This window comes from Aedes albopictus, chromosome 2 (genome assembly GCF_035046485.1).
Source record: "Aedes albopictus strain Foshan chromosome 2, AalbF5, whole genome shotgun sequence".
In the NCBI taxonomy this organism is placed as follows: domain Eukaryota; kingdom Metazoa; phylum Arthropoda; class Insecta; order Diptera; family Culicidae; genus Aedes; species Aedes albopictus.
Window position 1 is genome coordinate 330,900,553 of NC_085137.1, and position 127,421 is coordinate 331,027,973.

General features: G+C 37.9%; 1 protein-coding gene across 1 annotated transcript; it reads left to right on the top strand.

Annotated features, from left to right (window-relative positions):
- The first annotated feature begins 16,809 nt into the window (after window positions 1-16,809).
- Window positions 16,810-85,489, top strand: LOC109426373 (uncharacterized). Its single transcript, XM_062848870.1, has 4 exons — window positions 16,810-17,773; window positions 47,501-47,770; window positions 72,603-74,100; window positions 84,700-85,489. Coding segments are annotated over exons 1-4 (1,803 nt in total). The 5' UTR covers window positions 16,810-17,739; the 3' UTR covers window positions 84,701-85,489.
- Window positions 85,490-127,421: the final 41,932 nt, after the last annotated feature.

Below are 127,421 nucleotides of genomic sequence, written 5' to 3' on the forward strand. Positions count from 1 at the left end.
CCAATACTCATACACTGAAGATTGCTTGCTAGTCCCTGGTAGATATATCATTGGTTCCTTGTGTGAGTGTAGCTCGTTTGGCGATACTAGAGTAGCATTCACGAGCTCAAGTTCAAACTGAAGTTCGTGACATCTTCCGGTGAGTTTCAACGGGAATTGTTCTAGGAATTACATAAGAAATTCTTCCAGTAGTTCCAAGTGTAGTTCCTTCAAGAATTCCTCCAGGAGTTTCTGTAAAAAAAAAAATCCACGGATAAATTTGGATTATTTAATTTTAAGTTTCTTCAAAAAAATTTCCACTATTAAATTTGGCTTTTTTTTAGGAGTTCAATCGTAAATTTCTAATTAAGTTTCTTCGAGAATTTCTCCAGTATGTAGTTCTTTTGCAAATGTGCCTAAGAAATTCTTTAGGAATTTCCCCAGGAATTCCTTTCGGGCATCCCTCCATAAGTTCCTTCGGGAAAACCTCCAGGAGCTCCTTTTGACATTCGTCCAAGAGTACATTTGAACATTCCTCCAAGAGTTTTATCAGGCATTCTTCCAGGAATTCTATCGTGCATTTATTCAGGAGTGCCATCGGGGATTCCTCCGAGAGTTCGTTCAAAAATTCCTCCAAAATTTCCTTCCGGATTTTTTAAATAAGGATTTCTTTCTCAATTTCTTCGGGAATCTTACTCTCAGAACTTCGATTGAGAACCCATCCCAAGAAACAGAACTAGATGAATAACGGTTTCTTAACCCTCTAATACCTAACCCCGCCTTTAGACGGGATATAGTTTGAGAGTTTTTGTAATTTTTGTTTCGTGGAAAATAAAAAAAAAATATTTTTAGCTGATATTTAGGACTGTTTTGTATATCTCAAAATGGGTTTTGGTGTATTTTAAAGAGTATTTACATTTTTTAAAAATCATTGAAAAATTGATGTTTCAGTCACCTTCTAGAAGTCATTGTTTATTTTGTATTGAATCGCTACAATTAACACATTTTAAATTTTTCCCAAATCATTCTATTGTTGTTTTATAGTTTAAGGGAATCGAACACACTTTAAAATTATTTTCCTTAATATTACACGGAATATAAAATTTTACATGAAAAAAAAATAAAATAAAAATATTTCAACAATAATCATAAAATCTCAAAATGTTTTTGTCTCAAAAAATCCGTACCCCAAATAGGCTTCCAGGAAAAATATAAAACTGTAGAATTAAAAAGAATCACCTTCCAAAACATGTTTACATCGATTTTAGATGACAAAAAATGATATTTAGATCAAAAAATTTGGGTATTAGAGGGTTAAGCTAAAGTTCGCTTAAGAGTGATTTGTTCCACTGTTATACAGCAAAAATATTGGGTGGTTCTCATAAAATATTTCGACAGGTTATTGCCAGTTGCCTTTTGAGTTTATTCAAAAGTTTTCCAGAGCATTTTCCCACATGTTCCTAAACAAGTTCCCCAGGTCGGGATTTTTTACAATAGGTTTCCCAAAGGAATTTCTGGGCCATTTTCTGAAGAAAATCTTGTAGGAACTTTTAAAGAAATTTCCGAAGGAAGTCCGGAAAGAATCTCCAAGGAATTAAAAAACACTGCTGAACGATTTCTAGAAGGAGTTGCAGAAGGTGTTCCTAAGAAAATCTTAATTTAACTCCTGCGGGAATTCCAAAAAGAACTCGTAAATCAATTTCCGATTGATTTCCTGGACTTATTCCCGATGTCATTCTGAATATCTGATTGAACTCCTTGACAAACTCACAATAGAACTTATGGATGATCTTTCGAAGAAAGTGCGAAAGCACTGCTGGATGATCCCTTGAAATAATTGTTGGAAATACCCATGGGAATTCCGGATTGAACTCCAGGAGAAATTTCCAATATTACTCCTGGATGAATTTCCAACGGAACGATGGCACTACTAAAACGATTACAGATTGGAGCGATTGTTGGAGGAGCTCCTCACAGGCAATATCTGATGGACCAAATTTCCAAATAAAATTTCCTGAAGAATTGTCAATGTAACTTCTGGAGGATTCTGCAATTAAATTCTTGGAAGATTTTAGAAAGGAAGTTTTTTAAGGATCTCATGGTGTAACTGTTTAAGTAATTTTAGGAGATATTTCCAACGGGACACCTAAAGGAATTCATAAATAAACATCCCGTGAGAATTCCTAGAGAAACTTCAGGAGGAATTTTCACTGGAACTCCTGATAGAATTTTCAAAGATATCAAGAAAGAAACGTCTGTAGCAGGGGTTTTCAGACTTTTCGGCTCGCAGTGCACTTTTTGAAAATAAATGGCTCTGCGGTGCACAGGTTCACTATTATTAAAAAAACCCAGGTTAATCCACCTAGTGGTGATAGTGCCTTTCTCGTCGAATATGTACTCAACATTTTTTCCGGCCATAAGCCGATGTGTTCCTGAATCCTGAGAATACTCTAGAACGGAATAAATCTCATTTTCTTCTTTTGTCTCAGTGCTCGTTGACTCGTCAATGAGGGGTGGAGTTGATAAATAATAAATGTATTTGATGAAAAAAAATTCTTAAAAAAATTAAGCAAAACCGCTTAAGGCGAAACTGGAAGCATTTCCTAATTTTTTTGGTTTTTGATTTTTTATAAAATAACGAAGCAATATTTTCAAAATCGGTTTTCGTGCACATGTTGAGTATGGATCCGGGTATATTCTGATTTTGTTACGCGGCATAAAATGTTTTTCGTTTTTGCAGAAACCATTTTTTGTGAAATTTTGTTCAAACATGGTTTCTGCAAAAACGAAAAACATTTTATACCGCGTAAAAAAATCAGAAGATACCCTGATCCACACTCTACATGTGCACGAAACCCGATTTTGAAAATATTGCTTCGTTTTTTAATAGTACATCAAAAACCAAAATATGCGGAAAGGCTTCCAGTTTCGCCTTAACTCATCGGTTTTGATAAAAAAAAAACTTCTGGAAGACTCTAATTTCACTTTAAAATTGATAAATTGGTTTATTTATTTGTGCACTTCTTCAAGATGTTGAATTACGACCAAAATTTCCAAGCGGGGACCCCTCTGGACTTAAGAGAAAATCAAAATTTGTGTCAACCTTATTCAGAAAAGCAAGAATTTCATCAAAGCCATAATTGAATTTGGAAACTTATTGATGGCTCATATTCCGACGCTATGTTAAACGTATAGGCCGAGCTGAAAAATATCAAATCTCCCAGTTGACTGCTTGACCACCTTCACTAGCACTGGATGCCGATCATTATCAAGACATTTCGGCAATTTTTTTTCTGCGCACTTTAGCCTATATTTTATTATCATTAGTTATAAGATTCATGTAAAATTTGACAAAAAAAAGTGCAAGCAATCGAAATTTTTCCTATAAAGCCCATTCAAATTTCTACCGTGTTACAGATCGCGAGGACTCAACCAGTTGCATCAAAATTGTTCGCAGTAATTTTAGACGCAGAAGGGGATTGGTGCTATAAAATTTAAATTTTTCCATACAACGTTGATCCATCCTACTGTAAAATGACGCCTCAGGAATCTAAAATGATGTAATTTGAAAAGATCGCTTAAATTTTTATCAAGATTCTGTTCTTTTACACATATTAATCGCTTGCATCGATTTTGTTCACCTGCGTAATTTCAGTAATGGATCCAACCCTGATTCTGCAACACTGCCGGTAATCTTAAGTGTGGTTAGAGACTATTTTCTTGCTGCCCGTGTAACTGGTTAACGAACATTTTGATGATTTGATGTTTCGCATGCATGGGTTTGGTTTTTTTTTTAATTGGTCACTTCCGACGGGACACCTGGAACCGGTTCCGGAACACAACCGGTTTAGATACGGTATGAAACTGTTTTCTTGCTTACCGTTCATCTGCTTATCGAAAAACCCCGCTCTTCCATGTGTCACATGCATGGGCTTGGTACACTTTTTTAATTGGCCACTTCCGGCAGGACATCCGGAACCGGTTCCGGAATACTACTGGTTCAAACATGGTCTGAAACTATTTTCCTGCTTACCGTTCATCTGATTATCGGAAAAGCCGCTGTTTGATGCGTCGCATGCCTGGGCTTGGTTCACTTTTTTAATTGGCCAATTCCGGCAGGACATCCGGAACCGGTTCCGGAACACTACCGGTTCAAACTAGGTTTGAAACTATTTTTCTGCTTACCGTTCATCTGGTTATCAAAAAAGCCGCTCTTTGATGTGTCGCATGCCTGGGTTTGGTTCACTTTTTTAATTGGCCACTTCCGACAGGACATCCGGAACCGGTTCCGGAACACAATCGGATCAAACATGGTCTGAAACTATTTTCCTGCTTACCGTTAATCTGGTTATCGAAAAAGCCGCTCTTTGATGTGTCGCATGCCTGGGTTTGGTACACATTTTTAATTGACCACTTCCGGCAGGACATCCGGAACCGGTTCCGGAATACTACCGGTTCAAACATGGTCTGAAACTACTTTCCTGCTTACCGTTCATTTGATTATCGAAAAAGCCGCTGTTTGATGTGTCACATGCCTGGGTTTGGTTCACTTTTTTAATTGCCCAATTCCGGCAGGACATCCGGAACCGGTTCCGGAACACTACCGGTTCAAACGAGGTTTTAAACTATTTTCCTGCTTGCCGTTCATCTGGTTATCGAAAAAGCCGCTCTTTGATGTGTCGCATGCCTGGGTTTGGTTCACTTTTTTAATTGGCCACTTCCGACAGGACATCCGGAACCGGTTCCGGAACACAATCGGATCAAACATGGTCTGAAACTATTTTCCTGCTTACCGTTCATCTGGTTATCGAAAAAGCCGCTCTTTGATGTGTCGCATGCCTGGGTTTGGTACACATTTTAACTGGCCACTTCCGGCAGGACATCCGGAATCGGTTCCGGAATACTATCGGTTCAAACATGGTCTGAAACTATTTTCCTGCTTACCATTCAACTGGTTATCAAAAAATCCGCTATTTGACGTGTCGCATGCATGGGTTATGTTCACTTTCTTATTTGGCCACTTCCGGCGGGACACCCGGAACCGGTTCCGGAACACTACCGGTTCAGATATAGTCAGAGACTTTTTTCTTCATCCCGTTCATCAGATAATCGAAAATGCCGTGGTTTGATGGGTCGCATGCATGGGTTTGTTGCATTTTCATATCTGGCCCCTTCCTGGGGTACCGGTCCGGAACACCTAAATGGCCATAACTCCGGAACGGCTGGACCGATCTGAACCATTTTCAATAGGAAACAATGGGACAATGTACCCCGTCGAATGAACCATCGGTCGTTGAAATCGATTCATATTTACTATCTAAAAATGAGGTGACCTTTTTGTACACATACACACATACACACGCACACACATACATACACACACACATACATACACACAGACATCATCTCAACTCGTCGAGCTGAGTCGATTGGTATATAACACTTGACCCCTCCGGGGGCTCTATCAAATTTTCGTTTTTGGAGTGAACATATAGCCTTTCGGTACACCTTGGTGTACGAGAAAGGCAAAAACAATTCCTAATTCGTCAAAAAGCTGTCGAATTTTTCATAGCAATTCCAAGGTGCTTACACTCGTCATTACTTTTTCCCCCACCAATTATGACATGATACGTCTTACGTTTTTCATCACTTATCGGAGCATAGTGGAGTGTCACAGTTATTCGACTTAGAATATTTCTTGCTCAGCATGTTTCTGGAAACTTTCAGACAAGATCTTTATAAATACTGAATGAACTTGAGCCAAATTAGTGGCGTTTTGTTTTTAAGAACCTCGGTGAAGTCCTTCCAAGACTACTGAATTATTTCTAGCAGTAGCGTCTCGTAACCTGTCTTTTTCCCTCTTCAACGACTCTAAAAGTGGAATTTGCGAAGAATTCAGGATCTGAATGAAATTGAAAATGGACGGAAATGACAATTCTTGTTATTTTTTACAAACTACGAACTAATTTGATGACAAAATTCAAGAATTTACGTTCGTTGGACAGGTGGGTTTGAGGTTAGGAAATCGCCACCAGAAATATTTTGATAGACGTTTTTCCTAGACTTTTACTGGATTTCTGAAAAATTTCTAGCAAGACACTTTATTTTCAGAACTTTGGCATATAATGACAATATTTATGATAAATTCCTTCCAGACACTCTTGTCAATTCGGAAGGAGTTGTGTGTTCACCTGATTTCGAGATCAGTGATAGATTCCTTACTGAGTTTTTTTAGCGCAATCATTGAAGATACATTGCAGATGCCTTGTAGGGTAAGTACTTGTGAACATCCATTACGAGTTCTTGGAAAAATATGATATTTATTAGAAAAGTTTTGGCTGACTTGTTCCATGATTCTTCGCGAATATCTGAGACGGTTTTTGCTGGATTCAAGGTTAACTCGCCGGCTGGAATAATGAAAATATTACTCTCAATCCCCTGGAGCACCTTACCAGTTGTTCTAATTAAGTCGAATTATTTATCGCGAAATAGGTAATAAATTTAAATTTAAACTTAAACATGCACTTTTCTGAAGTGTTGCGGTGCACTTGTCATGTCTTCACGATGTCGGTGCACGATCTGAAAACTGCTGGTCTGGAGGGATTCCCAAGGGATTCCAGATAGTATTACTGAGAAATCCTCGAATATACTTCTGGACAAGAGTGCTTTAAGGAGTTTTTGAAGGCATTCATAGAAAAATTACCGAAGGAACTTTTTGAAACACCTTGAACCTTAAAGGAACTTCGGAAGAAATCAGTGTTTGGCAGCTGAAGTGATAAGTTAACCACTAAGCTGTTTTTCATCCCTTTTGTTGGTTCTTGAAATGCATCTGAATACTCCTTGAAACACATCTGAAATGCTATGGGTTAAGGTCTCCTGACGGACCAATGCAAAAAAAAAGTCAAAGGCGATTTGACGCTCAAAAATATCGCCTTCTCTGGCGCCCACCTTAGCCAGAGGATCTGCTTTCTCACTGTCCTGAATCGAGCAATGTGAAGAGATCCAAGTTATGGCGTATGAGCGTGTGGACGAAGCCCTCAAGACTTGGTGTATTCCGTTCTGGAAGATTGCTGAGTTTTTCATCAGAACAGGTTCATATGCCCTGATTTGTTGTCTGATTTGTTGATCATGTTATTCATAAGTGGTTTACTTGATTGCCTTAAATTAAGGACTGTTCAATTTATAAAACGGACAACTTTCTTGTGCGATATCTTTTTTATTTTTCAATAAAATTATTATCAGTTTTTTGCATAACTTTCTATAGCTATTCTCAAATGTAGGAAAAATATAACATTGGACAAAATGTTCTTTATTGTGTAACTGATGCGGTTTTCGTAAAACATCAATAAAACCCCATTTCTCAAAATTCGACATTACTTTCCACATACTTAACATGCATATTTTCATGAAGTTTTTAATGCATTGGAATCTTGTACTATCCTATTAGAGGTAAAGCTCAATAGTTGGTCAGTAATAATGCACCAAGCAGTCTCCAGCTTGATATAGTGAGTTGCCTTGTTTTCATAGAAATTATTAAAAAAATGTTCATTCAAGTCTTATGTTTCAATAGCATCACGGATTCGGCTAAAAATTTGTCCAGAGTAGTAGAATATTGATCTCTGAATGATGCAGAAGAAAAAATACTTTTAATTGCATTTTCCATCAAAAATTTAATCCATAAAGATGGTCATATTAATAAATTTCATACTTTTTGCTCCATTGATGCAGATTTTCGACTCTAGCGAATCTTGTTATTATTTATTTTCAACAAAGTTGGTCCTATGTTATTGTACACCTTATTTAATAATAATCGAATGCAAAGTTTTTATTTCCAACATCATTGTTACGCAAAATTTGCATTAGGTTGCATTGTTAGTTGAAAGAACCTTCAAAGAACGAAACGGTTTTGATTACTGTGTCTGTCATGGCGCACAGTAACCAAACCAGCAATGCTATTAAGAAGCAGTTTTCTGCATTTAAAACCTTATCATTCCCAATTTCGACTGGATGCATAAAAAAATTGATTATTTAATATTTGCATGCCCTGTTTGCTTCACAATTGAATTTTATTCAAAAAATCGAATCTCACTTGAGACTTCAGTATCTCAACACCTAATTTCCCGATTGAGTTTAAATTTTGCCAGAATGTTTATTACTCATGCTGCTGCAGCATGGCACATACTTTTCTGGTATTAAAAACGATATACCATAAGTAAACAGTGATTTTATATATATATTTTCAATATTCAGCATTCGAAAAATTCACCTCATTTAACACCTGGCCGATTTTCTATGAAATAAAACTATTTTTATTCGATTCAAAAATGATTACTATAATGAAAGATGATGTACTGAACAACAAAACAAGGGTGGTTGAATTTGAACAAAGCGTCTTCTTTTTATAGCCTTGTAAAGTTGTCCGTTTTATAAATTGAACAGTCCTTATTGAATTATCTTCCCCCATTAGTCTGCACAGTGGGCCTGACCATTTTAATATTTGTGTCATATCTCTGATATGCTCCAGGATGCTTTTCAATACTGGCTGTGTAAGCACTAGAATAGAATAGAATAGAACAGGGCGTATGAAATCTGAAGGCGCTATGAAATTCGTTGTAGACACCGACATCAGTCGAATCAGTGGTTTTTAAGGCATATGTGAATAACTCTCTGTCCTCGCTAATATGCCCAAACTAACTTGCAAACATTTGGGAAATACACCCGGAACGAAAAGATTCTGGATTCCGGTGATCTCCTCCTTCATGGACAGAAACCTGCAGAGGGACTAACGTAGTCTGAGAAGTTGTCACGATTGGTTGTTAACCAAAGACGGGCTCTAGAGTCAGGTATCAGTAGAACACACTGATAAAACGAGTTTGAGGATTATGCTCGAGTAGCTTATTTTTATAATTGTTCTCCATATTCGGATGACTGTTGATAGAACTCACGTAAGGTTTATGTTCTGTCTGTCGTTTTTCATGATTTCCAGATACCCCATCCCTCCTTCCCCTGTCAGGTTTTTTTCTATTTATAATGCCACACTTTTCTAGACATCCCCTCTCCCAAATGTTGGAAGTAATTTGTAAACATTCTCATAAAAATAATCAAACCCGATATGTTAGAACTAGGTTCATTTTTTTACAGACACATGTTTTCTATTGTGTGCATGAATGTCAAAGCAATCAAAAGTTGTAATTTCCGCTTGGCTTGGTTAGCCTAAGCAAAAGTTCAAAAATTTACATTAATACAATTTGATCATATATTTTTTAGCTGGCGACCTTTATTATCATATCGACCTGGTAAGCATGATGTGGGATCTTAGAAGCATTGAAGACGCTCCTTTCAGGTTGTCGGCTCACGCGTTTGTAGTTTAACTGCTATATTGCAATGACAGTTACGCGCACGCATGGTCGTAATGCATCTTTTATTTGCTTTTGTCGGTGGTCTTAAATCGGTTCAGAAATGTTCAGCAAATTGGATGGGATACACTTCGCACTCGTAAAAGTAAAAGTTCACTCGTCTCCAACCGAATGTGACCACAATTTAAGCATCATTAATACTTTCTCATTGGATGGGTCTCACATTTCATGAAAGTAAAATTAGGTTACTTATATGATGATACTTGAATTGACGGCTGTTTTAGCGCCAATTTTTTGTTTTCACTTTCCGATGCGATTGACTTGGTTGGATTGCTATCATTAGGTACATCGAATGATTTTTCTTCTTTCATTTTCGGATGCCAATCAAAACTCCAAGGTATTAATTGATCTTTCTCTAGCGCAACTACCTAAGCCACAGCAGACACCCTCAACCGTTTCACCTTGCACCTAGCTGATGCTTGCCGGCAACGAATGGGGAAAAAAATCAATAGACCAGGCCGATTTCTTGGTCCACCCCGTTTGATTTCGGAACTCGAATGAATATGCATGCCATCATAATTTTCAGCAATTTGACCCCTGCTGAGAAACTTGAACCCTGTTATTAGCGGCATCCGCGCGCACGTGAATGGCGATAGTGCCAAATTGTGTCAACGAATTGGGATCAGTAGATGAATTAGAGTTAGAAATTTAAATTGAAAGTTGGAGCAAATACCATGCTTCTTATTCATTCATGAGGTAGAAAATTGATCGCATCTTATGAAAAAGTGGAACATTGGAACAGTTTCGCTGCAGCAATGTTTTAAATTTGATTAAAACGTCGTTGCCTGTGATACGAACGTCGATGTATGATCAATTTTCACCGGTTCGTAGTAGCATAAAATATGAAGCAACAGCTAACGAAAAGCACAATTGCATAATAACGGAACAATCGTTTATGTGCCACCTATTACACCACCAGCAGCTGAAACGTTCAAAGAGTAATTGAAAAATTAAACCAACTCAAAGCCTCATACTACATTAATGACCAATTCACACTACAATGCGGCACACATCATAAAATAGACAGTAGGGCATTTATGAGCCATGTTACGCGCAAAGTCGCTGATTTAGGTTTTCATTTAACTGGGCTAACGTGTTATGAGAGTATCCGGAAAATGGAAGAAAACAATTTAAATGTGTTTATGGCGGCTGAGGTTTAACACAAATTTGGCTCGCTCAAGAAACCTTCGTGATAATTAAATCTCATAACACGAATAACGTACCGCTTTGATTTAGCCCACATGTGTTTATTAACCCTTTATAAGGCAGTGGCAACTATATTGCCACCTTATACACATATTTTTTTTCTGTTCGTTTAGAAATTTTTTAAAACTTCTGTTTCAACTGATGGACACATTAGGCCTTTGTGAGCACTCATGATTTTTTTAGCTATAACAAATATGAATGGGCTTTTTTAGAACAAAATGTCTCTCCAAAAACCGCCATTTTTGGGTGCATAAAGGTGAATATTCTATAACTGACCTAACTAATGAGCAATAAAAAGATTTTAGACACTGTACATTTTTAAAACTTTTAGCCACGCGGAAGATGAAGCCTAACATTTTGGAAGCTTTAGAGGTAACGTATGCGACCTGATCCTAAAAAGTGAACTTGGAATCTAATAATACCTAAGTCTTTGACTACGATGTCTCGCTTGAGAATAGTAGATCCGATCCTGTAGTCGAAGAGAAACGCTGAGCGTTTACGGGAAAAGGATATCACGGAGCTTATAGTGGTGTTGAGATCCATACGATTCGTATCTCACCATTTTACGAACACATCAAGCTGGGATTGCAAGAATGAAGCATCATGGTTGCTATTGACAATCCAGTAGAGTTTGAAATCATCCGCGAAAGAGAGCTTGAGTGATTTGAGTTGCAGATTCACATCATTCAAGTACACTAAAAATATTAAGGGGCCTAAGTGACTACCATGAGGTACGCCAGATGGAACTGGAAAGAAGTGTGAAATAGTATCTCCTATTTTGATGGCCATTTCACGGTCACTCAAGTAGGATTGAAGCCAGTCCAAGAATTGTCCCGAAAAACCAAGGCGTTCGAATTTAGCAACAGCAATCCTATGATTGATTTTATCGAAGGCTGCCGAAAAATCAGTATAAATCGAGTCTACTTGCTGTCTATTCTGTAAAGTACGAGCTATAAATGATGTGTAGAGAATCAAGTTGCTATTCGTTGATCGCTTTGACATAAAACCATGCTGGCATTCAGAGATGACTTGATATCAGTTGTAAAATAGAAAATCGACTATTTTTTCGAACAGCTTTGAAACGGCGCATAGAGCAGATATACCACGGTAATTGCTGACTTCCTGTTTGTTTCCCTTCTTAAAGACAGGAAAGACATAGGATTTCTTCCAGTGACTTGGGAAAATCCCGGCTTGTAGAGATATGTTGAAGAGACGAGATAGAGGTATGGAAAGACTACTGGAGCATTTCTTCAGAACAATCGCTGGGACACCGTCAGGACCGGAACTGGTTGAAGACTTCATGGAAAAACATGCATTTGCGACTGTTGCTGCATCGACAGTAGGGTGGTCTCCAACTGGAGGACGAAGAGGAACATTATCTGCGGCATCGTTTACTTGTTGTTGATGTAGAGATTCTTGTGTAAACACACTTGAAAATTGATTCAGAAAGAGATCGCAAATATCTTCTGCAGATGAACTTTCAATGTTTCCCTTAAACATGACAGTGGGAAGACCAGACTCTTTCCTCTGTTTATTCACGTAATTCCAGAACTCTTTAGGCTTATGACGTAATTTTTGTTGGATTTTACGCTGATAGGAAAGGAATAGTTTACGATTAATGTGCTTGTATCGAAAATTAGCAGAAAGGTACATATGTTTGCAACGGTGCGTTTTGAATTTCGAGTATTTACGAAGAAGAGAGCGTTTTACCCTTTTCAATCTCTTCAGTTGATTGTTATTCCATGGTGGGTTTGCAGGCGGTTTGCGTGAACGTTTAGGGACGAATTGATCAATTGCATAGAGAACAATGTTGGAAAACGTGACAACCGATGAATTGAATTCCAAGTTGATAATGTCACACCAGTTAATATTCGAGAAGAACGAATTCATCTCGCAGTAATCACCGCTTTTGAAATCATAGTAAAGTGTTTCAACAGGATCCGTATACACACAGGGCGAAGCACCAGATATTTCAATTAACAAAGCTGGGTGGTGAGGCACTGCTTTCACAAGAGGGGGGGGAGCCTCCATTAGTGCATAATTCATCTCCTTCAATGCTGCCAAAACAAAGGTCTAGCATCCTGCCATTACCGTTGAGCTACTTCTCCGACATTATCGACGTCATGACCTATCGTGGCGCTAACATTGACTCCGACCACTATCTGGTGATGGTCAGACTGCGCGCAAATTTTTCCGTCATCGATAATGTGCTAATGTACGGTACCGGTGACCGCCTCGGTGCAACATACAACCGAAATGTGCAGGGATCAGGACGGGAGCATCTTGACGGACGGACGTGAGGTGATCGAAAGGTGGAAACAGCACTGCGACGTACACCTGAATTGTGTAGGGAGCGCAGACACGAAGAAACAAGGCAGCGGAAGTTATAACTCAATCAGTTTAGCAGAGAGCAACAACGAGCAAACTCCCACGTTGATGAAAGTTTAGGATGCTACCCCGCAGTTCAAGAAAAATAAATCAAATGAAAGGATAGTATCGGAGTGGAATTCGTCAAGATGGGTCCAGAAATGCTAGTAACCTTCATGCAACGGCTAATATCCCGGATATGACAGACCAAACAGCAACACCGGAGGTCACAATTCCTTCAAAATGCTATCCCAGACCATCTTGTAACATCTTTCATCTAAAGTGAATGAGTTTGTGGGAAGTTGTCAAGCCGGCTTCGTCGATGTCTGCTCGACAGATTTTCACCGAGCGGCAAATCCTCCTGAAATGCCACAAATACGATACCAGGTCTTCCTAACTCACCCACCTGTTCATCGACTTCGTACGAAAGTATCGACCGCACAGGGCTATGGAGAATCATGGACGAGAACAACTGCTCCGGAAAGCTCACTAGACTGATGCTAGCGTCGATGGACGGTGTAAAAAACTGCGTAAGTCTAGTGATCTGTCTAGTTCGTTCAAATCTCACCGGGGACTGCGACACGGTGATGGACTTCCATGTCTGCCGTTCAATATCGCTTTGTAAGGTGTGCTGCGACTCAAACTCGGGGTTCGAAATACGGCCAGTTTGTTTGTTTTGCGGATGACATAAACATTATTGCTAGCCATAAACATTCGACACTTTTCACTATTTTCATTTTGGTGCCGCAGTCGGGTGTCAGCTTGCTCAGCGCTACCGTTACCTCTTACACACAACACGAGCGGTAGGACGAAGATAATAAACATAAAAAGGGTCAAATCAATGTCGTCTGACACGATGACATTTGTCTAATTCTAGCTTTTTGCATGGATTTCAGCCAATTTCGATTACGCATGTTAATATTAGTTTACTCTTGCTTGGCCAACACAGTTCTCATTGTGGAAGAAGACAGGAATAACGAAAGCCGAACCGTTTCCCGAAGGCGCAATCGTGGTCAACTGCATTCGTTTGACATTCGTACGGTAGTTTGATTGCTTGTGTTACGAATGTCGGAGACAAAGGCAGCCGAATATCGACGAAAAGGTGTTCTTGACTGTGATCTCTAACAAGACTGATTGCTAGAACATTTCGAACGGTTGCATAACTGTACACCCGCGTGAAGCAAAAAAAATCTGACTGATGGTGAACGCGTCAAAATCGAAGTATTTACATGCTGGCAGGTGGAACCACGAATGTCAGGACAAGCTTATTTAGACAGCAGTGTTACGGTAGACGCTAGATGGGAACACTTTCGAGGTGGTGGAAGATTTTGTCAATCCCGGATCTCAATTATCAGTCACAGCTAGCCGCGTTCGGTAATTTTTACCGAAATCTCAACAGCTGAACGTTCGGTAATGGTTTTTTACCGAAATTCTGTAAAAAATACAAAATTTCGGTAAAATGTTATCGTTTATCTGTCAAATTTGAACGAAGTTCGGTAAACGTCACCGAATTTCTCCGGTAAAAAACTTAAAGGTTGAGATTTCGGTAAAATATTACCGAAGTCGGTGATTTTTGCTAAGTGTGTAGACAACAATGTAAGCCGTGAAATACGTATCTTCGGTGATAGTTGGTCCTACTGGGGAGTTCAATACTTCGGGATTTGAAATACGAACAAATAAAAAAAAAGTTTGCAAATTGGTCAACAACACCATTTTGAGATACGCGCGTTTGAAGTTTCGCGCTTCGTCATGTCCTTATGGAAGGTGTGTGCCATAATGGGCTGTTACTTTGGTTCTAGTGCTCTCATCTTTATGAAATTTGGAATGTGTATTGTCTAATTTACTTTCAGATAATGCAATAAAAAAGTGCGATTTTTTTTATCCCTGCAAGGTATGTTACTTTAATTAATCGTTCGTAGATTCTACGCCTGTAGTTTTCCAAAACATTCATGTAAACGTTTGATCAAGAGTTTGACACAGGGTTTTAAAAACTGTTTTTTCGACGACATCAAATCTTTAAGATTATATTGCCATAGCTTCATCAATATAATTTATTCTTCAAAACGTATGAATTGAAATTTGTGTAATAGTTAATTGTTTAATTTCAGGGCAAGGCATATAGACCTTTATAGCACTAAGCATGTTTCAAAGTTATACATGGGACTACGTAACCAGCAGGATTTTTTTTTTCATGTTTGTATAATTGAATAATTAGTAATAAAATAATTATAAATCAAATGATTGCCCATGTGATTACTGAAAAGCAAAAAGCTTCCAATAAGATGCCATGCCGCATTATATCAAAATAAATGAGCGTGTCATCAGTTTCCCCACAAAAGCCCACTCCATCGGAGCAATTAGAAATGATATGATTTAGTGTGCCTATAAATAAATAATGAATTCCTCGCATCTTCCCGCGATCGGAGGTCCATTCGCTTCTCATTAGTGGCTTTTCCTCTATGGAACATGTATCACCTCCAGCTCCACACCAAAGCACACGAGCCAGTAGGTAGCCAGCATCGCATAGCCAATCGAACGCTCTTTTCACTCTCCCTCTCGCTCGACTTCCGTCACCTTGATCCGTTGTTGTTACATATCATCGACCCCTACTTGAACTGGTTGCTGCCACAGCCACAGCTGGTCACACTGCCACCCATAGATCCCAATGCAAGCGCCAAGAGCTATCGCGTCCCGATCAAGGAGTTGTAGTAAAAATAGGGTATAGTTTTAAGTCTACCATGTACGTGTGAAGCAGATTTCAGATTTTGGAGGAATGCTTCACAATCTGATGTATAATCATCTTGATCTGTAAGAAATTTCTGATTTAATTAACAAGAATACTGCTAGAGATTTCATCTGTATTGCTGAATCATTTCCTGGTACAATTAGCAGTAGAATTATCTTTCAAAATTCCACTGAATTATTGAAATTAGTTTCTGAACCTTGGTGAATATCCCGACGTTTTTTAAAACGAATTCAAAATCAAAATTATCGGTCAGGTGTTCACTGATGACAACTACCAGAGCTATGGAAAATCAAATTAAAAACTTCGAGAAAAAGAATAGAATAGAATAGAAATCCAGCAATAACATTTTTATAAATAACGCAATACATTTCTCATGCAAATTCCCCAAAAATAACCTTGAAAACGGATACAGCTAGTCACCCAAAATAAACTGTTTAAAGAAGAAACTAACCAATTAGATTTCACAAAGATTCCTTTTCTTTTATTTCCATAAAAAACATCCAAAGCGTTTGTAAAATATTATTTTAAATCTCTTCTTCAACATATTGGCAAACAGTATTCAAAGTTTAACTTTAACTTCGCTAGCAAATAACAAATGTAATCTGTCCAGATATTTTGTCAGATACATACTAAGAGAATGCTTGCATTATTTATGTTATTTTTTTTTTGAAATTTTCGAAAAGTACATAGGCAAAAACATTTTACTCCTAGAATGTTTCCATTCTTTTTTTTTTCAATAATTGCCATAAATGTTACATATTTGTAAAGATCTTGAAAATATTCTGTATTACTTTAATATATGATATCTATTAGATTTATCGCAAGAAGATTGATAAAAAAGCAGAAGAAAAATGATTGAAAATTAAAGGTTGAGTATCACTGAAACACGTTACCGGTAATATTTTTTTTCATAAAAATCTCTCTAGAAGTTGAACAGATAAAGTTTAACAACTTTTGAGCTCTTGGCATATTTTTTACAAAATTGTTTGAAAATCGAAAAAATAACAAATATTTCAACACATTTTTGTTACATCTTCCTCCTCGGGAACACACCCCATCGTACACCGAGGAAGAAAGGAAAAAGGCGGGTAAATGAAACACAATCGAAAAAAGAAATGAAAAGAGCAAATCAAATTGCACCCATCGTCAATCGGTAGCCCGGGCCGGCGTTGCAAGTCGAAGAAGACATACGAGCCTCGAAAATTAAAGTTTAAACTTTCCAGCCACCGCCAAGTTGGTTATTCGTACGCCAGACCGCCGAAAGTGTACATCGCATCGTGCCTAGAGAGCCCTGCCTGGCCGTCGAAAACTTGTCTCGCAAGTGCGGAAAACTTCCCTCCAGGACAGAGCTAAAGTTTATTTCAAGTGCTGAAAACACCGCATTTAAAGAAGGATTTTCATACGCTTCCAAGAATTCACAAGAGAAAAAACGAGTATAATATCAAGTGAATTACCGCACGAAAAGGTGCAGATCAAATTAACAGGTTGTGGATCGGTTTTCCATCCGGAAAAGTCGTTTGGAGAAGAAATGTAGTGAAAATCAAAGAAAACCCGAGAAGAGACCAACCGGAATAACAACCAACAGGAAAGTGAAAAAGAAGTGATTCTCGGCGGAAACTCCACCAAAGCATAAGTTAGGGCAGAGCAAACTCTTAATCAGAAAGTAATTTTCACCCCCGAGCAACACCCCTTTAATCTGGCAGCACCCTCGCTAGCTTTATCTTCCTGTGAAACAGAACAAGCGGGAAGTGAAAATTAAATTTCCGAAGAAAAGTGCAAAGTCTGACATCTGAACAGAAGAAAAAAATCTTAAACAGTGAAAAGGCGCCCAGTTCGAAGTATTTTCGGTAAACCGAATAAGGAAAAAGGGAATCCGGCAAGAACACTCCACACTTCACAGTCAAAAGTTTTGCTCGACCGGGGCGTGCTATTCGAATTGTAAGCAGCAGCAACAGCAGCAGACATTCCGGAACCAGAACGGGAAACATCGCTGGAAGCACAACATCACACGAAAGCCGGCGAAAGATGCTGCCACTTTTGTTCTTCGTTTTGCTAGCAGGTATGTTGGGAATGGTTTCATTGACTTCCTGGGAATGGTCGGTTCATTTTGTGGAACTGTATGGCGGCGGGGGGAACACTGATTTTGTTGAATTTCCAATTTACGAAATGCAGGGGATTGACAAAATGATCGGGACAGGCGAAATTTTCACTTTTCAAAAAATGGTCACATAGCTGTAGCCAAATTTTTATCATAAGTTTATCTACTAGTTGTGAATCATTGGTCCAACTTTGGAATAAATCGGGCTATGCTACACGAAGTTCCGATAACAAACTAAGAGCTATTGTATATCCGGATTCGAAGAACTGAATGCAGTCATATTTTGTGCGTTTATGACTTTTAGGCTTTTTTTACTCAACTTAACGAGTGCTGTTCCAGCTTAGTGTCGCTTCGCTTTGCTCTTCCTGGACTGAAAACAGCTCCAACAAGCGAGAACAGCCTTTCAACACTTGCGCTTGTATACAATACCTATAGGTAACGCTGTATTATATTTAAAAAAGAGTTTTTGAAGTCTTCGGAACGGTTCAGGATTTTGCGCCCCATAACACGCTGCGATTTGTCGGACTGTTGGAAAATCTATCAAACTCCTCCTGACAAGATTCCACTGAGTTCGATGTTGGTTGAAAATTTTGTGTTAGAATTCCAAAAAAGTCCGTTTCTTCATCCAATCCGTTCTCATCCAGAAACTTCTCCATCGCATTTTCGATAGCAAGATCTTCAGATTCCTTCTCATTTAAATCAATTTTCACCAATTCCTTCTAAATTAATTGTCGAATTTCCTCTCGTTTTTCGGGTCGCGCTACGCCATTCCAGTCAAATTTGAATTGCGGCAAAAGGCAGGTTGGTACTCTTTGATCTGTTTCGGTCAGCATCATGCCAAATCGGCGATCTGGTTCAACAACAGGGTTAAGCAGTATTTCAAGGGTTTGTCGTCCATCATCTTTCTGTTCTCCAAATTTCTTTGAAGTCCGTATACGGACGGGAGAAGAAACCCTGCAAACATATATTTATCCCGTTGCAGCAGATCGAGCGTATAAGCAACGTAACCCAAACGTATTCCTTCAGAAAACAAAGGTCCTGGGTATCGAGCTTCGGCAGTCCTGCTTACTGTACTGCGGTTTCAAGTTTCTCCGGGACTGGTTTCATGAGATTGCAAATCTGCAAAAATATTCTAAACTAAACTAACTGTACTATAAAAAGGAAAAATGTCTTACTTGTGCAATCGAATCATACTCTGAATTCCACCTAGTTTTAGCGGAAATAGTTAGGGAAACGCCAACGCAACCCTTGATGGTATCTGCAACAACGGACGATTTGCTCTGCAGTCTCCACCAAACCTTTTTTTTTTTCAAGACAGCTTCACGCATCTGGTTGTATTTCTTACCCTCAGTCTTATGTGCGTCATTAGATGCAACAAGATTGAGAATGTGACTTACACATCTCTGATGAGGTGGTAAACGGTAATCTTTTTCCTCGTTTTCATCGTTCATCAACAATGTGTTTACATCTACGATACCGAATTCCACACCATCCGCTTCTGATTGCTCGTTATCACTTTCTTCGGAACCTGTAAAAAAATTTTTTGCAATTCAGTATTATAATTTCTATTTTATAAAATTAATTTCGGTATCATAATGTCCAATTTTTCCAAACTGGTTCATAAAGCAACTGAAATGAGTTGCATTATGAAAAATATTTGCATAATGTTTATAATGCAACCCATTTGAGTTGCATTATGAACATTGTGCAACTCAAATGAGTTGTATAATGAAAAAATCATTGCATAAAATTTTGTATGAAACTCGTTGCAAAACTCGATTTTTTTCAGCACTCTTCGTATTCATCCAACTCGGAAAGCTGGATAAATGTACGACTCGTGCTGAAAAAAAACAACTTTTTGCAACTAGTTACATAAATAACTACTACAGTAAGGACCCGATTTTGTCAGCCCCATTTTGCGACGAACTTTTTGCTCTCATTATCGTACGATCACATTTTAAGCAATTTATTAATATTTATCATCAAACTACAACTGAGTTGCAGAACATAGAGGAATAAAAAGGTTGAAAAACTGTTTTCGAAGAGAGCAAAACATGTGTTCCGAAAAGGGGCTGACAAAATCGGGGACCCTATCAAAAGGCGGAAACACGAAAGGCGGAATCATGAAAGGCAGAAACTCGAAAGGCAGACCATCTTAACCCACCATCAGTCGCTTGCGTGTACTGAGTACACGCATCTCAGAAAAATGCAAAAAAATAATCGAAATTCGCACCAAATTGAACCGGGTGTTGGTCCTATTCCAAGATCCACTCTTCTTCTTGTTAGTAAGGCAGAAAAAAATGAAAAAATGCACGGAAAGTACTCGGAAAATACGTAAATCTAACCTCACATTTTGAATGTGTATTATGTTTCTAGTTCAAAACCGAATTAGCGACATTTTTTCTTTGACTTCCGCTGCTTTTGTCTTGCGTTAAACACAATGTCGGAAGTGGGGCGCTGTATTATACACCTGGTGCTCTATACAGCGCCCCACTTCCGACATTGTGTTTAACGCAAGACAAAAGCAGCGGAAGTCAAAGAAAAAATGTCGCTAATTCGGTTTTGAACTAGAAACATAATACTCAGTACACCGGCGCGACCGCTGGTGTAACTTTTTTGTGAACCAGACCGTTACACGAGCGGTCGCGTCGTGTACTCAGTACACGGCATACGCTTTCAATTATGGTTTATATGCTTTACTAGATACAATGTTGGAGTCTTCAGCAAAAATATCCAACTGGATAATGCGCGTCTGATAGTGGACATGTGGAACCGGTCAACACGATCTGGTCCTGTCCCGGGTGTCGGAATGGCCCTCGCGGGAACCTGTTTCGTGGACATTTCAGTTATGGCACCAAAGCTAGGCATGCGACGGCTCTATCTTCATGATTTTCCATATCCATTATTTTGGTAACTATGAAAATTGCCAGTGACCTCCCTGGTCAACCCGTGGCCACCGGAATGTGCCCTGGAAGAACCTGTTTCGAGGACATTTTGACCATGAAACCAAAACTAGGCATGCGACGGCTCTATCGTCATGATTTTTCATAACCATCATCTTAGTAACCATGAATATGACCAGTGACCTCCCTGGCTAACCCGTGGCCACCGGAATGTGCCCTGGAGGAACCTGTTTCGAGGACATTTTGACCATGACACCAAAACTAGGCTTGCGACGGCTCTATCTTCATGATTTTCCATATCTATCATTTTAGTAACCATGAAAATGACCAGTGACCTGCCAAGCCAACCCGTGGCCACCGGAATGTGCCCTGGAGGAACCTGTTTCGAGGACATTTTGACCATGACCACAAAACTAGGCATGCGACGGCTCTATCTTCATAATTTTCCATATCCATTATTTTGATAACCATGAAAATGACCAGTGACCTCCCTGGCCAGCCCGTGGCCACCGGAGTGTGCCCTGGAGGAACCTGTTTCGAGGACATTTTGACCATGACACCAAAACTAGGCATGCGACGGCTCTATCTTCATGATGTTTCATATCCATCATGAAAATGACCAGTGACCTCCCTGGCCAACCCGTGGCCACCGGAATGTGCCCTGGAGGAACCTGTTTCGAGGACATTTTGACCATGGCACCAAAACTAGGCATGCGACGGCTCTATCGTCATGATTTTCCATATCCATTATTTTAGTAACCATGAAAATGACCAGTGACCTGCCAAGCCAACCCGTGGCCACCGGAATGTGCCCTGGAGGAACATGTGTCGAGGACATTTTGACCAAGACAAGAAAACTAGGCATGCGACAGCTCTATTTTCATGATTTTCTATATCCATTATTTTAGTAATCATGAAAATGACCAGTGACATCCCTGGCCAACCCTCGGCCACCGGAACGTGCTCTGGAGGAACCTGTGTCGAGGACATTTTGACCATGACACCAAAACTAGGCATGCGACGGCTCTATCTTAATGATTTTCCATATCTATTATTTTAGTAACCATGAAAATGACCAGTGACCTCCCTGGCCAACCCGTGGCCACCGGAGTGTGCCCTGGAGGAACCTGTTTCGAGGACATTTTGACCATGGCACCAAAACTAGGCATGCAACGGCTCTATTTTCATCATTTTCCATATCCATTATTTTGGTAACCATGAAAATGACCAGAGACATCTCTGGCCAACCCGTGGCCACCGGAATGTGCCCTGGAGGAACCTGTGTCGAGGACATTTTGACCATGACACCAAAACTAGGCATGCGACGGCTCTATCTTCATGATTTTCCATATCTATTATTTTAGTAACCATGAAAATGACCAGTGACCTCCCTGGCCAACCCGTGGCCACCGGAATGTGCCCTGGAGGAACCTGTTTCGAGGACATTTTGACCATGGCACCAAAACTAGGCATGCGACGGCTCTATCGTCATGATTTTCCATATCCATTATTTTGGTAACCATGAAAATGACCAGTGACCTCCCTGGCCAACCCGTGGCCACCGGAATGTGCCCTGGAGGAACCTGTTTCGAGGACATTTTGAACATGACACCAAAACTAGGCATGCGACGGTTCTATTTTCATGATTTTCCATATCCATCATCTTTGTAACCGAAAAAAACTGCGAGTGACCTCTCTGGTTAACCCGTGGCTACCAGCCATGCAAGGGCTCTATCTCCATGATCTTCATCTTCTTCTTTTTTGTGTAACGTCCATACTGGGGCAAAGCCTAATACTCAGCTTAATGTTCTATGAGCACTTCCACAGTTATTAACTAAGAACTTCCTCTGCATATCTCGCGCTCAGAATCATACGGGCGTATCTACAATGATCGATTTCTCTTCATCGATTTTCTCTTCGGTTAATAACTTGGCCAGCACATCATTTCCGATTGTTTTTGTTGTTTTGGATGCTAGTCCTAGTCGTCCTTTACTGAAACAAACCGAGAGATCATCCGAATATTGTTCGTATATCCCGAAATAATCCAAAGAGAAAATCGATCATTGTAGATACGCCTGTATGATACTAAACGCGAGATATGATCATTTTACATGTGTATAGCGTGTGGCAGGCACAAAGATACTCTATAGGAAGGAAGCTAAGAAAAAATCCTTTAAAAAAGTTCCAGTACCGACCGCGAATCGAACCTGTCACCATCAGCATGCATATACTGAATAATCACGCCTTCACAACTGTGGATATAGTGGTTTTCTATCGTCATGATGTTTCATGTACATCATCTTTGTAACTGTGAACAGTGCCAGTCATCTCTCTGGTTAACCTCTGGCCGCTGGAATTTGCCCTGAAGAAACCTGTTCCGAACACATTTTCCCCATGGCTCCTCATGTTTTTTCACCTTCGTTACCACAATAGGACCAGTGACCTATCTGTCACCCTCGTGGCCACTGGGGGGTAACGGATACCAAGACAAATAATATAAAAATTATGAAGATAGAGCCGTCCTCTAACATGTTCCTGTGGCCACGGGTTTATGCTAGGTATCGCTTAAGTAATTTCCGTTCAGTTCATTATTTTTTCTTTACCGGAATGGTCAAGAACTTCAACACAGAGAGCTTCATTTGATTTGACGTATCTTCTCAGTTCCGTACTGGAGTCAAGAAGAATCAAAAGCTCCTCATTTCTCGAGCGATTCCTTACCTGAATTTTCCACGCATCGAGATTAGCATTAGCATTAGCATTAGCATTAAGCAAGTCGCACAAATTCGTAGGTGGTACAGCCCGGGATCGCTGTTATGAGGGTTGCATCCTTCCTGTCCGTTACCAAAGTACAAAGATTTGGGACTAATCTCTTACTCTTAGACAAGATTGACGCAATTCTCCAACGGTCGAGTGCTATCCTGGCCACGTCCTTGCGACAGCTGAGGGATGGGAAAGGGAGTTTAGTTGGACACCTATGAAAGTACATAGAGACCTCTACATTCTTTCAGGCCTAGGTGTCACGGGAATTTGGGTGGTAGTGGAAGGGTTAAATTCAAAGAAAACGTTTGGTCAACGCTTAGGTGCACGGCTGGTTCCTTTCTCAATTTGATCCTTGTCGAGTATACGATTTCAAATCTGAAATAGAAAAGGAAAATTATACATTTACCTGAATCCTCGTATATGAAATGGTAGATTTACCTGAAACCTCCTGAAACAAAACGTTCATAAGTAGTAAACAATAAGACAGAACACAAAAATAGAGCAAATTTTTTTTTCTGGAAACAGCCAGATCAAAATAAAGTATGAATGCTATGTTATCCATAAATTACAATAAACATTCTGAAGGTTTTTAAATTAATGGATAAATAACTTATTCTTGATATGCATTGCTTAAATAATAAATGTGTTTGATGAAAAATACTTATTTCGCCTTGAACTTTTAAAATTCCATGAATAGTTTATTTGTGTCCCCCCAAAAAAGCTAAATGGTCGGTGTGACATAAGAGAAAATCGATATTTATGTCAGTAATAAAGTTTAAAAATCAAATCAATTCATACATGTTAGTTTGCATAATTTTTCCTTCATTTTTGTGATGATAACCCATTTAAGCTTTGTAATTATCAATTTTCCTCGAACTCGAGGCAAATGAAATTAGATGAATATGTTGCATTAACTTGAAAAACATGACTGTGTGACCTCATTAGGCAAACCAAGAGGCAAACCCAAATGATGACTATTGTTTAAAAAGTGGAAGAATTGATAATCAATCACATCTAAAACTTCGTTGATTTTGATTAAGAGGATCATGTTGACTAAATACAGTGCCGAATATGATCGATTGTGCTATCACCGATGCATACATATATAGAAAGAAACAACACAAACTGTTTTAGAGTGAAAAAGTGGAATATTAGAGTGTAATGGTTGGTAAAGTGAAAAATGGAATATTCTCACCGAGTTTCAATGATGAAATTTGACCGTCACTAAAAAAAAACCAAGGGCAGCTCAGCATAATCAACGTCTTGATTTGGAAGCCTCATTTCTTGATGATCTGAAAGATTTGACCTTGGTTTCCAATTGGTGCGTTTTCCGCGCTCTTGAAACGCTTGAAACGGTTCTCGATCAACCCACACTGACATCACTTTCGATCCCCCCTAGTCCGCGCCCGGCCGATTAGCCACGAAGTAATTCTCGCACAAAAGTCACTCCAAATCCTCTACTGTTACTGAAATCTATGACGTGCGGTGGGAAGATGACAAGAACTGGTTGGAATCGACCAACTGGAATTTGATGAATTTACGCGAAAGTCACTCCCGATCCCCTACTAGTACCGGAAACGTCGACGCGCGGTGAAAAAAACGACAACTCGGCATTTACCGAAGAGTGAAGGTTTTTCTTAAAAAATCCACAATCTTCTCACCTTCGTTCACGCATTAGCTAAATTAGCATTTCAAAGCACTATATTATTCGCACAATTTTCTTGCCGAATCATCAGCACCTTGAACAGCAAAAATCTTTTTATCGGCCGAATCCCCAGCGAGGTGAAAACATCACGCGCACGAAAAATGCAACCGCCCGCCGCCACGGCCTACTACGATCAGTCTCCTGAATTTTCCACGCATCGAGATAGGCCAAAAAACTTGCGAACTGCGTACTTCTTATAATGCAAGGACGCTGCACAGTGGTTCCATCATAGGTCTAAACCTTTGACCACAATCAAATGTGATATCGTTGTGGTAACGTAAAGTTTATTGATTTTTTTTTCTTATTTCAGTCGTTTGCATTCAACACTCTACCATCCAACATGTATTTAGTTGATTGTGTTCAATTCTTATATGGTTGAAAACGATGTAAATGTAAAATTTAGATGCAACTTTTTCATCTTATTTGAATAAGTGTGACTGGTTTATGATTTTTCAAAAAATGTTTCCCCTTACGATCTCTTCGGACGTTTTTTTTTTATAAATCTTTCCTATAATTTTAAACAATGATTTACTGACAAATTCAGTAGTAATTTTTATACATTACATTTCACTATTCTTAAGCAGCTGTGAGTACCGTGGATCGCCCAAACTAATATTAGTATACATTCATAACTCGATAAAACGTAACAACATGTTTATGTTCGTTACGATATATCAAAGTTACGTTATATCGAAGCCAAAAAAGATCCCCCCCAATATTATGTTAATCAATCAAAAATGATTTTTAGCCTCGTTTAAATGTTTTTTTTTTCATTGTTGTATTTTATATACCTATCTTCAAAAGTCAACTATATAGTATACCTTTTTACATCTAACTATTTGAACCAATATCGCATAAAACAAGATTCTTTTTCATTTTTACATTCCGAACTGCTCAAGCGTTACCTGTTCATGTGATTAAAAGTAACAAATCCCCTAGCAGGCAGCATTGGAGTGTACATCATTTCATTTTCAGCAGTGAAAAATTCAAAGTTTCCTATACGATAATACCTCCTAGAATTCCTCTTGAGATTCCTCCAAAATTCACTCGGGAATTCACCCAGGAATCTCTTAATGAAAAGGTCACTTGTCATATTCATGATTACTAAGATGATGGTTATGAAAAATCATGACGATAGAGCCGTCGCATGCCTAGTTTTAGTGTCATAGTCAAAATGTCCTCGAAACAGGTTCCTCCAGGGCACACTCCGGTGGCCACGGGTTGGCCAGGGAGGTCACTGGTCATTTTCATGATGGATATGAAACATCATGAAGATAGAGCCGTCGCATGCCTAGTTTTGGTGTCATGGTCAAAATGTCCTCGAAACAGGTTCCTCCAGGGCACATTCCGGTGGCCACGGGTTAGCCAGGGAGGTCACTAGTCATTTTCATGGTTACTAAGATAATGGTTATGAAAAATCATGACGATAGAGCCATCGCATGCCTAGTTTTGGTGTCATGTTCAAAATGTCCTCGAAACAGGTTCCTCCAGGGCACATTCCGGTGGCCACGGGTTAGCCAAGGAGGTCACTGGTCATTTTCATGGTTACCAAGATAATGGTTGTGAAAAATCATGACGATAGAGCCGTCGCATGCCTAGTTTTGGTGTCATAGTCAAAATGTCCTCGAAACAGGTTCCTCCAGGGCACACTCCGGTGGCCACGGGTTGGCCAGGGAGGTCACTGGTCATTTTCATGATGGATATGAAACATCATGAAGATAGAGTCGTCGCATGCCTAGTTTTGGTGTCATGGTCAAAATGTCCTCGAAACAGGTTCCTCCAGGGCACATTCCGGTGGCCACGGGTTAGCCAGGGAGGTCACTAGTCATTTTCATGGTTACTAAGATAATGGTTATGAAAAATCATGACGATAGAGCCATCGCATGCCTAGTTTTGGTGTCATGTTCAAAATGTCCTCGAAACAGGTTCCTCCAGGGCACATTCCGGTGGCCACGGGTTAGCCAAGGAGGTCACTGGTCATTTTCATGGTTACCAAGATAATGGTTATGAAAAATCATGACGATAGAGCCGTCGCATGCCTAGTTTTGGTGTCATGTTCGAAATGTCCTCGAAACAGGTTCCTCCAGGGCACATTCCGGTGGCCACGGGTTGGCCAGGGAGGTCACTGGTCATTTTCATAGTTACCAAAATAATGGATATGGAAAATCATGAAGATAGAGCCGTCGCATGCCTAGTTTTGGTGTCATGGTCAAAATGTCCTCGAAACAGGTTCCTCCAGGGCACATTCCGGTGGCCACGGGTTAGCCAGGGAGGTCACTGGTCATATTCATGGTTACTAAGATGATGGTTATGAAAAATCATGACGATAGAGCCGTCGCATGCCTAGTTTTGGTGTGATGGTCAAAATGTCCTCGAAACAGGTTCCTCCAGGGCACATTCCGGTGGCCACGGGTTGGCCAGGGAGGTCACTGGTCATTTTCATGGTTACCAAAATAATGGATATGGAAAATCATGAAGATAGAGCCGTCGCATGCCTAAATTTGGTGCCATAACTGAAATGTCCACGAAACAGGTTCCCGCGAGGGCCATTCCGACACCCGGGACAGGACCAGATCGTGTTGACCGGTTCCACATGTCCACTATCAGACGCGCATTATCCAGTTGGACATTTTTGCTGAAGACACCAACATTGTATCTAGTAAAGCATATAAACCATAATTGAAAGCGTATGCCGTGTACTGAGTACACGACGCGACCGCTCGTGTAACTTTTTTTGATGCGACTGATGGAGGGTTAAGAGTGTAACGGAAGGCGGAAAATAACATAAGGCGTAATTTTGAAATGGCGGAATCAGTAAAAACCATCGAAACCTTTTTTGAATAGGATTCTAGGGAAATTGACGACCTTTTTAAACCGAACACAAGAAAGTGTTGGTGTCTGGCCATTGCCAAATGCCGTTTTCCCGAATTATAATCAAACGAGTTTAGAGCTGCGGACAAACTTCAGGGAACCAACAGTGAGATTGAATGGGTTGTTCAAATTTTCAGCAAAGATTTGCTCTTCTTTCAACATAAGCTGTTCTTTTTAGTTATATTTATTAGGAGTTTTTGACATTCTGACTACCAATACGATCATCAGAAATATTTCCTTCTTTTTTCATAGGCTATTCATTCTAGTTTAACCATTTGGGAATTAGGTAGTTAAGGGCTGTTTGCAGTTCAGAAGGAATTTTTCGGCCTATCTTGATGCATGGGAAATTCCTTGCCTGAATCGCCCAAGAAACCGTTTTTCTTCGATCGTAGTACGCAGCTACGAAGAAATGACAATTCAAATGGCAGCCTCTGTAGAAAGTTTCTGCCAGGAATCAGTCAAGAAATTTCTTGAGCGGTTCCTTTTGAACTCGAAACTGCGCTTTAGCTTTGAAACTGCACATATTTTTATCAAAGATTTTTCCTTCTTTAAATCGGCCTTAGGACATTATCCTGAATACCATTACTCCGAATTCCATCACCCCGAATGCCATTACCCCGAATGAAGTATCCACAAGCCTATACTTATAGAGACCTGCTCTGGATAATCAACGGTGCACCAAGTAGTGGACCAAGTTTTCAACAAAGATTTTTTTTCCTTTGAGCATATATTATTCTTTCTGGCCTTACTACTAAGGACTTTTTTGGCAATCTAACTGCTAATGTAATCATTGTATCCTTCTTTCAGACTTAGGCTATTCTATCTAGTTGTTCTTTTAAGGAATTTGTTGGCGTTGCAACTGTAAATATTTATATCTGAGATTTTTCCATCTTTTAATCATAGGCTGTTCTTTCAAGTTATAACTGAATGAAATTTTATCAGTCAAGCTAGTTCATTCCGGGACGAACAGCATGAGTTTCCTTTGTTCAGGAAAATAGAACATTTATAATTGAGGAACAAATATCCGGGGTGATGGGTCATTTGGGGTAATGGAATTCGGAGGCTTTCAGCCTTTCAGACAAGTGTTGGTTCGTCTCGGTGAAAGTAGATTGACGGTAGAAGGTACGGTTGACACACACTAAACAATGCCTAAAAGGGCAACCTCTTTTTCTAATGTCTATTTCACAAACTGTGGCATAAATGTTAGAATCACATAAGGCTAATTAAAATTTGCCGGACGTTTTGAACCAGCAGAGCAAACGGCCGGCCGTTTGCTCTGCTGGTTCAAAACGTCCGGGAAATTTTAATTAGCCTTATGTGATTCTGCCTTTTGTGACTTTCCGCCTTTCGATAATTCCGCCTTTTGTATTTCCGCCTTTTGTGATTCCGCCTTTCGTGTTTCCGCCATTATGGGTAGTATGCAGATTGCAAGAAATTTCTTGGCCTATCTCGATGCGTGGAAAATTCAGGCAAGGAATCGCTCAAGAAATAATAAAGCGTCACTTTATTCTGGATCCCAGTACGGAGCTGAAACGAAACGTCAAATCAAATGGGGCTTGCTGTGTTAAATTTCTTGACCATTCCGGTCACGGAAAAAAAATGCACTGAACTAAAATTACTTGAGCGATTCCGTTTGAAGTGCATACCTCGCATAACGTAGGACACCCGAGTTGCAGAACATAGAGGAATAAAAAGGTTGAAAAACTGTTTTCGAAGAGAGCAAAACATGTGTTCCGAAAAGGGGCTGACAAAATCGGGTCAGTTATGTATTCGTTTATTGTAGTAATGTATTTTGTAGTGTCTACCTAATAATTGTGTACATAGGATATCTACCTACATGGAATACTATTCATTACAGTACCTAAATGTCTAGGTATGATTCATTATGTCTAATTAAGGTAGTATAAATACGTGTGGTCATTGGACCACACTGCAGAGACTGCACAAGCCTGGGACTTGTCAACATCCTTAATATTCTTCTTTTGAAGGATATAAAAGTGGCGACGAGGATCAAGAAACGTGTAATTTCATTTGAGTTATTCCGAAATTATTTCCTTTTGGTTTTCAGGTTGTTGTAATAACAAATTATTATTTTTGTGGAGAACGGAATTGTTCTTTTATGGTTTGCCATTATGTTGTGAACAGAATGTTCTTTTTGGCCGATGTTGCATTGACGAAATTGTCTTTTTATTTTGGTAATAACGAAATGTTTTTTTTTTTTTTTTGTGATGAACGAAATTGTTCTTTTGTGGCGGAATTGTCATATGTTATGTTTTGGTGAATGGATTTGTGTTATTTGTACTTTTTGGTAAAGTTGCCGATATTGGGATGACGAAATCGTCTTTTTGTTTTTGTAGTTTTGTTAGCGAACAGATATGTTCTTTGAAAGTGACGGACTCGTCAGTTTATTTGTGCTATTATTATTTTGGTGATGACTTTCTGAGTTTTCTAAAGGGGAAAGGACTGTAGTGTCTACCTAATAATTGTGTACATAGGATATCTACCTACATGGAATACTATTCATTACAGTACCTAAATGTCTAGGTATGATTCATTATGTCTACCTAAGGTAGTATAAATACGTGTGGTCATTGGACCACACTGCAGAGACTGCACAAGCCTGGGACTTGTCAACATCCTTAATATTCTTCTTTTGAAGGATATAAAATATTTAAAATTCACTCGAGAGAGGAAAAGCTAACATTATGGGAATATGTTAATTGGGTTTTTAAATTAGGAATAAGGACTGTTCAATTTTAAAAAGGGACTACTTTGCAAGGCTATAAAAATAAGACGAGCAGTTCAAATTTAATCAGCCTTGTTTCGTTGTTCAGTACATCATCTTTCATTATAGTAATCATAATTGAACCGAATAAAAATAGTTTAACTTTATAGAAAATCAGGTAAACATGACGTATTTTTTGAATACTGTGCGTCATTACAAGCACAGGAGTCAAAACCGTTTCATTCTTTGATGCAACAAAGCAACTTTTTGCTTACTTAGCATAACAAGGATGTCGGGAATAAAAACTTCGCATCCAGTTATTTTCAAATTAAGTGCACAATAGCATACAGGGTGCGGCAGGAAAAAATGCGAAAAGTTCAAGGGACTAGTACACGCTAAATATGGGATATATATGACTATTTTTTCATGGCGGTGTATCAGTCAATGTCTATATTCTAGCACTGAAAAATAAAAATGAACATATTTGATGATTAACATGTGATAATGTAAGCCTAATAAGCGGGTACAGTGGCGTTTCGGTTTTATCACTAGTCATTTTATTCACTACTCGCCAAATTCACGCTCGATTTTATCACGGTTTTCATTTCGTTTTTATCACGCTTTTTCTAAAACATTGCGAAATCAATATAAAATAGCACAGAACATAAAAATGTACTTGAAATACAAATTAAAATTTATAAAACACATCACTATTTATTCATTTTTGCAAAAAAAAAATAATAATAAAATCGAACTTATTAAGAAAAACCAGAAAGGACGAGCAAATTCCTTTTTATTCCGCTACTGTGCTTATCTTTGTCCAAAATATATTTTTCTCTATTTTCTAAAATTAAATCATACCGATCTGCACTGCCCCCACTCGCACATCAGTCCTATTTGTGAAAAGTAGGAAATGAGAAAATACCACTTGACGTTTGAAAACTCGTTCCCATGCAAAACTTTGAAAAATCGTCAAAATTTGAAAAAATATTTCTATCACCTTGAAACTTTTACAGGATGCTTTGCACCTCAACTCAACACACAACTGTGAAAAATATTACATTTGCTACAAAATTGTTCAGTTTTGCATGACAGGGTACACAAATCCATTATGGGATTGTTATGCGAATACTTTCAATATGGTATGGTTCAATATGGCTCATGATTTGGTATTTCTTCCACACATTGACATAAAAATCCGCAATCTCTATTATGAGGTTTAAAAGTAAGCTGAAAATGATAAAAAGTAAAATGAGACTGATATACGAGTGGGGGCAGTGCAGTCATTACACATTTCCCTTTTCACAAAAAATGAAAATGATAAATATGTATCCGACTATCCCAAACAAGTGGGAGGAAAAATTTTATGCAACAACGATAAGTTAAATTATTGATTTAGTTATACCTCGTCAATTAAAACAAATTCTACTTCTTTTGTTAAATTGTCTAATTATTGCTCACAGCTATATAGAAGTGACTACTACAAACAACTTCTTGAATAGTATTGATCTTGTGCGGTGTCTTAAATCAAAATGACATACAATTTTCTGGCAAGTATTGTCTTCAAAGCACGGTGAACCTTTCCATGAACTACGTAAAAGAGGAGGAGGAGGATCTGGCCATACAAAGATCTACAATCCATACACATTTTTAAAATTTTGTAAGGAAAAAAATCTACGAGCGGATAGGGAGTTTAAGATGGCCCAAAATGAGTTTACACAGTTAACGGACAGCGCTAGAACAATTACAAGCATTAGCAGATTACTAAAACAGTTGAAAATGTGAATAACACTTCAACAATTATGTAGATTATCAATTCTTAATTAATATAAAATTTACAATTATTTTTCATTTCGCCAAATTCACGGTTTCGCTAATTTCACGGTAAAATTTTTTTTGACCGTGATAAAATCGAAAAACCACTGTATCAATAAACTGCGCGCCCAATGGTCATCGAACAAAATTACTATAACAGTAACAAAATTAGCTTAAATTTGATGAACAACCAGACCACACTGATCCAGAGCCATGTAATTTCACATACTAGATGAAATTAGTACATATATTTGATGATATTGTAGAGAAAATTAAAAGTTTTGTTTTATCAGATACGGAATATAACGACCTGTGTACTTTTCTGCTGTCTTTAGCTTCAGGCGCCGCCCTGTAAAGGTTAGTGATCAAAATGAGAAAACTTTTAATTAACTTTTCAGAAAACTAGCCTATTATAGATCATGGAACGTTGAAACATAGATTGGTTAATGTCAAATGGACGAAAACGAGGTTTGAAGTTGAAAAACACTTTCGCATTTTTTCCTACCGCATACTGTATTATCAACATAAGCGACTTGATGCATACTTATACTCAAATGTTTACCGTTCGAAAGTATTTCCTTCGTAAACATATAACTTTGTAATGAAAATAGTTTCACTGTATTCCATCCTTCACATGTTCAACAACCTCCCCCCTCCCCGGATAATGATGATTATATCAATGATGACTTAAGCTCAATATTTCCAGGAGGTAACCCAGTCGCTGGCTGAGAATCTCCATAATAAAAAAAATAATTATTTTCTGAGACTTTCTTCTAATTATATTCTATTCTATTCTAGTGCTTGCACAGCCAGTATTGAAAAGCATCCTGGAAATACCAAAATTTCTTCCGATATTTTCTTGTCAGCATTAATATTTGCAGCATATCAGAGATGATGTGACACAAATATTAAAACGGCCAGGCCCACTGTGCAGACTAATGGGTTGGAAGAAAATTCAAAAACTTAAGGCAATCAGGTTATCCACTTATGAATAACATGATTGACAAACTTTTTTGAATTGAATAAAGGAAGAAACGGGGACAACCGTACCAACCGTTTCGTTTTAGGGGAGTGGTGTTTGAACATAATCGTTGGGAGTGGTGTTGCTAAGAAGGTTAATGCACACTCCGTTGGCGACTCTTCTCCTGGGATGGGACACAGGCATTTCTCCATGGGTCCTGGCTTCAAAGCCTAGGCTTAAGCGCCTTTACTCGCTCTCTGAAACGAGAAAAAAATAGAGTGATCCCATCCCCGAATAAAAACAGAAAATTTGTATTTAATTTAGTAAATACCCCAAAAAGAATCCATATCGTAATCGTGATTGTGATATGTACAGATACGAAATTTCAAATCAGAACGAACTCACCGAATTCCTCACTTCGAGTATGCCAATAACCGAAACGGATTCCATTCGCGTCTGATCAGCCAACTTATTTTCTTCATATGAAACTAAGAAATTGTCGCAGTGATCCGCTAACAACGACCTTTTCGGGCGCGCATGCCAGGTTTTGCAACGATTCGGTGCACACATTTTTTTCCTTTGTACACTAACTTTAAACAACTTTATATGAATATAAAAATGATTTTTCTTCTCAAATTACGCTCTTCCCCTAACTAGCTCAATTCTGGAGCAACATTTGAAAAGGGCCCAAGAGGTCTTGTGTCTTTTTTCTAAAACGCTCCGGAGGGCATAACAGCAGCTCGCCCACGCAAATGAACACCGTTATCCGAAAGATCGATGTTTGCTCTATCTGATAACGGTTTTAGTTTTTGTGAATAAGCTGAGGGGGGCTCAGGAGCGACGTGTGAAGTCATTGTTTACCAATGCTTGTATGCCCTTTTCAAATGTTGCTCCAGAATTTTCTTGCAAAAAACAAATAAAATTACGTGGTTTCAAGATCTAAGCACACTAGCGCACTGAGCCTCTGCTGCTATAGCAGCATGAACTTTTCAACACAGTTTTCCCACGGAACTTCTCATCTTCTTCCCAAATCTGTACAAACTAACCGATTTTTTTTTAATTATTTTTTTTATGTATGTAGAGTAAGGCTTAATCCTTATTAAATTCTACAATCGGTTTTTTCATTGTCCGGACCACATCCATAACAAAAATCATTATAATACTATCAAAACAAAAGAAAAAGAAAATATCTGTTTGCTCATTCCATTCACTTATCTTTCCCCATTAAACCAGTTCAAGCATTGCCGATGGAATCTTGAGTAAGAATCAATTGATTGGATGTCTGTTGGAAGCAGATTCCATATATTTATTGCACGAACAAAAAAGGAGTCGCCGTAGTGTGAAGAGAAATGCTGAGGAATTACATAGTGTCGTACACGATTGCTCCTGAAAGGTTGTATCTTGTCAGCCAAGTATCGAGGTCCATGTTGAACAATTTTGAATAAAAGAAGACAACATCGCAATTTAAAGTAATTTTGATAAGAACACCCTAAAAGTTGTCGTTGTAAATGTGTTACATGAGAATATCTTGACAAACTGTACACCCATCGTATGCAATGATTAAGAGCAACGCGTAATCGCTCACATGAAGCTGCAGAAGCATTCAAGATTACTTCCAAGCCGTAGGATAAATGAGGCAACAATAAAGATTTGAAGAGGTTAATTTTTGTCGATACTGACAATGCTCCAGCTGTGATTTTAAGATGGCGCAGTGCTGCATAGATCTTACCGCATTTCGAATTGAGTTGGTAGTCCCATTCTAGATGACTCTGGAATATAACTCCTAAGTTACTGGATTTATCAACGTATTCAATTCGTTCGTTATTTATTATTAGTTCCGGTAAAACGTGACTTGCCTGACGCCTCGAAAAAAAAAATTGCTTTTGTTTTTGAGGGATTGATAGGCAGTAGATTCATCAGAGACCACCGCGCCACATTTCTTAGGTCAGCATTTATTAGTCTGGCCATCTCATTCACTCCAATGTCAGTTGAACAAAAATACAGCTGTACATCATCGGCAAACATATGGATCATACAAACTTTTAAAACAGACGGCAGATCGTTAATAAAAAGTGAAAATAATAGTGGCCCAAGGACCGACCCCTGTGGCACCCCCGATAAGATATTAATTGGGGTGGAATGATTACCGTCAATATCAACGACTTGAGAGCGATTACTTAAATACGATTTTACTAAATGTACGGCATTGCGACTAAAATTGAACTGGTGCGAAAGCTTATGAAGCAACTTCACATGGGACACCCTATCGAAAGCTTTCGAAAAATCAATAAGAAGCAAGAAGGCCACGCCCTTCCTATCTACAATCTGACAAATATCATCATGTACTTTAAGCAAGGCCGTGGTTGTACTGTGACCAGATCTGAACCCAGATTGCTGTGCACTAAGGAGGCTAAATCGTTGAACAAACCTTTGAATTTGATATTTCAAAATCCTCTCAAACGCTTTGGAAAGCGCGCATAGAATACTTATAGGCCGGAGGTTATCCAAAGCAACTCGTGAAGACTTTTTTGGTATTGGAATTATTCTTGCAGCTTCCCATGATTGGGGATATCTGGAGGTGGATATGAATAAATTGAACAAATACGTAATGGGAGTGATTACATATGGTAGAATCAATTTAATAAATTTCATAGGTATATCATCTAACCCAACAGCATTTGAGAAGATAGAAAATATAGCTGAAGTAACTTCTAGTTCATCACAAGGCTCAAAAGAAAAACCTTCTGAATTTAACGGTGGAATTGTGGAATAAAAATCGTCTCTAGTGAAACTTTCAGCGAAATGAGCATTGATTTCATCACTGGTGTTGGTAAACTTAGAGTTATTATTTGAACTAAGTTTGACGTTCAGATGTTTAAGCTTCTTCCACAAATCTTTGCTTGAATTCGTTGTACCTAAACTTGTTGACAAATAATCAGATTTGGCCTTATTTATCAAGTCAGTCACTTTATTGCGAAGTCGCCGGAACTGCGCATGATCAGACTCATTTCTAGTAGCTATCCATTGTCTATACGCGATATCTCTGTGATAACCATGCTGTTGAAAATATTATCATTAAACCATGGGGAATTTTTCTTTGCCCTGGGATAACGCAGCGGAACGAAATTTTCGAATAATTCAATTATGTGCTGATTAAAATAATCAAGCGCAAGATCAGAATCCGTTATGCTGTATAGCGGAGACCAGTCCAAATCATTCAAAGTGTTTTGGAGCATTTGGGTATCGATTCTGTTGTAGTCTCTAAAGGGCTTTTCGCTATTTTCTGTTGTGCGCAAAATATTAAGAGATGAGAATATGATATCGTGTTGGGAAAAGCCAGGCGCAGCTACTTGATTGAATTTTTTTTTTTTTTTTTTTTTTCATAGTGATTACGGCGGTAGCACACTGTGCTTATGTTCTAACACCGCACCCTTTCCCTACGTTTGCTTCTATGAGCCTCTATTTTTGTTTCAACACACAGAAGTACGTAGGCATATCGTGGCCCAAGTCGACACTGTTTTGGCCTGCGTTGGACAAAAATAGTTTTAATAAAAGTTTCCCCCTTTTTTTTTCTTTTTGTCAATTGTTTTTTTTGCAGTATGGTCCATGCATTTAGTTAGGTTCTTGTCAATTTGTCAGTTATTCGAAGTAGATCTCCAATATGTAGTCAATAAGTCAATTAAGTCATTCTGATCTGTTCTATCATAGCAGCTTTAGTCTTTGCTTTATTGAAGTGTAGTTTTATTGGAAATATGCTGAATGTCGTCATTAAAAAGAGACGTCTGGAACTGTGTCCTGCTAGTTGTTTCGTCATGCACATACGTCATGTCTTAATAATGCCTAGAAGATTAACGAAAACACGTGTGTTCGGTCGGATGTCGATTGCGTAGAAAGTCAAGGAAAATAGGTTTCTTTATTGTCAGTTGTTATGTAAGCCTCGCTTGAAGCACTTCCCGTGAGAACCTTGTCATCTGTACACCAACTAATCCGTATCTTGGTACACAGCTAAATACTGTACTGTCAACCGGCGAAAAGCCTACGGGTAAATATTAAAAAATGAATAATAATGCTATCTAGCGCATTGTTTCCTATCGGCCACTATTTTAGTCTAGTCCCAACTACAAGCCTTTTTCCAATCTTAGCGTTAATTGTCTTCTAGATCCTTCTAGATAGATTCATCGAATCAGTCGAACCCGTATGTTAAAATATAGTCGATTCTGTGTCAATTGTTTTCTTTATTTCTACTTCTCTGTGTTCATCTCTTGTGTCCTTAAATTGTCATCGGTGAAAAACCCAACTGAAAAACATGTAACTGAACTCCTGATATTTTTCTGTTGGTGTCATAACACCATCTAAGAGATAAACAAAAATACGCCAAGTTGGTCAGTTGATTGTAATTAAACAAAAATTGCTTGTCAACTATTATGTATTCATCCCCCTACAAATACTATGAAAAATATTCAAATTCGTTCTGTCCTATCGGTCCTACCTCGATAAACCATGTCATTTTCTCATGCGTGGCCTAGAAATGTCAACCTAGTCATACAAAAGTAACGTTGTTTAGTTAATAAAAAGCAGTCAGTTTTTGTCCAAAATGTCACGTCAAACGCATTGACGTCAACAATGCGTTTAAGTGTTCGCACGTTAGCTTCGAATCTATCAGCACAATTAAGTGCTGCAAATCTCCTTCCCACTAATAATTCGTCGGTTGATTTTAATTGCATTATTTAAAGAAAATATGTCCAACTAACATGGTAAAAAATCGAAAAAGCGACTATGACATTAATAAATTACTAATCAAAATCAACCGAGAAACGTGGGAAATAGAGCCCAAACAACATTTTGAAGTCAGCTGGCTGTTAAAGGTTCCAAAACCTGTCACAAATCCTATAATACTTTTATTAGGATTTGTAACGATCATCAAAACCTTCTCAAATCCAACCGACTTGGAACTATTACTTGGGAATAGACTCTACTGAGCCCTGGCGGTTCCTCCTGTTTATCGAGCATGTCTGATGCATATAATCAGCCATACTCCATCTGCAGCAGCCGGTTCGTGATGAACCGTTGGAGGCGCATTAAAGTGTTAAAAAGGTGATATGTTTCACTAAAGAACACTACATTACAATAATCAAAATGAAACTCCTTCACTTTAATACCGTCAACCCCTGCGAACTTGGCCAGGGAGCTACTTGATTGAAATTAAGTATAAAATGCGAATCATTGGTCATCAACAGATCAATCAAGGAACTTCTACTCGGGAAGAAGTGTGTCGGTTCATTGTTAACGCAAAGAAGATCAAACCTGTTCAGAACATCGCAAAGCCGACTGGTCCTGCTGCAAGACTTTTTCATATCTGTGTTGAAATCACCTATAACTACTAAATTTGAATAGTTTAATGATAATTCAGACAATTTCTGCTCCAATACATCTGAGCAATCAGTACTCGGGGGACAATAGATCACACCAAGTAAGAATTTTTGACTGTTGATGCGGACCTCAGCAAACACAAACTCAGTACCATTCTGTCCATACTGTCCAGTTAATTTTGAAGCTTCAATTATTCTACAATCCAGATCAGTTTTATAATAGATGCAAATACCTCCTCCGCGACAATACTTGCGATCATTTCGGATCATTTTATATCCATCTAATGTTATTATGCCATCAAGAATACCGTCATGTAACCATGTTTCCGTGACACAAATCAAATCTAATTTACTATACGTAAAACAACTTTTGAACTCATCGAATTTGGTTGATTGACGGGCACACAAACTTTGGGTATTCATGTGACACAAGTTAATGCAGTCATTACGAAGAGCAACATTCATAACTGCTCGGGGTATATCGGCAAAGCCTCTTCTTGATCGTGCAACATTAGCTCTTTGATCAACCGACGTCATTGTCGTACGCGATCGTCAGAAAAAACAGCCTTAACTGGCATGGTAGAATGGTGGTGAATGGATACAGCAAACAGATAATAAATTGAGGAGCATACATATCAATATAACTAAACAAAAAAAAATCACTAACACTAACTTAGAAGTGGTCATTTTTCGCAAATCCGACGGATATCAAGCAGCTACGGGTCAATGATGAACTCGCCTCAACACAGCAGCAGCAGCAACATAGGGTCCATCCAAAGCAGCAACAACAACAACAGCAGCGTAGATGTGGGGTACACCATTGGACTTCAATCCATCGGTTTTGACTTTGAGGAAGGATTATTCAAAGGAAACTATGAGGAAGGAAGCATGGGAAAATTGGGAAGGAAATCGATTATTTTTAAGGAAAGGTTTTTAAGTGTTGAATACCACGTCCTTCAGTTGATCTACGTGGAATATCGGTTGAACTGGAGCGTTTCCGTCGTTCGGCTTCACGAAAATGGTCCCGTCCTTGGAGAAAACGTTCCTTACCTTACCGCTTCTTTTCAGCTTCAGAGCGACACCCTTGATGTTCCGAGCCGAATCGGTTAGATTCTCATTCAAATAGACGCGCTTGTCGACATCGAAACCCAGTTGGTTCAGATTCAAGCCCTTCTTCAAGAAATAACGAACGCAAATTGCAACAGAATTGGTGGATTTGCGCCATCAGCGATGGGAAAACGAGCCAATCGCTTCGTGTATACTAACGGGCCATCTGTATCGTGGTACCGTAATCCGGGGTAACATTGATCAGCGGGGTAACATTGATCGGCTTGACCGACCTCATGAAATGTTCAAGCAAGTATTTTACATTGAATCAGTTTCTGCCATCGAATGGTATATCGTAATCTGCTGTTATTTAGCTATTAAATGACATGTTATTCTTCAAAATTGAATTTCATAAACATTGAAATAAATCGATTTTTCCATAACTGTGTTTCGTAACGCAATGAGATACATTGTCAAACATTCATGCTTGGCATGAATACTAGATACAATATGAGGATAGAAATCACTGTATTACTTCAATATGATATCCTAGAGATGGATTTAATGAACGAAACTTTTATGAAAATACTTTTTTGTAATAAAATATACGATTTATTAAAAGTAGGCTACCAATTCCTTAAGCAATTACCTACCTTTAGGCGTTATTCGCGATTTGGGGGATTTTTTTCTCAAAATAAGTAAAAAAGTACATAACTTGTAAAAATTTGGACAACATATTCGAAATCAGCGACCCCGAATTCAGTAAGTAAGGGTATTTTCAACACAAACGAACATTGATGACTGGCATGATCAATGTTACCCCAAATCTACAAAATCAAAAATTAGATTAAAAAGCTTATTTTAACATGATTTAAAGTTTCACAATACTTTTTCGAATAGCTTAACACATACTCAGAGGGTCAGTACTTGTTTTAAAAATATAAATCATGTAACATTTGCTTTAACAAGAGAATTATTCAAGAAAGATCGAAAATTCTGATCAATGTTACCCCGGATTACGGTACTCAAGAACAAAAGACACTTTTCGTAGCAGAGAACTGGTATTCTCTGTTTTGTAGAATGGAACACCGGTGAGAATCAGTTCACTCGATCTTGGCATCCTGCTGATGGAATCCTTGTTCTTTCGCACATCTATCTCCGTTTTAGCGTGACGTTCACTAAGCTGATCAAAATCCTGTGCGTATTCAGCCTTCAGTTGATGAACTTCCTTGCGTAGGGTTGAAATTTCGTTACATAGAGCATTACTGCTGGATTCGATGCGCTCCTCCAACTTTGAATTTCCGTCATCAATCAATTACTTTAGACGAAACAACAGATCATCGAAGTTTCCTACGTGGGCATCGACTCTATCCAAGTGTTCCCTCGATTGCTTTTTGTTGTCATTATCATCGTTCGATCCGAACGGCAAAGCAGCTGTCGGTTTGTCTTTCGCCACTGTAGTAGCTCGGGTAGCTCTATTGGTGTGCATCATGTGAGTGATGTGAGACGCTGTTTGTTTGGCAGAAAATGACGAACAAGCACGATGGTGGAATATACGAGACTAAGCACTTCAGCAGCACGAAAACAAACTATAATTCTCGTTCAATTTTAACAGCTCCCGAGAAGTCTTCACTGTTAATTGATGTAAAACTAGTTCGTAGTTCACAATACCGTTAAAAATCGTAGCATAATTCAAAGCTACAAGTCGAAATCATCCGTCGAATTGCGATGACGAACAATTCACTTGCTACCGTCTGCCATGACACTCACAGAACTCGTTAGTGATTTGCACTCTGGTTGGAAGCGTTTATTGCACCGGGAAACGTTTCATTCGCGACGGGCACTCGATAATGCACGGTTTTTATTTATGTTCCTTTGTTTAAGTCCACTCGAAATTCAAAATTTTGGAACCACTGGTCAATCTTCCTTTTTTCCGCTCCGCCGAAGTAGATCAAATTTAAAAGGACCACGATAGACAAAAGAAAACACGACACGTGACACTTTTGCATCCGTCTTCGCGCGTGGCACACTACGATCTTCCTGAGACTTTCTTCTAATTTGTATGAAACTTTCTGTGTAAAAAAGGCTTTTAAAGTAAACATGTAACAAGGTCAAACCTCGATTTTTAAGAGCACGAATCTGAAGATGTTATAATGGTTGCATTGAAAGAATGATTGACTGGTCAGCACAATCATTTTTGGTGCTACCTCTGCAATTTATGTTCTAAATATTCAGGATGTGGATTCGCTATATACCTATAAACTATTTTTATCCATATTATCATCGTACCGAGAATAAATTAGTTTAGCCCAAATTTTCGATATTTTTAGGTAGCTTAGACAAAGAGGAAAATGAACGATTTCTATAGAAATAGGAATATTGAGTTTCATGATTATCTTACCAACCACATAACCATATTCACGAAAAGCTTTTCGTAAATTTGCTGCACTGTCAGCTGTGCATCGACGAACTTTTGATAGCAAGTCAAAGTCCGCATGGACACCATGGATTGCAACGGCAAGGGTATCCGCCGTATGTCTTCCTTTAATCCTTTTTAATGCCAGTGCGCAATACATCCTTTCCATGGTACTTTCATCGATCCAGAAAAGAGTCATTCCTAAAAAGCTTCTACGAAATTTGGTCCAGCAGTCTGCAGTGGTGGCAACGTACTGCACCGACATCAGTTTTGATTTAAGCTTCTCGATCATCTCGTTAAATCTTGCATCCATCCGTTTCGTTAGTGATTGGCGACAGCCAACTGAAAGATTCTCCGGCAATCCCAGCTCAATCACCCTTTTGAAGTACGGTGAGTCTGCAATACTGAAGTGCAATCCTTCGTTGATAACAAGGCTGTCTACAATATTGTGGATGTCCATCTGGGTGATGATCGGCTTTTCGCTGTCATTATTATTTGCCTCTTCTAAGTATGGAACTCCATCCGGAACATATCCATTTATGCTTTCGCTAGCATGAAAAAAAAACTATTATAGTCAATAAAATCAGAATAAGAAAAAAAACAATACCAACTTACCAACAAATGGCTTCTCAAATTCGCAGAAGACGAGTATCCGCAGCTTTTGCTTGCTGCGTCTGCGGGACACAGCAAACATGTCACCTCAATTTTTTTTTGTTTTCAGATTTTTGACTGAAGAAGCGGAAGTATTTTTCATAATCTTCCCAGGAAGTTGTTTCAAATTATGGTCCATAATTGACGAAGCAGCACACCATTCACAGTCGAGTTGTGGAACTTGTGAGAATAAAAGTCAAATATTTGCGTCTGAGATTGCTGTGATCAAATTTGACCCAAGTTACCGCTCCCCCTACCAACAACGCGGTTTTCGAACGCGACAGCGATTTTTCGGGCGAAGGTACTTTGAAGCCGAACCTTGCATTTTCAAGAGCACAAATTACAAAAAGTAAATATCGAATCGTGCTGAAAATTCAATCAACTATTTACACTCAGTGAGTGATGAATCGTTCAAAATTTCAGCGCAAGGCGATGTTTAGTTTTTTCAAGTTGTGCTTTTGAAAATTCACTTCATGGCTCAAATGTTTACTCACCTGAAAAATCGCTGTCGCCGGCGACAGTCGCGTTGGTTTGGGGGAGGCTTTAACTAACTTACGTTAAATTATCGAACGCCGATAGATTTTGCGATAATTTATCATCATCGCAGTGAGCGATAACGTTGAACACAATTAACGTTATCGACGATAACGATAATTTATCGATTAACAACCTTGATAAGGAGGTCAAATTTTACATGAATCGTATTAAGCGTATAAGTGTTCTCAGGATCGGCTATTGTTGACGTAAAGATCATGAGTATATATTCGACAAGAAAGGCGCTATCACCACCAGGTGGATTAATCTTGGTTTTTAGTATAAAATGTTTTATCTTGGTGCATTTTTACTGTCAAAATTCAACCTATCTGTAGCTTTGAATCAATAGAAACCATCGAACTTATTCAATAGTTTTTTACAAATTGGTGTTTCGACACTTTTTTGAAGTACTTTGACTTTCACATGCGTTTACATATAATTAAGTCCCTGAACCCAGCCCACTATTTACACATTGTCTTTATAAATGTGTTGCGGGGATTAGGGGTATAATGGACACCCGGGGCGAAATGGACACCCCTGTTTTTGCCGAAACCGTTGACTTTTATGTTAAACTTTTAATGCATAAGGGTAAAGGAACATGTCATGGTTCTATTTTTCAAAAATACCATTTGTATTGCTCCAAAATAACCAAAATATCATTGAAATTGAAATATGTTTTTCAAATGGTGAAATTCTTATAATTTTAAAGCAGCAGCAAATAAGGTATTACGAGTGTTGGAGTGTGTCCACCATAAAAAAAAACAAGTCAATTGTTACCTTATCTACATGTATACGGAGATTTAACAATGGATGACATATTTTATTTTTAATCAGAATTTACTTAAAATAATAATTTTATTGTTGTTGTCGATTTGGGGCGAAATGAACACCGGCAATTTCGAATGGGTGTATGCGCATTGCATACTGTTAGGCGTTTTAGAGAGTTTGGAAAAAATCAATCCAAATATTTTAGCCTAAAGTTTATTTAATTTACTTTGATGTTATTTAAACTTGTCTAAGATGCAGTATTATATCTGTGGTAGATCAATACGTAGGCAGATTACTTAACTGACCCGTACCTTTCCTACCAGCCCTAAAAAACACACGATTTATAATTCGTTATTTCTTCACAATAAAGACATTCTACCTGCTGTAAATGATTGAAATACGTAGGAAACAAGCTAAAGTTGTAAGCCAACTGATAATATGTTAAGTTTTTCTTTGTTATACAGGTCTAACGTACTCATTTGCTTAGGGTGTCCGTTATGCCCCTAATCCCCCTATGTGGTGTTAAGATAATAAGTACATTTGGTTGCTCAAATTGTTGAACTCCTGTTAGTTAGAAACGCAATAATTTTTGTGAATGTTTCTTGATTGTTGGTTTATTTAAGATGTAACAATTGAAAAGTTGCCTCGATAACATAAAAAACTTTAAAATGTGTAGAAAGAGCAAAAAACTCTAATGTCAATGTTTTTTTTTATTAAGGTACAACTGTTGGCACCTTGCCTTCAAACTAATGTTTCACAAGTCATAAAAAAATTACCGGAAGAAAATCAACCAGAGAACGAGATTAATTATTACGTCTGAAAACTACAAAAGCAACGAGACGTGGTTTGAATTCCTTCTGATGCATTTTCCTCTTCAACCCATCATAATTTATCATTAGCCGGTGCACGTAAAAAGTAAACACCAGTCGTACGATAATTGGGCCCATAATTCCTCATTTTGCACACAACTTCTTCTCAAGGAACTTAGCACTTTTCTCCTTCTTGGTAAGACGGCGGCGACGGCAGAGTCATTTACACCTGCCAAGTTGCTCCGTACAGTTGCTCAGACAGAGTGATGCCGTTTCCAATCCCACCCGAGACTTTGGACGAGCGTGACGAGCGTCGTCCACTTCTGGCGCGCAGAGGTTCTCTCGGAGGAGCAAAGGATAAGCCCCGACAATGAATGGGCAAACATTGCCACCCCGAAACCATTCAAAAGGTGCTTAGAAGGAGAAAATCTTTCCAGCAAACAAGCAGCTATTTTCAAAGAGAGGAAGGTGCAAGAGACGTGCATAAGTCCGCTCAAGACGACGAGACACCTCAATCTACTCCAGACAAATAAATTTTCATAAAAGCATCCTGCACCCTTTTCAGTCATGGTAGTTTGGGCTCGCTTTGGATTCAATCCCTGAGGTATGAGTGGACTCCATCAATCGTGTGCATGGAATAATTGGAAATAGCTGCAGATTGGGGTTTATCGAGCAAGAACGCGATTCGAATATTGACATATTGAGATGGCTTTTCTTTTCAATAATAGCGCTGCTGAAGCCACCGGTGACTAATAAGATTTTTACACTACAAAATAATAGGTCAGGGATTGAATCCAAGATCTTTTAGATACAAATACGAATTCGTAGTCATTTGACTTACAAGCCCGCCAGGCCAAAAATGGCATGTAGTGGTGAAGTTTCACTTTTCAACGTCTTAGATTGCCAAGTAATATTTCAAACACAAACAGTCCAAAGTTGCAATGTAACCGAGTTGTTTTGGAAAAACAATAAAGGGTGTCCACGATGAAATTGGCACACAGAAAATATTGTATAACTTTTGGTTGCGTTCGCCAAAATAGCTATTTTTTACCATGAATAGTATATTATGTGTAGCTAATACCATAAAATTTTCATTAAAATCGCCACTTGAGAATCTTGTGCAACCAAACATTTTGGAAAATATCTCTTTTTTGCCGTTTCAACTCTGGCGCCAAAAATACTGAACCGATTTCAATGAAAATTTTTGTGTACGTAAAGTATATAGAAGTAATTTGTCAAAAATTCATTCAATTTGATCATACCGTTAAAAAGTTATAGCAATATATTAAGTCTATGGTCATAGCCATATATGTCGCACTACGCCACAATAAGCAGATGTGGTTTTTGGTATTGTGAAATTCAAACTGCTCTTAATTTGAAAGTACTCAACAAAAGTGGCTGAAATTTTCACTGTAAACAGTTTAACACAACAATTTTACACTGTCAAAGTTTTATAAAAATCGAGACAGTGTTACCAGTTCTACAGTCAAAATAGTGCACGCGGAACTAAAAATGGTCAAAAAGTACCTAAAATTTACCTTGAAGCGATTTGAGCTTTGGATCTTTACTAGAAAAATACTGAACCGATTTCGATCAAATTTTTACCACTTAATTAATACTATGTAAAGAGTATCGAGTGAAATTTTCAAACGTTTTGATAAGATAACAAAAAAAGTTATAGCCTAAGCAATTTTTTGAAATGGGTGCTTAAATTTTCTAAAATCTCATTTAATGATATCGACAATGTCTGCGCCAATACTCAACCGATTTTAATGAAAATTTTATGGTATTAGCTACACATAATAAACTATTTATGGTCAAAAAATTAGCTATTTTGGCGAACGCAATCAAAAGTTATACAATATTTTCTGTGTACCAATATAATCGTAGAAACCCTTTATATAGCATATAGTTGTCCTAACTTCCCAATCAAGCTATCTCAACTGATATTAATTATTTCAATTAGGGGAAAAGGGGGAGACGAAAAAACCCAATTCTAGCGTGACGTACTAAATGAATGCTCCCTTCTCCCTTATAACATCGATTGTTAACAAAGACCACAACAACGTCCAACATTAACATGGAATAAACGGTTACCAATTCACCATATCGATGACTGTTTGCCTTTTCCTGTACGCGTACCAATTATCGTTGATTTTATTTTGACCACGAGCCATAACACGGGATTTGATCGGTTTCCGCAGTTTCATAACAAACATACCATTCCCGAAAACCGATTAAAATGTTATAATTCGCTAAACCGATCGTATTTAAATGCATCACGCTGAGTAATGCCACCATTAAAGCCAACGAAATAATCATCCTCTTTTTTCGCAACTTTTCTCAACTTTCAGCTCCGACGGTGCTGCGCGCAGAAGAAAGTGCCACTGGGCAATCGACACAGACCACCACGGCTAGTGCCAAGGTCGATTTGACCGAAACGAGCCGGGTCGGTAAGGCCCTTGTCTTCAACATGACGGTGGGCGCCCGAAAACCGAAACGCTCCAACGTGGAAATACCGCTGCTGATCATCCGACCGATCGAGAAGAAGAAGAAAAAGCCCTACAAGGACCACATGGTGAAGATTATGACCGGAGGTGTGGCATCTTACGGGAGCTATCCGGGTAAGTGTTTATGCTGTCTAGGGGATTCTTGTAGTACTAGTACACATTTGAAATAATCTAGTTTTAATAGTGAACATGTTTAGTGCGGCCGGCAGGGTACCCGGGTACCTTTTTTGATTTCAAATCTCGATATTTAAAAGACTAGGAAGTTGAATACACGTAATGGGGTTGACCGAATTTAAAAGTGAGGAAGGGCTCCTGCATTTTTTATATAACGTGGAATGCTGACAGGGTACCCAGGTACCCACGAAATTGAAGCGATCATATATCCATAACTTTTTATCGATTTTGGTAATGTTTGGGTCATCCAACTCAGAAATTCATTAACTATCGTGAAAATATTCGGTTGGACCGATCTGACCACCGTGGTTTTCGGAAAATCCGAAGTTTTGGAAGCATGTCTCTACCCACATTGTTGATGCTAGAATACCTTTAAACCCTTTGGAGACCGATGGGTCACATTAGCCCAGTTAAGAAAACCGACATTTACAAACGTATCCTAGACCAGCGAGATTGCATCCAGAAAGGCGAAAATGCCATCTCCAAAGCGTTAAAATGTTTATGGCCAGCCATGGTTCCACGGGAAGCGTGTTCCGAAATCACAGCTTCAAAGTCAACCCACTTTATGAATCCAGGCTGGTCAGATATTATTTCAGCATTTAGGGTGATTGATACCTACACTCCCGATCAAAAGTTTGGGGTCACCCCCTCAAAAACAAGTCATTTTTTTTGGCCCATATCTCCGCCAATTCGCGTCCAATTTCAAAACCCTAGGTCTCATTCAAAAGATAATAAGTCAAAACAACTCTGAACATGATTTAGGTGAAACTTTTACAAAAATATTTGTATGTAAACTTAACCTAAAGTTGCCAAATTTTCTAAAAAACGATTATAAACTTACGGCAGTGTCGCTGGAAATTGGGCCGACTAAATTTTAAGATGAAGGCGGCAACATAACCTATTTTCTATTAGCTTTCAACTGCTTTTTACCGAACTTAGCTAAAAAACCTGGGAAAAAAGTTATTAAGTAAATTAACTCTTGATGTCATCGACCAAAAGTTTGGGGTCACCCCTTGAAATGATGTATCAGCCAAAAGTTTGGGGTCGCTATCGTAAAACATGGAAAAGTGATTTGGTGATAACTTCATCATCTATAGCTCAATTTTATTTATTTTTGGCTCATTTCAAAGATAATTAACCAAATTTACGATTAATGTCTTTAATTTAACGTATTAAACAATTTTTATATGTCAAAATGTTATGTAAAATAAACACATTCCACCACATTTCAAAGAAAGAGGCTATTACGTTAAGTTTAAGTACAGGGTATGTTCCGTATTTATCAACACGGTCAGCGAATTTCGGTTGACAAAAACAGAATAATTTTCTTTGACAAAATATTTTGCAACGTTTTAATATGAATTGGAAGTTTTACTGTAGAACACATTCCAAAAGTAAAAATATGCAGTTTACCATGAAATTTAATTGTTAAACTGTAATTTGAACTGTGCAACCAAGATGTGCTAAAAGACATACTTTTAGCACATCTTGGTTGCACAGTTCAAATTACAGTTTTTTGACTGTGACGCCGACACCACATTTGTGACCACATTTTTGGAAATTTATTTTCGTCAACGCAAGAATAACACATCTCTCTCTCTTCTTGGCGTAACGTCCTCATTGGGACAAAGCCTGCTTCTCAGCTTAGTGTTCTATGAGCACTTCCACAGTTATTAACTGAGAGCTTCCTCTGCCAATGACCATTTTGCATGCGTATTTCGTGTGGCAGGCACGAAGATACTCTATGCCCAAGGAAGTCAAGGAAATTTCCTTTACGAAAAGATCCTGGACCGACCGGGAATCGAACCCGTCACCCTCAGCATGGTCATGCTGAATACCCGTGCGTTTACCGCCTCGGCTATATGGGCCCTAAGAATAACACATATCGAACTGTAATACCTGTAAGTACTCGGGTCGATGTTTTAAAATATGTCATACTTCCAGGAATGATTGATCTCCAGGAACGTAATTTCGATATCCTAACAAAAACGGGTGTTTACTTTCTTCCGGAAGGCATTGCTTCACGAGTATCATCTTCACAGATTCCTATAAATGTTTCGTCTAGGATACTTTTAGGAAATCTCCAGAAATCTTTCTAATCAATCACTTGTAACTCCTCCAGAATATTGAATTTCCCAATAAGTTTCTCCAGAATTCTTCTAGGTTACCTTGTGCCGCTTGTTTATCTTTTGGAATTCGAAAGAATTTTTGATAGTGGTTCTAGCCTTTATGTTTTCGTCAGAAATTTCTTCTCAGATCAACTTAGATGTCTCTTTTCAAATTTCTCCTGAAGTTTCTTTGGGGATCCCTTCAAATATTTTACCAGAAATTGGAATTTATTCACCTTCCTGCATTATGTTGGAAACAGCTCGCTGACGTAGTGTACGGTTTGGGTCTTGAATGGCCCTAATGTACAAGGTGGGCTAAGAAAATCATTGTGGGATTTAACCTAGACATCCTTTTGAAATTCAATTCAATTCAATTCAATAATAGTTTGAACTTATCTTTCAAGAAATCATCAAATTATTCCTCGAGGGATACTTTCAGAACTGATTGGATTTCTATAGTATTTTTTTTGGGAATCCTTAGTTTCTTCGTGGAACCCTTCAGAAGTTGCTGGAGAAATCCCCAGATTTTTTTCCAAGTTCCTAGACTCCTCTTTCCTAGAGAAACTTATTTCTGAAAGACTAATTCACCTAAAGGAACTGAAAGACTAATCCACCTAAAGGAACTTCTGAGCTATTTCCTGACAATTTCTCAGAAGAAATCCATTGAAGAATCTGGAGGAATACAAGGTAGAATCGCTAGTAGGAATTACTGAAGAAAACCAAGGATGACAAGAGAGACTTGAGATTTGAGCCCCGTCGGAAAGAAACAGCGACCAGTAGAAAAGAGTTCTGCACAATGTGTAATTTCAAGAAAATCGTGTAAAAAATCGCGTGAAATTTATTTCACCTTAAAAAAGTCTTGTAAAAAATTGTAGTGTGAAAATTCAGGCAAAGAAAGCCTTAAACTGTTAAATTATTCGAATAACACTTAAAGAGGCAGGCCAAGTTCCAGTTGGTAGGGCTATACCTTAAAGAAGAAGAAGAAGGAGAAGAAAGGATTGCTTCAAATTCATTCATGGATACATTGCCTCAAGATTAATGTTAAACTATAAATAACACGAGTGTTTGGGTGAACAAATTTGACAAAAACGGAATGAAATGTTGACGAAATCGGATAGTGACAAAAACGGATAGTGATAAAAACGGATAATGACAAAAACGGAACACACCTGTATGTAAATTTTAACAAATATGTGTGGTTCAATTTCTGTGCATTAAATACCATTCATTATGTTTCAAATAAGCCATGAAGAATTTAAATTGAATGAAAGATGACAAAGTTTTCAACAAACCACTTTTCCATGTTTTACGATACTGACCCCAAACTTTTGGCCGATACATTATTTTAATGGGTGACCCCAAACATCAAGAGTTAATTTACTTAATAACTTTTTTCCTAGATTTTTTAGCTAAGTTCGGTAAAAAGCAGTTGAAAGCTAATAGAAAATAGGTTATGTTGCCGCTTTCATCCTAAAATTTGGTCGACCCAATTTCCAACGACACTGCCGTAAGTTTATGTTCGTTTTATAGAAAATTTGGCAACTTTGGGTTAAGTTTACATACAAATATTTGAAATCTTCCAGAAATTTACGAAGATATTATCATTTCAATTTCCTGAGTGTTTCTTGCTGGCCATACTACGCTGAAGGTCTTATAATAGATTAAGAAATCATCCATGAATAAGTAATAGTGCATAATGAATAATTAATAGTGAATAAACTGCCCATAAATAAATAGGGGTAGAAACAATAATAAACTATAAAATTTCATAAAGAAATCAAAAAGTGCAAATGCGATATGGACCAGTAGGGAGATAAAAAAAGTGCAAATATTTATTAAAATGTCTCATAAATAATAAATTTTTGAGCAATTAAAATGTCATAATTTCCACAAATAAATCATCAAGTGTAATAAAAAAAACAACATTTTTCATACTAAAAATATTTGAACATACTACATCATAACTATGATAGAAAAACTGAATAGACTGCAAAAACTATGCATGCAATTATACAGGCAATCGCTTGCTGCTCGAACTCGCTAACACTCATCGCATTATACCAGGCAAATTACTGGATCTGTTGTTTGTTTTTAACCGAAACGACGCTTTTTGTGATGCTTTTTTGATATATTTTCAGTTCAGTGAATTATGAGATTTATTACAATTATTACTAAAAAACGGATTAATTTAAGGAACATTAAACTTTTTTTGAGGAAACATGTAGACATTTACTGCAATTGTTTGTGGAAAATCCAACATTTTTCATTGATCGAAATTCAATTTTTATGGGAAATGTTGATGTATATTAGTGTGGGTCATCGGAACCGTTTTCTTGGTTCCGTTTCGGGTCCTGAGTATCTGTGCAAAATTTGAGCACGTTCGGTTGCGTCAACACTTTGCGCATTGCAATTGAAATTTGTATGGGATTTTGTATGGGAAAACAAACTTTTTTGCATTTATGTCATAAGTTGAAAAAGTGTGTCTGAAACTTTTTAACTAATGCTATAAAATGATAGCCTAGGATGTTCTGAAAAACTTAGTTGAAAACCGCAAAGCTATCCAATGCTTGTGAAAATAGTTATAACCAAGGAACCGCATGCATGTGTTTATGTTTTAACATGTAAAGGAATAACAATAGCAACAAAATCATACTGTTTCGCCAAGCAATGTCAACGCTATAACTTTTTTCATAAACATCAGATTACTTCGCGGGCTTCGACAAAGTTTTTCAGGATACCCTAGGCTATGTTTTCACTTTATCGGTTACATGGTTTTAGAAAAAATCGAGCTTTTTATGAGAGAAATGCAAAAAAGTGTGTTTTCCCATGTAAAACCCCATACAAACTTCAAACGCGATGCGCAAAACGTAGACATAACCGATCATGCTCAAATTTTGCACACTTATTTGGGTCCTGAAATGGGATCAAAAAAGCTTTGATCTGATGGGATACCATTGAATTTTCAATTTTTCCATATAAACGATGACCCACTCTAATGTATATAATGCACTTTTTGATTTGTTTATTATTGCTCCCACCCCTATTTCTTTATTGGCAATGTCTTCTGTTATGAAAAATGATCACTTTTTTATGAGTCGTTTATATTTTAGCCCGGTTAGAAACGTTACACTTTTGCATAGAAATAGAAGATGATAGTAAAATAGAAATATTTTTACTTGTATTCCATGTATTTATCATATCTACTTAAACTGTATAATCTCATCTTTCTTGACTTCACACGCGAAATATCCATCGTTTCCACACACAAAATCATTCCACTCCCAAAACCAATCTTCGCTGGGGTTGTAAACAATTTCTACACAATGTTCTTTTTCTTCATTCCAAAAACCGTTATCTGGTTGACCTTGTTTCCATTTTTCAAACTCCATCTTTTTCCCGGAGGAAGACCATACGAAAGAGTTTTCAGTAGCCAAGTCATTGGCACCAATCCACACACTGCATGCTTTGGTACAGTTCAAAATCACTTTACTCAATTCTTTAAAAGTGTTCTGCTCTTCAGTGTTTGTAAGTGATGCCATTTCCATATCATTTGATTTGCAGTAATCATACGCCTGGTGCCAGTTAGCCTAAAAATATCACAAATTGCATTAGGTGTTAAATTAAGGGTCTCCTCAAACAATAGCTTTAACCTTAAAATTTGGTATGATGTAAGTTTTTGCACAAAAACTACCATGTACAAGCAACAACAGGACAAGTGAAATAAGACTCATCCTTCTTGATGCCTCGAGATCAGGACACTGAATGACAGCGTTTTCTTTATTCTTCTTCGGCTTGGATGAATGAACCCATTCCACAGACTGTTACCTTGAATACTTAACTCTACGTTTAAAAATACTCTTAGACAAATCTTTGAGATACTGTTAGAATTCCCCAGATTATCAGCATTCTCTTTGTAATTGCCCAGAAAGGGGTTTCCCCAGAATAAGGCAAAAGATCTTTGCGGTTTTTAAACAAAAATGTTATTAGGGCCACCCGAACAGAGAAGAATATCGAATTAATAACTACGAAAACGCATAACGTGTTTATATCTTGTTTTGTTATTATTCAATTATCAAGCCATAGTTTTTCCATAATAAATTTTGTTGGACAATCTCATTTTGTTATAAAGAAGCTTTTGATATACATTTACTAAATTACATTTCAATAACATGTTTTGTTGAAGTACAAGTTTTGTTATTGTTTTACTGTTAATAAACTTGTCAACAATATAGACTGTTTCAGAAATTATAAATAAACTAATAATGATTAACTGTCATTTCAATTTGAGCACAATATCAAAAAAGGTTTTTTCTAGCTCTTATAGTAAACATGCTAACGAAGCAAATTATACCAATTTTGTTGATGTTTCTGGTAAAAGTTAAAAAAAATAGGTTCCTGTAAACTAGATGATTAAAATTTGAAGTTACACAAAGTGGTAAAAAACATGTAGCATAGTAGAAAAGAAAAAAAATCTCACAGATAAAATAATCAATTTCCAAACACAATAAAAATTGCTGTATCGCTAATAAAAGCTATTTCTCGATTGGTAAGAGTAATTTTTACTGGAATATTTGATCAAGAACCACCATTACGGGCCTTCTCAATACAATTTGTTTTGTTTCAGATTTCTCAACACCAGTACCAACAAGCGTTAAGCAAACGAATGACATAATTATTGCTTACTGCATTCGTTTTTATGGTATGACAAGTTTTGCCATCTAAAGGATCGAATGAGCTGAAAAAATAAGTTTTTTAGATTAAATGCGTTCAAGAAAGCTAAGAAACTGTGTGGTAGTTCTTATGTTCCGTAGAAAACCTTAAAAAATAAGAAACTTGATGTCCAAAAAAAAATGTCGTGAAAATGCTTTTATCGATTTTTCCCAAATTTTGATCAAGGCACTTAGACAACTTGTTGATAAAGCGAATGTGATAAAAATTGAGATAATTTTTGGTATTTAGTGATAAATAATGTTGAAATCATTAAAAAACACCTTTGTGCAAATGCAAATTTGAAAAATTAAGTTATTTGTTAGATACCTCGACTGTTCTTTAAAATATCAAGACAATTGAAAGGAATTATAAAAATATGTAGTACAATATGCTATACTCTGAAAGAAGTTGGTAAAATCATTAGAACAGTTAATTTAATTTAATAAACAAAGTGTATTTGTAATTTCTGAAACAATCAATAGCACATCAGTGACAAGTTTTGAAATCAAAGCTACAATTTGACAATTATGACCTGTCCCTTTGTTGTTTTCCATTTTTGTATTCAGTTAGAAAGGAGTTTTCTGAACGAATCCACTGAAAAACTCCTTAAATAATATTTGGAAAAACACTTGAAAGTTCTGGAGGAACCCTTCGATAAATCCCTGGAGAAGTCTTTAAAAGAACTTTTGGCGCAATCTACTTAGAAGTTCTAAAAGTAATTCTTCTGAGCAATTTATCAGAATCTTTTGAAAAAATCCTGGAGAATTATCCGTAAAAACTTCTGGTGAAATTCTCAAAGAAATTTTCAGAGAAATCTTAAGATGAACTTTACACTGTGGTGCAGTATAAATTACATGCACGCTGTGGAAAGTTGCCTTCATAGCTCGCTCACGACTTTGGTATGCGTGTGCGACCCCAATGTTATTCGGCAAACTTTCAAATAAAACTACAAGGTTAAGTTCATCCATACATTGTTTTTCGATAGCATGCTTCTGAACTGAGATAATAGCAAATGAATATAAATCTTTGCAAATGAATGGTCGCATCCTTGTCGACAACCAAACTTTTTCAAGTATAATTACTTGTTGGTTTCAAAACCTTGCTCCGAAAACAATTAAAGTAGAACAGTTTATAAATTACAGCTGGAATTCAAAGCTCGTCATTTGAAAATAAAGGAATTACTGAAATTCAATTATCTTGCTTTGTAGTGAACTAACTTCAAATTTCTTAAAATGAATTAAAAACAGAATATAGTTTTTCGATAATATTTCTTACGTCATAGTGATGACACCCGTGTTATTGGCGGGTTTGTGAGACTAAGAGAATAATTTAATAGTAAGTAAGTAACTTACTTAGTTATGAGTTGCAATCATAACAAATTTAACTCTTCGATTATTATCGATAACATATTAATATCAAAATATGTTTTTGAAATATTTTCTGTATTTACTGTTATCGACTGCGTCGATTCGGATGTAGGTAATCCACAGATCCAAGAATTTGCCCGGTATAATGCGAGCAGAGATGTTATCCCTTTTCAAATTCCGACGTGCGTTAGCGAGTTCGGACAGCAAGCGGTTGTCTGTTAAATTTCACACATAGTTTCAGTCTTTCTATCATAATAGTTCTATGATGTAGTATGTTCTAAATTTCTTGTTGGAAAAAATATAGTTTTTATTGCAATTTTTGATTTATTTGTGGATATTCTGGCATTTTTTATTGCTTGAAAATATGGGAAGTTTTGATTTATTTATGCGCTTTTTGGTTTGTTTATTGAACTTTTATAGTTTATTATTGCTTCCATCCCTATTTATTTATTGGCAATTTTCGAATTATTTATGGAAATTTTCAATTTATTATGGGGCGTTTAATTGGCTGACGAAAATTATTATTATTATTATTATTTATTTACGACACTTCGTGTCGGGAGGTGAGAAAATAGCCAGTGAGTGTAACTCTTTGCAAGTGAGTGATTGTGATCAGATTACGGTATCAAAGGGTGGTCACGACTCTAGTATGCGAGCGCGACCCCTACTCTATTAAAGACACTACACCGTCTTCAGCCAGAGGCTGCACACACTGAACATAACTAACACGAAACAACGGACAACTCACATAACACCCAGTGGCCCAATGGAGAATTTTCCGTTTGACGAAAAGTTTTCCCCAACTGGAGCGGGAATCGAACCCGCACTCCAAGGATAACGGAACGCCTAGACGCCTGAAGCCGCTAACCACACGGTCACGGAGCCCACATTCGGCAAACTTTCAGACAAAACTGCAAGGTAAAAGTCGGCCATACACCGCTTCTGAATTAAACTCTTCTGAGCTGAGTAAATAGCAAGTGAGTGTAACTCATTGCAAATGAGTGTTCCTATCCCTGTCCTAATACCACATACTGCCTCTCTTCGCATAAAAACGGTATGTATGAAATGAATACATCATATATATAAAAGCCCAGAGTTGTCTGTCCTTCCGTCACGCTCTGAAATGTTTCATTGAAATGTTTCACAGAATAAAAGCTTCAATAACCATTGCACTGTAGCATTGAACCTGTGTTGAAATAGTGCATCATTGATTTGATGCATCGTAGCATTGTTGCGTCATTGCATTGTTGCATTGCTGCATCGCTGAATTGCTGTATCGTTGCATTAGTGCATCATTGGATTGATGCATCGTTGCATTGGTGCATCATTGCATTGGTGCACGTTGCATAGGTGCACCGTTGCATTGTTGCATCGTTGCATCGCTGAATTGGTCCATCGTTGCATTGATGCATCGTTGCATTGGTGCGTTGTTGAATTTGTGCATCGTTGCGTTGGCGCATCATTGCATTGATGCACGTTGCATAGGTGCATCGTTGCATTGGTACATCGTTACATTAGTGCATCGTTGTTTTAGTGCATCGCTGCATTGGTGTATCGTTGCATTAGGGCATCATTGGATTGGTGCATCATTGCATTGGTGCACGTTGCATGGACGCATAGTTGCAGTGGTACATCGTTGCATTAGTGCATCGTTGCATTTGTGCGTCGTTGAATTGGTGCGTCGTTGCGTTAGTGCATCATTGTATTGGTGCTTCGCTGAATTGGTCCATCGTTGCATAGGTGCATCGCTGCATTCTTGCATTGGTGTATTGTATTGTTGCATCGATGCATTGTAGTATCGCTTTATTGCTGTATCGTTTCATTGATGCATCGCTGCATTTTTGCATTGCTGCATCAATCCAGTAGAAAGATCTAGAAGTTCCATTATTACATGAGCAAGAACCCTACAACAAGCATATATTACTCAAGGTTGGATACAAAATAGCATACCTTCCGGCGCTTTCCAAAGAGATGCACCATGCTAAGTGAAATATTTCACATATGCACTTATACAAAAGCATTCAAGGAAGCTTCTATAAATTTTCTTTCCAGGAGAATCTGGGATTTTCTTCATTGGATAAAGAAAATTACTTTTTTTAGGAACGTGGTTAGCCACGTTGGGTCTGCTAATTTCTAGAATATTCTTCCATTCAATGGACAAGACCCCTACAATAGTCATTTACAATCAAAAGGTGGATACATGATAGTATACCTTCTGGCGCTTCGACTCAATGCTGAGCGAAATGTTTCGCATATTTATTGATACAATGGCTTCTGAGGAAACCTCTGGAAGATGTTATTCCAGAAGTTTCAAAAATCTCCTTAATGGATGGAATGTATGAAATAAATCGCGGAGTTGTCTGTACCCAGACAACCAGTCATCGTATAAGATGTTGCATAAGATGATAAAGTGGAGTCCATATGCGTGCATGCCTCCATTTAGGCGCATGTAAAATGTGGGCATATCGCCTCCTCTTTAACATCTTATACAACATTTTATACGATGACTGGTTGACTGGGTATGTCCTCCCGTTTCGGTTAGCTAAATTTCATTGAAATATTTCACGTAACGTGCAATGGTGGGGAGGGCATTGTATGATTTAGAGAAAAGAGAATAAGAAGAAGAAATAGTAAAGAAAGAACCGGGTGGAAGTTCGATTACAAAAACTGCTCCAGAGCTTTCCACGAGTGTTCGAGATTTTTCTGTTTCGGCGTAATCGAAGAAACTCCATTTCTTCAAGAAGGTCAATGTAATATTCGAGAGGTATCTATTTCAATTATGAAAAAAAAAAAACTTGAACCTTCCTGGGCAATGAGGAAAAAGCAGAATATGACAAATAAATTTCTAGCATATTCTAGAACACTCTTCGATGGAAATAATATGCTTTCTTTTTATAAACGAAAGAATGTTTCCGGAACAAAGAAAAGAAGTTATTCTAGGACAAATTTCGAACGAAATAAAAGGCGTGTAAATGAAATGTTCGTGAACTGTTTCTTTCAAATTAAAAACAATTGTTGAAACTTTCCTGGGAGCAGAAATTAGATCTTAGGTAAATTCCAGTGAGAACCAGAAGATGAATTCGAAGGTTTATGAACATTCTCGAACATTCTTCGTAGGAATAACGTTCAAGTGTTTTCCACAAATAATAGCATATTTTAAAGTTTTCTGTTTAGAATTGGGAGAAAATTCTGGAATGTATATTCTGAACAGAGTTGTAGATTAGCAAAAAACTTAAAGCAGACGTTTCTAAGCTATTATGTCAATTCTATGAATTGTGAAAACTCTTTAAGCAAACGTGGCTAGCCACGTCGGGTCAGCTAGTTTTCTTGAATATAATTGGAGATATTGGTACACTCAAACCTCCATTTACGTAGGATCCATTTAGGTAAAATCTATTAAGGTCTCTTCATTTAGGTAACGTTACCTAAATAGAATTTGATTGTGTTCAGATCAGTTGGAGTACTTACTTATGATTAGGTATAAGGTTGGTTTACGGGAAAGAAGTAGTTAGGGGAAATGGGGGGAGGGAAGGGGGATGCAATGTTGAGATATGCCCCTAAGTATCCGCCTTCCTTTTCATGCAGTGTTGAAAGTGTCAGTATCCAGCGTCATTTACAGCTTTTTCACACTATTTTTTTTTGGAATAAACTCAAACACTAAAAAATCGCTTGTTTCAGTTCTATCTAATATTAACCTAGTTAAAAAAAGATAAAAAAAATATCCAACTTTGTTTTAGGGGAAACATTTAAATACCGTAATCCGGGGTAACATTGATCAGAATTTTCGATCTTTCTTGAAAAATTATTTTGTTTAAGCAAACTTTACAAGTTTTATATTTTTAAAACAAGTACTGGCCCTCTGAGTATGTGTTGAGCTACTCGAAAAAGTACTGTAAGACTTTAAAACATGTTTAAATAGGTTTTTTAATCAAATTTTTGATTTTGTTGATTTGGGGTAACATTGATCATGTCAGTGATCAATGTTCGTTTGTGTTGAAAATACCCTTTCTTACTAAATTCGGGGTCGCTGATTTCGAATATGTTGTCCAAATTCTTACAAGTTATGTACTTTTTGAGATATTTTTGGATTAAGATCCACCAAATCGCGAATAACGCCTAAAGGTAGACAATGGCTTAAGGAATTGATAGCCTGCTTTTAATAAATCCTATATTCTATTGAAAAGTAGCAGCTTCATAGAAGTTTCGGTTATTAAATCCAACTCTAGGATATCATATTGAAGTAATACAGTGATTTCGAACCTCATATTGTATCTAGTATTCATGCCATGCATGAATGTTTGTCAATGTATCTCATTGCGTTACGAAACACAGTTATGAAAAATCGATTTATTTCAATGTTTATGAAATTCATTTTTAAAAAATTACATGTCATTTAATAGCATACTAATAGCAGACAGCGATATACCGCGATAGTAGCGATAGCAGAAACTGTTTCGACAAAACATGCTTGTTTGAACATATCATGAGGTCGATCAAGCCGATCAATGTTACCCCGCTGATCAATGATACCCCGTTTTACGGTACACAGTTTAAAATTGTTTAATTTGGTTCGCAAAATTACACGTTGCTTGCACTATGAATCTTGCTTACAGCTTTGCGTGCAAGAAATTCCTTTATCTGAAATCAAATGAAATGAAATGGAAATTTAAACGTTCTAATGTTTACGTCGCGTATAGTTCTCAAAATTTGTTTTCTGTGGAGGAGCTATCAAATAAAAATAAGTTTCATGTTCTATACATTTATTCTATCTACTTAAATGGTGTAATTTCGTGTTTCTCCGTTTCACAAACAAAATGTCCATCATTTCCACACACAAGATCATTCCACTCCCAAAACCACCGAATACTGGGTTCGTAGAGAACTTCCACGCAATCTTCTTCTTTATTCCAACCAGAACCATTATCTGGTTGATCACGTTTCCACTTTTGGAACCCTGTCCTTTTCCCTGTGGAAGTCCACGTGAAAACACCTTCATTAGCCAAGTCGTTGGCACCGATCCACACACGACACACCACGGTACAGTTTAGCTGCTCGTTCATCAATTTTATCAACATGTTGTGCTCTTCATCGTTTGCAACCGATGCTAACTGCATATTGTTTGCCTTGCAGTAATCATTCGCCTGATGCCAACTAGCCTGAAAATATTGTGTAATTGACATTAGTTTTTAATTAAAGTTCTCGTAAAAAAGTGATAACCTTTAAATTTGGTATTATGTAAGATTTTGTAGCAAAACTGGTATGTGCGAGAAACAACAGAAAAACTGAAACTAGATTCATCATTCTTGACGCTTCAAAATCAGAACACTGAATGAAAGCGTTTCACAATACTGGTGGAATTCCTTAGGTTATCAGTAATCTATTTGTAAATCCCCAGCATAATGCTGGGTAAAAGATGTTTGCTGTTGACCAATCCTGACTGGAATAGCATTAGTAAAATTAAAATTAATACGAACGAGAACTAAAAACTAATGCGTAAATCTTCTGAATTCAGTTTTAAATTCACACATGCACACACATAAATATATTTCCATTTTGAGCACAATCTCTCTCTCCCCATCACATGTTTTCCACAGGAAAAAAATTACGCCAAATTCGTTTTCATCTAATGAAGTAGGTATGCTGTGCTATTTTGTTTAAACATTTAACCTTCCGTAACTCGCGCGGTTGACTACCTGCGTCAGCACCACGCTAATGCTGAGTACAAAAAGCGAGATTTTTTCAACGTGTTGTACAAAATACAACAGCGCGATCGTTCGAGGGTTAATAGCTAAGCATAGATTGAATGCACACATGGGGATTTTTTTATATCGTACAAATTGGTATGAAGGTTCTCAGAATTCAATGTTTTTTTTCATAGGTTGGGTTCATATTTATATATATGATCAAAAACAAAATTGAAAAAAATCAGACTCGCCTAATTTTCCGGAAAACTCCAGCGAAAACAAACATTTTCCACAGACATAAATCAAGAAGCATCGTAGACACATTTTTTTTGTGAAATCGTAAGCAAATTTCCTCAGCTATTCAAAAAAAAACACAAAATGAAGATTGTTTTCCACCAAATTTTCCACTGTTGATAAAAATCGGTTGGGAAAATCGTAAAAACTGTTTTCAAAATCCGGAAAAAATCCCAGAAACAAATATTTTTGATTCAATTGTAACAACACATACATCTCTGGTGGTTAATTCAGAGACGAGTTTTACAACAAGTTTTGCGCAAACAATGATTGTTTGTTGGAAAATTTTGTGGAAAACAATTTTTTATTGGTAATTTTTATTATTGAGAAAGTTTGCCTAAAATGTATCTACGATACTTCGTTCTTGAGTAATGATTTTTCAAAGTAGGTGGTGTCTGTGGAAAATGTTTGTTTTCCACTGGAGTTTTCCGGAAAATTAGGCGAGCCTGATTTTTTTCAATTTTGTTTTTGTTCATATAGGTATATAGTAAGGTGGCCCACACTTAGGCCGGAACAAATCTCATTTTCTTCTTTTGTCACAGTGATCGTTAACTCGTCAAGGGGGAGGATGATAAATAATAAATGAATTCGATGGAAAAATATCCAAACAATTAGGCAACATCGGTAAACTCATCGAATTTATTAAGAAATTTTCTGGGGAACTCTAATTACACCTTAAATTTGTTAAATTTCTTGAACATTTTATTTGGTTCCCCCCTTAAAATGTTGAATTCCGAAAAAAATTTTCCGAGGGGGCGGTGACATAAGAGAAAATCGAAATTTGTATCAGCCTTATATGAAAAACAAAAATTTCGAAAAATGCCAAGTCTTACCTCCTCAATCAGTTGTTTTGGATTCCCACAAGCTACGTTCAAAATTTGAGCAAAATCGGTTGAGCCTAAAAGGGCGCTCAAAACGCTTGATGTTTGTATGGGAAAACTTTGCCAAATGTTTGCAGAAATTTTAAGTTTTCGAATTTTGCCGCTAGGTGGCGCTGTAAGCGTTCAATAATCAAACCCTTTGGTATTATTGTAGGTGACAATATGCCAAACAACTTTGTCGAAGACAGTAAAGTGATCCAACGTCTGTGAAAAAAGTTATACCCTAGGAAAAGTGGGGATAAACTTTATTGTTATTTTTCCAATACATGTAAAGGAATAATATCAATAATGAAATCTCAATACTTTGCCTCACTTTGCCTAGGGTATAACTTTTTTCACAGCCGTCGGATCACTTCGCGGTCTTCGAGAAAGTTCTCTGGCATATAGTCACCTACAATAATACCAAAGGGTTTGATTATTGAACGCTTACAGCGCCACCTAGCGGCAAAATTCGAAAACTTAAAATTTCTGCATACGTTTGGCCAAGTTTCCCCATACAAACTTTAAGCGTTTTGAGCGCCCCCTTAGGCTCAACCGATTTTGCTCAAATTTTGAACGTAGCTTCTGGGAGTCCAACACAACCGATTTAGGAAGTAAGACTTGGTATTTTTTCGAAATTTTTGTTTTTCATATAAGTGTGGGCCACCCTAGTATATAGGTATTAGCGTGGTTCAAAAAATCGGTTTTTGCTCCACACCGTTTATTCCATTCGTAACCAGATTCTAAGCCTTCTTCCAAAAAATGAGCTGATTTGGTTGAAAATTGAGAATGCACAAGCCCTTCAAAGTTTGTATGGGAATTACTATGGGAAAACGACGTTTTTCATTCAATTGACCGTAGCATTTCCCCAAGTGTCCTAGAGTGTTAATCGACTCTTGGTACTTCTAGGCTACTCTATCAGCTACAACTTTGCCGAAGACCACATACAAATCGGACGCCTCATTTATTAATTATCGATTTTTATCCAGAATGAAAATCTTTGATCATGATGATTACACCAGGGGTTCTCAAACTTTTCCACCTTGCGACCCACTTTTGATTTTAATAGAATTTGGCGACCCACCAGCACGTATTTTCATAACATCAGTCATTTTTGAAAATTTGAACTGCTTTTTTACCGTTTCCATTGTGATATAAGTTTATTTGTATCGAACACGTTCAATAGTGTGATAAACTTACGTTCAGAGCCGTAGCGTGGCCCCATGGCGCCCTTGGCAAGCATCAAAATTAGCGCCCCACGACAATTGGACATTGTAAATATGTAAAAGTTTGAAATTATTCATTTTTTTCAACTCTTGAGTTTTTTTTATTTTTTGAATTTAACGTTCAACTTAATTTGGTGTCAAAAAACTTAATTGAGTTTCAGGGATTTTTAGGAATCGACAAACGATTTGTTTTACCCATTTTCGGAGATAAGTTCAATTGGTTTTACTAGAATTTTCCAATTACTTTTCCAAAGGTTTCTTCTGAAGTTTGATCAACATATTTCCCAGAAGATCAGTAAGAATATTTTCAGTAACTATTAGATGAAACATGGACATTCAGGAGGGATTTCTTAAGAAATCTATATATGAGTTTTTGTTGGCACCTCTGTAAGAATTCCTGCTGAAACGAAATTATGCAAGAATCTCTGGACGAATTCCTGCAGGAATATCCGGAGTAATATACCTGATGAGAATTCGAGAGACATTTCAGCAAGAATTTCCAATGGAACTAATTTAGTAATTCTTTCAGGGAAACATGGAGCAGTTCATTATGAAATGCCTGAAGGAATTCCTGGAAGAATTTGTAAAGAAACACTGGAAGAATTTCTAAAATAATACTTGGAAGAATTTTTGCTGGATTTTCTGTAAAAGTTTCATAAGGAATCTCTGAAGGAATACAAGTATTAAGAAATAGAAATATCAACCCCTTGCGGATTTTTTGAAGAAATCATTGAAGGTGGTTCTGAAGATATCCTTGAAGAAAATTCACAAATTTATCCCTGAAATATTTTTTGAAAGAATATTTGCAGACATTTTCAAAGGAAACCATGGAAGTTTATCTAATAAAACTATCGGGAGAAATATTCGGAGGTATCCTTTCTGAATAAATTCCTAGATAACTTCCTGAAAGCCTTTCTCTAGGAATTTTCAAAATAGTCCTTCGAAAAAATTTGAGAGGAATCTCCAGAAGGAATTTTGAATTGATTTTTTTTCTGAAAGAATCATCGAAAGATTTTCCGTAAAAATCTCTGGAGCTATTCTCTGTAATCTCTTTTAAAGATTTTAAAATATTTTCTGAAACAAACCCAGAAAGAAATTCCAAAGAAATACTTTGTGAAATTTATGAAGTAATTTCTTATGTATTAAATTTGTTTTGAAGAAATGAAAGAAACTATAAGACTTGAATGGTTTCTGCTAGATTTTCAAGAGTTGATATTCAAATAAACATTTACAGGAAATAACAATGGTAAGAACTGAAATAGCATCATCTGAATACTTTCCATTTGAAATACTTCTTGTCAAAACTGTAAAATATTCAATGAATGCAAAGAAAATCATCGGAAGTAACCTCAATACATTCGCCAGTGGGAATGTTTAGGAATTTTGAGAAACAAACTTGCACTAGAATTTCTAAAGCATATAGGTTATGTTCATTAAAAAAAAAAACAATTTCTCCAAATTAAATAGTAGATAAAATGCCAGCTAACATCACGGTATGTATTCAAAACAATGTAGAGAAATCTGTTTTTTTTTAGAATTCAGGAGAACGTAAATACACATGATCAATCTTTCATATTATAAGTAATGAAATATTGATAACTTTCAAGAAAACAATAGCATTATCCTGTTTCCTTCTAGCCTTGACCCTTTTCGGTACCCCTATGAGGTTGGCGCCCTTGGCGTGGGCCAACCTGGCCAATCGCACGCTACGGCTCTGCTTACGTTACGCAACACTTATTTTTATAAATTTTGAAGTTTTTTTTAATTACAGAACTTTTTCTGTTTTCCGAAAAATGTCAAAATAATGACATTCCACAGCAATTAAGTTGGCGAATTTCTAAAACAAATTTGACCATTCCTGCTCCATGCATTCAGTAGTTCGGCTCTAGAGGCGCGTTTTCCTCCATTTGGGAAATTTGTGCCATGCTCCATGCATTACTACAGTACTCCACAGATTTGAGGAATTCTGTCACACATTTTCAAAAAGGCTGTGGAGGTATAGTATCAACTTTATGCTTATGTAAAACTTTAAGATTTTCCTGTCGAATGAAGGCGTAATGCGTTGTCATTCAAATCATACAAATTGTATGTACCGACGTGCACTAGGACGTGCATAAATTTCAAGATTCATCACACAGATACTGATTAAAATAATACTCAATGTTTACGCGAGTAAGCAAACATTAAGTAAGTTTGTTTTAGAATTTTAGTGCTGCTAGATGATCAGATATGGTAAATGATCAAAATACCGAAATTTAGGGAAAATTTTCCAAAGCTCTGCTGATATATTGACAATGTTTTTTCATAAGAGCCTAACTGACTCAATCGATTTCTCTTCGTCGACTCTCTCTTTCGCTAACAACTTGATCACAACAAACAAAATCATTATTATTTTTGTTTTCATAGCAACATGTAGTCGTCTTCTTCGCATTTCAACCAAAAAAATCTTTGGAAAACTCAATACACATTCTGTGATAACACAAAGAGAGGATCGATAAAGAGAACTATAAAATGTCAGTTAGGCCCAAATGAAAAATCAGTGTCGATATACTAATAATTCGGAGATGGTTCACTGATTCTTCCAGAGTGTTTTTAAATTTCGAAACATGATTCGACATAAGTAAAGGGTGATCTTTATTAGAACATCACACAAACCTTCGCGACCCACCGATAATATAATCTGCCCACGACCCACTAGTGGGTTGCGACCTATAGTTTGAGAAACGCTGGATTACACTATTTGATGGGCATCACTGCAGTTTGCCTTGAAACATAGAAGCTATGATTTATGTGTGATATCTTTGTCGCCATGTGCAGCAATGTTGCCGGCTGGGAAACTGAACGATCACTGTTCAAGTTTCTGCAGTTGGATAAAAGTCGATAAATAATTAATGAGGCGTCTAATTTGAATGTGGTCTTCGACAAAATTACCAAGGGACTACCAAGGGTCAACTAACACTATAGAACACGCGGATGGTCATGGGCTAAATTCCCAGCCCCCCAACAAAAAGCTCGTTAGCCGCTTGAAGAGACACGTGAGCCCACCCGTCCAACACTATGGCCGTCTGGAAGCGGACTGACAACTGACCCTCTTTTGAGCAAACTCGCTCTAATGCTCCACACCCGGATTACGGCAATCGACCAACGGCGATGAACAATGGATCCCACTTTGGACTGATGAAGCAGTATTACGTGCTCTTCGATCTACTGTCAAAAGTAGAGAGTGCAAAAGAGGCAACGTCGCAGCAGATGCAAAAATAGAATTAAGAATATAAAGTAGTTACATCGCCACTTTTCATATGGACAGTTGGCAATTGATGTCGATCTCGTGATGCCCAAGTTGGCGAATAGAGCTTATAGTGTAAGGAAGGAGATATGTAGAATAAAAAAACCCAGATTAATCCACCTAGTGGTGATAGTGCCTTTCTCGTCGAATATGTACTTATGAACTTTTCGTCGACGTTAGCCAAAATGTTCCTGAATCCTGAAAACACTTCATATAGTAAAGCAACAATTTTAACAAAGCCATCATCGATTTTCGAAACTTATTGATGATACATATCCGATCTAATGTTCAACAGCAAAACAGAGCTGAAAAATATCAGACCTCTCAGTTGACTGCTTGACCACCTTAACCCTAGTCGTGTATTGGGGTCATTATGACCCCATTACATCCACTACGGCAGCGGGGTGAGCGTCAGCTAATGCATGAAGAAGGTTAACTTTATTCACAATCACAGATCACTTTGTGATCTTCGCCAATGTTTATTTCTGCACACTTTAGGATATATTTTATTATTATTGGTAACATGATTCATGTAAAATTTACCTTCCTACGAGAAAAATGCGAAAAATGTAAATTTTCCACTCAAATTTCAATCGCAATGAGAAGAGTGAGGGCTCAACTAGCCGCACCCAAATTGGGAGCAGTAGGGATTGAAGATTGAAAAACTGAATGTGTTGATGCGAGAAAATTATATTTTTTCCATAAAACGTTGATCCATCCTTCTATACATTTACACTGCAGGAATCTGAAATGGTGTGATTTGAAGAGATCGCTTTGGTCACGATTTTGTTCTCTTGCATATATGAAGACTTTGACCATTTCTTCACTTATAATCATACCCAACGTTTACATGCTATCAAAAAAGCCACAATTTGATTTATCGCTTTGTCATTTATTTTGTTCACCTTTATAATTCCGCTATTTGATGTGCAGCTTGCATGAGTTTTGTTAAATTTTACGTTTTCCCACTTCCGGCGGGACGCCTAAAACCGATTCCGGTTGTCTCAGATATGGTCTGAGACTATGTTGTTGTCAACTGTTCATCGGGTTACCTGAAAAAACAAAAATTAATGTGAGGCTATTTTCTTGCTAACCGTTCGACATTTTTTTGCAAAAGCCGCGATTTTATATATCGCATGCATGTTTTTGGTTCATTTCTATTAAAACACTTCCGATGGAACATCCGCAACCGATTCCGAAATATTATCACAAGTTCTAGATTTGGCCTGAGACTATTTTCTTGTTGACCGTTCATCAGATTATCAAAAACGCCGCTATGGTTTAGTTCCCTTCTATATTTTACCACTTCCGACGCGTTACTCGTCTTGTCACCAGTTCTGGAACACTACCAGTTCTCCCAAATATGGTCTGCGATTATTTGTTGATTGACCGTTTATCTTGTTACTGAATAAGTCATTAATATGTCGCATGTATTGGTTCTCTTTTACATTTGACCATTTCTGGCGGGACACCCGTAATCGGTTCCGTAACACACTGATATGGCTTGCGTCTATTTTCTTGCAACTGTTCATCATGTTACATAAAAAGCCGTGATTTGAGCTATCGCATGCATGGGTTTGGTGTCACTGCCGGCCCGGAATCGGCTGGGAAACACTACTGATAGTCGCTTAAATAGTCTGAGCCTACTTGCTTGCTAAAGTTTATTAGGTCATCAAAAAAGCCATGGGTTTTGTTCTATTTCATATTTAGCCGCTTTCGGAGGGAAACCCGGAACTTGTTTCGGTACTACTGACAGTCCATAATGTGGTCTTAGCCTACTTCCTCAATAACCGGTCATCAAGTTGTCGAAAAAGCCGTGATTGATGCGGCGCATGCAAAAATTTTGTCAACTTTTATATACGGCCACTTCCGGCGGAACACCCGGAACCGGTTCAGATATGGTCTAAGCAGAGAAGAGAAGGCCATCTCCCGAGTCAGAAATTGATAAATATTTCATGCTGTTGGTCGCGACACCTAGCGGTTGAAGCCACACTTTTTACACGGAAAATTTCAACCGTGTTGACACGAAAAAGCAAAGTATTTCGGAGGCAGGTACAACAACTCAAAAACTGATTCGCAAAAAAAAATTGTTTAATTACAATGTATTTCGAGGACACAGACAAAGTTGCTTATCTCTTAAAATATTGACCGGTACGCGATACAATAGTGATGGGAATATGTATAAAATCGTTATGATAATTGAGAAAAATTGGTAAAACATCATTATTATGCTTTATAACAGCCTGCAATTGCAAAAACACCTTTGGTACGTGTACCATATTATTGCAATAGTGGTCAAAACAACAATTGATATGCTCTCAATGAAACAAAATTTCGAAGAATAAGATAAGTAATCATCGATATGACGTCATCTGTTTATTTATTTTGATTATACCTGAAATAAACAACACACTTTGAGTCATGCAGTTGTTTTGACGTTTATACACGATGGAAACGAAATGGGCAGAAACAAAATAAATCGAGTCGATTTTTCACGCCTAAAATTTATCACTTTTCGTGTGTTTGGTTTGTTCTGAGATGCCCTTCTCTTCTCTGGTCTGAGACTATTTTCTTGCTAACTGCTCATCAGGTAATCGAAAATGCCGCAGTTTGATGTGTCGCATGCATGGATTTGGTTCACTTTTATATTTGGCCACTTCCGGCGGGACACCCGGAACCGGTTCCGGAACACTACCGGTTCAGATATGGTCTGAGACTGTTTTCTTGCTAACTGTTCATCAGGTTATCTAAAATGCCATAGTTTGATGTGCCGCATGTATGGGTTTGTTACATTTTTATGTATGGTCCCTTCCAAGGGTACTGGTCCGGAACACGTAAATGGCCATATCTCCGGAGCGGCTGGACCGATCCGAACCATTTTCAATAGGAAACAATGGGACCGGATTCCGCGTCGAATGAACCGTCGGTCATTAAAATCGGTTGAGGTTTACTGCCAAAAAGTGATGTGAGTTTTTTTGTACACACACATACACACACATACACACACACACATACACACTCACAGACATCACCTCAATTCGTCGAGCTGAGTTGATTGGTATATGTGACTTGACCCTCCGGGCCTTCTATCAAAAAGTCGTTTTTTTTTTATTCTTACTCACTTAACCTAATTTACAGCTCTTTTGTCCACTAGGGCACTACGTGAGCGATTCAAATTGGACGCTGCGCTTACATTTTGTACAGCCAGCGCCTACATGTATTCTATTCTAATTCAACTGTACCGAACTGGTGTCTTGTTCTGCTTCAACTTTTCTACCCTGTCCATGGTAGAATGATGAGCACGATGATGCTGATGTGTGGCTGCTGTTCCTTTTCCAGTCCGATTGGGAGTCCATTATGAGTTGCGGTTCGCCGATATCCAAATTCCGGGTCCGTTAGAGCTATATGCTCCGAAGAGAGTCAGGTGCCAGCTGCTCTCGGGGGGAAGAGCAACTGACGAAAAATTGCAAGTGCCGGGGCTGGGTTCGAACCCATGACCATCCGCTTATGAAGCGAACGTGTGGACCACTGCGCCACGGGCCCCGACAAAAAAAAAAAGTCGTTTTTGGAGTGAACATATAGCCTTTCCAGTACACTTAGTGTACGAGAAAGGCAAAAAGAACCAAATAACGAAGCTCTAATAACGTGGAGAGGACAATAATTGTTCTTTGAAGCTTGCAATTCAGCTAATAGGGTAATTCGCCAATTGTTGAACGGTTAGTACCGGCATTTTGGTTTTCGTTTGTTTTTCCGTGCTTAATTCCACTTCAGTTGAAACATATCCAGTGATCGTCTAGATCTACTTATCCCTCATACTGCCCATTGAATTTGTATTCCCTTAAATTCCATTTTCTAAGAGAAAATAGAACATTTGTATGGGAAGTCTGTAACCCAAATGTTGAACGCTTCCTTAAGCTAGCTCATCCTAATGTTGGACGGTTCTCGCCAATTGTTGAACGGTTGAAGCTTTGTTCGTAATTGATGACGTATAACCCGACATCAACCTATGATTCACCTGTTTTTATTTTGGCCACCAAACCCAACACAGACACGACAGTTACCCGACGTGGGTCCAACAGTGGTCCAACATTTGATAAAAATTGACCCGACTTTGACCCGACATCCGATATTTTTTCACTCTGGCGGATTTTTTTCCGGGTTTTTCGTGTTTTGTGCCCAGCTAGTCCGAGCTAGTGACAATTCATTTGAATGACAAGGAATCGCACATTTGAAGAGAGCTCTAGTGGAATGAAATCGTTTTAAACATGACTAGATGTATAAATGGCTGAAAAGATTTGATTAGAAGCGAAAACGACAGAAGAAAAGTACGCCTTTAAAAGCCCCTTAAACTCTCCTGGAAACCCATGGGACCCACTCAACCCCCAAGGACACTCATGGAACGAACCTTAAATCCCTTGAAAACACGTGGGTTGCTCCTGAGCCTCCTGGAACGCCTTGAAATACTCCTGGGACCCCCTTAACACTCTGAATTCCTCTTGAATACCTCTGGAACGCCCTTGAAACCCATTGAAAACCACTGTAATCTTTCTGAAGCCCACTGGAACACCCCTAGAACATCCCTGGAACGCCCTTGAAACCCAATGAAATGCACGGTTAGGTAAAGTGAAAAAAAATTCTAGCAGTGATTCTAACATCGTAGGTTATGCCAGTGTTCAACAATTGGATCATGGATGCATAATAATAGTGTGATAAGAAAAATATTTTTTCAAATTAAATTACAATGAAAATGTGATTTTAAACAATGTTTAACTGTTAATAATATCCTTCCAGTTCTTGTAACTATGGTGTGCCTTTAATATTTGTGGTTGATTTGCCCGCAAAGCTTATTTCGTAACAGCAATTTCTTAAAATAAATCTTAAGAATTGTGCAGTTTTCGTGTCATCAGTGGTACAAAATTTTCAATAAATTTTTTTGACGTAAAATATGTATAATTTTGTAACTTAATTAGAGCAATATCGTGACACACATGTATATGCATCTACATCATACGTTTACGTTGGATAAAAATTACTTAAGTAAGATTTATAATAAAATATTCAGAAACTGTTCAACATTTGGGTAGTGTTCAACAATTAGCGAATTACCCTACTTACTTCTCAAAAAAGTTTTCTGAATACATCTTAGATATCAAAAGCCTGAAATTTTCGTATTTGCAACTGTATGCGCGTAATATTTCTGTATTTAATTTGTTGCTTTATTTTTTTTTCTCTTTCAGAGATTCATTCGAGTGATCACGAAGTTTTCTCCCTGGAACACATGCTGCCCATACTTGGGTTAGAAGGAATGGTCTACGGCGGCCACAAAATGCCCCAATTCATGCCTTCTCATCAGTACAAACCATCAGAGTACCATTTTTTACCTCACAAACTAAAGGAAGATACTCCTGTTCTGTCCAGCTTTACGCCAACAGAAACAGTACCATCTCAGTCCCACCCATCTCCACCTTCACCCAACTTTGTGCCAGCTATCAATACGGAAGACCAACTGCTAAAAATAGGTCACCAAGCATTGGGGAAACTAGAAACTCCTGGATCTTCGCAATTCCAGCCTGTTGTTCATGAGAAACCCACCTTCGTTAAGCCCGAGAACTACCCGAGCAAGTATGGATTTTCACATGGGCAAACATTCAAGACTGTTCCAATCGGCAATGTCCATCCAGGTTTTGGACCCTCAACGCATGCAGGAATGCATAATGAAGTAATTATGTTCCATAAGCCACAGTTTTATTCAACAAAACCGTCACCTGCTTACAAGTGGCAAGAGCACTCAAAGAAACCTCAAATGGTCAGTCCTCTGTCAATCTCAACCAATTTTTACCACCCAAAAACTCTGGCTGGCAACGCAGAAGAAAACAATCAACAGCAACAACAACCTTTGACATACTATCAGCACCAACAACAACCAGCTTCAGCACCAGTTCAAACACACGTTAGCTATTTTATCCCCAAAGAAATTGAATTACCTCAACCACAAGCTCAAGTTGCCCAACAGCAAACTGCACCTCAACAAATGCATCAGCCTTCTCTTTCGGTAAACACAGTCCAAAACGGAGAACACGTCGATTTCGTTGTCCCTAAACAACCATCTCATGAGGAACCTCCAAAGACATACTACAAAACAAAAGCCCATAAACAGCACCACAGCAGTCAACAGCCGACCTACTACATCCACAAGCAATTCGAGTATCCCGAAAAGGCGAATGGAAACGAAAACAACGTTGTTTCCGAATACCATGGATCACACAGTCCAAGTAAAGTGGAACAGACCCAACAACAGCTCCCAGAATCCTCCCCTTACGCTGCCCCACAATATCTACCGCTACAACAGACCCAACAGCAGCAGCCTTCCGCCGCAATCACGTTACATCAGACTCATCCGCAACCACAACAGACATTCCACAACACCAACCAGCAGCAAACTTCGGCACATCAGAATCACTGGAAATTCGGTCGAAGGAATCATCATCGGCACGAACATGTCAAGCCCGTTGTGGAGGCAACCAGCGAACAGGAACAGGACAGCACACATGCATCTTCCATTCAACTGATCAAAACGTTGAAACCGGCGGAAAAGTCGACGACGGAAGTCAAGGTTGAGATCGAGCACGTGGCACAGTCCAGGGCAGATGATAAGCAGCCACAGCAGCAGCAACACCAGAAGGGTGAAACCACGACCATCAGGGCAACGACGACGCGGGCCGGCAGGCAGGGTTGGTGAGTATTTTTTTTTATTTCATTGGTTGATGAGAACTTGGTATATACAATCAAAAGACAATGGGGCACGATTAGTGAAGTACTAGATTTATATTAATGAGCCGAATTTTTGTATAGTGAGATGAGTTCTCCGTTTCTCCAAAGAATTGGTACAAAAACCGTGGGTTTGGGTATGATTCTTTATCTAATTTGATACTGTTTGAGAAAAACTTTGGAAAACTGTGCTGTTGAAAAGACAAGGAATGGAGAAAACAACAACACAGTTTTCTAATGTTTGCTCAAATAGCATCAATTAGACAAGGAATCCTAATACCCTCGCAGAAACACCGTTCAACACTAAATTTTGTTATGGAATGAGAAAAAAATAACAGGGGTTTGGGACCCTAGAAGTGTCATAGCGAAATATTTTTTGAAAAATATTGGACCGGGCCTTCACATTTCAAAACCGAAGTTTGTATGAAGAACTTGAGGTGTTCAATTGATATGTGCATTAGAACTTGCCGTACATATTTTTAGGCATTTTCGGTATTTGGGTTAGTTTCGTTATTGCCTAACTCCTGAATATATGCAAAGCGCGTTCTAATGCACATATCAATTGAACACCCCAAGTTTTCCATACAAACTTCGGTTTTGACTTTTGAACTGTGAAGGCCCGGTCCAATATTTTTCAAAAATTATTTCACTATGACACTTCTAGGGTCCCAAACCTCTGTTATTTTTTTCTCATTCCATAACAAAATTTAGTGCTGAACGGTGTTATCAGTTGGCTTAATACAACTTTAGCTTGTTTCCTACGTATTTCAATCATTTACAGCAGGTAGAATGTCTTTATTGTGATGGAATAATGAATTGAAAACCTTGTGTTTTTAAGGTCTGGAAGGTACGGGCGAAATGGACACCCATCGGGGCATAATGGATACTCCTGCATATTTTATGCTAATTCTTTGATTACATCGACCAGTTGAGTAATTTGCTTACGGAAATCAATTCCACAGATATAATACTTCATCCTAGACGAGATTACATAACATCAAAATTTATTAGGGGGATTAGGGGCATAATAAACATCCGGGGCGAAATGGATACCCCTGTTTTCTTCCAATTCATGGAATTTAAAGTAAAAAATGTATTGCAGACGTTCGAAGGAACAAGTCTGTTTTTCACAGGTAGGGGTATTAGGGGCATAATGGACACCCTAAGCAAATGAGTACGTTAGGCCTGTATAACAGAGTAAAACTTAACATATTATCAGTTGACTTACAACTTAAACTTGTTTCATACGTCTTTCAATCATTTACGGGAGGTAGAATGTCTTTATTGTGAAGAAATAATGAATTGTAAGCCGTGTGTTTTTCAGGGCTGCCAGGAAAGGTACGGGGCGAAATGGACACTCATCGGGGCATAATGGACACCCCTGCATATTTTATGCTAATTCTTTGGTTACATCGGACAGTTAAATAATTTGCCTACGGAGATCAATACCACAGATATAATACTCCATCTTAAACGAGTTTACATAACATCAAAGTTAACTAAATAAACTTTAGGCTAAAATTATCGGATTGATTTTTTTCCAAACTCTCTAAAACGCCTAACAATAAGCAACGCGCGTACATCCATTCGTAATTGCCAGTGTTCATTTCGCCCCGAATCGACTACAACATTCAAATTGCTATTTTAAGTAAATTCTGATCAAAAATAAAATACTTCTTCCATTGCTAAATCATCGTATACATGAAGATAAGGTAACAATTCACTTGTTTTTATGGTGGACACACTCAAACACTCGTAATACCTTATTTGATGCTGCTTCGAAATTGTAAGAATTTCACCATATGAAAAACATATTTCAATTTCAATGATATTTTGATTATTTTGGAGCAATATAAATAGTACTTTTGAAAAATGGAACCATGACTTGTTCCTTTACATTTATGCATTAAAAGTTTTACATAAAAGTCAACGGTTTCGGCAAAAACAGGGGTGTCCATTTCGCCCCGGGTGTCCATTATGCCCCTAATCCCCCTATCATTTATAACCTTTCAAAATAGCTAAAATATTATTTTAATTGAAATATATCTTTCCTATGATGGATTTCTTCCCGGGTAGAGGCTAATGGCAAACAAAGGACAAAATAATAACTGGTTTTGCCATCATATCTCGTTTTACCATTCTTCTGTTATTATGAAAAACTTAAAATGGCAAATCAATAGCAAAATATACAATCATAGCAAATCTTGTCATTGATATGTTATTCATGAACATCTAAATAACACATCAATAACAAAAATTACTATCATGGTAAAGCTTGCAATTTAACACCTTTTATAATGAATTGTATAAAATAACAAAACAATAACATAATTTACGTTCCTAGCTAAATTTGCCATTATTTTGATATTGTGAGAAATTATTTATAAACATTAGGCACCATAACATATTTTACTCTTAATATACCATTAACTATTATATTGTATATTTCAAGCATAACAAAATAAAACTGTTTTTACATTGATTGATGAACTTTAATTTTATTGAAGAAAAAAAAAAAGAAATACCGTGAGGTGCCCATATTTCGTGCACTTAAGAATTTTCAAAGTTTGATAAACGACTGAAATTTTACCATAAAGTGTATCAGATTAATTTCTTCGATAATATTTAGTGCTGGCACTGTAGCTCCCAAGAAAAATATAAATTAGGCAACTTCACATTATACAAGATAGTTACAGCATTAGTTTTGATTTGTTTAAAAATGCCAAATTTCGTGCACGGGTTCCAAACTTCGTTCAAAATGGGTCCAAATTTCGCTCACTTTGAAAGACGTAGAATTCGCCTAAATATGTTAGTTTTCAAAACGTAGCATACTCGTACAATACCAATGAAACCATAACGTGTAGATAAAATCGACGTCTGTGACGAACTATGAATGAATATTTGCTGTTTTCCATGTTCGTCCCGGATGTTTACATTAAGATTTCCAAAATCCTTCTGTAGTTTTAAGGGTTATTATTTTTGATGTTTGTTTTGCTCTTTAATTGAAATCTTAATAAAACAATATATTGTTTGCTATTTCAAATGTTCACTAACTTTACTGATGGTCAGTAATGTGATTGAATTCTTTTTTTTTAATTGTAGCTTTTTACCTTTCTATTATGTGCCATTAATAGGCACAATCCTCGGTAGGTTAGTTCTAGTAAAGCGTCGTCTTCCATATTTGTGTTCTGGCAATAAAGCTTACGGTAATAATTTGCTTGAATGAAACTAGCGGCTGTAAGCTACTACTCTCAATGTTTGGGTAAATAAAATCATCCCGAGCTTACTTAGTATTCTCACATTTATAAATTTGTTTATTTTTTTTTTCTACGTAGTTTATGAGCAGTCCCTAGCTAATTTTAAACCAATTAAAATAGTCATTAGAACTATTATTAATAAACGAATCATGCGATGGCTTTATAGTCATTTGTATACAAGTGAACTTCTAAAACAAAGTTATGAAAAAAAGTGCACGAAATTAGGGACCCATACAAATTGTGGGTTCCTAATTTCGCCAACAACAAAAATGTTGAAACAAAATAAGAAAATAACATTTTTAAGTAATTTTATTGCGTATTATAATAAAACATATTGAATTGAAATAATCAAACATAAATTGGAATATTTACCTTTGATAGAGATCGAAATATTTGTTCACTTCCGTGAGTGTTGATTTTCTCGTATCTCTGAATATGGCATCTGCTATTTGCATACATTTGCAATTTATTTTTCAATCTTTCACATAAATCAATTTTTTCATTTCTTTTTTGTGAATTGTATTAAGATCAAATGCAGTTTTGAGGTTATAGCAAATTTTGGATGATTCCGCTGTTAATTAGATAATAATGCTCTCAGATGTCAGAAGTTAACGAAGTTTGGGCCCGCACGAAATTAGGGCCCCACGGTAGCTCATTTTACCTTTCTTCTGCTACTTTGAAATAATAACTGAATCTACCATTATTTTAAAATTGAATTTGAACAACTAAACCTACCATTATCGTCACATAAACAGCTAAATTTGTTCTTATTCTGTTATCAATAACTCAAGAATGTCATATTTTGTTATTTACCGATAACAGTTAATTTGGGTCTTATTTTGTTATCAATATCTCAATAATAACTTATTTTGTTCTTCAATTTAATCCGCATGCTTTACCATTACTTTGTTATTACAATGGCAAAATAAGTTATTTTCAAGTTTTTCTGCTACCAAAATTTTGTTATTATTTTTGTTATTTTAACTCTTATTTCAAACAAACAAATAACACATTTTGCCATTCAAACATTCTGTTTTAATGGTAAAATTTGCCATTCTTTTGCCATTTAGCTCTACCCGGGTTATTACAGGTACTCTTCGATATAACGTACAAAAAAAAATCTTTTAGGGGCCGTACACAAATTACGTCACGCTCTTAGGGGGGAGGGGGGGGGGTTTGCAGAACGTGACGACCCTTACAAAAAATATTGAGGTCCCATACAAAAAGTGTGACACAGGGGGGAGGGCGGGGTTGAAAAAGGTCGATTTTAGCGTGACATAATTTGTGTATCACCAGTACGTTATATCGAAGTGTATGTTATATCGAAGCGTAGAAAAAAAAAATATTTTTTTATGCTAGTGTTGATGTATTCGACGTGGAATTAACCCTTAATAATGATTTCGGTGAAATTCCCAAAACCAATAATGAAAAACATGAGTTTTCACGAAAAACTCAGTTCGTTTTTTGTGTTTCGATATAACGTACTCACATTTTTTCCCCAAATTGCGCTAATTTTGGGTAACAATGCTAATGCTGCAACACAGCATTGATATGAGTGATATCGTAGTTTATCTGAGGGTCATTCCTGAGAAAAAATAAAAATTTCAATGTTGTACGTTATATCGAAGCAAATTGTACGTTATATCGTATTCGCTATATCGAGGGCACGCTATATCTTCGAGGGTACGTTATATCGAAGAATACCTGTATTTCGAAGCAAAAACATATAAGGTTTTGCGAGCGTTTGATGTGTTCATCATAAAAATGAGCGACGTTTTACCTTATCTGCATGTATACGCAGATTTATCAATGAATAAAGTTTAAATTTTTGATCAGAATTTACTGAAAATAGTTATTTTGATTATGATGTCGCTTCGGGGTGAACTGAACTGAACACCTACAATTACAATTTAATTGTTTAAGCTTGAAGTCGTTATTATCAATTTTAGTTCTATGTAAATTTGTCTAAGATGGAGTATTATATGTGTAACATTGATCTCCGTAGGCAAATTACTTAACTAGTCGATGATGATAGTGTACGTTGGACTTCCTAATCGTTCCTTCCGAGTGAAATATTGAACTGTAAATTTTGAAGAACTGCTTTTAAGGGAACGACTGTTACTTAAAGGGCGGACGGGACGGTCGGGGAAATATGCGCCATTGCTCTGTTGCTACTAAGATGGTAATCTCAGATTCTACTTCATATTTTGCAACAAAAACCTATCACTGTGTATGCTCACTTGCAGTGCATATGCTGATTGTTTTTCAGCATCTTCAGTGCGATAGAACTCGAGATTACCATCTTCAAAATCGCGAGGCAAATTGTTAGAAAGAGAGGCAAGATAGGAAAAATAACACGGCGTCCCGTTTCACCTTAACTGGTGCCGAAACTTTGGGTAAACAATAAACCCGTTTTAAGAATAAAGACTGCGTAGCCACTAAAAGTTTCCATTTTGAAGAACATCATCCTACTCTAATCTACTCAACACACTGAAATTCAGAAATTGATCTCGGTAAACGGTTTACCGGGAATCCAACAGCTGATATCTCGGTAAAATATTTACTGATTGTCGGTAAAAACTTTACCGAGATTTAGGCAAACCATTTCCGAGTCTCGGTGAACTTTGCCGAGATCTCGGTAAAAAATTGGATTACCGAGATCTCGGCAAAGTTTTGACGACATCTCGGTAAAACTTTTACCGAGATTCAGTAAAAAATATTACCGGATTCTCGGCTGTTGGATTCTCGGCAATCCGTTTGCTGAAGTCGGCGATTTAATTTAAGGCGAAACTGGAAGCATTTTCTCAGTTTTTCGGTTTTTGATTTTTTATTAAATAACGATGCAATATTTTCAAAATCGGTTTTCATACACATGTAGAGTATGGATCAAGGTATCTTCTGAATTTTTTTGAGGTCGAAAATGTTTTCCATTTTTTCAGAAACCATTTTTTTGTGAAATTTTGTTCAAAAATGGTTTCTGTAAAAACGAAAAACATTTTCCACTACTAAAAAAAATTCAGAAGATACGTTGATCCATACTCTACATGTGCACGAAAACCGATTTTGAAAATATTGCTTCGTTATTTAATAAAAAATCAAAAACCAAAAAATGAGGAAATGCTTCCAGTTTCGCCTTAAGTGTGAATGTTACAAACGAGGTAAACATTTCGCCAGCAATCCGAATACTTGATTGTGATCCTTCCAGCGTTGCGAGTATCAGGCCCAATACGTCCGGACGATCATGATCTGGCATTATCTACCAACGCTAATTTCGTTTCACCGAATTGACACTGCCTTACAATCAGTATACTGATGGTGCATTTGCAAGTTATAATCCCTAAATCTGTCTAAAGCTATGTTCACTTAGAATCCGGAATCATGTCACATTTTCTAGTGGCGCTCTCAATGAGCACAATCATCATTCTTTTGCAGCACTCTGATCATACACTAATCCTCTTTGAATAGTGAAAATTTCATCGATTTTCTTGCAACGAGTGAAAAGTTATTTCAGATTGAAGACAAGAGGAGGAAAAAAATCTTGCACAAACACGTTGGAAATTTAGCGTGGTCAGGTACGACAGTCGCGAAAAATGTTAATATCGTCAAAACCATTATGTGTTATGTGCACAGATGTTGTTAACCATGGCATAAGGAAGTGTCCTCGGAAGAAAAAAGCTTGGGTTTATTGATAAATCTGCTTTGAATTTGAAGATTTGGCAAGAAGTTCGAACTCTGGGCATGGTTTTTTCGCAACAAGATGATGAGAACCAATTCATACAAGGATGACAGCCTCAAGAATCGCGTGCTGCTTTTCAAAAACGCACTCAAGGGATATGTAGAGGTTTTACCTATTTTGATGAGCTGCCATGACAGCCGGAGACGTTCAGTGGTATCGTCACAGATGGGTAGTGTTTATCAACGGAAAAAACACTCAAATTTCGCGTTTTCTCAATTCACTGAATTGCCCTCATTTTGCAATAAAAAAAAGTTTGGCAATTTTTCTTCGGAATCCTAGTCAGACTAGTCAAGGCACTCAGGACACTGCATAGATGACCTGATTGTTGAACAAACGTGCGGAAGGGGTTGTTGCTAAAATTTATCACCGTTGTGCAGATTTTTAGAGAGGTCAACACTGAAAAAGTGAGAAAATGTGTTAAAAATAAAAATAAATAATTTCAATGATATTTTTCCATGAAAGTACAATAAATAACCTTTGTTTTGAGGACGAAATGTTTTGAGGTGAAATGTTTGTTATTGCATTTTTTTATTCGTTGATAGACTTTCAAGCAAATCTTCGACGAGAAAAAATAAATACTCACACGTCAGTATAAGCTATTTTACGAGACGTTCTACCGGTGGGCCGCTCATTGTTAGTGTTTACATTTGATATTTTTGTTTTCGCGAAAAAGTAGCATAACATGTGGTGAGCGCTAATCAGATTTTTGCTGGCAGAGATGTTTCGGTTTCTAATGCGGCATGTATGAATCCCCCGAGCTGTATGATGTCACTAGTAGATGAAAAAACATCCCCACGGTCTACGGATATTAATTATAGTAGGCGGATTGACGCATTTTTGCAAATAAATGAACCCCGTTTATTGGATGGGCCCGTATCACATGTTATGCTAACGAAAATGTAAATAAATGGGCCCACCGGTTGGACTTCAAAGCTGGTAAACATTCAAAAAACAGCTGATTTGAAACGTCTCATAAAATGCCTTATGCATGAAGGCTAGCAGCTGAACGAATCATGTATTCATTGCACCAACCGAGAGCGTGCGTTCAATGTTGTTTTCATTAGCAGTGACAAAACCCAATCTATGGGAAAAGCGGTGGGAGAATATTTTGGTGGGACAAAACTTTCCGCGTGTGAGTCTATTACGGGGCAAAATCCGCAATATTTCATCCCTGTGGGCTTCGTGGCCGTGCGGTTAGCGGCGTCAGTCGTTTAGGCGTATTGTGAGTGCCACGGAGTGAGGGTTCGATTCTCGCTCCAGCCGGAGGAAACTTTTCGTCAAACGAAAAATCCTCCACTGGTCCAATGGGTGTTCCGTGTTGTCCGTTGCCTAATGTTAGTGAATGTTCACTGTTCAGTCTGTGCAAACTCTGGTTGAAGACGGTGTAGTGTCTTTTTTTTTCTAAGATATACGTGATTTTGTCATTCCGGATTCTAAATGAACATAGCTTTAGCATCATCCGCAGGTTTAGCGTAGGTCCAATGTTGATTGGCCCTCACGAAAACCAGCCTGGCATTCACCGACGAATGACACCTTAAGAGGTCTTCGACGCTCACGCGACAGTATCTTATAGGCCGAATTTGAATGGATAATATGTCAGTAATTAGCGTACTCTAGTCTGTGCCCTTTCTTTAAATTGGGTGACGAACCAGCACAATTGCACTGTTGAGCAATAACTGGTTTGCGTCTATTTTTTCATCTGTTTAGTCTTTGTTTTATGTAATGTAAACTATTGAGCTAATACTTATACTTGTATTTATGTGAGCAAAAAAACTTTTGATTACGTTGTATGTAGGATTTACCACAACAAGTTGAACAAAAAGTAGACAAAACCCGTGAATTATTAAAACAGTTTCCGTTGCATATTTTTTTTATTGTCGATTTATCTACGCAGTCAAAGCTAGAAATCGAAAGATTTAGAGTGGATCTTCCAAATGAGGGATAACAATATTGTTTTGTTGAGAAATCTAAGAGTTCTGGAGAGCTTAAGTTGGCCAATTTGTAAGGAGATTTCTCTTTTTTTGCGTTTTTTTTCCTAAAGGGATATGAGGCCATCCATCTAGATAGTGGGCAGTTCTATTTCCTCTTATATTCCTATAATCTGATGGTTTGATTAATGCAGTTGCTTGCTTCCGTGAAGTTCGATCGGAATTTCATCCTTCCAGCAGCCTTGTTGTTTTTCAGCTCCTTATCGACCTCCCAAATTTCACTGGTGGTGGTTCTATTACTTGACTGTCAACAACTAAATTTATAATGTTCTTAGGTGCTCCTTCGGGCTAATTACGCGCCTGGTTGCCACTGTTTCATGGATAAATTACATCACCAGATTCGTTGGTATCTCCAATCCACTCGTCTAGTTTCTGATGGTACTGCAAAATAACCCTTTCGACTGACAAGCGTTGGATTTAAAAAGGAATGGTTCTGTTGTATCTTCTACTTGTATGATAATCACACCCGCAACTTATCGCGACTGCAAGATAATGAACCGTGCCAGTGTTCGGACCAATGAAGAACCCCATCTATGACGTCCGGAAAATGTCACTCGTCGACCAACACGTGATCTATCTTGGAGCAAGTGGTACCACTCGGATATCGTCAGCCGCAGATTGTTGATAACAGAAGGGGCTCTCCCTACCGCCTTAGGTGTACCTGACGCTATACAGCATTTCATACTCAGCCGCTGGATGTCAGAGCAGACGCTGTTTGAGCCTTATCTTTTTAGTAAGCAGAATTTCGGGACGCACCTCCTCAATCTAGCTGAAGTCAGAAGGCCAACAGGGTCTAGGCGGCACTACAAGCTAGACACACAACTCTTAGCTAGTGGCCTTTGTCATCGATTGACCCGTGAAAGCATGAGCTCGGAACTCGTGAGACGCTTCTTCCAGGTTGTCGACTCAAAATTTTAAATCCCCACTCTAAACCTTTTTTACGCAAATTTTCAAGAGAAATTACCCAATGAGTTATTTTCGTCGGATTTTTTTCCGTGAGAGGATTTGATGCGCGGTGGGACATCCTTAACATATGTGTAGAATGTATTTCTCTTTTCAATTTGTAACGGTCCCGTAGAAACAGACCATATCACAGTAGAGGTTAATATTTTCGTATTATGCAATCTGTGCATCATGTATGTTTATAGGTATACACGGAAATGAATAAATGTGCCTCATGTTGGTTAGCAAATGTCCAATCTTCCATTCATATTTCATTCAATACGTTATGCATGAATTCAGTGCGTACTAAATACACCTTAAGCACAACATTATTTCTTATGCAACAAACTTTAAACGAGGAATTTCCTCGCAATCTTTTCTCCGACCTTCGGCACTATAATTCAAACTAATCCTCAGTATATGAACCCCGCTGATGGTCCATAAATTACAACGCTAATGCCCATCTAAAACACAAATATCCTACTTATTGGTGATGCAACAAGCGCGAATTTCACTTTCATCCTCTGCTCAATGGAAAGCAAATTCAGTTTCACTTTAAACATATCTCAGCTCGTACCAGGTACCAAGCTGTGTTTTCCGGTTTTTTGATTTACTATTCTGCTCTTTTTACACTCCGATACAGATTTATGCAACTCCTCGAGCAACATGTGATGGCGGACGACTGCGAGGAAAGTACATGCACTCGAAAACTGACTCCACTTGTGCCCCCGAATGAACCGAATAACCGGACCAGCGCCAGCGATGGGAACCACCAACTAGCGACAACCGTCCGAACAAAAACACCAAAACTAAGCTTCACGGGAGGAGCAGCTGATGGAGAGAGGAAACCGAGGAGATGATGACTTCTTCGGTAGCGGAACACCCAAAAAATAACAACCAACGTCATACATTAGAGCACAACCGATCCGGAAATTTCGGAGGTTTTAATTGATGCTTTTCTATTCATGTGTTGCTTACTATAGCGGGGTTGTTATTGTTGTTGGTGGATTATTTTGTTATTCATAGCATTCAAGCAAAAAGGTTTTGTTTGAAATTGATTAGGTTGAGTAATTTATTTGATTTGTTAGGTTAGTTGCAATAGTTATCTTTTGTGTTTGAAAGTGGCTGTAAGAGAGTGTCAACTGAGAGAGAAAGTATATAAGTAGAATGACAGCATTTAATTGTTATTGGTCTTGACAAGATTTCAAAAACTCAGAACTTCAAGGAAATTATAGGAGAGAATTACACTTACACCAAATCCTAACTGAACACAGAGTGAATCTTCCCATTTCTTTTCAGTTTTCTATTACCTAGACTAGTACGTAGCTATTTATTAACTAGCTCACGACCGGTTGGTAAAATCGATCAGAAGAGCAGCCCATTTGATTCTAGTTGTAAGCGTCTACGGAGATGAAAATAAAGCGATCAAATCAAGTCGAAATTTGTTGTTTCATTGTGGATAATTGGTTCTTGTAGATCGGATAAAAAGAACGGGCGTCTTGACGGGCGTCAAAGAAAATCAATGATCTTCGGAAATCGCCTACGTGCCAGTCTTGAATCTACATATCAGGGGTTCTCATTGCACCGTAAGGCGAAGATATTTCAGTTATTGATCGATCATTAAAACTGGAAATGCAATATGCGATTGTTATGGTGATACCCATTTGAAAGATGTTCCTAGAACACTTTGAAACAAATAATAGAGAGCTACGGGCATTGGATATCATACCAAGAACTCCAGAGATTACAGTTACAGGGGATTTGGGATATTTTGGGGCTTCAGAGGGTTCCTTGGAGGGGACAATAAAAGTTCATTTGGATCTCAGAAGGGGTTTCAAGAGGTTTAAAAAATCATTTGTTGTTGTTGATAGATATAGATTTGATGACCCGTTAAGTCCGTCAAGGACCCTGGAGTAATTCTTGATCACGCGCTTACTATGCACGCCATAACACCATGGTTCTTTTGGCCTTGTGGTTAGTCTACATACATGATCATAAATGGCATGATTCTGGGGTATATCGAATTGACTTTTCGATAACTGAACATTTGATGCGTTGATCAAAGACGCTATTTTGAATTTGTATATTTGTTTTCAGCGTTTTATATATGGTGCATTTGTAGTAGGCCCAACTTCCGCTAATGATGCGCCCTCGAATTTCACGACTTACGTTGTTGTCAGCCGTCAGTATGAATCCGAGGTAGACGAATTACTCCACCACCTCGAAGGTATCCCCGTCTATCGTAACATTACTACCCAGACGGATCTGGTCAAGCTCGGATTCGCCTACCAGCATGTACTTTATTTTTGAAGCATTTATCACCAGTCCTACCTTTGCTGCTTCCCGTTTCAGGCGGGTGTTCAGCTCTGCCACCGTTCCAAATGTTCTGGCGATAATGTCCATGCCGTCCGCAAAGCACACAAATTGACCGGATTTTGTGAAAATCGTTTCCCGGCTGTTGAGCCCGGCTCGTCGCATCACACCTTCCAGAGCGATGTTGAAGAGTAGGCAGGAGATTCCATCACCTTGTCGCAGTCCCCGGTGAGATTCGAATGAACTGGATAATTCACCCGAAACCCTTACGCAGTTTTGCACACTATCCATCGTTGCTTTAACCTTCACGTACCCGACCCCCGACAACTCAATTTCAAAATGCTGGCCTTTCGTCAATTTTCAACCGATTTTTTTGAAGTTACCCTCAATCCATCATAAATTGGGCTAGTTTATTACACTCAAGTGGCCATGCAATATTCAGAATCATTCCGGGGATATTCCGGATTGTGTTGGGGTCAGGAGGTTGCCAAAATGGCTATAAATGATTATTTCGTTTGTTAGTTTGTTTGAATCATCGATTTTCAGCGAAATTTTTGTTGCGAACAGTGAAACACAACTGCCATAACCAGATTTGAATAAGTTGACCCATGCGGATCGTGACAGGTTCCGCGGGGCCTCATTGAGGACATTTCTGATTTTCAACCTAAACATGCCTTGCGATTTATCATTCTTCATTATTTTGAATGACTGAGTCAGAAACGATAGACTGAAGTCTGTATCAAATCAACTAATATGGCCACCGCAAAACATTTAGCACAGGTTCTACGGGGGTGTCATCGGGGACATTTCTGGTTTGCAACCAAAACATGCCGCATATAATAACTGATATGGCCGCTCCGGAACACCTAGAACAGGTTCCGCGGGGCCTCTCAAACATAATACACACGAAATAATCACTTTTAGTCATCACAAAAAAGGCGATCGAAAGGATGTCAGTAACTACCGAGGAATATCATCTCTCTGCGCCATCATTGGGACAATAAGTCTGTTGATGTTATAATAATAAATAAATAATTAATTTTTTTTGGGATTTTTCGACTGGAACTGGATCTTATTGCGTAGAAACGGCTATCTCAGTCTTAATTTACGACGATTTATTTTATTCTACCCGACGTTTCGGCCATGGGTTTTGGCCTTTTTCAAGGGAAAAATTGTCTATCGTCCTTGTCCTTGTTACAATTTGCATTTGCATTTGTCAATTAATCCGGGTCATTGCTTTTTTGTAAATTTTAGGGTAATTTAAATGATAATTTTGGTCAGAGTTTTGCTTACACATATAACGACTGTTTTAAAATGGTGAAATTCACCAATAGAATAAAATAAATCGTCGTAAATTAAGATTGAGATAGCCGTTTCTACGCAATAAATAATTAAATAAATTTGGCAAAACAAACAACTCCCTCAACCCCTGCCCCAACACAATCCGGAATATCTCTGGAATGGTTCCGGATATTGCATGGCCACTTGAACATAATAAACTAGCACTTATTTATGATCGATTAAGGGCGACTTCAGAAAAAAATCGGATAAAAATTGAGGAAATGCCAGCATTTAGAAAATGAGTTGTCGGGGGTCGTGTACGTGAAGGTTAATCAGTCTAGTCAGCTTCCCAGGAAAGCCGTTTTTGTCCATGATTCTACATAGCTATGCGCAGTCAATACTGTCGTAGGCCGCTATGAAGTCGATGCACAGGTGATGCGTTGGGACCTGGAGTTCACTGCATTTCTGGAAGATTTGCCGTACGGTGGTCCGTTTCCGACCGGTCGTCGATCAGGGTCACTCATAACTCAAAATAAAATTCCCTGAGTTTTCCAGGTATTTCCAGGGGAAAAAAGTCTTAATTTCCTAAAAATAATATACTGTTCAAAAATTCTTTCAAGATTTCCGAGAGCTGTTCCTGGGATTGCTATCAAAGTTCCTTCCTGGATTTCCGCAGAAGTTTTACACGAGATATCTGTTGGATTACCTCCCGATATTTCTTCCAGAGGTTTTTCCAAGGTTTTTCGATATGCTTCCAGAGTTTCTCGCTGGATTCCTTCTGCAGATCCATCCAATAATTTTTCTAAGTTGTGCTAGTTCAAATAGATGCTCCCAGGACTCCGTGAAGTTTTTAAAGTTCTTCCTTATCCACCGCTATTCGCCCTTAATTTTTTTTTTCGGCATGACTATTAAAACTTTTTCAGAGATGTCTTATTTTTTCTCAGGTTTTTCCTAAAGTTCCTGTAAAGATTTCTTCAATAAGACTTCGCCAAGTTTTTCGCAAAATTTCACTAGAATTCCTTTGATGAATTTCTTATAATGAATTTCGTAAGTTATCAGAACAAGTTAAAATTATAGAACCAGGAAGAGGTCGTCGGCTTCGTGGAAGGCCGCGCACACGTTGGCGTTTTGCAGTTGAGGAGGACCTAAGGACTCTAAACGTTCAGGGCGACTGGAGGCAATTAGCCCAGGACCGAAGCCAGTGGAGGCCTCCTCCTACGCTACGAGTTGTAGCCCATCAAGTATCAAGTAAGTTATCCCAGGAAACATTCTAAGGAAAATACGAGGATATATCTCTGTACGAACTTTGGGAGTACCTATTAAAGACATATTCAAAGGAGTATCCAGAATCCCGGGATAATTTCCGGGAAGGGTTTATGGAATAATGCAGAATGCACAACAAATCTCAGGTAGATCACTGCAAGAATTCCGGTAGAACTACCAGAAACAGCCTGGCTCTGAAATAATTCACGGGAAAAATCAATGAGAAATACACTGAAACCTCCATTTAAGTCGATGCATGGCTGATCGAAAATAATTTTTACCGTACAAACAATGACAAAACTAAAGACTTTTATATTTTTTTAACACTTCGCATAACAAAGGAGATTTGTCAAAAAATTTAAAACTGTATAGTTTAGTCATTGCTTGCACGGTAAAAAATATTTTCTATCAGCCATGCATCGACTTAAATGGAGGTTTCAGTGTATCAGCAATGCACAGTGTTTTATTTTTCCGATTTCGTGCGCTTTTTTAATAACGTTTCAACCGATGATTTTTGCGATATAGTTTCTTCGGAGAAGTTTCAACATTAGACAAGGCGCATCTTTTGACATAAAGAGTTGAGTAATCAATCCACCTATAAGTGAGATAAAAAAAATATTTTTTCAAAAAATGCAGATTGACGTTTGATGTCTTTGGCAAAGTTGTGCAAAATGCAATTTTGAACAACTTTGTTAAAGACGCCATAATGCTGAATCTCATACTTTACGAGATATATTGCGTTGATTGTTCATGACCCTAGAAATCATATATTTCATCATAACTTTTTAACGGGATTTTTTAGATTTTTTGCGTCTTCTACAAAGTTGTTTGGAATGTAAAAATACATGTTTTTGCTTAACATCAAAAAACGTTAGCTTTAAAAATTACAAAGTTATTTACAAATTACTGATATTTATAGAGTAACTTTGAACTCGTCTAACTGCTTTCGGCGCAAAATGGCGCAGAGAACCGTTTCGAATAATGAAACAACTATATTTCTACTATATCAAAATGGCTTAAACTTTTGTATACAAGTGTATTCTTTATGTGTTATGGTAAATAAACAAATAATTATCAAATATTGAAATTATTTAATAACTTCTTCATTTAACGAGATAGAATGTCGCAATGTTCAGCAAAATTGTGTATTTTTATATGCTCAACAACTTTGCTGAACATGCAAATAATGTTAAAAATATGGATTAAAAGTTATAATAAAAATCAATTTCTGAGTGAATTTTAAATGTGTGTTTTTTTATAATTCGTTAAAATAATCATTGCTTTTTTCCAAGATTTTCTACAATTTTTTCATGTTCTAGAAAGTTATTGAGCATATAAGAATACACAATTTTGCTGAACATTGCGGCATTCTATCTCTTTAAATTAAGAAGTAATTAAATAATTTCAATATTTGATAATGGTTTGCATATTTACCATGACACATACAAAAGTTTAAGCCATTTTCATATAGTAGAAATATAGTTGTTTCATTATTCGAAAAAGTGCTCTCTGCCATTTTGCGCCAAAAAAAGTAACACGAGTTCAAAGTTACCCTATAAAAATCATAAAAAAATCCCGTTAAAAGGTTATGATGAAATATATTATTTCTAGGGGTCATGCACATACAACGCAATATATCTCGTAAAGTATGAGATTCAGCATTATGGCGTCTTTGACAAAGTTGTTCAAAATTGCATTTTGCACAACTTTACCGAAGACATCAAACGTCTATCTGCATTTTTTGAAAAAATATTTTTTTCATCTCACTTATAGATGGATTGATCATTCAACTCTCTATGTTAAAAGATGCGCCTTGTCTAATGTAGAAACTTCTCCGAAGAAACTATATCGCTAAAATCATCGGTTGAGACGTTATTAAAAAAGCGCACGAAATCGGCAAAATATAACACTGTGCAATGGTCCACTGCACGAATTTATGCTGGCCTGCTTATTCCCACAGAAAATTTGACGTTTGAGCGGTGCCGACACCTCTCAAACGTCAAATTTCGTGTGGGAGTAAGCAGGCCAGCTTGGCAATAGCTCTTGTAGAATATCAGGCACTCTGGGAAAAATTTTGGGAGAAAGTCCAGAGTAAACTCAGAAAATTTTCGAGACACATCCCAGGACCAACATCGGAAGGAATCTTCTGAGAGAAGTTCTAGGAGAAACTCAGAGAGAAATCTCGGGTAAAACTTCAAGATAAGCCCTTCAAGATCCTTTAAGAAATATCCCAGCTGAAATTCCTGTAGAAAACCAGAAAGGAAATCTCGAACAAAGCCTACACACATTTTTTGAAGATATAACTGGAAAAACTTTGGAATAAATTTCGGGAGGAAATCCTGCAGAAAACTCGTTAACAACTCCTTGAGAAATCCTTGGAAGAACTCCATAGCAAGTGTCGATAAAAGTGTAGGCGAGCAAAACCCAAAAAGTTCAGCGAAACAAAAATAAGCTTAAAAGCTAAGGGAACAGTTTATACCGCATCTAATAAATGTATCGATACAGCAAACCGAAGGTGGCGCCATCCAAATTCCGTTGGTCAATGTTTCATGGACTTCCATGGATTCTAACAAGAAAGCAAGCCTTTAATCCCCTGAAGAAGGTTTAAAATAAACCGAAACCGTCGGAAGTTGAGGCAAACTTGTTTTCGCTGCTGTCACTGACTGCCAAATCCGAGAGAATGCCCATATCCGTTCAAGCCTACAGTCACACACGCAAACACGCACACAAACAACAAAACGAAGTATATATATTATTGAAGATGACGAAATGAACGTCGAGATTTCGGAACCTCCAAGCAATAGTCGTTTTGTTACACTTGTCGTCGTTATCATTTCAAATTTTCAAGAGAAGAAAACCTTCCACTTATTGATGATTGAAGCAACAATTGGAAACCTCTGGGGAATAGAGTAGCCAAACATCTGTTACGGACACCAGCTTGTTACTACGTTTCAGTGCGGATTCTGTAAGCCAAGGGATGAGTGAGTAACCAAAAAGTCTTCAACCTTCACGCATGATTAGTAGTGTCTTTACATCAGTCAGCAATCACTGTTAGAAAAGTATGTTTTTGCCCAATGATTGTTATCATTGAATGTCTCTTTCGGAGGTGGCGTTCTCGATTTTAAAATAAGTGCAAACTCATCTTGTGTGGATTCTTCGTTCGTTACAATCAAACTGGCGTGCGAAAGGCAAGAAGTCGAACGGGTTACAGATGGATGGATTGAATATAATGGAGTGCAAAGAATAATTTGCGCTCATCAATCATAGAAATGAAGGCGTGCGATCTTGCGAACGTAGCATGACGCGAAGGAATGCGTGCGTAATGATTTGATGTGTTTTCGATTGATTATGTAAAAAAAGTAATAATTGCAAATCTACGAGGAATCAGCAATTACTTCACGATGAAACGAATCGGTTCGATGAGTTTTCATCAGTGAATAGCGGAATCTTAAAAGTGCATCGGCTCTTATTTTATTTATTAACATAGAAGCATTATATTCAATGAACCTTGAAATTTACACTTTTTGCTTCCCAGTTAATGCAATATTTCCGATTTGCGAGAACAAAAGACTAGGAACTCGATTGTTATAAACAACAAAAATGTCAAGGCACAGTTACTAAGTGCTTTTGTGAAATATGTGACTATTTTAATGGCAACATAATAATCAAAGTCTATTTTTAAGCATTACAAAACAAAAATGGGTTCAAACTTCAAACTTGTGATAATGCATGCATGGAAAGACTATCATCTTACTACAAGGTCAGTGGACAGAACATGAAATGACCATTATGCTACAGAGTTTAACTGCGTTCCGATGAACAATTTCGCAGAACTGGGGGACTGTCCATAAACCACGTGGTCTTTTTTTCGAGGTATTCCAAAATCCACCCCCTGGTCTTCCGTTTACTCATTTTTCTTTTAATGTGCATGAACCGTGTACTGGTCTTCACAAGTCCCTACCTCATGCTTCCACGGATCAATCGATGACAAAGACCACCAGCTAAGAGTTATGTGCTCAGTGTAGTATCGCAGATGACCACATTTCTGATAGTTTCCGCTACTACGTCTTCTGGTCCAGGTAATCGCCAGAATCCGGATTCTCCGCTTCCTAATCGCAGCTGCCACCAACCACGTCTCCTCGCGCACCCCACAGTCCAAAGTCCTCTCGCGTCAGGTCGTCTCTCCTTTTCCCATGCACTTGTGTTAGTGCTTCACTGATCCAGACCCTACATCCCACCTTTCTTCTAAAACTAGAAAAATATGAAAATTATAAGGGTTCATTCACAAATGTCATAAAATGCCTCATAAGTGAGTGCAGTCTTTATATCTTAATTAATCCTACCGAGCAACTTATCATATGATGCATACCTACTTCCATAAGCAATTATTATGTGCTTGTTCGTATCTTATATCGTCCGTAAATTCTAAAAAAATAGGCTTGTGTACCCATACCCCGATAAGTATGATACTTCCCCTCTTTCCAGTTGATTTTTTTTTTAATTTTTTGTTTTGTTACATGACACGGCACTATAGCGCGTTAAAAATGTAAACTAATATTCTGCATATAAGTTCAGAATAAAATATCGAAAAAATGCTATTTCCGTGAGATTTAAAGTTAAGAAAAACTATTAAAATCAAAGATCAGACTACAGTAGACGTTCGGTCTGTGCAAACAGTTCAACTGCAATGCTTTTTACCTTCAAGTCTGTTAAGTTTAACAAATGTGCAATTATCGCACTGCTATCTGTCATAATGATGCTCCAAGTTAGCCCAAATCAACAGCCTGGTGAACTGAACATTAGTTTAACTTTAACGTATTGAAAGTTGACGTCCATCAGACGTTGCAGTTATTGAATCGTTCGCTAAGGAAAACTAAAACCTGTTGCAGTTATCGAAAGTCAACTGTAGTTTGCTGAAAATCCGATCGCATTTATTTCCCAGACACTCTCAACCGCCATGCTCGTTGAACTAATATCTATCCTAAAAATATACCTAAGAAAACTTCACAAATCTACAACTGTACACCTCATAATCTCAAACACTAACATATCAAAAACATTAACCCGCACTTGGATCAAGACACTGTGAAATATATATGCAAGAAAACTTCACAAATCTACAACTGTACACCTCATAATTTCAAACACTAAAATATAAAAACATAAACCCGCACTAGGAGCAAGACACTGTGATATCCGGAGCAACTCCGAGCAATCCTTTTTTCTACAACACCCGATAGAACCAGGTTAAAACAATAATTCTATGCTGTTAACTTAATGTTCCATTGCCTCATTCCATAAATTATCGAACCAGATGAAATTTGAGTATCAACAAACTAATCGATGTTCGAATCCAAAAAAAAACTTCATTAGTCTTATCCAATTCACTGAATTACATTCGTTAGACAGAAATCGATTAACAAATCAAATTGTTCAATTTATCCTTAAATAAAAAAAATACTAATTTCACATCCAGTAATCCAAGGACTAATGGATTAACCGATACACCAATTAGTAGCCCATAAAAGAGTTTAGCATTCATTTTTTTTTTCGGTTGGCTATTCTCTAAATCCATTGGTGAAATTGATCATCTTTGAACTATGTACTAATACTACTTGGTATAGTTATTCATCTTAGTTGTACTCCATATTTGCTTCTCGAACCTATAAACCATAAATACCAGTCAATTCTTCTTAAATCGACTAACAGAAATAATTAAATCAGTGGATCCTAGCCTAATCCAATTAAATCGTATCATACATTTATTGGTTCTCAAGTCCACTAACTGGTCCCCAAAGCAGTATAAGATTTAAATGGACTTTTACACACTTGCATTTTTTTTAGCTCACGTATTCCAAATCATTTCAATCCTGTCTATGCCTCAACGACTCCCAAATCAACACTACCTTACAGACTCTCAAATAGTTGAACTGAATCCCAAATCAGAAAACAACCTTTGATTCAATGGATAAGTTTCTCCCAAATCAGCAAACCAATGTTTATTCTTAAATCAACAAACTAAAATTGATTTTCAAACCAATCAACTTATTCCCATATAAGAAAACTCAAGTCGATTCCCAAATCGACACTTCAATTGGTTTTCAAGACAATGAACTGATTCTCATAACAGAAAACTCAGGTCGATTCCCAAATCGACATATTTCGATTGCACTTCAATCAAGACTTCAATTGATTCTTAAACCAATAAACTGATTTCCAAATTAGCAAACTCAGATCGACTCCCAAATCGATTGATTCTCAAACTAATCAACCCATTCCCAAATCATCAGAAAACTTAAGTCGATTTCCAAATCGACATACCTCAATTGATTCTCAAACCAATCAACAGATTTCTAAATCAGCAAACTCAGGTCGATTCCCAAATCGACATACTTTGATTGATTGTCAAACCAATCTACTGATTCCCAAATCAGCAAACTCAGGTCGATTCCCAAATTGACATATTTTGATTGATTACCAAACCACTCAACTGATTCCCAAATAAGCAAACTCAGGTCGATTCCCAAATCGACATACTTTGATTGATTGTTAAACCAATCTACTGATTCCCAAATCAGCAAACTCAAGTCGATTCCCAAATCGACATATTTTTAATGGTTGTTAAATCAATCTACTGATTCCCAAATCAGCAAACTCAAGTCGATTCCCAAATCGACATATTTTAATGTTCACAACCATTGATTGATTGTTAAACCAATCAACTGATTTCCAAATCAGCAAACACAAGTCGATTCCCAAATCGACATATTTTTAATGGATGTTAAACCAATCTACTAATTCCCAAATCAGCAAATTTAGGTCGATTCCCAAATCGACATACTTTGATTGATTGTCAAACCAATCTACCGATTCCCAAATCAACAAACTCAAGTCGATTCCCAAATCGACATATTTTTAATGGTTGTTAAACCAATCTACTGATTCCCAAATCAGCAAATTCAAATCTAGCAATGATCGAATCAGTTGTCTTTTTTCTACCAGGTACTCAAAGCTCTGGTTCGATGTTTGGTCAAGCATCCCGAAAGAAACGTTTCAAAATGATAGTAAAACAGTTATAAGGCATTTTATGAGACGTTTCAAATCAGCTGTTTTTCGTCTGTTTACCCGTTTTGAAGTTTATTCTATGGGCCCACTTATTTACGTTTATGCTGGCATAACTTGTGATAAAGGCACATCAAACAAACGAAACTAATTTATCAGCGGTAAATACGATAATCCACCTCCTAAAACCAATATTAGCAGGAATGTTTCCTAGCCTGCTAGTGTTATCGAGCAGCCCGGCAGATCGATAGGGGAACTGCGGCCATAACGCCCATAGGGGGCAAGTTGCGCCATCCTTGTTTTAGGCAAACCACGTTATTTTCAGTACTTTTTTCAACTACAATCGTTAAAATAAGAATAAAAATACATCTTTACATATGAGTTTACATATTTTTACTAAAAAAATGTACAAAAACTTCAAAAAAAGGTTTTTGTTACTTTTGATGTAATTTTGGCCTGTTGAATTTTTGCACTTTTTTAGATCATATAAAGGAATTTTTATTCGCTATCCCCACAAAATGTTTTGCACACTCCCATTCTTTGTGTACCAAGCGGAAAAAGTATCGAACTTGACCCTTATAACTTTTTTACAAGGATCCAAACTTCTGAGGCATGTGTGGGGTAAAATGCCCACCCCTGGTTAATTACATTAAAATAGCCATTTAAATCCCAATTATGGCATAAATTATGTAGAACACAAGTTGGAACCAAGCAATAGCACATTTTTACTATAAATAAGTTCACTAATCACACAGCCGTGCATCACTTTGTAGTAATTATTGAGAAAACAGCTCACTGTGCCGTTTAAATGGAATTGGCCCATAATTACAGGTGATCCATAATTATGTAATGACTGTTTACCATTCACGAACAATAACACTTGACAATAAGCCAGGCGCGCATGTATAAGTACACAATTTGGCATCCTGGCTTTAGCTGTGGCTAGTGGCACGTTTTACCCCGCATTAAAACAAAAATTCTGAAAATCAAACATTTTTTCAAATTTGAATTTTTTAGTATTAAAACATAAAACTGGTTGATGGTTTCTTCCATTTGGAAGGAAACATGTTGGTGCTTCATGTTAGTGCCAAAAAAGTGTGTATTATGAAGTGTTTCGTGGTTAAAGTTGGACTCTTCCTTAACGTGGGCGTCTTACCCCCAGTTCCCCTACACGTCACATTAAAAACGGAAGCATCTTTTCCAACAATGCATCTGTATAATGTATTTCGTTTCATTATACTTCGACTCAGAGTACATGATAAAAAACACGTGTTTTTACTGAACAACAGTTGAATGAATCTGTTGTTCAAATTTCAGAAATTGAAAAATTTTGCATTTTTTTAAAACTTTTAATCATTTTTGCTAAAGCTGAATAACAGCTTTACTATATAGTTGTAAAACGATTTACCAACAAACAGTTCAGTTGGTACATAAAACTATGCTTTATAGTTTCTCCAAATTTGTGTGAACAACATCTGAACAAAGGTTGTGCCTGAAAATTATCCAAATGTTATTCAGCATCATGCTGAATCAATGCGTCGTAAAGGTGCTTGTAAAATGAGTGATTGTTAGTTGGGTAGCGCTCCCCGACACCGAGGAGTTGGTTTCCTACTTAGCGCCCAGATTCAGGTGGCGATTATCATGTGGGAGCCAATAAATGAATGAATTATTACTACCACATTCAGAATACGGGTTCGTAATCTCATAATAATCCAAAGCTACGCACCGACCGATGCTGTCGTGCTACAGCACAGGGAGAATTCCGCAGTGAATTGAATGCCGTCGTAAATAAAGTTCCAAAAGGTGGCATCAGGATCTGCATAGGCGACTTCAAAGCGAAGATCGGCTCCGCAACACGTGAGCGTGTCATGGGACGTCATGGGCTTGGAGAAATGAGTGAAAATAGCGAGCTGTTTGCAGAGTTTTGTGGCAACAACGACCTGGTGATTGAGGGCTGACTCTCGCTCTTTCTCCATCGGCCAATGCATACCCGAGTAGGAACGAATAACTGCCACATAACTACAGCATACCAAAGTCAGGTATCATACCAAGACAAGGTATTGGTTGGTTACCCAGGTATTGAAAATAACTTATTTTGGTATTTTGTAGGTATTGATAAAATACCTCAACGAGTTATTGGTTTGGTGTTGAGGACTGCTTGAGGTATTATTCAGTTATAGAAAAATCGCTATTTGTATGGAAAAATCGCCGATTATTATTTAGGTATTGCCATACCTGAGGCCATTATTCACGTGCAGGGCTGTTACAAAAGTGTCGATTTGGAAAGCGCAAAATCCGCGCCAAGCAATTTGAAATCCGCGCCGAGGTCATCAAATCCGCGCCAGTGCAAAACATGTGGTATTAATGACTCAAACTCTAAAAAGGCAGAATTTTTCAGAGAAGATCCAAAGAAAATTAACGACTTTTGTTGCACTCCAGATGAAGAGCTTTTCTATTGATAAATCGATTTTTAACCATTACTAATCCATGAATTTAGATGGCAACTTCTACATCAAACAAGAGTTTAAACATGTTGCAAACAGACTAGTTTTTTAATTGGAATATGAAGTTTCGGATCAATAGTTCTTTGATTGCTTATCAATTAGAGTGTCTACTGTTTCACGAAAGTGGAAGTTCCTGTTCCCTGAAGCAGTCCCAAAAGAGGAGCATTCTTGGCGAAACTTTTGAAATAATTTTATTTATAACTAACATTATGGTAGAAATCCTGAAAAGAAATCTTACCTAAGTCCCAAACCACCAAAAAAACACTTTTTTTAGAAGCTTTTTCAGAAATTCATGGATTACTTTCTGCAGAAACTTATTTTGTTGAATCTTCACAGTAATACAAGGAGCAACACTAGCATAGACTAATTACTAGTGCAATTTATTGATTACATCACCAATAAATTTTATTCCTAAGGAAGATATTTATGAAAAAGAAAGCATTTCCTGAATATATCTGGCAACTTTTCTAAACATTAAGACATAAGATATGCGGAAAAGAAATAATCCATCAGAAATTTATGATAAGTGTTTCTGGCCACACTACACCCTTTGAAATTCAGTGAAGATATCAGCAAGAATGTCCTCAGGACATTTTGTGTCAGAAAACCAAGCAGATTCTATCAGATTGCTTACTATACACACACACACAGTCTACAAAATCAATGCTTTTCTTGACGGGATTCTGTTACATTTGCCTTTAAATTGACTACAAAATAAAACCAAATGTTTTTTCAAAATTTCCGATAGACGTCTTTTTGTCAATTTCACAACAAAGCTTTCAGAAACACCAATTTTACAAATCTTACCATTATTCAGTGATTTTTTTTCGATTGGCATTGCTCTATAGGTAAGTTCCGTCCAAAGTTTCAATTATATCCAAAATTTTAGCCAAAAACTGATCTCAGGGTTAAGAAATGACTTCAAGAGTTTGACTAAGAAATTCAGAATATGTATCATCTTCTTAGTTTTAATAAATTGAGCTACTAGTGCGATGCAACTTAACTAGCCCTCCACGCTATAGACTATAAACATTGTTTTTGTTCAAACATAAAATTCCATATCTCTAAATGTTCGTTTTTTCTGATTGTGTTGAACTTCGTCCCGAAATGTTTGATGTAACTACATTTATAAATCATTTCCGCAAAATCCGCGCCAAAATTAGCAAAAACGCGCGAAATCCGCGCGAAACGCAAAAACCGCGAAAAACGCAAAATCCGCGCTACTTGTAACAGCCCTGCACGTGTTATGCCCAGAATATACACCAGTTATTATTTTAGGTATTTTACCTCTTATGCAGGGCTTCTTAATACCTCATTCAGGTTGTAAGTATTCGGTTTTCCATACCTGAGTTTATTACAAAAATAAAAGAAATTAATTATTATTAAAGGATCAACATATCACAACACATAGAACCTTACAAATGCACAAACAAGAAACATCACAAGTGGACACAGTACAACATATAACCTAAATGTGCCCTACTATCCAGATGGATAACTCCTTCCGATCACAGGATGACGAGGTTTCATTTATTGGTTTGGGTCCATCAGTCATCCTGGAATTGTATTTTAGTTGGCAGTATGCCTTTACGTTGGCAGTATGCCTTTTAGTTCACAGCATTTGTTACTGTGTCCATAGCTTGGTTTTGTCTAGGAAAACTAATCCTAACTAGCTGACCCTACGTGGCTAGCCACGTTTTTGCAATTCCGAGAAATGTCTCTTCATTCCTTCGAAATATATCCTAGAATATCGTCTTTCCCTTGTTTTGGAAATTTTGGAAATTTCTTCCAATTATGAAAAGAAATCATATTCCGAAGAGTGTTCTAGAATGTTCTAGGTACTTGTTTTTCTTCTTCTTGGTAAGCTCCAGAAGTTTTTTGTTATCCAATTTGAGAACTTTTGAAAATCCCATTATGCTCGGAAACCTCTCGAACATTTGTTAAAAAAAAATTCGAGCGCTCGTGGAAGGTTCTGGAACAGCGTATAAAAATTCATTTTCCTTTCTTTTTTATTTGCTCTTTCTTCTCCTTATACTTTTTTCTCTAGTTCATACAATGCTATTCTTACCATTCTACTATACGTGAAATATTTCAGCAAAACTTTGCTAAACTTCACGGGAGAACAGATAGACAACTCTGGGTTTATTTTATGCAACCCTATTTTGATGCACCTGTTTTTGATCTTCTAACATAAATTGAGAGAATTTTTATCCATCAAGGAGATTCTTGATGCTTCTAGAATAACAATTGAGGAAGCTTCTTCTCAGAAGCCAGTGTATCAATATATATGTGAAACATTTCACTCAGCATTGGACTTACCAGAAGCGCCAGAATATATTCTATCATGTATCTATTTTTTGACCGTAGACGACTGTTGTAGGGTTGTTGTCTATCGAATGGGAGAATGTTCTAGAAATAAAAAACGCCTGAAAGTATACTTCCAAGTACACACCTCGAAAATTTAAGAAGTTTGATACTCCAGAACATTCCAGAATAGTTTTTCTGAAACTTTCAGTAACTTCCAGATAGTTCTCAAAAGTTGTAAGCATTTCGATGTTCCAGAATATTCCAGAATGTTATATCTGAAGAGTTCAATAACTTCAAGAAAGTTCTCGAATTTTTTAAAAGTTTGATATAGCTATAGTGAAACATTTCGATGAAACATTTCAAAGCGTGACGGAAGGACAGACAACTCTGGGCTTTTATATATATGATGGGGCATCCCGTTTCAGGGTTCGATACTTGAGTTCAACAACTTGAAGTCCGTGGCAGGGAAAGGCTTACATCTCTAGTACTTGACCGCTGCCCGAAATAGCCTGAAAGTTGGCAATCAATATTGGATTGCATTTCATACTTTGTCAGAACCCTATAAATGTGCATTAAACTCGGGGAATATTTACAACTTAAAATGAAACATGTAACACAAAGAACGCACGAATATAAAATTTATAACACATTTAACAATTATTCTGTCTTATAATTGTAACAAATATTTATACCCGTAACACAATCCTACGTTTGAGCAAGAATTTTTCGTGAATCGTTCACCGATTCACGAAAAATTCAGCTCCCATCTGCTTCGTATCCTTCATAACAATAGTGTTATGGTCATATACTTAACACTACGATAAAGATAAATAACTTAACCTAAACTCAAAACAAAACCAAAACGAGTTATGCTACCCGAAAGCCACAATGCTTTCCAGAAACGTAGCGGTGAACAGGACTAACAAGTCCCCAGAAAACACCTCAACTCAAAACTAAAGTTTGTTACCCGAAAGCCAAACTGCTCTCCAAATCACGTAACGAATTAATCTAACCTAAACTAAACATTACTTTTATGGAGGTTAACTGTCCACAAAAATAAAATGGCCTTAAAACTGTCATTATAATCCTTCCAACTAGCCTTCATTTGCATACACGGGTTTTTTTAGTTGGGCGCCATGTTACAAAACACAACATGGAACCCTACAAATGCAAGGGCCCCACGTTGGGCGCCATGTTACAAAAATAAAAAAATAAATTATTTCCAAAGGATTAACACATCACGATACGTGGAACCTTACAAATGCACAAACAAGAAACATCACAAGTGGACACAGTACAACATATAACCTAAATGTGCCCTGCTATCCAGATGGATAACTCCTTCCGATCACAGGATGACGAGGTTCCATTTATTGGTTTGGTTCCATCAGTCATCCTGGAATTGTGTTTTAGTTGGCAGTATGCCTTTTAGTTCACAGCATTTGTTACTGTGTCCATAGCTTGGTTATGTCTAGGAAAACTAATCCTAATGGGGCATCCCGTTTCAGGGTTCGATACTTGAGTTCAACAACTTGAAGTCCGTGGCAGGGAAAGGCTTACATCTCTTGTACTTGACCGCTGCCCGAAATAGCCTGAAAGTTGGCAATCAATATTGGATTGCATTTCATACTTTGTCAGAACCCTATAAATGTGCATTAAACTCGGGGAATATTTACAACTTAAAATGAAACATGTAACACAAAGAACGCACGAATATAAAATTTATAACACATTTAACAATTATTCTGTCTTATAATTGTAACAAATATTTATACCCGTAACAAGTTTGGTATTCTTCAGCTATTTTCTCCTGCTCGTGTAAAGTTACGTGGGTCTCTCGTAATGGGTATACATACTGAAAACCAAATCGACCTCATCTGCATCAGCTGAAAATGGACATGTGCTATAACTGGCGTTTTTTTTTTCTTCTAAACCATAGGGGGAAAAATCTGCTCAACAAACACCCTAACAGGAAGGTTAGGGTAGTGTGGGGTTAAGGTAGTCTTCTACAACAATAGTAAAAGCCAGGACTACTCTCTTCTCGACCAACTAAAACACATTCCTATGGTCGCCAAACCCTTCATCTCTCCGGAACCACCAAGAAGGCATTGCTTCAGAGAGGGGCTGGTGCACATCGCACCCTCAAGGTTAGCTGCGTAGCCTACGATAACTGGTGTGGCATCATGTTACTGTGTATTGTTCTTAAAATTCTATACAAAGATATCCAAAATCGAATACAGCAGAAGATAGACGCGATTCTCCGGCGGCAGCAGGTAGGATTTCGTTTCGGAAGATCTTGTGTGGACTATATTATCACGTTTCGTATGGGGCAAGTTTAACGAATTCGTATGGGGCAAGTTTAACGAATTCCAAGAGTCCCTTTATTTTTATTTTGATCGTCTGAACCACGAAAATCTGTGAGGCGCTCTGAGACGCAAGGGAGTTCCACATAAAATCGCCATGTTCAGAAGCGCAGTACGAGGCTTTTACATGCCGAGTCCTGCATAACGGAGCTTTATCCGACACCATCCGGGTAGTCGCTGGTGTGAAGGTGCATACTATCACCGCTACTGTTTCTCATCGCAATCGACGAGATCATGGAGGGAGCGATTGACCGTGCACCGAAACGAGGTCTACTTTGGCTGCCCATCATTATGGAGCATCTGAAAGACTTCGATTTGGCGGTTGACGTTGCTCTATTTACTAGTCGGTGCTCGAACATGCAGAGTAAGCTCAACGACCTGGCCGAACGCTCTTCTACGGCGAGTTTAACCATCAACGTCCGCTAGACCAAATCGCTGGATGCCAACACGAACAACCCCTCCAACTTTACAGAAGCAGGGCAAGCAGTGGATAAGGTTAAAAGCTTTCAATATCTTGGCAGTCAGATCGCGTCAGATGTGCGGTACCAAGATCGACTTAGCACGGATGCAGAAAAAGAGGGTTGCTTTTGCGAAAGAGTATACGAAATACGGTGACTTAGGGTATTATCGGCAGGTTTGTTCTCTTCGTCAAGGGGGGGTTTGTAGGCCAAATTTCCTGAAACTTGGCCTTATAGGATCGCTATAACTCAGTCAATTTCAAACCGATTGACTTGAATTTTTGAATAAGGCTAGATACTGTACGATTGGGTCTAAAGGTCCCATTAGACATGGCAAATATTTGGCCAAACAAGTCCAACAAATGACCAACACAGCGTGAATCATAGCAACCTTGGGCGAATGTCGGAATTCAATGGCAAATATTTGTCATAATGACAAACAGTCTAATGACACCTTAAGAAATCAAGTCAGTCAGTTCAACATTGATTGAGCTATAGTAGTAAGTGCTCAAAATAAGTCATCCTGCCAAAATGGTTCAAGACCCTTACCAAGTTTGCTTAGGAAAGATTTGAGGCTAAGTATGAGTTCAACAAGTTTCAAAATACCCTCCATGTCGAAGAGAACAAAGCTGCCGAAAAAACGTCCCCCTATATCCAACCGGATCAGTGAGCTAATTGAAAATCATTGGAATTTTCAATTCCAACGTGAAATCTGTGCTGCTGTACGCCAGCGAAACGTGCTGCGTGTCAGCAGAGACCACACAGAAGCTACAGGTTTTCATCAACCGATGTCTGCGGCAAGGTCTGCGGTTTATAACTCGGTCCTGGTGACCTCACAACTAAATCTCGAATACTGAGTTCCATCGGCGATGCCATCAGAAAACTATATCAACAGAAATCCAAGGACGTAAATGGACACTATGAAATGGCGGAGACGAAATCTGCAAGCAAGCACTGGATTAGAATCAGGCAGGATACCGCAGCAGAGGCAGATCCCCAGGTCAAGGCTAAAGCGAACAGTCGTCCAGGATGGAAATATATTACGTTGGCCGTATGCACCCCCAGAGGTGCTCAGGATACATAAGTGAGTAACTTGGTTGGGATGCGACTGGGATGATTTTGCTTCGGAATGTTGGCTTTGCAGTCTTTTGGGGAATCGAAAACACTAGTTTATGATTTTTCCCGACGTTTCGGTCCGTATGGGACCTTTTTCAAGGGTTCAATCGGTCAAGGTTTCCTAGTCAAGATGGCTTTGCTAAACTCAAAAATGTCATGCGGAAGTTTTGGTATAGATTGAGTCCGTTCGGTTTTCAACCGTCGTGATGCGGACAATCTCCTACCTATCGGGCGGTCTAGAATTCGGTCCCTGTTTTTGGAATCTTCCACCATTGCAATGGTGGAAGATTCCAAAAACAGGGACCGAATTCTAGACCGCCCGATAGGTAGGAGATTGTCCGCATCACGACGGTTGAAAACCGAACGGACTCAATCTATACCAAAACTTCCGCATGACATTTTTGAGTTTAGCAAAGCCATCTTGACTAGGAAACCTTGACCGATTGAACGCTTGAAAAAGGTCCCATACGGACCGAAACGTCGGGAAAAATCATAAACTAGTGTTTTCGATTCCCCAAAAGACTGCAAAGCCAACATTCCGAAGTAAGTGAGTAACCCCAATCTGGCGAACAAGAACAGAAGTGTTCCCAAAGTGCCAAGTGTTGCGACTCGAACGGTTAAACGTACCACCCACCCACCATCTCAACCAGGGTGCTGGTTGGTCTAATGTTACAAGTGCGGTGCCCGAACCCAATGCAAACGACATTCCACCGTGTGAGCAACACGATCTTCACAAGTTGATTCATATCGAGCCCTGATGAAGATCCCAACCATAGGATCGAAACGTAGGCAATGATTTAGAATAATCAACGCTTTTTCTGTGACTGAAAGCCGAAAACCTACCAAGTTTCCATAGATCCAGTCAGTCCCCGTAAGTAAGTTAGTAAGTTCTATGGAATATTGAAATGTATAATAGATCATTTGACAATTTTCCATGGATCATTCGTGGCTTTTTATATTCAAAAGAATATTTTCCCGTTCCATGGCACCTTTTGTAAGCATCCAGATTGGCGCCTCACAAAGTTGACCAATAATTATTAGCGATAATTATTACATACTAGCTGTACCCGGCAAACTTTGTCTTACCTACTGCGTTTTTTGACGTTTCAAGAGTCTAGCCAAGACCAAGTCCCCGGTCACAATATGTATGGAAGATCGATTTTCAAAAACTCTCAATTTTTCCATGTTTTTTGACTCATAAGCCTTCCTTGGGTGAAAACTGACAGAACAAAACTAAGACGATCAAAATCGGACCTTCCGTTCGCAAGTTATGCGCGGTCCCACGTATGCCACTGCATTTATATATATATATATATATATATATATATATAGATTTATTTTCTCCGGGAGCTGTCCCGCAGGGGCTTTGCTAGAAACATTGTCCAATCCCCATATTTTTTTTTAATTATGGAAATGTTCGCGTGTAGGGTGTAGCTTCCATCTACACTACGCTCTACGGATCCCCTGTAACATCCTCAAGGTACACTCCCGTTCAAAAGTTTGGGGTCACCCCCTCAAAAACATGTCGTTTTTTTAGGCCCATATCTCCGCCAATTTGCGTCCGATTTCCAAACCCTAGGTTTCATTCAAAAGATAATAAGTCAAAGAAACTTTGAACGTGATTTAAAAGAAACTTTTTCAAAAAAAATGTATGTAATTTTAACCCAAAGTTGCCAAATTTTCTAAAAAATGAATATTAACTTACGGCAGTGTCGCTGGAAGTTGGGTCGACCAAATTTTAAGATCAGAGCGGTAATATGACCCATTTTCTATTAGCTTTCAACTGCTTTTTACAGAACTTAGCTAAAAAATCTAGAAAAAAAGTTATTAAGTAAATTAATCCTTGATGTGATCGACCAAAAGTTTGGGGTCACCCCTCAAAATGCTGTATCGGCCAAAAGTTTGGGGTCACTATCGTAAAACATGGAAAAGTGATTTGATGATATCTTTGTCATCTTTCATTCAATTTTAAATCTTCTTGGCTTATTTGAAACAAAATGAATGATACTTGCTGCATAGACATTGAACCACACATATTTGTTGAAATTTACATACTAAAACTTAACATAAAGTTGCCTCATTTTTTGAAGCGAGGTAAAATGTGCTAACTTTACTTAACATTTTTATATACAAAAACCGTTGAATACGTTAAGTTGAAGACATCAAACGTAAATTTAGTTAATTATCTTTGAAATGAGCCAAAAATAATTAAAATTGAACTATAGATGACGAATATATCACCAAGTCACTTTTCCATGTTTTACAAAAGTGACCCCAAACTTTTGGCCGATACATCATATTGAGGGGTGACCCCAAACTTTTGGTCGATGACATCAAGGATTAATTTACTTAATAACTTTTTTTCTAGATTTTTTAGCTAAGTTCTGTAAAAAGCAGTTGAAGGCTAATAGAAAATGGGTCATATTACCGCTCTCATCTTAAAATTTGGTTGACCCAACTTCCAGCGACACTGCCGTAAGTTTATATTCATTTTTTAGAAAATTTGGCAACTTTGGGTTAAGTTTACATCCAAAAGTTTTTGAAAAAAATTCTTTTAAATCATGTTCAAAGTTTCTTTGACTTATTATCTTTTGAATGAAACCTAGGGTTTTGAAATCGGACGCAAATTGGCGGAGATATGGGCCTAAAAAAATGACATGTTTTTGAGGGGGTGACCCCAAACTTTTGAACGGGAGTGTATGTAACCCTTATGCTTAATCAAAACATTTTCCAGATTTTAAACAGTTTTGAAGAAGTGTGAAAATTTGCTTTACAACTAAATGTGTAACTTGGGATAATATTGTAATGGTAGCCTTATCTCTTAGCTACTTAATGCTCTTGTAGCTCTGTATAAGCAAACAATCCGAATTTGTTCATAGCCACTTACTTTTCAATTACCCACGCTAAAGCAAAAATCAAAACTTCATTTAATAGCCTTATCATCAATTATACTAGCTCAAAATCAAACAGTGTAAAATGATACGTCTGAAATGTTTGCTTTCTGTTTTCACCAGCAGCCCTGTCCGAGGAGATAAGATAAGCTCCGTTTTGTTGTCTACGTGCGGCATTCCTCTACCAGCAGCTGTAGTTCTGTAGTTATTCGCTCGTCATCTTCCGAATTCATCATCGTCCGTGACCTCTAGTGGGCTTCGTTATCAGTGGGACGTTCAGTCGAAACAAGTGCTAAAAGTAAAGGGAATCGTATTTATTTGATGCAAAGAATTATCTTACTTCCTTCCTGCGGCGGCTGAGTTCAACGATCTCCTGTACACATCTCTCTCAGGTAAACAAATTCGCTGTGAGCCCAGCTGTCAGTGAAATATTTCAGTTCAATACAAAAGCCAGCAGTTTCGAGCAGTTTTATTTCACAGCCGAGTAGAAGTCAACTGTGGCAGGAGCACGTTTCTCTTTCGAATCGCACACTCTGATGGTTCTCGTGTTTTAGAAAGGTGCATTGCCTGCTATAATGCGGATTTGCATTCACTGCAATTGTATGCTGGATTGATTCATTTTTGGTGAAACTACCATGAACATGTTCCATGAAAATCTAGATTTACATTTGAAGGCGTACGGTTGTACTACTTCATCCTATCAAATAACTCGGTTGTCTCTCGCTCTCCCAAGCAATACGCAAACACGAACACCGGTACAGTGTCGACGCCCCCTTCCACTAGATACCTCATTGACTGATTTCCAGAATATTTTGATGCAACAAACCAGGAAGAAAATCCTGACAGTTGTTGTTGTTGGTTCGTCATCCTTACTGCTGTTTACACTTAGATCAACTGTGTGTTGCGCGAACGGGAGAATCCTTTTGTACACAGAGAACCAGCTGAGGAGCCTCTCACCACTACCACTGAGAGAGAAAGAGAGGAAGTAGCGCGAGCTGGAAAATTCGCAAAATATTATCCTTCGAGACGGGTTTGCTGCTCGCACTGATGTTTGTGGCATGTCGTAGTAAGGAAGGCTCGGACGAATGTTCGCTGTATTTTCTCGGTGCGCGATTGGAAAAAAAGGAAGTTACATAGGACTTTTTTGTTCTTTTCTGGTGCCGAAACGGGCGGCGGATTAGCGTTCGCGATTCCAGCAAGAAAAGTGCAGTGCAAATTTGCAGTTTCTGTACAGAAGGCTTAGCTCCACGGATTTCTGGTGTTTCTGAGGGGTGGGCTTTCGTTTGGGAAAAAATCGGAAAAGTGCAAAGTGTCGACACGGAAAATGTCTACTACCAGTGAGCAGGTAAAAAGCAGAAAAGCACAGTGCAGTGAGAGAGAAAACAGGGAGTCCAAAGATCGTTTTGGGGTGAAGTGTGCTGAAAAATGAAAATGGAAAAGCTCTCGATATAAAAGAATACTTGGTGCGTTCCATGTTTCTAGTAGTGGCTTGTGCAACAATGTCTCGTAGTGGAAATCGATCGGAAGGCTTTGTATATTGTGCAGCAATAAAAGCAATTATCCTTGAGAAACAGATCTAATCGGTGACGAAATTTGTGAGATGGAAGACTGTGGACTGGCGGGTGGTTGCGCTGGTTGGTGGAATGAGATGAAGTTGGGGGTGGCTATCCTCCCACTGAGAAGTTTATTCGTTCTGCGCCGTTTCCGAGATGGTTGGAATATCTATCCCGACAATGTTTTTCCCCAGTAGTAACATAACTCATAAATTTTGGCTGCCTAATTGCCTATTCCGCTTGGATTTGTTTTACAATAATATATTGCTATGTATCTATGTTTGTTTTTACGAAAGAATAATATTGGTTTTGGACATCATTCTAAACCCAAAGGAAGAAAAGTTTTTTTTACTTCCGCCCTTCTCATGTCCTTCCTATGTTTGTCGCTCTTTCACATTCACAATGTGCTTACACAATCTCTGATAAAAAAAGTCCTGCCCAGGGTGTTCAAAACTTCGGTATTTCTTACCAGCGCCACTGTGAGAAGTTTATCTAACGAGAAGAAATAGGCATTGTGGAAAAACGTTCTTTTAATACTTCCCTTGAGGTGCCTATAGACCACAGTAAAAAGGTTATAGACTTTTTGTGAACGATTTCGACGGCACTGGTAAGTATGCGGATCCATATTAAGAGAACAACAAAAAATAGAGCAAAACATATAAGAACAAAATTTTCAAGAAGTGTTCTACAAAAAGCGTTTATCAAAAATAGCAATGCAGTGAAACAATAAAGATGCTCTTAAATAATAAATGTAGATTTGTAAACTCAATCTTTGAAAATCGGGAAAGGACATCACCCTCAATCACTTAGAGTTTCTATTTATAGGACAGTTTGTATTTCCGAGATAAATACCTTGAAATTCACACAGTGTTCAAGCATACTGCCATCAGAGAAGTTGCTCACCAGAGAAATATGCCTGTCAATGTTTTTCAGAATTTGCTCAATAGGTGGCGCCAATGTGGCTGAAAATAAAACACATTGCTGTAAGAATTACTTACAAAATACTTCAGGAATTCCTTCTCCATTTCTCATTCATCCATTTTCTAAAGAAACTCCTCCAGATTTTTTTTCCAGGGATTCTTTTAGCGATTTCTCGAGGGATTCTCCAAGGATGTCTTGAAGGATTTCTACAGGGATTCCTTCACGGATTGCTCTAGGACATACTCCAAAGATTCCACCAGGAATACCTCCAGGGATTCCATCAAGAACTTTTTCAGGGGTTCCTCCAAGGATTCCTCTAGAATTTTCTCCAGTTATGCTTCAGAGATTCCTCCACGAATTTCTCTAAGAGTTTTCCCGCGAATTCCTCCCGAAATGCTCTCAGGAATTTCTTCAGAGATTCCTCCAGGAGTTCTTCCAAGGATTTCTCCAGGAAATGATCCAGAGATTCCTGCAGGAGTTTCTCCAGGAATTCCTTCGTGAAAATTATCCCTGGAACTCCTTCCAAGATTCCTCTAAAAGTCCTTCCAGGGATTCCTCCAAAAATTCTTTCAGAGATTCCTACAAACATTTCCAGAGATTCATTCAGGAATTCCGCCATTAACTCCTCCAAGTATTCCTGCAGGAATGTTTTCAGGGATTGCATTTAAAATTCCTTTAGGGTTTCTACCAGGAATTCTTCCAGGGATTCCACCAGTAGGTCATCCGGTGATTTATTCCTCCAGAGAATCTTTCACGCATTGCTCTTGAAATTCCTCCAAGGATTTCTCTATAAATTTCTCCAGAGATTCCGGCAGAAGTCTCATTCGAGATTCCTCCAGGAATTCTTTTGGGGTTCTTCCAGGGATTCCTCCAGGAACACCTACATGGATTCCTCCTGGAATTCCGCCATACGTTCCGTTCTGAATTCCTCCAGAAATTCCACTAGGAATTCAATCAGACAATGAGGAATTCCTCCAGATTTTTTTTTGCTTAAACAGTTTCTCAAGGGATTTCACCAGGAACTTCTGCTAGGATTTTTTGACAGATGTCTATAGGGATATCTGCACGGATTGCTCTAGGACATCCTTGAAAGATTCCACCAGAAATTCTTCCAGGCATTCCATCAAGAATGTCTTCATGGGTTCCTCCAAGGATTCCTATAGAGATTGTTCAAGAGATCCCTCCAGGAATTTCCTCATGAATTCCTTCAGAGATTCCTCCAGGAGTTTTTACAAGGACTTCTTCAGAAAATCTTCCAGGGATTCCTCCAAGGACTCCTACTGGCACTGCTCCAGAGATTCCTTTAGGGATTCCTGCAGGAGTTCCTCCAGGAATTCCTTCTTGAATTCCTTCAATGATTCCTCTAGAATTGCTCCCAAAATTCCTTCAAAGATTGCTCCAAAACTGCTTCCAGGGATTCCTCCAGAGATTCATTCAAGAATTCCGCCATCAACTCCTCGAGGTATTCCTGCAGGGATGTGTCTTCAGGGATTGCTTCAAAAGTTCCTTTAGGGTTTAGGGTTTCTACCAGAATTTTTTCCAGGGATTCCACCGTTAGGCCCTCTGGGGATTTCTCCAGAGTATCTTCCACACATTGCTCTAGAAATTACTCTAAGGATTTCTCTATGAATTTCTCCCAAAATTTCTTCTGGAAGTTCTTCCAGGGATTCCTCCAAGAACACTTCCAGGGATTCCTCCTGGAACTTCTCCACAGGTTCTGTCCTGAATTCCTCCAAAATTCCTCCAGAGTTTTTTTTTCTACAGAAAGGATTCCACCGGGAACTTCTGCAAGGATTTCTTGAAAGATTTCTACAGGGATTCCATCACGGACTGCTACAGGGCTTTCTCCAAAGATTACTTCAGGAATTCCTCCGATGATTGCATTAAGAATATCTTCATGAGTGCCTCCAAGGATTCCTCTAGAGATTGCTCCAAAGATTCCTCCAGGAATTTCTTCAAAGATTCCTCCAAGAGTTTTTCCAAGGACTTCTCCAGAAATTCTTCCAAGAATTCCTCTAAGGATTCCTCCAGGGAATGTTCCAGAAAGTCCTCTAGGCTAGGGATTCCTGCAGGAGTTTCTCCAGGAATTCCTTCGCGAATTCCTCCGTGAATTCCTTCAATAATTCTTCCATGAGTTCCTCCCAAAATTTTCCCAGGATTTCCTTCGAAAATTTCTCCCAAAGTTCTTCCAGGGATTCCTCCAGAAATTTTTTAGAGACTCCTCCAAGGGTTTCATCAAAAATTCCGCCAGCAATTCCTCCAGGGATTCTTTCAGGAATTCTTTCATCAATTCCTGCAGGAATCTCTCTAGAAGTTCCTTCAAGCATTTCTCCATGAATTTCTCCCGAAATTCCGCCAGAAGTTCCTATAAAGATTCCTCCAGGAATTCCTCTGTGAGTTCTTCCAGGGGTTTCCCAGGAATTCCTGCAAAGGTTTCTTCCTGAATCCCTCCAGAGATTCCACCAGAGACAAGCCCGTGAATAAGGGAGGGTTTTTGGGAGTTAAACCCCTCCCTTTGCCGATGTTCCATACACTAGGCACCCCACCGCCCTTTGCCAAAATTAGGGAAAACCCCTCCCTTGTCGTCTTTTCTGTGCACGGGCCTGACCAGAGATTCATCCAGGAATTCCTCTAGAAATTCTTCCAATATTTCTCCATGAATGTCTTCCGTTATTCTACCAGAAGTCCTTTCAGAGAATTCTCCAGGATTTACTCTAGGAGATCTTCCAGGGATTCCTCCAGGAACAGCTCCAGGGACTCCTGCTGAAATTCCTTCACAGGTTTCGTCCTGAATTGCAACACTAGAAAGATTCTGTTTGGATTTTCTCCAGAGATTCCCTGGCAGAAAAGAATGTCAAGTGAATAATTTGTCAAGATAGTTATCTTAAATACTATCATGCCTTCATATGCCCTTCATTAGGTGGTAATAAGAGACAAAACAACAAAAACGAATACCCTAATTGTGTATGAATGACACCTAGAAAATAACAAATCTTGGTATTTCAATAATGAATCCTGTTGTGTACGTTTGCAAACCGCTAGCCGTTAGTTGGACTGGCAACCCTGAATCAAAAATGTAATATGACTGAAGAAGTAGATTGTTTCGGAGAGCTTCGGCAGTGGTTAACAGTGTTAAGTTAAGCAAGACGGTTAGGAGAATTGTCTACTCGAAAATGGGAACCGATACTGCAATGTAAGATACCAACTTATGTACATATTTGGATTTAATAATAAATTTACAGCAAGCTGCATGAAATAAAAGCTGCTGTCGATAGGTAGTTAAGTTCCGGAGATGACAATACCCAAACAAATGCAAATTTAAAACTTTAAGTGCTGTGTTCGTTATCCAGATGGTAATGTAATAACAAGTGCTGTTATTAAATTGTTTATTTTTTCGATAGCTCCAAGTTTTGTAATAGCAAAACTTGTTCTCCTGTTATTTTCATTGTTAAATTAAAAAAAAAAGCCACATGAATACCAAGCTCCAATTGTTATTGTGATGTTCTCGTAATATTTTGTCGAATAACATAGCAATATCAATTTCAGGTCTAAGAGTATAGTATGCTCTTTGCATGGTATTTGTAAGGTATTCCCTTTTGGCTCGAGTTCCTTTAAGAATTCCTTCCGAGATCTCATAACGAGTTCTCCACGGATTTCTTCAAGGATAGCTTCTGAGATTTCTTCGGAAATTTCTTCTGACATTCTTTCAAAAATTCTTCCAGGGACTCAACTAATTCGAGTAAATACCTTCCGACTTTTCTAACCAATGGTAACCATGACTAAGCTGATTTTTTTCAAAAAGTTGAGCAAAGCCTATGGGCAAAAGGTATTTTGCCAAACACACCAAATCTCCAAGTAATCAGGGTCTTAAGATATACAGTTCAGAAATTTTGTCAATATTGCGTATGTTTGCCTGTTAATTTTGTAATTTCAAAGATGAACAAACGCAACACTAACGGAATTTTCATGACATCTCGACTTCAGTTAATATCTTCGACGAAGTTGTTTGGCTGGTCAAGGATTCACTGATGTTGAGACGTTTGATTCCATATTCCACCACAAGGTGGCGCAAGACTGCATTTTTTTATATTTTATTTATCTCATGATCCTGATGACTTTGAATGATCGTGTTTTCAAAAAAGTTGTTTGGTTGGTCAAGGACGATGATTTTAATAACCGATTTGTAAAAGGTTCTGCCACTAAGCGGCAGCTGTAGCACATTTACAAAAGCATGCAAATTTTATCTATCATTAAGAAAATATTCAGCAAACTGGGAACTTAACAAGAAGTGTACACAGATTTTCCAAATTTTGATTTCTCAGCTATTTGATTATAATTGATCCGAAGATGAGTGTGCATGGTCAACACTTAACGATGTTAGAGCGCTTCTATCATCCTGTTCCTGAGTGCTCATTTATTGTAATCATTGAACAAATCTTTGAAACGCTTCATCCACCAGACTGCCATCATTGCATTTTTTTTGTTTGTCATCTAATATTCTTGTTGGTCATTGCACGCGGTGGGCATTGACGAGGTCTTGTGCCGTGCGCTATTGACAGTTGCATAAAACCCCCGCATATCGTTTCTATCCATGTTTCTCACCTGCTATTCGGACTCTGTACTGCTCCATGTTGCTCTGGGTACCGGCCAGTAGCACTCGACTTCTGGTGACATTCTTTTCGTTCGTCCCTTGTTGGCACTCCTCGTCAAACCAATCACATCACTGGCATCGCTGAGCGGTGCCTATCACCTGTTATGCTGTTGTTGCTACTTGTGTTTCATGGATAAACTTCTATAAAATGTAAGCATCGCCAGATCCATTTATCTCTTTAATCCTCTTGACTCTAGCTTCTTGACTTGACCAATTTCAACAAAAAAAAACTTATATGTATCATTTAATTATGATATCAGTCTATCCATATTAGAGTGTAATAAATTTGTTTTTTTGTTTTTCATGTTTGAACCACTTTTTGTTACATACTTAGAACCGAATATTTTGATTGTTATATGACGTCATGAAAATACACGAGTTTAGTAGTTTTCTTACTCGATACATTATTCGTTTGCTATGAAATCGAATAAAAGCAGCACTTGGTTTTTGACGCCTCGATGTCACTTCCGAGAACCAATTATACACCTTAATTGCCATCCTTTCCGAGCGAAGTTAATCATAGTTTAAACTTATTTCACGGCCCAAGAGAGTTCCGTAATCAATCAACACGCTTTGTTGCACATCCCCTCCACCCTATTGCTGCATTAGCAAAGAAGGTATACAACGTAGCTCCGTAGCTATATCACCGGTTTCCCATATTTTAAGCTTCAACCCATCTCGGTTTCGCACCGTGACTGTAACAGCTGATAAAATACACATCACTGACGAGGCTGCGCTGCTCCACACAACTGTAATCATGTCAACGTCTTTTAAACGTTATTTATTATAGTTTAATCTTTGCTTTCCCCGCGTAAGACATACTCCTGTGGCTGTGGCTAAGGGGAAAGTGGTTCCAAAAGTTCTAAAGATTATTTTGATTGATGAAGTAACAATAACCATGCGTCTCCATGAGCCCATCATCAAGGTAACGCATGGCCGCGGACGTTATAGCAATTCAGCTACAATATTAGGAAGTTCCAAAGAATAACCTATACGGGCTTACTAAATTGGCGCATTTTGAACCACTTTCCTCCAGTCGTTGTTGAATGGTTCACTTGCAATCGCTCAGCAGAGAAACATTCGCTCGCTTCCGACGAGGCACTGCGATGGATTATTCCGTCCTGGTTCTCGCGTTGCGCTGGTGTACGTTGTTGGCAATACCACCGTAACCGGAATAACAATAAGTGGTATCGCGTACCACTTCCGCAATAGAAGAGTTATGTTTGCGTATAAAATATGTAGCATCAAAGAACGCATAGTTGGGGTCTGGCTATACACAATACAGGCAATAAGGAAGCTTGATCTAAACGCTCTCGTACACTATGTAACGGAGCTGTGTAAGTGTGTGTGCTTAGGAAGAAAACTTCGTTGTGCAAATGGAAGTATTAATGATTTCTGTAGGAATATCCAGGATCTCCTCCAACAACTTCCCAAGAAAATCCTTCAAGAATTTATGAGATTTTTTCTTAAATTCGTGTATGGAGTTTTTATGAATTCATGTTTGGAAAGGTGATTATTTAAAAAATAATAATAATAGATACGGTCGAAAATCCACCAACATCTGGACAATTTCCACAAACTTGGTCATAACTCAGGAACGGAGAAAACCCACATCTTGAAAATTTCACAGAATAAAATTTATGTGATTTCCTTCCAAAAATATTTTATAAGAATTTTTCCGGACTTCGAAAACAGTTTTTCCAAATTTTCCAACTGATTTTCATCAACAGTTGAAAATTTTGTGGAACCAATTTTCATTTTGTATTTTTTTTTTATTGCTGAGAAAATTTGCAAACGATTTCACAAAAAAAACATGGTGTCTACGATGCTTCATTCTTAAGTTTTGGTTTTTTAAACAAACGGCTCATATAACACATGTGCACAATTTCCACAAAATTGGTTATAACTCAGGAACGGAGAAAATCCACATCTTTAAATTTTACATAATATGGCTTATACAATTGCTCTTCAAGGGCCCATATAGCCGAGGCGGTAAACGCACGGGTATTCAGCATGACCATGCTGAGGGTGACGGGTTCGATTCCCGGTCGGTCCAGGATCTTTTCGTATAGGAAATTTCCTTGACTTCCTTGGGCATAGAGTATCTTCGTGCCTGCCACACGATATACACATGCAAAATGGTCATTGGCAGAGGAAGCTTATGATTTCTTAAAAAAATATTTTCGAGGTAGGTGGTGTCTGTGGAAAATGATTCCATTCTACTTGAGTTTTCCGGAAAATTAGGCGACCATGACTATTTCAATTAAGTTTTTGTTCATATATATATGAACCCACGCTGTGAAAAAAATTGCATTATGTTCTGAGAACCATTTGTACGATTTGTACAATAATAAAAGAAATCCCCATTTCTCAAATAATAGCATCGGGAATTTTCCCATAGGCTCTGCTTTAAATTCCTCTATGGGTTTCTCCAGAGATTTCCCTTTTTTAAATTAGAAGCACTTTTATCATTTTCTAAGGAAATTCGTCTAAGAATTCCTTCAAAAATTTCCACAATATTTCAGGCACTCTCCCAAGCACTCCTTTGTGGATTTTTCCAATTAATTATGTTGGAGTTCTTGCAAAGATAACTTAAGAAAATCTCTTAAAAATACTCCCAAAATGATGTCAAAAATTTCTCGAACTCCTCCCATTTTTTTTTTTAGAATTGTTCATCCAATTTTAGAATTGTTTTCCCAATTGTTCATCCAATAATTCCATCAGGGATATCCTAGGAAATTCTGCCAAGAATTTCATAAATACTTCCTCTAAAGTTTTCTAAAGAATTTCTTCTAGGATTGAGGAATTCGTACAAGAATTCTTCATGAATTCCTCCATAGATTCCTTTTGCATTATCTTCGAGGATCCTTTCATATTTGTTCCAGGAGCTAATTCTAGGATTTTTTCAGGGATTTTTCTATGGGCTTATCTAGAAGCTGATTGTGGAATTGATTAAGGTCTTAATAAGTCCCTCCCAGTTTTTTCTCACGAATTTTCTTCTAGAATTCCTTCAGGAATTCTTTAGAAATTTCTCCAAGGATTTTTTACTTAATTCAAGAATTTAGTTTTTTTTCGCTAGGATTCCATTGGAAATCTGTATAAGATTTCTGCCAGTATTCCTCCCTGAATTTTTTTTTGAAATTTCTGAATTCTGAAAGATTGCTGGAATATTCCTTTTGTGATTTCTTCAAAGACTATAAGAATTTCTTCAAGACTCACATGGCAATTTCTCCATGAATTCCATTAAGCATTTCTCATAACATTTCTCTACAAAAGTCTTCAATGGTTCTCTCATGAAGTTTGCCAAAGTAGTTTTGGGACATTTGTACAAGGATATCTTTAAGAATTCTATCATTATCTCATGAATTGCTTCCTAATAATGATTTGGGCATTCTTTTAAATATTTCTTAAGAAATTCTTCCAAGAAATCCTTGAGAAATATTTTTTAAGGAATTACTTCAAAATTTTATAGAGAATTACAATAAGTTTCTCCACAAATATCAACAAGAAAACCTTGGGGGGAATTTCTTTGTGAATTCCATTAAAAAAATTTTGCGATATTCCTCCAAGGATTTCTTTGGGAATTCCTGAATCAATATATTTCGGAATCCTAGAATTCTTCAAATTGTTGTTCCAAAGATTTTCAAAAATGTCATTTTTTTTCAAAGATATCAACGAAAATTGCTGCAGGTACTCTTACAGAAGGTTTTCCAAGAAAAGAAAGGATTTTTTTTTTTGAAAACTTTTTTGGAGTTCCTCAAACAAGGGTCCTTAAATTAATCTCAGGGGAATTTTACAAGAACTTTTTCAAGAATTTTCCAAAAATATGCTTTGATTTTTTTTTGACATGTCTTTATAAGCTTTAATAAAGCATTTGAATAAGCTTTTAGGAATTTCTTAAAAGAAATATTTCATGGAATTTATCGAATAATTGATTAATGAATTTCTAAAAAAATAAATCTAGGAAATCCAAACCTTTCTTCAGAAGTTTTTCCAACGATTTCTTCAGGAGCTTCATCAGATTTCCTATAAAAAGACCTTCAAAGATTTTTAATGATTTCTTCTAGGATTTTTTTTTCTTTCTTTCAAAGATATCAAGGCAATGCATCATGTATTTCTTCCATAATTTCTTCGGGAATTTCATCATATAACTTCTCTAGGTTTTCTCCAAGGATTTACCTGGTGTTTCTACATAGATTTTTTTTAAAGAAATTCCTCCAAGAGTTACATCTAGAATGCCTTGAACATCTCTTGAAGAATTAAAATAAAACTTAAAAGTGATAAATTCATATCCAAGGATTTTGAGAATTTCTATAACATTTTTTCAGGAATTCTTCCTAAATTCTTTCAGGAATTTTCAAAGGTTTTTTAGTAATTTCTAACTGTAAAATCCCAATTGCAGATTCTCTACTCTTTAGGAATATCTGCAAAAAAGCTTCTAGAAATTCTTTCAAGTTTTTTTGTGAACTAATTTGCTCTTCATTTTCCCTAGTTCGTGGGTCAATCTTTAGTTTGGGGATTGATTGTCCCAAAAACTGAGGATAGTTATGATTTATGAGAAAAAGTAATCTTCAATCTATCTGTTGAGAGTGTGGATGTGCGTGGGTTGATACGATTAGCACTACAGAGACAGAAACATGTTTGCATATAAAAAGCACATGGGCATTTTTCAAATGTTACGCCTGATATGTTGTGATTTACCTTGAGTGCAATATCAGTTTGCCGCTAACGAGATTTCGCTATAATTGTCACAGTTTTTCCATTCTCCGTTCCGATGATACAGGTCGTTGATTTTTCATACAGCAAGTATTTGTGATGTTGCCGCCCTCACACCAAAAATTAAGCATTATTGGATGTCCTGTGCGAGCATGTGATATATTTTAAGTATTGCCAAGTATGATCTGATAGACGCTTATTCAGCCAGAAGAAATATATGTTGGCTTCCTTCCGCCAGCCAATTATTTACTTCAACGATGGCGTGATTAATTAAAAAAGTGAATGAACATGATACTCTCATTTGGTTGCGCTTTCCCGAGCAGAAGGAAATTACAACTCCATAATAAAATGCGTTATTTTGGCAAAATAACTGAGTAATGGAATCAGTTATTTTCATGTTATTAACATAATATATTATGTTATAAACTTGACTGTCATAAGCTGCAAAATAACAAAAATCATAACAAAAAAATGTTCCTGGAAGACAAATTTAATAACATGTTTTGTTGGTTCCAATAACAACTTAATAATAATGAATATAAAAATATTTCAATAACAAATTTTGAACTTTGGATGTTATTGATAATAATTTAAAAACAAAATAAGTTATGATTATAATACACCTGAGATATAATAATGTACCTTATGTTTAATTTAAGGTATGGTAATTGCCACGAGGAAGATAGAGTGCCCCCTCTCTCCACCATAATCAACTCATTTTTTTTTTTGAATTTACCCAGAAGACTAGTCTAAAGTTCATGGTATTTTTTAATAAACCTTTCAACACAGAGAACAGACGAACATGCTCGAACAAAATTGCTTGAAAATCTTGTGTAAAGAAAAAACAAGCTCAGTAGTGACAGCAACGGTGACTTTCCCACTCAAAAACTTGTTTCAACACCATGATGGCGCTTTCTGAAGAAATATTTCACTAGCGCACCTTTAAATTTTCCTACTCAGATTCTGAGCTGTATTTGCTTAAATAACAAGATGTTTATGATTATTTCACTAACCCAGCAACAAAATTTGAGCAACCCATTGATAATTAGTTTCATTATTTTTAATAAGAAACAAGTTGAACAAGAATTCAATTATTGTTTTCCAAGTAAAATCAACACATTCTCTAGGTGGAACTATACTAGGGTGCACACTTGGTGACACTAGCGCCAAAAGATAAAACAACGGCAAATTTGTACCCCGATTCGAAATTTGACAGCGCCGCGTAATGGCCACATTCCCAGTTTTTTTTTTCAAAACAACCGTTACAATGCTTTACACAATAGCACTACATGTGCTTGGACGTCTGTTCTCTGTGCTTTCAATAAACTCTTCCTGGAATTTAACCAACTGGTCAAAAACATCTTGTAAAATGGCTCGTTGGCGTTGTTGGAATCGTTAAATCATGTTCTTTTGGATACAGGTCGCTTAATTCCGCTGATCAATGCTGACTCTGCTATCTATAACACTAAAACATTAAGCTGAGAAGCTGGTATGCTATCAGTTAGGATGTAAGGCCAGAGAGAAGAGGAAGGTGAACAGATGAGAGATTATGCATAAGCTCCCTATCACGGAGTGCTGAAAACAATGTAAATCTTATGATGTAGTTTTGATTTCAAAACTTGTTATCGTTGTGGTATTGATGATTTAATATTTATGCACACTCTATAGTTCAATAATAACTAAATTTGTTTTACAACAAAATATATTATTTAAATGTTATTTAATGAACGTATACCAATACCGTGCTCATAACAAAATAAGCTTGCACAACAAAAGATGTTATGGAGAAGTAATGCCTTGATAAGATAATGATAACAAACCAAGATATAAAAACAGGTTATGTTATTTCGTAGTTATTAATTTGATATTCTCCTCTGCTCGGGTTCTTGGTTCGTTTGAGCAAATATGAATTGCACTGAATATGGTAAAAAATATCATGTTCTCCGTAGGGGTTTCGTACAAATTGTTTTTTTTTTCTTTAATTAGCTTTTTTGTACACTGATATACACTACCCGCCATAAATATGGAATCGCATCTTCTAGTATTGCAACACCCCAATTGAATATTGCAGCACCCCAAAAAGTTTGGCATCACCTGAAAACCTTATTTTTTACTAAACTATATCTCAAAAACCGTAACCTCTGCAAAGTTTAGACCTTCGGCAAAGTTATTTAGCAGGTTTATGAGCTTCAAATGGTGAAGTGTTTGATACGTAACTCCGCCACTATGTGGCGGTAGTGTGCATTTACAATGAAGTACTTTGACATGGTTTATCTCAAGATTCTGACCACCTAAAATGTTCGTGTCTTCAGCAATGTTGATCAGAAGGTCTATGGCTATCAAATGGTAGTAATTTTAGTGCGTAATTCCGCCGCTATGTAGCGCTAGTGTGCATTTACAACGAAGTACTTTAATATGGTTTATCTCATGATTCTGACCACCTAGAATGTTTGTGTCTTCAGCAATGTTGATCAGAAGGTCTATGGCTATCAAATGGTGGTAATTTTAGTGCGTAATTCCGCCGCTTGTGGGGCCAGTGTGCATTTACAATGAAGTACTTTGACATGGTTTATCTCATGATTCTGACCACTTAGAATGTTCGTGTCTTCAGCAATGTTGATCACAAGGTCTATGGCTATCAAATGGTGGTAATTTTTGTGCGTAATTCCGCCGCTATGTGGCGCCAGTGTGCATTTACAATGAAGTACTTTGACATGGTTTATCTCATGATTCTGACCACCTAGAATGTTCGTGTCTTCAGCAATGTTGATCAGAAGGTCTATGGCTATCAAATGGTGGTAATTTTAGTCGGTAATTCCGCCGCTATGTGGCGCTAGTGTGCATTTACAATGAAGTACTTTGACATGGTTTATCTCATGATTATGGCCATCTAGAATGTTCGTGTCTTCAGCAATGTTGATCAGAAGGTCTATGGCTATCAAATGGTGGTTGGTGTAGTGCGTAATTCCACCGCTAGGTGGCGCTAGTGTGCATTTACAACGAAGTACTTTAACATGGTTTATCTCATGATTCTGACCACCTAGAATGTTCGTGTCTTCAGCAATGTTGATCAGAAGGTCTATGGCTATCAAATCTTGGTAATTTTAGTGCGTAATTCCACCGCTATGTGGCGCTAGTGTGCATTTACAACGAAGTACTTTGACATGGGTTATCTCATGATTCTGACCACCTAGACCTACCTGTGCGCCGACTATATTTTGCTCGGCGGCAGCGTGAGGGCCATTTTTGGCCGGCAGCGGCGGCGTCACGCTGGTGGCAGCTTTCGGCGGCGTGAATCGGTGTGACCAAAATTTGACTATAATGTTACATTGACAAAGCAAACAAGTTATCATTACGCTCTAGAATTTGTAGTCTGATTTCATTCATTTCCATTATTGATTGAATGAATACCTTTTGTAAGTCCTGTTCAGATCCATCGCTGCGACTAGTGATTAGACCTATTGTGACATTACCCGCATCCTTAGTGTAGTTCATGTTGCAATACTGCATTGCAATTGAAGGCAGTACAATAGAGATTTTGCTACAGTTTTTGTTCCATTTATTTAGAGAGAAGGAATCTCGTTTCTTCAGGGAGGAATCTCAGAAGGAATTCCAGGAGGAACCTTGAAAGAAACTGGAGAAATCCATGAAGAAAATTCTGGGCTTTTCTCTGAAGGAACTGCTGTATGAAATCCTGAAGGAACGACTGCAGAAATCTCTGGTGGTTCAAGAGTCTGTCTTAGAGAGATCCCTGCAGAAACTTCTAAAGGAATCCATGATTGCAATTTTCGAGGAATTTCAGAAGGAAATCCAGGAGGATTCCATAAATGAATTGAAGAAGAAATCCTAAGGGATTTACAGCAGAAATCCTGGAAGGAATTCCAGCGGGAATTTCTAAGGGAATTCGAGAAGGAATCCTTTAAGCAAGGATTTCTAGGAGGAATTAACGAAAAATATCCAGGAGAAATTCCGAACGATTTTTCAGCAGAAAACCTCAAAAGAATTCAAGTGGGAGTTTAGAAGAATATTAGAAAAAGAGTCCCCAAAGGAATTCTAAGAGGAATCAACGAAAATTATCTTAAAGGTATTTCTGGAGGAATTCTAGAAGAAATCCCTGAGAGAATTCCAGTAGGAATCCCCGAAGGAATTCTAAGAGGAATCCCCGCTGGAATTGCAGAAAGAACCTTCGAAGGAATCTCCCAAGTAATTGCAGGAGAAATTTATGCAGAAATCTCAGGAGGAGCCACCGAAAGAACTTCGGAAGAAATCTTCGAAGGAATTTCGAGCGGAATCCTCAAAGGTTTTTTAAGAGGAAACCCCCAAGAGGAATTTCCATAGGAAGTCAGAAGGAATCGCCGAAGAAATCCTTGAAGGAACTCTAGGAAGAATCCACGAATTCAAGAAAGAATTTCCGAAGGAATTCTTGGAGAAATCACCGAATAAATTCAAGAAGGAAAGCCTGAAGGAATTCCAGGAGGAAGTCCATGAAGAATTTTAGGAGTTCCAGGAGGAATCACCGAAAAAAATAAAAAAGGAATCGCCACAGGAATTCCAAGAGGAAACTTCAAAGTTATTCCAGGAGGAGTTTCCGTGTTAATTTTAGGAAGAATCCCCGACGGAATATCAGGAGGAATACTCGAAGAAATATCAAGAGGAAACTTTGAAGAAAGTCCAGCAGGAATCCACGAAGGAATTCTAAGGCAAATCCCCGAAGGAACTCTAAGAGGATACCCCGAAGGAATTCCCGGTGGAATCCACGACGGAATATCAAAAGGAATCCCCGAAAGAATTTCAGGAGGAACCCATGAAGGAAGTCCAGGAGGAATCCCCAAAGAAATTCCAGAAATAATTTTTCAAAGTAATTCGTGAAGGAATCCCCAAAAGACTTCAACTTTCATGAGGAACCCGTGGATAACATTGAAAAGGAATCTTCTAATAAATTTTAGGGGGAATCCCCAAAGGCATTTCAGGAGGAATCCCCGCAGGAATTTCAAGAGCAAATTCCGAAAATAATCCTGCATGAATCCCAAAGGAATTCCAGCAATTATCCACAACGAAATTCCAGCAGGACTCCAGTGGGAACTTCCAAGGGAATTCGGGTAAGAATCTCCAAAGGATTTCAATAACGGATCAAAGAAAAATATCCTCTGAAAGAGTTTCCAGGATGGTATTCTAGAGGATTCACCGAAGGAATTCCAAGAGGAATCTCCAAATGAATTCCAGAAGAAATTCCCCAAGGAATTCCAGTAGGAAACCCCGAAGGAATTCTAGGTGGAATCCCCGGAGGAATTCAATGGAAACTCCAAAGGAAATCCAGGAAAAACCTCCGAAGTAATTGCTGGAGGAGTTCCCGTAGAAATTCCAGGGGGAATCCCCGACGGAATGTCAGGAGGAATCCCCGAAATAATTCCAGGAGAAATCCCCAAAAGAACTCTAGGAGACCCCGAAGGAATTCCAAAAGAAATCTCCGAAAGAATTCAAGGAGAAATCTCCGAAGGAATCCCTGAAGGAAGTCCAGAATGAATACTTCGACGGAATTCAGAAGGATATCCTGAAGAAATTTCAAGAGAAATCTTCGAAGAAATTACAGGAGAAATCCCAGAGGGAAGAGGAAACCCCATAGGAATTTCAGAATAAATCTCCGAAGAAACACTAGGAGAAATCCCCGAAGAAATTCCAGGAGGACTCCTGGCGGAATTCTATGAGGAATCCCTGGAGGAAATCAAGGAGTAATCTCCGTGGGAATTCTAAAAGAAATCATCTAAGAAATTCCAGGAGGAAACCCCGAAGGAATTTTAAGAGAAACCCACGACAGCGTAACAGGAGAAATCCCCGAAATAATTTCAAGAGGAATCCTTGAAGGAATGCAACATTAATTTTGTTTGTGCACTGATCACCGGCGCGAAAAATAAAAACCGGCGGCGTGACAAACTGCGGCGTATGGCCTAGGTGATCAGAATCATGAGACAAACCATGTCAAAGTACTTCGTTTTAAATGCAAACTGGCGCCACATAGCGACGGAATTACGCACTAAACTTACCACCATTTGATAGCCATAGACCGTCTGATCAACATTGCCGAAGACACGAACATTCTAGGTGGTCAGAATTATGAGATAAACCATGTCAAAATACTTCGTTTTAAATGCACACGGGCGTCACATAGCAGCGGAATTACGCACTATATTTACCACCATTTGATAGCCATAGACCGTCTGATCAACTTTGCCGAAGACAAGAACATTCTAGGTGGTCAGAATCATGAGATAAACCATGTCAAAGTACTTCGTTTTAAATGCACACTGGCGCCACATAGCAGCGGAATTACGCAGTAAACTTACCACCATTTGATAGTCATATATCGTCTGATTAACTTTGCTGAAGACACGAACTTTCTAGGTGGTCAAAATCATGAGATAAACCATGTCAAAGTACTTCGTTTTAAACGCACACTGGCGCCACCTAGCGGCGGAATTTCGCACTAAACTTACCGCCATTTGATAGCCATAGACCGTCTGGTCAACTTTGCCGAAGACACGAACTTTCTAGGTGGTCAGAATCATGAGATAAACCATGTCGAAGTACTTCGTTTTAAACGCACACTGGCGCCACCTAGCGGCGGAATTACGCACTAAAATTACCACCATGTGATAGCCATAGATCGTCTGATCAACTTTGCCGAAGACACGAACTTTCTAGGTGGTCAGAATCATGAGATAAACCATGTCAAAGTACTTCATTGTAAATGCACACTGGCGCCACATAGCGGCGGAATTACGCACTAAACTTACCACCATTTGGTAGCCATAGGTCCTCTGATCAACTTTGCTGAAGGTCTAAACTATGCAGGGGATACGGTTTTTGAGATACAGTTCAGAAAGTGATGAAAGTCTTCAGGTGATGCCAAACTTTCTGGGGGTGCTGCAATATTCAACTGGGGTGTTGCAATACTAGGCGAGATTCCATATTTATGGCGGGTAGTGTATGTTGCCCTTTACTGGCATTTACCAGGTTAGCTGATATGTCATAAACATACAGAAAAACTTGTAGTTAGAAGACACAGAATGTTGCTAATTGACAAATTGAGGGATGAATTTTTGAAGAAAATCGCGTTCTGGTGGGATTCGAACCCACGACCCCGTATTCGCTAGACCGGTGCTTTAACCAACTAAGCCACAGAACAGGTGATAATTCTGCGGAATAGAAAGCCAAACTGAACCCGAGCCATCACCATGAACATTCACTTTTTCAAGAACCATCTATCTCTCTTTTGGCTTAGATGTCAATCCACAACACAGCCTCGTTTGTGCCCAACAACTACAAGTGAGAGCGTATTATTTTTATTTGAAGCCGAGACTTACTCTCGCGCTCCGCATACCTAGCCACCAAGCAGTCTGTTTGCTGGTGTCTAAGGGGCTGTCCATAAACCAAGTGGTCATGAGGGGGGGGGGATTCGGCCAATGACCATTTTGTATGGACAAATAATAATTTTTGTATGGACAAATGACCACGCGGGGGGGGGGGGGGGTTGAAAAGTCCCAAAAAAATGACCACGTGGTTTATGGACAGCCCCTAATTCAGTATGCGTCGAGAGCTCGGCACCCTCAATTTGTCAATTAGCAACATTCTGTATCTTCTAACTACAAGTTTTTCTGTATGTTTATGACATACCAGCTAACCTGGTAAATGCCAGTAAAGGGCAACATATATCAGTGTACCCTACCTTTGCGTCATCGGCGCAGTTGGTCGTGGAGCGTGCGACCGTGCCGAGCTCTCGACGCATACTGAATTAGACACCAGCAAACAGACTGCTTGGTGGCTAGGTATGCGGAGCGCGAGAGTAAGTCTCGGCTTCAAATAAAAATAATACGCTCTCACTTGTAGTTGTTGGGCACAAACGAGGCTGTGTTGTGGATTGACATCTAAGCCGAAAGAGAGATAGATGGTTCTTGAAAAAGTGAATGTT

Bases quoted from the DNA above. Each gene is read 5' to 3' on its own strand.
- LOC109426373 (XM_062848870.1), top strand. From the start codon at position 17,740: ATGCTGCCACTTTTGTTCTTCGTTTTGCTAGCAG. The intron at 17,774-47,500 runs GTATGTTGGGAA...CTCAACTTTCAG, and splicing joins GTTCTTCGTTTTGCTAGCAG to CTCCGACGGTGCTGCGCGCA. The intron at 47,771-72,602 runs GTAAGTGTTTAT...TTTCTCTTTCAG, and splicing joins ATCTTACGGGAGCTATCCGG to AGATTCATTCGAGTGATCAC.